At 42.4% G+C, this 144179-nt stretch overlaps 2 protein-coding genes and 1 long non-coding RNA gene across 9 annotated transcripts; 2 read left to right on the forward strand and 1 right to left on the reverse strand.

Moving 5' to 3' along the window:
* Positions 1 to 4877: 4877 nt before the first annotated feature.
* On the reverse strand, positions 4878 to 84226 carry Camsap2 (calmodulin regulated spectrin-associated protein family, member 2). Of its 7 annotated transcripts, none has more exons than XM_063272199.1 (19): positions 83404 to 83851; positions 66482 to 66741; positions 44915 to 45076; positions 38631 to 38714; positions 38053 to 38085; positions 34412 to 34553; positions 34012 to 34151; positions 26505 to 26598; positions 24200 to 24293; positions 20380 to 20414; positions 19354 to 19423; positions 16849 to 19036; positions 13767 to 13903; positions 13104 to 13324; positions 11426 to 11498; positions 10367 to 10482; positions 8091 to 8209; positions 7620 to 7684; positions 4878 to 7313 (listed from the first exon to the last, which is right to left on the reverse strand). In XM_063272199.1, exons 1-19 carry the CDS (start codon positions 83540 to 83542, stop codon positions 7301 to 7303), a joined length of 4185 nt encoding a protein of 1394 aa, XP_063128269.1. In that variant the 5' UTR covers positions 83543 to 83851; the 3' UTR covers positions 4878 to 7300. The 7 variants fall into 7 exon arrangements, with proteins under 7 accessions (XP_063128269.1, XP_038946540.1, NP_001127975.1 ...); XM_039090612.2 differs by having other exon boundaries at positions 11426 to 11525; NM_001134503.2 differs by having other exon boundaries at positions 4878 to 7684; positions 83404 to 84226.
* LOC134481565 (uncharacterized) lies at positions 51328 to 62468 on the forward strand. Its single transcript, XR_010057219.1, has 2 exons — positions 51328 to 54941; positions 62204 to 62468. It is a non-coding gene; the product is annotated as an uncharacterized LOC134481565 (long non-coding RNA).
* Positions 84227 to 140754: 56528 nt separating the features above from the next.
* On the forward strand, positions 140755 to 142269 carry Rpl31l9 (ribosomal protein L31 like 9). Its single transcript, XM_039091202.2, has 2 exons — positions 140755 to 140932; positions 141124 to 142269. The coding sequence occupies exon 2, from the start codon at positions 141846 to 141848 to the stop codon at positions 142218 to 142220; it is 375 nt and encodes a 124-aa protein (XP_038947130.1). The 5' UTR covers positions 140755 to 140932; positions 141124 to 141845; the 3' UTR covers positions 142221 to 142269.
* Positions 142270 to 144179: the final 1910 nt, after the last annotated feature.

Raw genomic sequence — 144179 nt, forward strand, 5'->3', positions numbered from 1 at the left:
TTTGGAAGTTGATTTTTCTTTCTGCCTGCCCTATGGAGGCTGCATTTAAGGCATCGCACTACTATTCATTTTTCTGTATAAAAATAATAAGCTTTAAGGAGATTTTGTCCTGGTCTTTTTCATTAGTCAGCCACGTGAAAATCACCGCAGATGTGACTCTTTAACACAATTACACTTCATAGATTGGTGATTTGTTTTTCATTCAGGGAAGGATGTTTCCAATAAGGTGTCCATATACTCCCATTATTTTTAGATTTTTTAAAAAAAATTTATTCACTTTACAATCCAATATCAGCCCCTTCCTCTCATCTCAGTACTCTCATGAAAATCCTCCCCGGATTCTACTTTCCCTTCTCTTTTGAGAAGCCCCCCTCTGGGTGTCAACCCGCCTAACAGGACCCCCCCCTCCCCACACACACACACATCAAGTCATTGCTCGGGGATAGCCCTACTCCAGTTGTTTGGGGACCCACATGAAGACCAAGCTGCTAATCTGCTACATATGCGTAGTAGCCTGAGTCCAGCCCATGCTTGCTCTTTGGTCGGTTCAGGCTCTGGGAACCCCCAAGAATCCAGGTTAGTTGACTGTGTTGGTCTTCCTGTTGAGTCCCTGCCCTCTTCCCATCTCTCAAATCCTTCTCCCAACTCTTCCATAAGGTTCCCTGAGCTCCATCTGATGTTTGGATTTTTAAAAATATTGTATGCCACATACTCTCCAGGTATGTAGATTTTGCACACTGTTCTAGCTATATCTGTCATTAGAATGTTCCTGGTTTATTGTCTGCTGTTCTCAAAAGACCTGTTTTCTGTTTCTTTTTGGTTTGGGGTTTTTGAGACAGGATCTCTGTTTAGCCCTGGTTGTCCCGGAACTCGATCTGTACACCGGACTGGCCTTGAACTTACAGAGATCTGCCTGCTTCTGCTTCTGCTTCCTGAGTGTTATATTAAAGGTGTGAGCCACCAAGCCTAAGTTGAATTTTTTTAATCTTGCTTAAATTTTTAAGTACTTAAATTCAGACACTTCAGTTTTTGGTGCTTTTAATTGCTATAGTTTGTGATATTCAGGTGAGCATGACCTTATGTATTATGATCATGTATCTTTACCATTGATTTTCATAAACTAGGCTGTATCATGTTCACATTTAACTCAGACATTTTCTAAACTTTTTCTCAGCTATTTTAAAGTTTTGAATCTTACAGTTTCAAATTCGTTGTCATTTTCAATTTAAAAATGCTACTTTCTCTCTGATTATATGCTATGGTTTGAATGTAAAATGTTCCTCACAGGCACATGTACACTTGGGTCTCTAGCTAGTGACCTTGTCTTGGAATGCTGTGGAACCTTCTGGACATAGGATTTATTTGGTGGCTGTGCTGAACTGAACCCTCTCAAACTGTGAGCCCCAAACAAATCCTTTCTCCTTTAAGTTGCCGTCAGATACTTTGTCACAGCAACAAAGATGTGTGAACATTGAGTTCTATGGCCATTGCTTTTAAAGGCTTATTATGGGTGTAAGAATGCCTTTATGTACCATGTGTGCCTGGTGCCCATGGAGGCCAGGTGTCAGATCCCCTGGAACTAGAGCAACAGGTAGTCGTGAGCCAGCTCGGTGGTGTCTTCTCCAGGTGCCCTTGTCTCCAGCTATCCTGCTGGGAGAGCTACTTCTCCCTTCCAGGAGAGTGTTTTCTCTAGGAGTGTTTTCCTTGCACACAGAAGCCAGCTTATGTATGGAATCTACAGAGAATCTTCAAGACTTGACCACCACTATTCATAGGACCTGGTGTCACTCTGCTGACGAATCCCTCAGGGCCAAATGTTAGATGATAAAGAGAAACTGCTAGAAGGATTGAAACCACAGCTTGCATTCTGCCAAGTCAGGCAGTTGACAGGGAAGCTAGAGAATTTGAATCTCAAGGGTGAGTTAAAACAAGGAGAGCTGGTCTGTGTTTCTGTACCATCGATACAGCTTGAACTGGGAATGAAGAATCCTCTACTTCTATTGGGGTAGGTCCTTTGTAGGTGTGGGCATGGACTGAGGGATTCAGGGGATCCATAGTAGCCACTCTGGTCCTGCACTGAGAGGTGTCTGGAATGCATGTGCATGAACACACACACACACACACACACCCCACCCTCATACTAAACATCGTATTCAATTATTTTAGACACTTTTAGGTACTAAATATGGGGTAGCTGGGAATGGACACTAGCTTGAGTCAGACATGAGCACTGGGCTCTAGCCTAGGGAATGAGTCAATGTGAAAGCCTTGTGGCCTACAGCTGTGTAATTGTCCCAGGGTTAGGTCTACCCACATTTCTTTGGTGGCCCTTGAAGGACTCGGGGGAGGAGAGTAGGAACAGAACTGCAGAGCTGGGGAGGAATGTAGCTTTCAAGGAAAGTGATACTGTTTTTCAGCAATGTAAAAAGACTTTTTTTAAAAAGTTAAACTCATCAGACACTTTAAAGATAAACAGGGAAGTCCCTCAATGTAAAAATGCCCCTAGAATTTGTCTGGAAAGGAAATGACATATAATGTTTAAGTATTCTGCTCTCAGAAGTGGCTAAGCTCCAACCTACCTGCCTGCCATTACTTCTCAGTGATTTCACATTTTAGTGCAAATTTCTAGCTATTCACGTAAGTCTCATTAGCATGGGTGGGAGAGGGCTGACACCCTCTCCAGTGCTATGATTCTGCTATTCAATGAAGCCAATTCTAACGTCACTTTCAGTTCAGACTGACTTTGTAAACAGCCCCTTCTTCTTCTTCTGGGCAAGGGCTGTAGTTATCAAGGAACTTAACACACAGAATGGGACTTAGGGGTTTCCTCTCAAGCAGGCATGTTGTAGAAATAAGTCAGCCTGTACTAGTTACTGGGATAAAAGGCAGATTGTGACATCCTGCCATGTGTCAAGGTCAAAACAAACGTAAGGGTTTCTGAAGATGTGTGTGGACAAATGAAAATTCTCACTTCCAAGCAGTGAGACAGATGATCACCTCCACTCTTCAATTTTCCATGTACTTCACCATGGAACAGAACACAGAGAAATACTTATAGTCCAACCCCCTAATCCCAGACAGTTTTGATAGCTTGAAATGTTTCAGTATTCTATTTTGGCCTGTCTATAAATCTGTTTCAGCCATGCTGCAAAGTGAGTTGGGCGAGCCTTTGAGGCCTTTTAATGCCCATTGTGAGAAGTGATGTTTATCAAGTCCATCAAGGTTTTGACCAGTGGAATGGCATGAACCTGGTGCTTCAGTAGTGTGGAGGGAGACCTTTGAAGGTTCTACAGAACCATGCCTGGCACGAGCCAGTGGCAGTGAGGACAGGGAACATACTGGATAGGTTTTGGTTACTGCAGGGGATCAAGGTAGGAAAGGGCTCAGTGGGAGTAAGAGACTCTGGAAGTCCTAGCCCAGCATTTGTAATGTGCTCTTCAATGACAGCCATTGTGATTCATGAGATGGGATCTTAAGTTTCCCTTGCAGCTCCTTGGATAAGGATTGTAAACAACTGAGCACACTTGTGCTGGCCACTCTTTTGAGAACTGTCTCTATGTTGATTGGCTTATTCACCAACTGGCAGGTAGGTGCTTTTGGTGTCTAGAGGTCAGAAGACAACAGCTCCCCTGTAACCAGGGTCACACACAGACCACTGAGCCATCTCTCCAGTCCTTCCTACACTTTTGTAACACAAACAGAAAGCACTGGTAGATTCAGGCAGTTCGTGTGTAACTGTGACACTAAGATTTGGTGGTTAAGCACGACAGTTCAATGCTGAGGTGCTGAGAGGCCTACATGCCCAAAGGTGCAAACAGGAGCCACGCAAACTCCATAAATTGTACAAACCCCACAGACCTAGTGTTGTTTTAAATAGTCTCCTTCTGAAAGCACAGCTCTGGTTTTAAGTAGCACTATTTCTATGGGATGATGGAATTTCACTCATTTCAGATTCTTTTTGTCTGTTTCTGGTTCCGAAGTCATAGAATTGCTGTTTGATATCATCAGGTTTTATTCTTCATTATCTCTGCATAGAGGTTAGGAATAAAGATGCTCTCTTGGCTAGGGAACAGTTTTCTCTACCCCAGCAAAGTTCACCCATTTATTAGCCGGATTGGGGGGGAAGCACCATGGTTTACAGATATTTCTCTGCTGATAGACTCAGTTTTTAGGATCAAATGTTTTTATTTTGGAAAATTAAGAAATCGGAGACTGCTGTGGAAGTATAGGTTGTACTCTGAGGTCTGAGTGTCTATTTTGTTGTTTATCTTTTGGTTTTTCGAGACAGGGTTTCTCTGTGCAGCCCTGGCTGTCCTGGAACTCGATTTGTAAACCAGATTGGCTTTGAACTCCAGAGATCTGCCTGCTTCTGCCGCTTGAGTGCTGGGATTAAAGACATGCGCCACAACCACTGGGTTGAGGACTGAGCATTTTACAAAAGAGTGGAGCCCACGCCAATGCCCGAGCACATAACTGTGTGCATGAGGACTTTTTGGCTATCAGATTTTTCCATGCCTGCATCTGAATAAACTGGGCACAAATGAAAGCTAGAGAATGGTATAGAACTGGCCACTGTGTACAGAAGACTCAGAGCCACACTGCAGTCACCGTAGCAGTCACACCTCCAATCCTTAACTCACTAGAGATGGTGTGAGCTGTGTATGAGAAACGAACATCTATGAATCACAGAGATGGATACTATCTGACAAAGCACAGAATCTTAAAACACTCTATTATCACCTAAGAGGCATTCCAGCATAGTTTAATATTAAAAATTACTTCAGTAAATATTCAATTATTAAATTTAAACATAGGCTGAGAGACAGGAAAACTCCAGGATGTATTCTCCTGAGTCCAAATAATGTTACCAAACGCAAGACAAGACAACACACACTTTATTGAAGAATCAGCGTCAGTTGGTGCCATGCTTTTATTCAAATGAAAGGGGAACTAACCGTACCGGGAACGAGCAAGCCTGACAGCACGGATCATCTGCAGCGCTCAGGAGTGGACAGGAAGCACACCACACACTGCACATTGCCCAACAGTGTCCATGAGTCACATCAAAGAAGGGGACTTTGGCTTAAGCAGCCAAATAAAAACTACAATAGTTCTCCTAAAACAAAACAGAGAAACTGAGAGGAAAACTTTAGAAGTTGTGGTAAGTAGCAGAAGTTGACAGGCCACACTGGTTACCATGACAATGATTTGGCAAATTTAACTGAGTAGTTACCATGGCAATTTGACCTCCAACGATGAAAACACTTGTGTTTCGGTAAGGTTGATGGAAATCTTCAAACTTTATGGAATGGCATATTTTCATTTGTGTAATTTTAAAACATAATTTTAAAAAAAGCTGCACCATAATAAAAAATCTGCAGACTAAAGAAATATATCTGTATTCCTCTTGCATTAATAAAGTAAAATCTTAGACTGAGAGCAATGAGCTTTGTGGCAATATTCACATCACACCTTCAGACACTCGATATTCTGCTCAGGTGCTGAATGTGCAGATTAAGAACTAGACGGGAGAGTTCAGAGTTCTTTAGTTCTTTCAATGTCCTGCATCTGACTCCTCTTTACTCAGTACTCAGGTGACAGCAAGGAGACCGCTTTGATAGGGAAAGACCATGGTTAGTAATATAAAATGCTTATTAAATTCCTTTGTCTATAATTCACTTGGTTTTGATTAAGTTTGTTTATAACTTTTAAACTAATTTTATCCTAAGAATGTCTTTGTTTGCTCATTTCCTTCTACTTGTGATAAAAATTGGTGTCTGAAAGGTAAAATGTGAAATTCCCCATTTTTAATATTTATATATACACAGTATGTATACATTTAAAACATAGGCGTTACATATCCTGGTCTCGCGTGCAAGCAGTAGTTCACAAGAGTTTGAGCTACACATACAGTTTGCACAGGTATTGGAAAAAAATCTGTGAAAATTTTTTTACATTTTAACAAATATACATAAATATAAGAACATAAATTACAGTAAAATATTGACAGCATTTGAGAAAATGTTGAAAACCCAGATGCACTGATACCTAAAGGCTTTATAATAATAGAAAAGTACAGCTCAGGGGCTTCCCACTCCACTCTTCTTTTAAATAAGTAAATACATCACGTGAGACATGAGTTCCCTCGCTGAACAACTTAGAGAAATGTACATATTTCATCTCTATATCCCATGACAGAAAACAAACTACTCTCTCACTTATAAACAATGTCTTCCCCACTAGTGTACACAGTTGTCACAACACTGAAACATAAAAGGGCCACACAATCAATCATTCAAATCTTTTCCTGAGAATGAAGTTTTCCCAACTAACCCTCTGGTATACTTGGTAAAGAAGAAAGACTGTGTAGAGGAGATTTCAAGTGTGTCCTCAATCTAAGCTGTTCCACTGGAAAAGGATTAAAAGAAAAGCCAGTATAGTAAAATAATATGAAGCTACTTTCAAATCAAAATGTAGCCCTTTGTGCATGTTTAAAAATTCTAAACACCATTTCTCTATCCTGAGCTGCCCAGGAAGCCTTCCATCTTCACACCGAAAGGCAACACTCCCGTGCCACTCACTCCTGCCAGCATAAAGTGATGTACTTGAAATAGAAAGTGGTTTTGGTTGTTGGTAAAAGTACGATCGAATTTATTCTGAGTTGGCCAGAAGTGGTGTAAAAACCAGCACTGATTTAATCAGCAGCTTCTTACAGGATACTCCGGGTTAGCTCGTGTGGTCTGCAGGGAACCGAGTAGCAGCTTTTACACCTCCTTACTCAATAGAGAAATGCTAATACTTGTGTGAATAATAAATACAGAATGTAAATACTTAGACGGATTCTTGCAAACGCTGTAACACCATTAGAGCATGAGGGCTAGTGTAGAACGTAACACTAGTGTTTCTCTCAACATCATATGGAAGGTGCGAGTTACTTCTCAACGTGAACTTTAGAATAACCCCCAGGAGAACAGGGACGACAACAACAACAACAACAAAATCATTTAAGATGAGCACACATAGTACAGGGTTAAAGAATGTAACACGTAACTGTCATCTAGCCCCACCTCAAGCCTAGGGCCCACTGTGTCCATGAGATTCAGTGCTTCAAGTTCTCTAACACAGGCAGGCGAACCTGGGAACACACAAACCTCCGTTTGTGAATCAAAACGTTTCCTTCATCACGTGGACGTGTCACCTCGTAGGAATCTTCTGCACTCCAAATACTGTGTTTACACTCCAGCTCTTCACAACAACACAGTTAAGGTCCAGTTTTAATTGATAAAAATCTTGTTGGCAATTAGAAAGATTCTCTATAGGCAGGAAAGACGAAGTACAAATTTACCACAGAGGTTCTGAAGCAAGCCTCTCCTGCCTCCTATGCTTTAGTAGGTAAGAGTTTTTTGGGTGTCACTGGTCTTTTGGTCTGCCACAAGTGGCTATGAATGGTAATGGCATCCACACTAGCAGATAAGGTTTTAGCAGGTATGTGGCTAAACTGTTTTCTGTCAGAATTGTACTTGTAAAGCCCCTCAATCATCTTTTTAGTGATAGACTTAGGGCCTATCCCAGTCAGTTTATTGATTTCTTCAGTTTCTGGGCAGTAAGTATACAAAGACCTGAACTGGCAGCCTGAATCCCGGAACAAGATTAAGAAGTTGTTGGCATCTGACTTCTCCATTTCCTTTAGAACAGAAAACAAAAACAAGGTAACGATGAAGCCATGACATTTAACCGAATGTCTATGTACTTGTTAATATTTCCTTGGTTAAAACTTCCGACAGTCTAGAAGCAAACCCGTAGGTCGGTATATTGCAGTACCTGGGACTGCCCACACGTGCCAAGGGTGTGCCCTGCCACCACCCACCACCCACGCAGCTCAAAGTCTCTCTGTGGCTTTAACCAAACCTTTAGGTCTGGAACGGAGAGCAGAGTACACCATCTAATACCTACAAACATCACTTCAGACCCTTCTCGTGCTGCTCAAATTCTAGGAGCCTGTCACAATATTTCCCCTGTACCCACCCATAAAGAGGACTCCTGAAGTTTGGAAATGCTACAAAATTTAATTTTCATGAGGACATGCTTACCTCTAATATTTTTTTCTTCTGACCTTCATTTACTTTTCCAGCCAAACAGCAATGAGCTAATGCATTCTGTATTATGTGTTTATTGGATTTTGCGCTAGGTTCCTTGTAAAGCTTTGGTCCTGTAGGAAATGTTAACAACAGTTTAGAAATAATGTTTCTCAGATAGAAACACTGCCAACTATGCAAGTGAGAACCTCTGGACTTGAAGCTGCTCTGGGACCTCTTTTGTTTTCTAAGACAGATTCTCACTGTTGTAGCCTTGGCTGTCCTGGAACTCTGTAGCTAGACCAGGCTGGCCTCAAACTCACAGAGCTCTGCCTGCCTCTGCCTCCCAAGTGCTGGTATTAAAGGCCTGTGCCACCATGTCCAGCTCTTATGGTCTGGCTACACTCCAGCCACAGCATGGTTTTATTCACACAGGACACATTTGGAGGATGTTCTTTTTTTTTTTTTTTTTTTTTGGTTCTTTTTTTTTTCGGAGCTGGGGACCGAACCCAGGGCCTTGCGCTTCCTAGGTAAGCGCTCTACCACTGAGCTAAATCCCCAGCCCCTTGGAGGATGTTCTTGTGGCTTTCTGACGCTGTCCATGAAGGCAGTGTTAGAAATAAGAAATTGCTAATAATTGTTGCACTGTCTTCTTAATCTTCCCAGTCTGGCTAGATTACTTACTGGTGATCTTAAAGTATAAAGGGCCCAAGAGTAACTCTTAGTTTAGTTTTTTTGAGACAGTGACTCACTCTTCTAACTGTGCAGTCCAGGCTGGCCTCAAACTCATGGTCCCCCTCTGCTCTCAGCCTCCCAGTTAGAAGTCACCATACTTGGCTTTAGCTTGTAAGAAGGTAAGAAGGTAGTTGTTTTCCGTGCAAGCACAAGCATGTGAGAACCCACATATTTTTAAAAGAAGTATTGGTGAGGTGGAGACTGGCAAACCCTGTTTCAAAACACGCAGCTGGAGGTTGCAGCATGTGCCTGTGACACCAGTATTCAGAAAGCAGGCAGGCCAGAGAGGGGCGCGGGGAAACCCTGCCTCCAAATCCGAAAGGAGCGCTGCCGCACGCTGCCATACGAACAGGCTGTCTTCTGGCTCTGCGTGCACACGCAAAATGACGAAAACAGCTTTTTTCCAGGCTGTTAAGATTGCTCAACTTTACAGAGGCAGAGAGAGCAACATGGAAATACTGTCCAGTCTCACACTGCAGGCTGCCAGACTGGGGTTGGAGAGGTGGCACCAGCTGCTTGCTCTTCCACAGTACCCGGGGGGGGGTTTGATCCCCAGCTTCCCAGCACCCACGCCGTGGCGCATCACCATCTCTACCTCTAGTCCCAGAGGATCTGATGTCTTCCTGATACAGACACCAGGTATGCACGTGGGGAGCAGACATGCACATGGGCAAACACTCATGCACACGGGATAAATTTAACAAAGAGATAGATGCTGTCAGATAGACCATAGGAAGTTGTACCAAACAGCTAAAGAATAAAGAGGGGGAGGGGAAGCCAGAAAGTAAATACACAAACAGTTTCTAACTGCTTCTTGGCTACTGAGGGTGTGGTAAGGCTTCCAACTCTGCAAAACCGCAGGTACATGGGACCCCATCCTTTTCCTCCCTTGTCCTTCACCTCACACAGGTGCCCCGTCTCCTCACTCCTGCCTCTGCTCCGTGTCTTTAACTGTACTCTGACTTTCTAATCTCTGCTCTGGCTTTAGTCAGTGCTGCCCACCCACAGAGGCTGAAAGAGGAGCTGGAGGGAACAGGGACAGTGAGGATGGCACCTCCTAGATCTAATGCCCTTACCTGTAGGTTCCCTTGATAGTATTACTAGCATTATTATTTTGGTGGGGCTAGGAATTAAGCTCAGGCCCTCATGCAAATTAGGCAAAGGCTTCACCAGTAAGTTTTACTTTTATTTTTTTTAGGGAGAGTTATGAAGAACAGAAGCTCCTTCACGTAGTTATGAGGAACAATATTTTGTTGATGAAACTTCTCTAACATTTCTTTGAGCCCACATTACCACACAGAAGTGGCCAGTAATATGGGCAGATGGCATCTAAGTTACATCTTTAGCTCTGTTTAGAGCCTACTGTACTCAGGAGTCACTGCCCCTTCAGTGGGGCTGCAATGGGAAAGGCTCATGCCTCAGAGTGAGTGACCTTTCTTCCTGTACCATACGCTGGTGTTTGTGATGCAAGGGGAACCTGTAACAGCCGTGCCCCTCTCCGCCTGTTCTTGTTAGTGTGTTAAATTAGAATGCTCCCCTGAAATGTTCACGCAAACCTGTGTATTCTGTTCCAGAAGCCACTGAAGAGGTCGTGGATGCGTTTTCCCAGTCTTTCTCGCCATTCCGACTGCCACAGCGACTTGGAGATAAGAAGCCTTCTACAGACTCTGACCTAAATAATGAATATCTTACATTTTATGTCTCAGAAAAAAGAACCTTTGAGCTCCCGAGGAAGCATGTGATAGTATCAACTAAACCAACCTAGAGTTTTAAACACGAGAGAGTGCTAACACTGTGTCTTCTTTGTGCCTTCAGAGACACACTGTAAATATCCGCTGGAATGAACTGTTTCCATGCACAAACGGGCAACTAGCACAACAGAGTGGTGGGACAGTGACCAGGCTGAGTTCCTGGGCCCGGGAAGCACTCTTTTTTGATGTGGGTCTTTTAATTCAAGGTGACACTGACCTTTCATCTCTATATGCTGGAGAAATAGTACAAGGGTCCATATATTTGTGAGTTAGACACAAATGCTCCAAAATGTCATACTCAAAGCAAGCTACTTTGGGACTAATGTCACTGTCAACAGGAAGACAGATTATTTTCTCTATTATTTAATCACAGTCATATTAGCAACTATTTGCAGAAAAATACTACTGGTGTTTATAGCTTATAAAAGTATTAATGTTAATCCAATTCTAAAAGAGCACTGAAAAGCAAATAGGTAATTTATTATAATATCATCTATATCTAATAAAATTATAAGCTATATAATTGAGAACTATATATTATGTGTAATAATAACTATATATAGTGTGTGTGCATGTGCATACAATGTCATGCGGAAAGTTTGAGGACAACTTGAAGTCACCGTTTGGGTTCCGGCACTGAACTCAGCTCACCAGGCCTGGCAGCAAACACCGTTACCTACTAAGCTGTCTTGGCGGCCCCACCTCACATCATTTTAACAGAAAGTCTTCAATCAGCAAGGCTAAAATCTGTGATGCTTCACTTCTTATAAAATATAAAATAACTAAATAATTTTAATTATTTTTATATAATTGTAAGAACTGCATTCTTTCCTGTGAAAGACATTCAAGAAGCTCTGGGCTTACCTTGGTGTCCTCTTGCCTGAATGAACACTCTCGGTATCACCTGTGTTCAGCGATGCCAGAGAGAGGCTAGAGACTGAAAAAACACGGTAAATTCGTGATCCTGAACAAAAACAAAATTGGAAATGTAAAAAAAGAAACTAGAAAAGAGTCTGTTCATTAGCTAACACCAGCAGTGATAATTGGACTTTTGTTATTTCTTTTTTTTTCTTTACTCTGAATCCTAGAACACAGTATGTCCCATGCATATATCCACAACTTATGAATCAAGTTTTAGGCAACAATAAAACTAACTTGCTATTTCAAAAGTGAAGTGGTAACAGGAGACCTGATACCCTGATCAAGTCTTTTTCAAGAAAGAAACATATTTCGCAATATCTAATTCCTCTGTGCAAAATTAGCTTACAGTTTTCTTCCAGTGTTTTTTAGTTTTGATTTTCATTACACGAATTTTTGCCTGCATGTATGATATGTACTGCCTGTATCCTGGTGTCCACGAAGGCTAGAAGAGGGTGGTGCTGGAGCCCCTGGAATTATGAACTGCGGGTTGTGAACTACTGTGTGGGCTGGGACTTGTACCCTAGCCCTGCAGAGCAGCAAGTGCTCTTACCTTTGAGTTATCGCGCTAGTCCCAGCCATCTCTCCAGCACATCAGCCAGTACTGTATACCAGAGTCTCACCAAGCCAGGCTCATGCCTATAGCAGCCTCAGGACATGTAGTACTGGAGCAGAATGGCCAGCTGGAGGCCAGCCTGTGCTGAAGAGCAGGCACACAAGCCAAGCTTCACTGCCCAGTCAATTTTAGGTTACCCCCACTCCAGAATAATACAGAAGTTCTTGTTTAGTATTAGGGTGACAGGGATAAAATCTAGAGCCTCGAGGATATTAGGCAAGGCCTCTACTTTTTTATCTTTAGCTCTAACTGTAGAAATTCTTGGAAATTTTCCATGGTACTACATTAAATAAAATGGCTAAAAATTATGTATATTAAATTTTTCAAAAAATTCTAATTTTGGATTTTCGACTATTTGTATCTTAAAGGGGGGGACTTTTGAAATCTTGAGCTGATGTTCTTAACTGTCCAGATAGCAATGTGTAAGGAAAGAGCCAATGGCAGCGATCTTAGACCTCACGTGTAAAGTCCTGGATTAGGTCCTCTAGAACAGTGACAACAAAAGTACAGGTATGTTTCTTATACCTTCCATGCACATGACATTTATCCTCAATTTATGTTTTTAGAAAGTAGTTAATGCATCGGGGACATAGTGTAGCTGCTTGAACACTACTTGCCTATCAAGCACAAAGCCCTGGATTCAATTCCCAACACTACATTAGACAGGGAGTGGTAGTACACGCTTGAAACTCCAGCACTTACAGGGCAGAGGTAGGAGGATCAGTTAAACAGTGAGTCTGAGGTTGGCCTAAGCTGTATGAGACCTTGATAAGGGGGAAGGACGTTACATCTGCAGATTCACATTTAGCATTCACATTTGATCTACTGGATATATGCATGCACACACAATGCACCCAGATTAACTATAAATTTCCTTTGCTTATTTTGGTTTTCCAAATAAGACCATGCATCACCTCAAACTATCCAATTACCAAAGCACTGTCAAGTTAGTACAGCAAACCAAGCTGGTGTTTATGAACAGACCTCCTCAGAAACAACTGCTGTTACCTGGAGGGCCTTTGATTGGTGTTTTGGGAGATTCAATATGATCTCTGTGAATAGATTTTGGCCGCTGTTTTTTCTGTTTTGCCACCTGAGGCCGAGGCTTGATTACTGTGTCCATGTCCTCCATTAGCTTCAGCTGCTTTCGCCTCATGTACTCCTGCCTAATGAATTCTCTCCGTGCCCGCTCGTCCTCTTTCTTCTGACGTTCTTCCTCAGTTTTTCGCCTAAGAAACCAAAGAGCTGAATTGGCTATTTTGTACACCAAATGCAAATGACTCTGGAAGAGTTACATGTTTGATGGGAGGAAAGAACTTCAGAACCTTGGGGGAAAACATAGTTGGCTTAAAATATACTTGAGAAAATTGACAATTTTGGTCATTTTTCTGTGTTTGTGTGTGTTTCTCAGTGAAGTTATTTAAATTAGTGGCTTTTAAGCATTAGTATTAATTTTCAAAGTTACTACTCCTTTACCCTGACAAGCAAAATGAATAGTTTGAACTTCTAAAACCACCAAAAGTCAGCAATGGTCTGGTCTGGCTGTTTTTTATCCCCCCCCACCCCCTCCCCCCCCCACAAATTCCCGCAGAACCCTGCTGTTGAGCACGCTGTCCTAGGCGCCGTGCAGCTCTCGGCCGCGAGCGTCGAGCGTCGGCGCAGCGTCCTCACCTCGTCTCCTCTTTCCTATGCTCCATCTCCGCTTCCAGCTGCTGCTTCCGAAGCTGAGTTTCCTTCTCTCTCCTCAATCGCTTCTCCAACAGAGCTGCTCGTTTCACGGCCATGTCATTTTCTGCCTTTTGATCATCCTAAGGAGAAAGAGTAAACATTTAGATTCTAATATTTTCATTTACCAGAGCCACATCTTATAGTTACTATTAGACCTGAAAATCGAAACTAGTTATAACCGTACCACATGTGGACATGACACACAGAGTAAGAAGTCCTTGAACTTAATGGCCATCAAAAGAACAAAGAAAACAGGTGCGTTCTTTTTCTGCTTTAGCTTGAGTATGTGTGCACATGCATGCACAGTGCATGTGTGGAGGTCGGCGGGTAACTTGCAGGAGTCTGTTCTCTCCCTCCCCATGTGGATCTCAGGGACTGAACTCAGGTCTTCAGGCTTGTTGTTAACAGCCTTTACCTGGTGGGCCATTGTCAAGGCCTTAAGACAACTGTTTACAAAAATTACATCCTGTGCACTCGTGTGCCTGTGCACTCACGCCATGGCACCCATATGGAAGTCGGAAAACAACTTGCAAAAGCTGGTTCTCTTCCTCTACAATGTTGGTCCTGGGGATGAAACTTAAACTGTCAGCCTTGATAGCAAGTGTCCTCCCCACTGAATCATCTCACTGGCCCCCAAATACATTTGTTTTCATCCTAACAACCCAGAGTAGCAGAGTTTGGCCCCCGTTTTAAAAAACACATTTAAATTATAATGAAAAATCAGATAAAAAGCATTCCAAAACTTGGCACCAAATGTCATGTCACATAAATGGCACTAATGGTGCATGGGCTCGTCTCCAGTTTAGTTTTGGTGTTTTCAGCTGAGGTACTGACAGTGTGACTGCTGGGTCACTTGGAAGCAGAGGTAGGCATAATCTCCTTCTGAAGTTCTGCCATTCTCAGAGTTGGTGACGACCTATAGACCTCCTGGACTGACTGAGGGCAGCCAGTTCCCAGAACGCCTCTACAATGCAGTGCTTACAATCCAAGCAAGGAGCAAGTACTCATTCACTGTCTCAATGATTCCTTGAGGGTGCTTATGTTTTAGTGGCTAATACGTTTGCATTATGTGCTGTACATTACAGGTTTCCAATCACACAGGGAAGAAGGACTTTTGTCTCTTTTTCCCTGGGAGCCCAGAGACAGATTTCATGGTGAATGGAAAAAGTCTGAAGATACATCAAACCTGTCAACTTAAACACACATTTCTGGCTAGCTAACAAACCATACATAGTATATGCTATGCTTTGGGTAAAAAGAACCAGTGCCCCTGCGTGTTCACAGTGAGAAAGAAAAGAAAAACACAGTAACTATGGATTCCAAGTGCAATGTCCGAATACTCAGGACCCCACAGACACACAAGGTGGAGACAGTTAACTAAGCATGAACAGTCTTAGAGGAAACAGTTAAAGAACAGTCTAGAAGCTACGAGAAGAGTCTAGACAAGTAGGTCTAGGTTATTCTACCCGAATCCCTGAGTTGTGCTAAGGTTTGAACTTTATTAACACTTGCTCAGAATGCTGGAGGACATAGGCTCACTATTCAGAACCACATTGAATATGAAAGAGGTGTCTCCAGAGGAGCCAGTAGCATAAAGAACAGGATGGCATGAGTTGACGCTAGGGACCTACGTAAGAAATTATACCCATGTCCAGAGATAGGATCAACAGCGTGGGAAAGAATGCAGATATGGTGGTTTTCACTGAGGATGCTCCTGCCCCCAGTTTCCTTTCTGGGCAAGGAAAAATGCTAACAAAGGTCTCTGAACCTGCACATAAAACTTTGCTATGTGTTAGTAGTAGTCTATTAAAAAACAGTGCTTCTACATGGCTAACAAACATGACTGACATCCAAGTTTTTAAATGCTGAGATGCCTAAAGGATAAGCATCCTGAGATAAAGTTTAAAATAAATCACAACAAAACAAGCAAAACCCACTGTCTCCGAGGTCTCAGCTCGCTTGTTTGTTACCACTGCTGCAGCACACGTCGCCACCGAGTGGCTGCTCTGTGCACCTTTCCAAGTAAATCTACCCTGAGCATCTTTACCGGGCCCGAGGCAACAGTCGCTGAACCGAAGGGAAGCATGAACAGCACACGTTCTGACGGTGGAAAGCGTGCTCTTCCACATGGTGACCAGATAACAGAGAAGAAACGCTTTACTTACCATGAGGTTATTTATGGATAAAGCCTAAGGTGTTCACCATCAGGAAGTATGCTGCCCAGGCTCTGCCCCGTCTGGCTGAAGTACGGTTTAACTACTGAACTCTAAGAGCAATAGTAAGATTAAAACGGATGCTCCTAATCTGTACAGACACAGGGCTAGTGATCACCTGGTTTTAGTGCCTTACCAAGAACAAATCTGAAACATACATTCTAGTTATAGAAAAGCAAATGTGGTCCACGATGGAGAGCATGAGTACGGAACACCACAGCCCAGAGATCGTGTATACATCTTTTCTCCAACTGTTTTTAGAGGAGTTTTTTCAGGGGTGGACAATATAGCTATTGGCAGACCTCTGTTCAGTATGCAAAGCATTGGCTTTGGTTCCCAGAACTGCAGAAAAAGAGAAACTGTATCTCAATGATAACATCAAACTACTACACCCTTTTAAAAACATTTCACTGTAAAAGATCCTATCTGATAAGTCTGTAAAACTCAAGTTGATAAAAAATGTTCAGACCTTAACATATATTTAAATATGATACAATTTGAGTGTTTTATCCATTGGAAATAGGGCTTCAATAAAAGTGAGAACAGGAGTAGGGAACCATGTGATATAATTTAACTACACACATGCCATGACTATGGTGGAGGAGTGCAACTCTGAGTCCAAACTGGAACTCGACTGCAGGAACCAGCGTACCTAAGTACTTCTGTAGTCCAAAGCCTGGTCTGCCTAGAACCCTTTCAGGAATAATGGCTGACTGTAATGCCATTGTTACTGAAGAAGTAAATGTATCAACTTAAAAAACACGCAGGCACCCATCCTAAGAGGATGCTCAGAACTATGTCATTAGTATTACCTTAAAAAAGAAGCCACAGCATACTTTCTGGTCATCATCAAACTGTTCCTTGTCACTCTCTCCATCAAACTTTTCAACAGACACATCAGCCTTTTCAGGGGGTTTTAAATCTGACAGAGAAACTTCAATCAGATTGACATTTTTAGGAGCAGTAGGTGGGAAAACGGGCTTAGGCGGAGGATCTGTGGGTTGATTCAGTTGGTCCTCATTTGGTGTCACACACACAGTCTCTGTGATGGGCTGTGACAACACTTCAGACACTGTTGATTCAAGAGGTTTAACCTCCTTCTCCCCAGGATTATGGTCACAAGATTCCAAAGTCCCTTTGCACTCTGAAGGCTCCTTTTTAATCTCCTCTTTTGGTTTGGGCTCTTTTTGGGGCTCTCCATCATCACCAAAACATACGAACGACCGTGTCTGAATGGGAACCTGGCTCGGGGAAAACCTCCTTAGCCGAGGAAGACTATCCACAGACCGAGGAGGTGTCAAGGTTCGATTCAGAGGAGTTATTTTTAATTCATTTGGCCTTGGAGTCCTTTGATTTTTAACAGAAAAAGATGCACTCTTCCTGGTAGAAGACTGCGGAGACGGATGAGTGGGGCGTGGGGAGTCTGCTGAGAACGGTGCAGCAGCTGACGACAGGCCTGCCTGTCTAGGTTTAAAATCGCGGATCTGCTTCTGTGGAGAGGGCTGCGGAGGTGAGATCACCCAAGACTGCTGCTCTCTCATCTGCATTAACATCTCCTGCTGAAGGGACAAGCGCTGCATTTCCTGTTGTAGAAAGTGCAGGGATGAATTCAGCTTTTCGATGGACTTTGTGTACTCTAAAAGTTCTCCCTCATTTAAAGTCTCCTCTGAGGGACTTGTCAGGTTCCACTGCTTCTCGGGATCAACAGGCGTGCTTGGGGACTTTAGCCATTTGCCCTGAGGGTTCTCCATGCTTTCTTTTATGTCTGCTAAGGACTTGCTCCTCTGCCCGTCCATTTTCTGTGACTCCTTCTCTTTGGCTCGGTCAGTATATACTTTCTCGTCTTCTGCACCTGCTGCTTCCTCTCGGAGAGGAGAAATCCCATCCCCTTTCTTTTTCACAACAGTTAGGAACGCTGTCCTTCCCATTTTCTGCCTCTGTTTGGTAAAAGCAGCTTCCATTTTCTTTTTCTGGGCTTCTATAGCACGTCTCTTTTCCTCTAGCCTCATCCTAAGATGCACCATTTCAGACGCCAACAGCTGTGTAGTGTCCCGGCCTTGGGCAACACCCGATTCTTCTGGAATTTGAGCCCAAGAAACCATGTGAGGAATATTCAGCTCTGAGCCTTCCGGGGTAGTTTTCTGAGAACTGCTCCCACTACTCTTCCCATCAGTATGATTCAGCTTCCTGAACTTCTGCTCAGCGAAGCTGGTCATTTTCACCCCAGAGCTGGAGGAGGCGCTGCTCCCCGGCTGAGACTTGGTGCTGATGGTACTTGGGCAGGGACTCAGGGCCTCTCTGGGGTTGCTGGCTCTTATATCATAGTCCTGAAGAAATTTAGACGCATCATCCATGTCAGAGTCTAAGCTAACAGTATAATCTCTCAAGGAAGAGTCCTCGTCCATGGTTTCGGGAATGTCTTCTGAAGGAACGTGAATTCCAGTGTCGACTTCTGTAGTGTCAGTTATGGGACTCAAGGCGCCTTTTGGGTCAGTTATGTTATCAGGACTGGACTGGCTTAGCTTGATATTTGAATTCAGGAGACTCAGATCCTGACCGTGAAGAAAGAAGCCATTAGCAATCTGATCTGGCCGCGCTGTATGAGGAGGTTTTTCAGTATCATGGATTATCTGTAATGCTTCTTCAATGCTCGGAGTTTCAATCTGATTCCCAAACTCATCTAGAAGCACTCTATTTTGTAAAGCCCCGTTTGGGAGCTTGTGGTGAGTATTCTCATTAGAGTTCAGTTCATTTGTGCTGAGAGGCATGTAAGATTTGAGGTCCCCATGAGGGTCGACATGAAGTTCTTCTTCAATGCTTTCCTCTTCTCCTCCATTCACTGGCTTGAAGGACAGATTTTTCCTAATGTGTTTGGATGCCCGACTGTTGTTGAGCCCCTCATTACTAACAGAGCGGATGATTCCTCGGTTTGGAGTGGAGCTCTGGGCATTGTCTTCTTTATCGAAAGAAATATCAAATGAAACGCCATGTACAGATGTTCTAAAAAAGATGTGAAGACAAAATATTTAAGAAATTACAGGAAATAAACAATTTTAAAAATACCATTGAGCAGTTGTTTGGAAGTCTATGTTCTTCCTTCGCCTCTCGAAGCTTGCTGACCTCATGGTGGACTGGGCTGCTCCAGCACCCTTTGGTTTACCCCCTTCGACCTCTATTAATCCCCTGTGCTGCCCTTTTAGAGTTAGGTCCTAACTGAAATTGTGCTTTGGCGAGTTGACTAACTACAACAAAAAGGCAGAGTGAGATAAAACTGGCATTTTTTGGTAATGTGACCACACCAAGATAACTGTTTTTACCTTTTCTCTTTAGGCCATGTTCCTATGAAGCCATCAACATAAGACATAGATGAAGACCTTCTAATTCCTCCTTCAAATGCAAAAAAGGAAAACTCATTGAAACCATGTGTTTGACATATTTGAGAGTTCATTCGTGGCACTAAAAGGTAAAAGCTCAGTAGCGACAACACAAATAATTCCTTTTTTTTTAAAGTTTAAGGAAGCAGTATGTAATTTATAGCTAACACCTGACTAGCAAGAGAGGCTCTGAGTTTAATCTCTAGTAAACTACCTTCCTGCTAAATATAAGTATATACATATAAAGAATTTTATACTTTTTTACTTATTTATATATAGCATTCTACCTGCATGTACACCTGCAGGCCAGAAGAAGGTACCAGAATTCATTATAGATGGTTGTGAGCCACCATATAGTTGCTGGGAATTGAACTTAGGACCTCTTGAAGAGCAGACATTTTAATCTCTGAGCCCAAACAAACACATCCATTAAGTATAGTGGCACATGGCAGGAATACCAGTACTTGGGAGATTGGGGCAGGAGGATTAGTAGTCTAAGACTAGCTTGGGTACCACAAAGAGACCTCAAGAAAAATACAAACAGGGCCTGGTGGCACATCTCCATTAGCTAGACATGGTGGCACATGCCTGTATTCCCAGCACTTACAGAGCAAGACAGGAACATCAGAAGTTCATGGTCATCTCTGGGTACATAAGGAGTTTGAGGCCCGTCTGGGCCAGGTGAGACCTTGTCTCCAAAACAAAGCAAAAGCAGGCACAGGGACTAGGGACACAGCTCACAGTACTGCAGCAGGCACGAGTACCACAGCTGCCCAGCACGTGACACAGAGTTCTTGGGTTAGTCCACAAAGAAGGAAGAAAAGCTCGCATGGAGCTACAGATCATCTTCATGTATATAACAGACACTTTTCAGAAAAAAGACTACATATACATACTTATTCTCACTTATTTCCAAGTCAGCCTACTTAACATAGCATTCACCTCAACAGGCCTTTTCAAATACCTTACCTGAGACTGAAGAATGAGTTTGGGGACGTGTATATCTAAAAGGCAAATGATGAGACTGTAAATATAGCTCCTTCCCAACGTACCACATAATATATATAATACATTCTCTTCCTCTCTTTTCACCCCCACATACCTTTTTATAAACAATGAAAAATTAAAAAAACAAACAAACAAACAATAATTGGCAGTATTTTGGGGAAATTTAAATCTCCAAAAACTTCTGTCCAATAAAATCCCAGATGATCCTGACAGGCCTTTCAGTATATCGCATGTCTGTGGACCTTTCCTGCTCTGACATAACTCTGCCCTACAGTACTAGGTCCAAGGGAACTGACAAGTTTTCTCCTCAGTAATAGTGATAACTGGCCAGATCAAGATATACTTTTTGTCCTCCTTTTAAGTTCTAAGTCACCATGTTCCGCTGGTATCCAGTGGTGTTATATATCCCAGTTAATGGGAATCAGGGATAAGTGGCAGTGGCTTTAGCAGCTCATGCGACTCATGTCTCTCAGCTCAGACAAACAGAGTCTTAACAAACACAACCGCTGCAGACCTAGGGCACTCCCAATGCTGTCTGTGCCTTTACCACTTACGAGAGCTCAATCAACAAGCTTTTTCTAGAATGCAGCCACACTGTCCAAATCAAATGTTACCCAGATCTCTGATTCTTTCTCCCAATTCTGTGCAGCTTGTATTCTCAGTTTATCCGTACTCATGGTCAGGCCTATCAATGAACACACACAGTTCCCCAGCATGCCTGTGATGTCCTGCCTTCTGAGATACATTCCATAGCTACTCTTGCTTAGCTCTCTGACCAGAGAGGGTAATCCTGAATACTAGTAAACTGGTTATTAAAATGTGTTCATTCTTTTCTTCTTCCCCAAATAATGGCTATCATGATGTAAAGCTGGTTACTGTCTCATTTTCAAACTTGCACAGAGGATTTTGATGCTGGGATACTCCAGAGTCAAGCAGGAGCCAAATAGATGGGATGGGCCTGTCTTCTGCTGTGACCGCTTCCTTTTTACTCACGTGACCTTTACTTCAGGTATAGCAACATCTGTAGATGTGACCACATTATTCCCAGGGAGAGGAAAAATTAATCAAATCCTTTATCAAAAGTTCTACAAAGGACCTTGTGGAAGCTTAACAGACATTAGAGGGCCTGGGCGCCAAGGATGATAGTAGATAGGAACTCCTCAAGGGAGAAGACTTGGAATCTACCTGGTTATTGGGGTTCTCCTAGAAAAGAGAGAGAATAGCCTGGGGTATCTAAGTAAAGGATGAGTTTCCAAAGGACCTAAGCTTTATTTTTCCATGGGCAGAGAAGGGGAGGCTGTTCATTCAGGGTCCCCATCCTAATCATGACTGCATGATCCATTCTTAAAGCTTCCCTGTTCACTTTCAAATGGAAGGTCCACAGTACAGGAATGACGATCCAGAATACTGAGCATTTCCTAAACTTTCAAGGGAAGAAACTGAGTCAATCAAGAAAGCACCAGAGTAATTATATTTAGAGTTTCCCATAGGACAAAATAAACAGACACTCCTAGACTAGCTACCCCAACCCTTTCTTTTCTTCTTAGGTGCTGGAGGTCAAACTCAGGACCTTGTATGTGCTAAGGACTCACTCTGGAACTGAGTGATGTCCCCAGCTTGAGAGCAGTAGTCCTCCATAACTTAACCCTTCTGCACTGCATTGCAAGACAGGTTCCGAATAGAAAACTTAGTGAAGTAGCAGAAAGCAGTAAACTAGAGGCTGAGGAGAGTAAGGCAGTTCCTTTACAGACACCAGAAAGCTCCTGAAGGTAGGAAATACAGGGAACTAGGGCACTCCAAGTTCAGTCAACCCTGGGCTTCACATTCATGAACACACACTTGACAAGGGAGTGATAGCTTCAGAGTAAGTTTTTGTTTTTATGTAATGAGGTCAAGAATTAATGCAAAGAGTACCTGGAAGTTTTTGCTCATTACTTTTTAAAGTGTATTCTTGTTTTTAAAAGAATATATTGATGGCAGGTTTATTGAGAAGCTGCTTCAGGCCCCAAGGATTGAGGCTTGGGAAGTCTTCAGGGGAGACTGGACGGGAGAAAAAAAGAGAAAGGACAACATGCAGAGAGAGAAGGAGAAAGAGGAGGAGGAAGAAGAGGAGGAGGAAGAAAGAGAAAATAAAGTGTATTTTTAATAGATCTTCCTGATTTCCTAAAAATCCACAGAACACAGTAATTTTAAACAAAAGAATTAGACTGCAGAGTCTAAAGTCAATATAAATTTTAAGATGTACTTACTAGATACAAATGAAAAGCTAAGTGTGGGTGCACACTGTTACTCTCAGCACACAGGAGGCAGGGGCAGTGCACCTCCGTGAGTTAGAGACATCCTGGTATAGAGAGTCTCAGGCCAGCCAGAGCTACACAGTGAGACCTTGTCAAACCAACACAACACAGCACAGCCATAACAACAACAACAAAGACAGAGAGAGGAAGGAAAAAGCAGGCAGGCTACTTATGGATTCTGCTTAAACTTTTCTTAGATTGAACTGCTATATGTGGTAGTGTACCTGTTTAACCCCAACACTTGGAAGCAGAGGCAGAAGGATCCCTGAGTTCAACACTAGCTTGGTCTATAGAGTGAGTTCAGGACAACCAGGGTTACACAGAGAAACCCCGTCTGGAAAAACCAAATAAATAGATAAATAAATATTTTAAGCTGGCAAATGATTTTTATCATATACTTGGCTGAATAGTCAAGATTATTTAATTAGAACATTCTTACTTAACTTTCAATTCAGCCTCTGATATATAAAAACAGAAGCATTCAATAAAGATTCAATAATATATTTATTTAAATCTACCTTTTAATAACTAGGTAGGTAACTAGAAAAATATATACCTCTTTGTGGTGTGGTGAGGTGATTTAAATAAAAAAGGGGGGCCTTCCACTAAAACAGGCATTTGAACGCCTGGGCCCAATTGCTGTTTGAAGGCTATGGAACTCTAGGAGGGTATCTGGCTGGAGGAAGACTATCACTGGGGTGAGCCCTGAGGGTCTGCAGCCTTGCCCACATGCAGTGTGCGCTCTGCTTTTGTGTTTGCAGCTGGCGAGGAAAGCCCCAGGCTTCTTGCTCTACCTTCCTGATGCCTACCCCATTCTGGATTCCCAAGCCAAAATAAACCTTTTCCCTTAAATTGCTTTTGGTCATGGTGTTTTATCACAGCAACAAACATAAGTGGGGAAAACCTGTTTCAAAAATTGTTTTAATACTAAGAAATTTACAAATCCAGGGTCAGCAAGACAGCTGAGCAGGTAAAGGTATTTGCCAAGCCTGATGGTTTGAGTGTGGTCCCAGGAGTACCCCATGGAAGGACAGACCTGATCTTACAAGTTGTCATCGACCTCCGCAGGTGCTCACATACATAAATAAACATGGTTAAAAATGTAACCATTCGGATCTAATTTTAAAATTTCCCTGAGGCCTAAGAGTCATCTTTTAGATATTTTTCAATATTAATAACTGAATCTTAAATAATTCTCAATTACAGAAGTAATGCAGCAACAAAGTTTAATTTTAGGTTTCATATTTGGAGCTTACATTATTATTTTCCACTTTTCAGTGTTGGTTCATTAAAACCTACTTATGAAACACTCATTTCAATAGAAATTTCAATATACTTAAATTAAAATAGGCCTTGGTAGCATAAGCTACTTGTAAGTTAATTTACAAATCTAACTATAAAATTTAAAACCTTTTTTTAATGTCAAAATATTATTTGAATTCATTAGTAAATGACATGCAAACAGTGAAGTCACTGTGGACTACCTGGAGGTGAAGTCAGAACTAGAAGAACTATCCAGGACGTTTCTTTTGGCAGCATTTAAGACAGGAACCGATGGCATGTCTTTCGCAGGCTCAGCTAGAATAAAAGACAAAACTTCAAAACTGTACAGTCAAGTTATTTCTAACACTATTGCAGACATTCTGAGCCATAAGTAAACTTTACATTTTCCTTTCTATTTCCCTGATTAGTTATAGAGTATCATGTTCTTTCTTTCTTCTTCTTTTCTTCCCCCCCTTCCCTTCTTTCTTCCTCTCCCTGTCCTGCTTTCTTTCTTTCTGGGCTGGGGAATCAAGCCTAGGACCCCAGAACTACCTCTGTTTTCTTTCTTTCTTTTTTTTTTCTTTTTTTCGGAGCTGGGGACTGAACCCAGGGCCTTGCGCTTGCTAGCAAGCGCTCTACCACTGAGCTAAATCCCCAACCCCTCCCTCTGTTTTCTTAACTAATTCTAATATAAATGTACCCTTAAATAATTTCCAAAAGATCAAAAGATTCTCTTACTATAATCTGACTCTTAAAGGTCCACTTGAGGTAGTGGGAGAAGGGACCATAAAATAAAGACAGGTATTCAAGACGAGGAGAAGCCCAAGGGCTTACTTAATATTGTGAAAGTTTTCACAGAACTTTAGAGACCTGAGGTAGGTTTCAGTTTTGCTTTTTATGAAATAGCTGGTAGGTTTGTAGTTAACTAAAGTCAGAATTTCACTGGAAAACTGTCACTGTATCTAGTTTACGAACACTTATAAGTAATCATAGGGAAACAACTTAGTTTTGAGTGATGTTTAATGCAAAAACTGTTGTTACTGCTGAGTGCTGGGCTTCACAGACACAACTAGAAAAAGCAATGCAAGTGACAGTCACACTAATTGCAAACTGTTGTGTAAATATTGGTTAGATAATTATTAAAGGTGTCAACATGGTTAGATAATTATTAAAGGTGTCAACGGCCTTAAGGATCTAAGAGTCTTTCACGGTATTATTACCTAACAGCTCACTACTTACAGTCTACTTTAAATGGCTTTGAGATCCCAGGCTGATCAAATGCCTATTATTTCATATTGCACAGAATGTCGCCTTGGGGCAGCATATTTTATAATGTAAAATAATACCCACTAGAATGATAAGTAGTTCTTTGGTTATTTTACAACCCCCTCCTCTTTCTTCCTAATTTTTTTCTTCCTTTGTATCTCTGGGAAGGCAGGGGTTAACTACAGTGATTAGAAAAGGAAACTGGGGGTGAGGAAAGCTGCTACAAGAAGTAGAACAGCCGCAGTTTTTGCTGGGTGTAGTAGCCACTGTTGCGGGAAGAACTACTCTGTAATTTTTGCTGGAAGAAAGTTCTAGGTTTAGAAGAAATGCTAAACTTAGAATCATTTCTACCTGTAGGAATACATATCTGATTTTAAAATGAAAGCTTGTTTCACTGTGCTATACACAGCATTTGCTCTTTAAAAAAAAAAAAATCCAGAAGGAATTCTTTTTATTTATTTTTGCTTTCTGGCAGTGATGAAGTTTGAACCCAGGGCTGTATGTAAGCTAGACAAGTACTCTACCATTGAGCTGTGCTCCCAGCCCTTGTCAGCAATTTCGTCTTTATTCCTAGAGACTTGTGCAGAAGCCCTCTGATTTCTTATTACTTTTACCATAATTTTATTGTTACAGAAGCTACTAGTTTAAAAAATATATCCACAAAGTATTCCATTGTTTAAAAGAAAATTGTCTTAATATGAGTGGAGTTTGGGTGAAACAATGAAAAACAAAGAACCCACTAAGAAAGGCCTGGGCTGGAATAACAGGTAAAGGGGCAGACAGCACCAGGACGCTGAGAGCTCCGAGCCATAGGATAGCAAAGGCTTCCTGTTCCTTACAAATAAGCTGGGGCCTTTTTATCCAGGGTAATGGCTGGGATCTAGAATAATAACAAGGTTCTATCCAAACAAAGTAACCGGATGAGCTGGGTGGTGGTACACACCGTTAATCCCAGCACTCAGGAGCAGAGGCAGGTGGACCACCATGAGTTTGAGACCAACCTGGTCTACAGGGCTTCTTTCAGGACAACCGGTGCTACAGAGAGAAACCCTTTCTTTTTTTTTTTTTTTTTTTGGTTCTTTTTTTCAGAGCTGGGGACCAAACCCAGGGCCTTGCGCTTCCTAGGTAAGCGCTCTACCACTGAGCTAAATCCCCAGCCCCGAGAAACCCTTTCTTAAAAAACAAACAAAAACTCAAAAAGCCAGATGAAATGTATAAACCTTCCATTTTTCTACATTAAAAATGACCAAGATAGATTACCTCCTTGTGGACGGACAACACGAGGCTGCACAAAGGAAGGCTTCACAACTTCGAACCACCAGAAGAGTTCTGCCATGAACACCAAATAATTACTCTATATAAGAGAGTTGAGAAAATTAAAAGAAGTCTTACATTAGGACATAACAATCATAACAGTGACAAAGTTTTGTTTTATCCTCTCAAATATACATTTGAATTCTACCCGATTGTTATTTTAAAATGTTTGCTCTGTTGTATTAGAGCTGGAGTAAAAGGTTTAGCACTTAGTAACTACACATGTCCAGACCTCTGATAGGAAGCTTCCAGGCATCGCATCTCCAGCTATGTACAACTCTGAGATAACATAAACCGGATAAACATAAACAGGTAGCACGAAGAACATCTACCGTTTGAAAAAAAAGTAAAACGCTTTTGGAAAATGTGTGTAATTGAAATATTGCGTCCACATTTTGATCATGCTAATCCACATGCTAAGTAAATGTGTGTAGTGGTGACCCATAGACTCTATACTCCTATGACTAAATAACCTTGAAATATAAATGCACTGTTTTAATCATTTAATACTTCTAATTTTGAATACATTAAGGATAATAATTTATTATTTATACTTGAGAATGCAAATAAATTTTAAATGGCTTAAAGGAGTTCTCAAAAGCATATTTCTACAGGATTATACATATAATATATAACGGTGTACAAACATATATATGATTTTAGGATTTTAGTTGTTTTGTTTTGAGACAATCTTGAAATCTGAGCAGTGGTTTTTTTTTTTTTTTTTGGTTCTTTTTTTCGGAGCTGGGGACCGAACCCAGGGCCTTGCGCTTCCTAGGTAAGCGCTCTACCACTGAGCTAAATCCCCAGCCCCCTAAGCAGTGGTGTTAAAGACGTGTCCTACTGTACTTGAATTAGGCTTATATGTTAATATATATAAAGAATAATTTCAATTTTAGGTATTTAATATATTTCTAAAAATAACTGTATGAAACCCATTTTCCTCATTATGGCTATTATCACTGGAAATATGGGTGTTTTCTGATGTCTTGCCTTCCACAAATTTGCTAATTAAGGCACTAACATGAACACACTTCCTTAAATTTTATCACCTAGACTTTTTTCATATTTAAGCTGGTAACATCCATATATTCATTTGCCACCTTATGGCTCCAGAAAGCAGAAGAATCAAGGATGTCTCCAAATCTCTGATCTGAGCAACCCTGACTGCCGCTGAAAAAAACAAGACTGGAAAAACAGGTGACCAGAAAAGGTCTCTGACACTTTCCCAAACATCTCAGTGGACGTGGTGACTGTGAGACACAGGGCACTGTGGAAGGACACAGAGCACAGGACAGGACCAACTAGGCTGTTTACTTCTCTTTCAGTATTTGTTTTTACTGTAAATCCCCAGGACAATCTAATGCTTCGTCATCAACAGCTGTTATTTGAAGCTGGTGAAATCTGTACTTTCTCTTTAACAAGAGAATGATATTTCAATCCCTTGCACTGTGGATGCACCCCTGCTTGCACCCCTTCTCATCTCTGCATTCCTAATTACAGTCACCACTTACCCTTCCTTTCATCTTTCTTCCACTGAAAAGCAAGACCTTCTCTCAGTCAACCCTCCTATCTAATTTCTCCGCACCCCTACACTCTTACCTTCTGATGAAATTCCTTAAGAACAGACTCATCCCAGTCCTGCACTTCTCCCATCCTCTTGCTGAACCACTGCAGTCTTACAATGAGCTCCTCCAAACAGCACTGGTTGGGTCACCACACTTTTCACTTTACTTGACTTGCTGAACTGTGATGCTCCTGATCTTTCCCTTCTCTGAAATACTAATACCTATGACTACTCCACTCCCAGTGAATCCTCGTGCACTGACTATACTTCTACATAAAATGACCTACAGAGCACTGGCCTTCGTAAGCAGTGAATGAGAGAGAGGCCTTTGACACTCAGCCCTAAAGAGCATTTCTCTATCAACCACTCCTCCCTCAGGGAACCCCATAGAAGAGGTAGAAAGAGAGTAAGAACCAGAGGGAACGGAGAACACCAAACAAGACCCTCTCCATCAACATGATCAAATCACATATGAACGCACACAGTCTGAGGCAGAATGGACAGGGCCTGCACTCATCTGTACCAGTTGGGGTCCTAGAGCACAAAGGAGAAGTGGCATTCCCTATCCCCAACCCAGCAGCTTTATCTTGAATAGACAGCCACTTGCACATGACAATTTTTCTCCAAGAGTCTCACTGAGAAAATAAAGTACTCTTAAGGGTGGCTGCATGTCCAACGCTAGATGGCTAAGAGAAAATGACCTCAATGGTGTCTGTGCAGATTCCCTGTCTCATGACATGTCGGGACCTTTCCTTTTCACAATTTGTATCTTATTATTTTTAAATTGTCTGTCTGTCTGTCTGTCTGTCTGTCTCTCTCTCTCTTTCCTCTCTTTAAAACTGTAGTCCCCCCCCCATACAGTTTTCAGTTCAGTATTTTTATGTGAATAAAATACTGCCTGTGAGAACAAGTGGGTCTTCTGTTCCTTATGCCTTCTTTTGAGCTTTTCCTTTTTCTTCTGTTTGTTTGTTTTGTTTTGCTCAATTTCAATGTGTTAGTGTTTGCTTTATCTTATTCTATTCTATTCTATCCTATTCTATCCTATTCTATCCTATTCTATCCTATCCTATCCTATTCTACTCTATTCTATCCTATTCTATCCTATTCTATTCTATCCTATTCTATTCTATCCTATTCTATTCTATTCTATTCTATTCTATTCTATCCTATTCTATTCTATCCTATCCTATTCTATCCTATCCTATTCTATTCTATTCTATTCTATCCTATCCTATCCTATTCTATCCTATTCTATCCTATTCTATCTATTCTATTCTATTCTATTCTATTCTATTCTATTCTATCCTATCCTATCCTATCCTATCCTATCCTATCCTATTCTATTCTATCCTATTCTATTCTATTATCGTCCCATAGAAGCCTATTTTCTAATGAGAGAGAGATAGGGGATTGATCTGGATGGGAGGGGAGCTGTGGGGGGAGTGGGGAAGAGCTAGGAGGAGTAGAGGGAGAAGAAACTGTAATCAGGATGTTATGTGAAAAACCCAATTTTTAATAAAAGGAATAAAAAAAGATTAACCATTAAAAATTCTGACCAATCTAACTAGCTTTATCAAACATCATTCTCCAAGGTTTGTCAGCCCACATGCAGATTATAAGACCTAGCCCACCATTATATGTTCATCAGGCTAAAACAGTTGCCAGAACAGAAGAAGTATTTATTGAAGAAATGTCTAAATTAATCAACAACAGAAATGCAAGTTAGAAGAACACCCAGGTGCTGACAAAGGCGTCTCTGACATTAGATGGCGACATTCACCTGAGGAGCACCTCGGACACCAGTAAAGCACAGGCCTGCTACGTGGATGCCCGCATTCTGGGAGGACTGATTAACTTAGTTTAGAAAGTGGACAGCACATCCAAAAGCTGGCAGCCCAAGAGGAGGAAGAGGAGGGAGAGGAGGGAGAGGAGGGAGAGGAGGGAGAGGAAGAGGAGGAGAAAGAGGAAGAAGAGGAACCCGCTGGTTCAGGCACTCTGCTTTTTGTTCATCATGAGGAGCAGCTTTGATCCACCAGGTCTTCACCACGGTGGCCCACGTCAACCAAAGGTTGAGAGAAACAGCATTAGCTGTGCATGGATCAAAACGTCCGAAACTAGCAGAAATAAAGCCTTCCTCAATCCTTTACTCCAAAGCCTGCTATAGCAACAAAAGGCCAACTGGCACATTAAGATCATTATGACCGGGTTGGGGATTTAGCTCAGTGGTAGAGCGCTTGCCTAGCAAACGCAAGGCCCTGGGTTCGGTCCCCAGCTCCAAAAAAAGGAAGAAAAAAAAAAGATCATTACAACCTATACTCTGCTCTATACTTTACTGTCCACCCTTTAAAGCCAAAAGATAAACTTTGTAAGTACTGGCGGTAGGGTCTACTCTACCAGTACTGCTAACTAGGGACTAACTTTATCTTTTGGGAAAACACCCCTTAAGTTTGCAGTAATTATCTGTTGATAGGAAAGGAGTATTTATTTTAAGGCTCTTGGTAAGAACTGTCCTAATAACAGAATGGCAATAATTGGCCACAAGATGGCAGAACTGTAGAAATATCTTTTCTGGTATCTAAACTGGAGATAACTTCATTATAAAATTGTAATTAAATGACAATGAATTGGTCACATTCCAGAAATGGTACAATAATTTAAAATCATCTTTCCATATATTTTTAGACAGATTCTCACTGAGTAGTCCTGGCTGGTCTATAACTGACAGTGTAGACCACACTGGCCAGTGACTCACAGAGAACGTCCTGTCCTTACTTTCTGAGTGCTGGGGTTAAAGGTGTGTGCCATCAACCCTGGCCTACTTTTTAAATATATGCAGCATGTGCCTGCCCCTGGGTTCGTGCATGTGAGTACAGATGCCAATGGAAGCCAGAAGAGGGTGTCACAGAAGTTATAGGAAGTTGCAAGCCAACATGGGTATTAGGAGAACTGAACTCAAGTTCTCTGAAAGAGCAGCATGTGCTTTTAACCTCTGAGCCATCTCTCCAACCTCTACTTCCTTTAGTTGTGAAATACATGTACATAGTAGACAGTATAAACAACAAGAATGAAGAAGTCCAGCACATCTTCATACCTTCTCCCATATCCAACACCACACTGAGAAGAAATTACTTTTGTTTTATAGCACCCTAAGGATTCTTTTTCTGAATCTATATATGTGTCCCTCAGCGTCTATGTGCAGTTGGTTCCAGGACCCCATATAGACACCAAAGATTTAGATTATGTAGTGTCTGCATAGAACCTATGCATACTCTTCCATGGGGGGTTGGTTTTCTCCCCCAACAATGGGATAAAATTCAGGGTGTCGGGTTTAGTAGTATAAGCCATCACCAGCTGAGCCATCTCTCCAGTGCTCACAGGACAGTTAAAAATGACCTTACATCACTTACAAATAGTTAATACAATATGTAAACAATTATTACAATGAATTGCTTAGGGAATGGCTGGGAATATGGGTCAGTGGTCTTGAGTTTAATCCCTAATTCTGAAAGAAAAAAAAAAAAAAAAGAGAGAGAGCCCTGAAACACACACACGCACGCGCGCGCGCGCACACACACACACACACACACACACACACACACTCACGCACACAGAGAAAGAGAGAGAGACAGAGAGTCAGACTGAGAGAGGGTAATTATATACTTTTTTGTTAACTTTACTGTCACTTAACAATGTCTTTGGGGGCTTTCTGTTTCAGTAAAAACAAACTCTCAACTATCTTCCTTTTAATGGATCGCTTATATTAAAAAACCCTTAAATGGATAATTTCTAACTTTTCACCATTGTAAGTGGTCCTGCATACATGCCTTCCGATGGCCATCCCTGCCCTCTAAATAAGTTTACCAAGTACACTGCAGGGGAGCTATGCCCTAACTAGGACACAGCCAGACCATCTGATGCTTTTCTGGGTGGTACTTAGGATGCAGCTCAGGAACTTGCTTAGGCAATGACCAACAGTCCTGTACAGCAGTCAAATCCCACCCTATAATTCCACAAGAGGAAAGGGCAGTGCTCATCTCCACTGTTAAAAGTTGAAGGGAGAGGGTTGGGGATTTAGCTCAGTGGTAGAACACTTGCCTAGCAAGTGCAAGGCCCTGGGTTCGGTCCCCAGCTCCGAAAAAAAAAAAAAAGTTGAAGGGAAAGTGAGGTGCCCAGCAATATGGATGCGCAGCCTCTCTCCAGTTTGAGTCTTAAGCAGAACTGTAAAATCAAACTTGTGGTTATGACAAGCAAAGAATATAGAATGTGAGCAGACCTTTTGTTGACAATTATTTATTTTAAATAAGCCTGACTTAAAGAAATGTTTTTATATTTGGGTCATGCTTACAATGTTCTAAATATCAGGGTTATATTGCCTTATGAAAATCTATATTCTGTTCTATTCTCCAAAATGGACAGGAAGGAACACTACCAAACTTAGTCTAAACCATATTTTTATAATATAATATTTCATATTATAAAGGTAGTACTTATATTTGATAGCATATGCTAGAAAAGTCATTAGTAAGATATAAAGTTAATAATGGTGTAGGTAAACCTTTAGAATTGACTAATCAAGGTTTTTCATTTGATGTGTTAGAATAGGGAGTGACCATGAGTCACTAGGGCTACTGCCCCATTTGGAAATGCTTTTATCACTGGCTCTATCTTCTGCCCTTTGGAGATCCTAAAATGGACAAAGGAAAAGAGGAGATACCAGAATACCAAGAATTCCAAGTGAAAGGAAGACATGAGCATCATCCTGAGAGGAACTCTTGAGCCCTTCCAAGTAGGACTAGCACTAGAACTCTGACCAGGCTCAGCAGAAAACTTCCTCTAAGACAAACTTCTAAGTCAAACTAAACATAAGATCACTTATTCCTAAAGCATTGAGACAGAAGCAGCACATGGATTGACAAAACTAGTATTGTTACACTGGCCAAATTACTGAAGTGATCTACAGAGTCAATGTAATTCCCATCAAAGTTACAGAACTAGAAAACACAATCCTGAAATTCACGTGGAAATCCCAAACCTTGAAGAGCCAAAGGAACACTGAGCAAAAAGTACATTTGACATCTGATTTAAAAACAAACCGAAGAGGCTAGAGATGCCTCAGTGGGGGTAGAGTGGACCCAAGCCTGGACCCCCCAGCATCTCAATAAAATCGAGAAGTGGTGGCCCTATCTGCAACCCTACACACACACACACACACACACACACACACACACACACCCCATCACAAATATATACACGCACACCACAGTTTTTCATTTGATTCTCTAATTAAAAATTCTTCATGAAAAAGAAAGCTTTATTACTGCTTTTTGTTTGAGTAGTGTTTCACTATGACCTCAGGCATGAATCTAACTCAAGCCTCACCATCACTTTTCAGAACACTGGAATTATAGGCAGACGCCCGCACACACATTGCTTTTGAAGAAAAATCTCATCTTTTGTTACATTTACCTATGACAAAAACCATTTAATGGTTTATACTCTGTCCACACTAAAACAACAGATCAATCTTATAGATAACTTTTTGTTGGCCTTTACAATGTAAAAGACTTGTAGCTCACAATGGATATTTAAAGAAGAAAAAAAAGCCCCCCACACCCCCAGTTCTTCACTGACAGAGTGAATCTGTCGGCTTTGTTTTACAGTCGTTCGCTTGTGGAGCTAGAGTCTGCTGGATCCCTGGCTGGCCTCGGACTCATCGAAAAGCTCAGGCTGGCCTTCAACTCCAGCTCCTCCCGTCCCCCTCTCCCTTCCCCCTTCTATCGGCTAGTACTGCATCTGGATCTGGCTCCTGTGGTACTGCTGACATCCCAGTTTGCTGCAGCAGCCTTTAACCTTTAATGGAAGGCAAGTGAGAATGATGTGATTTACCTTTATGGACGAAGCAGCATAAAGCATATCTTCCAAGCTGAAATGGCAGCAATGGTTTAAGTATTCTTGGCAAAATTCCTGAATCAGCTGCAGGTTATACAGACTGTCGGCCAAAGACATAGTTTCTTTCAAACAAATATCTTCAAATAGAAAAGGGGATGGCTTTGGGTTAACCATGAACACTTCAGAACTACTGACAGTACAAATACACGAGTATGTAAACTTTGTTTAACAAACATGTATTTATAAGTAATAGCCACTAGACAGAAATTTCTCAACTTTTTCTCAGAATTATACTTAAATCTTCCTTTAAAAACCCTTTATTAGTTATTAAATACTGTTGGTTTAAATATGTCTTGCCCTCGCCCTCACTTTAGGAAGCTGTCCCCGGAACGCCTACCTTCTAGTCGGACAACAGCAGGGCAGTAGAAGTGAATGAGGGCAGCCAGCGCACAGCCATCCGTGCCGTCCTTCAACAAGTTTTCCACCAATGGAATGCAAGGCAGTTGCTTAAGCAGTGTTTGCTCCTTCCTGTAACGAGCCTACAACAGAAAGAGTTCTAAACAAACACTACGCAATGCAAGGAGAACAACCACAATGGTGGATTCTGGTTCTTAGTCACATTAGAAAATATAAACAGAGAAAGAAGAATTCCCAACTACTCAGCTTTTAGGGAAGGGGGCAATAACACCAAGGTTAAACTTACAGCAATAATACTAATTCCTTTCTTTCTTTGTTTTTTGTTTTCTGAGACAAGGTTTCCTTGTGTAGCCCTGGCTGTCCTGGAACTCACTCTGTAGACCAGGCTGGCCTTGAACTCACAGAGACTTGCTTGCCTCTGCCTTAACGTTTTCATCCAGCCACATGAAGTTATTTTTAGAAGGTAAAGATTTATTTTTCTGAGGGAGTTCGACCCTTACACTTGGCTCTGCTGCTGGTTCTGAAGTCTGGTACCCTGACATTCAGATGGGAGTCAGAACAGGCTGCTTTGCTGTTCCTTTGGGAGTAGTGCTTCTGCTGCTCACTGAGTTTGATAGCTCTTATAATTATTTTTTTTCTCAATGATAACTTTGCTCTTCAAAAGCTAAATCTGTGTGAGAATTTTTAGTCCTTCCTCTAATATTAAAGTAAAATTATATAAAAAACAAAATAACGAAATAAAAATGTTAACACAGCTCTCTAAAAATGAGAAACACTGTAAAAAGTTAAGAAAAAAAACTTGAGCCAAATTATCTGCCCTTACATCCTGGTTCTGCCACTCACTAGCTGTGACTTTGGACAAGTTACCTAAACTCTCATTTCTCATTTTCCTTATCTGTAAAATGGGGCAGTAAAACCTACTTCGTAGTTCTGCTAGGGGACTGAAAAAGACTGCTGGGCACACAGAAGTGGCAGTCAGTCCAGGCTGGCTGTTATTAGCTAGAAGCTTTCCTAAGCCAAAAAGACTAATGCTTACAATTGCTAATGATGCAAAAAGTATGATTATATAGGCTACTGATATTCAGTAGTCATTTAAAAAAAGGTTTATTTTATGTATATCAGCATGTAAATATGTATACCATTTTTGTAAACATGTACAGCCCAAAGTGAGGGCAGATGGCAAGAAATATTTAAACCAATAACATTTAATTAGTAATGAAGGTTTTTTTAAAGGAAGATTTTATGTAAATATGTACACCTTGTGTCCACGAAAGGTAGAGAAGGTTAGATTCTCTGCAAGAATAAGTGCTCTGAACTGCTGAGCCACCCTCCAGCTGTAGCTGTCTTTTTAATAAAAAGAACCATTTAAAATTTTCTTCAATTATATCTAACTGTCACCTCTATGATTTATAATTAAAACACAATTGTGAAAAAATGCTGGTGAGAACAAAAACAGAAAATCTCAAATTTTTTTTAACAAAACACTTAATACATGAAGGTGCAACTCGGTTCTTTTAAATGGCATCTTCCAGAAAACATATCACCAATGAAGAAAAGACGTGTATCTCTGCTTCTCTCTCCTTGGCTACTGACCAAAATATAATATAATGTAAGAATCATGGAACATGTTTTCCTCTTGAAAAAAGAATTTGCAGGAATCCAAGACAGACATTATATCCCTAACTCGTACATCATCTATATGTAGAAAACCATTATTTACATGCATAAATCTATCATGTAGATTCTACTTTTCCGTTCTCCTTCTCATTCTGGGGGGAGGTGGTGGTATGTCAATGCAGCCTAAATTGCCCTCAAATCTCAATCCTCTGGCCTTGGCTTCTGATTGCTGGTGTTAACAGCCTAGACTCTGACTACTGACTTTTATCTCCTTCCTAAAAACCCTTTGTTTTTGTTGCTGTGAGAGAATTTAAAAGAGAGGGAGGAAGAGAAAAGGAAGAAAGTCAACCAGTGGTAAGCTCTCTTTCCAAACACTGAGCACTGCTCCAGACGTGCCTTTTCTCCGGTTATCTAACACAAGGGCTAGATTGAATCAGCTTAGCCATCACAAGCAATACTGGTTTAATGAATTCTATTCCTTTGCCAATTAGCTTGTGGATGAGAAATGTGTGTGTGTGTGTGTGTGTGTGTGTGTGTGTGTGTGTGCGCGCGTGTGCTGACAATAATCTCTATGGTTTAGAGTGGCAATTATGAGCAGCAGGCCAAAGAATCTTCCTAAAGATTATACCTAATAAAAGTTCACACTGAACAAACAAACTTTAATGTAAGGTTTGTACAATCCAAGGTAAACTTAATCTGAAGTCTATGATCCATATAGAACCTTTAAATACTGAATGTCTTTTGTTTTTTGTGTCCTAGGCTGGCCTTGAACTCACTACATTGCCAAGTATAAATATGAACTTCTGATTCTCCTGCTCGGTCTCTCAAGTGCTGAGACTACAGATATATAACCACCATACCTAATTTATGCAATATTGAATATTGGGACCAAATGCAGGAAGCCCATGTTTTATAGATTCACTGCATGAAAACACTGCATAGTCTTTTTACAAACTCGAAAGTCTGGCATTCAAAAGAATCACCATATTTTAAATCAATGGCTAAAAATGGTATATTTTAATATTATATATGTATATGTGATTTTAATTATATACACCATAATAACATAATATACATGTTATATATATTTGTGTGTGTGTATGTGGTAAGCCACTTGTATGCCTGGTACCTGCAGATGTCAGTAGAGGCTGTTGGATCCCGGGACTAGAGCTATGGACTAAGTGTTAGCTGCTTAGCAGGTGCTGGGAGTTAAACCCAGGTCCCTGGAAAGAGTAGCCAGTTCTCTTAACTGCTGAACCATCTCTCTTACCCACACCAGGCTGTATGTTTTTATCAGGATGGTGCCTAAGAGGTCTTAGAACCTTGAACTGCCCATACTTCACCCTGAAATATCAATCATCAGGTCAACTCAGTGTTATACAGTATAAGTGCAATATCGGTAAGGATACAGATACACTTTTGATTTTTATTAAATAGTAAAGTGGATTGGGGATTTGGCTCAGTGGTAGAGTGCTTGCCTAGCAAGCGCAAGGCCCTAGGTTCGGTCCCCAGCTCCGGAAAAAAAAAAAAATAGTAAAGTGTTGTCTTCAGATAGGATAATAAGGAAATTATTTTGCCCAAAACAATTTAAACATTCAGGCAACTTAAAAGATTATTCGGGGGGTTGGGGATTTAGCTCAGTGGTAGAGCGCTTGCCTAGCAAGCGCAAGGCCCTGGGTTCGGTCCCCAGCTCCGAAAAAAAGAAAAAAGAAAAAAGAAAAAAAAAAAGATTATTCGGATTCACTTTTATGAAAACTTTTTCCCACTAGCGAGATTTTGTATCAATGCTTGCATTGGTAATGATAAGTGCTGTGATGAACAAACTTTAAACTGCCCGGAAAACTGGCCAGACCCATTGTTTTCATTTTATATTATGAAAATACCTGATCCCTCTACCTAATGACAAACAGACTTGTATGAAATGATGATACCAGCAAGCTATGATTAATACCACTAATACCATTATAATCTGGAGAGAAAACCGAAGTAGTGAGGAAAACTTACTGGAACCAGTTTCCAAAACCATTTGGAAGGAGACTTCAGAGGAAGCATGGCGGAAAACAGGGAAGTAGGAGGCAAAGGAAAGGCCATCAGAATCAACCACGTGATGTTACAGCAGGCTCCCACCAGAATCACCAGCAGCATGCTACAGCAGGCTCCCACCAGCTGGACTCCCATTCATAGCTCCCACAGGGCTTTATGCTAATTAACACTTTAGTTAAAACTATGTAAGTTCCTAATATCCAAGACCAGTGCCATTTCCTCCTCTCTCCTGCTCCCCCTATACAGAATCATATTTTAGGATACTAAAGATATTTTAGCAACAAATAATTTTATTTCAGATATTCAGAATCACTTAAGCAAATAGCAATGTAGCTGAAAGGACTGGGAATCTAAATGTTAATAATTCTGCTACCTCAGGGAGTCCTACAGAGTATTATTTTTTATTTTAAACACTAAATCCTTAAGTTTCTATCTCAGTACAACTGAGTTATCAGTGAGTATTTATTTTGTATATCATAGAATGACTTCTGGCATCTCTAAATGTATGAATGAATCTCATGTCATATTGCAGACTGTACCTTTTGACCTCCTGGAGCTTCAGCCGTGTGGTGCTCTTTAGATTTTTGTTCTTGTTCCATTATGTCTTTCAAGTGTTCATTTACCTTAAGATATGTAAAAAAAATCAGTTTGAATTTTATTAAAATACAGCAATAAAATGACATGGTTTTAGTAGACCCCGATATTACAGGTAACACTCAAATATCATTTCTATAACTAGAAAATAGTACCCTACAAGAGACTTTACTTAAAACTAAAATCAGCGCAAGGCCCTGGGTTCGGTCCCCAGCTCCGAAAAAAAGAATAAAAAAAAAAAAAAAAACCCAAAAAAGCAAACAAACAAACAAAAAAAAACCCTAAAATCAGTTCTGTAGATCGCACAGTACATATTGAACACCTCTGTACATCAGAAGTTGTAGAGACCAGTTTCAGTTCTAGTAAGAGCTCACTATAACCTTTACCATGTACTCTGCTTCTAGGCATTCAACACACGAAGCCCGTCAGAGATAAGTTTTAATTTCTGTACAAAACAGAAGGCTGAAGCACATGGAGACTCAACGGTAGAGCGTGAGACATCATGTATGAGACCCTGTGCTCCATCTGTAGCATCAAATACGTGGTTTATGCACGCAGGCATGTTATACGTATAAAACCCTGTAACAAGACGAGCAGGAGGAGGAAAGGACTCAGTCTTCGGAAGAAAGGAACACGATGAACTGCACTTATGTTTCTATGGTGTTCATTTTAACTGACAACTTGACACATCTGAGAAGACTCTCACCGAGTGACTATCTACACTGGGTTGGCCTGTGGACATGTCTATGGGAGACTGTCTGAACTGATGTGGGAAGATATAGTGCATTTGTGGGTGCACCACTGGCAGGAGTAGGGAGGTGGGGCAGTGATAAAGTGGTGTGTGTGTGTGTGTGTGTGTGTGTGTGTGTGTGTGTGTGTGTGTGTGTAAGAGTGAAGACACTGAGTTCAGCACAAGCAAGCATGCAGCATGCACTCATTCATTCCTCTGTGCTTTTGACTCAGGGTATGATGTGACTATCCCTGCCTTGACTTCCCCACAACGAGGAACTATAACTTAGAACTGTTAGCTGAAATAAGCCCCTTGTTCTTTTATCATAGCAATGGAAATGAAACAGGACACGTGGACCTCCTTACAACTGATACAGGAAAGAGTGACTAGGACTTAAGCAGAAGAGTGAGCTCACTGGTTTGAAGAGAAATCTGATACTATTAGAGTAGTACATGTGTGTGAAGCGTACCCTGGGAAGGACGGGGTCACAGTTAAGGAAGACCAAAGTCTACATTGGTGGGTCTCAACTTTCCTAAAGCTCTGACCTTTAACAAAGTTCCTCAGGTTATGGTGACCACCAAACCACAAAGTTATTTTGTTGCTTCATAACTGTAATTTTGCTAGTTATGAATTACAATGTAAATGTCTGATATGCAACCCAAAGAGTAAAACCCACAGCTTGAGAACCACCAGTCTACAGATAATTTAGCCTCGAATGTTTGGTAATACCTTAATGTATGTATGCTTAAAAAAGAACCCACAGACCTGAGGGAGAGAAGGTCAAAGAAGCTGCCACCACAGGTTGGTGTTCAAATTCCATTAAATAGAGGAGTGCTTGGTAAATACCTCGGGTTTTCCATGGAAAGTTTAGAATGACAGTGTGTGCTTCTAGAGAGGACTGAGTTTAATTTGAGGGAAAAAAGTATGCACTAGATCTGTCGGCATAAAGATTAACTGGCCAAAAGGAACAATTTCAGGGTATGAGAGAGGAAGGAGAGACAGTTAAGCAATGAGGAAAGTAATGCCTACAGGAAGCTCATTCAACGGGGCTTGGAAGGAAAAGAACCACAGCCTGTCCAGCATTGTGCCAGTAAAGCTGTTTGCCATAACTGAAGGGAAGATAAAAGCTTCCCATGATAAAAAGACTAATGGCAGGAATCAATATATAATTTTCAATAATAACTCTGAATATTACACCTCAATCCCACAATCAAAAGACAAAGACTTTAGAATGTATCAAACAGCAGAAACCATTTATTTGTTACCTCCAAGAAATACATCTCATAGGGCAGTGGTGGCATATGCCTTTAATCTCAGCACTCAGGAATCCAAGGTAGTGGGTCTGTGTTCAAGAACACAGATTTACAGAGGGAATTCTAGGACAGTCAGGGAGACACAGAGAAACCCTGTCTCAAAAACAAAAAATCAAACAAACCAAAACCACTACTCACCATAAAAAGTAGGCATTACTTTAGAGCAGTGGCTCTCAACCTTCCTAGCTGAGGCACTTTAAAACAGTTCCTTGTGTTGTAGTGACCCCAACCATAAACTATTATAAAGTTACTTTGTTGCTACCTTGTAACTGTAATTATGCTTCTCTCATGAACCATAGTGTAAGTATCTGTTAGATGTGTGTCCACCAAACGGGTCTCAGCCACAGGTTGAGAATCACTACCCTAGAAGCGAAAGGATGGGAAAGGGCATTCCAAGCCAACAGACCCAGGGAACAGCAGGAGTTTTGCTGTTTCAGACAAAACAGACTCACTTCAAACTGGGTAAAGAACAATCCATCAAGAGGAAGTTACATAGGTGCAGGCAATTTCATAAAATAAATATTACTAGATGAATACAGAGTCAGAAATTAACCCAGCACAGCAGTGGCTGACTTCAGTACCTACTTTCACCAATGGACAGGTTACCTTGGCAATAAGAATCAATAAAAAACTTCTGAATGATGTTCCACAGATCAAATGGATTTAAGAGGTATATTCAGAATACTCCATGCATACATGGCAAAGACAGAGAGAGAGAGAGAGAGAGAGAGAGAGAGAGAGAGAGAGAGAGAGAGAGAGAGAGAGAGTGTGTGTGTGTGTGTGTGTGTGTGTGTGTGTATTGGATTTACCAGAGTTCATTTTCCATTTATTTATTGAAGGTCATCTTTATCCCTCCAGGCTTTGGCAAGTATATATAAAACCATTTCAAACCCTTTTGTGCAAGTTTTTATGTAATTGTTTGCTTTGTTGGTATAGATGCCATGGAGCGCAACTGAACTTAAGTTTGTTTTCTTTTCTTTTCTTTTTTTTTGTATAAAAGTGAATGTTGTTGTTTTTGATAGCTGAGTAGTACTCCATTGTGTAGATGTACCACATTTCTTTAATCCATTCCTCTGTTGAAGGGCATCTGGGTTCTTTCCAGCTTCTGGCTATTATAAATAAGGCTGTTATGAACATAGTGGAGCACGTGACTTTGTTGTATGTTGGAGCATCTTTGGGTATATGCCCAAGAGAGGTATAGCTGGGTCCTCAGGTAGTGCAATGTCCAGTTTTCCAAGGAACCTCCAGACTGATTTCCAAAGTGGTTGTACCAGCTTGCAATCCCACCAACAATGGAGGAGTGCTCCTCTTTCTCCACATCCTCGCCAGCATCTGCTGTCACCTGAGTTTTTTATCTTGGCCATTCTGACTGCTGTAAGGTGGAATCTCAGTATATTTTTTTTTCTAGCAGCCTATGGGATTTTCTTTTAAAATGTATCCTGCATCAAGACACAGAACAAGTCAACAAATATCTGAAAACTGAAATAATTTCTTGTATTCTACTTTATCACAATGGACTAAGGTGATGAACCCTACAGTCCCTAGTGCTCATGGAGGATTAAGCCAAACAGAACTGACTGAGGAAGGAGACCTAAAAGAAATGAAGGAAAAAAAAAAATCCTTGAACCAAATGACAATAAATTAAACATACCAAAATCTACAGAAAGCAATGACAGCAGTCGTGGTGGGTTGGGGGAGGGGTCAGGAAGTCGGAGAGATCACAGATAAGATGGCTTAATGACATTCCTTAAACCTCTGGAAAAAGAAAACAAGCCATGCCCTAACTCAGTAGATGGACAGGTATCAGTAAGATCCAGGCACAAGGAAAGAAACGGAAACACCAAACAAAGAGAACAAAGAGCAATGAAGGGCAGAGTCGGTTCTTTGGAAAGATACACAACAATCTCAGCCAAACTGACCAAGAGAAAGAGAAGACACAAATGAATAAAACTAGAAATGGAAAACGCCAAAAAATTCAGAAAATCTTTAGGTCTTATCTAAAAAAATGTTCTCATTAAACTGGAAATCTAAAATAAATGGATGAACTTCTAGCTGCATATGACCTACCAAAGAGATAAACGATTACAAAAGATTGAGCCACAGTGAGATTGAAATAGCAATTAAAAATATCTATGGTTAAAAAAAAGTAGTCCAGGCCTAGACAGATTCACTGTTGATATTTATCAGACTCTCAAAGAACTAAACTCAACATTTCTCAAACTATTCCATAAAATAGACAAGGAAGAAGCATGGCTAAACTCTTTTTACAAAGTGAATATCACTCTGACATTCAGAACACATGACAGATGAACAGAAAAGAAAATTACAAGCCAAACTCCTGATGAATACAGTTGCAAACTCTGCTCCAGAATACATTAAAAAGGTCATTAACCATGATCCAGACGGCTGTATTTCAGAGATGCACGGATGGACTCAAAGACAGAATTACACGGACGTCTCTGTAGGTCCAGGATAACCTTTTGAGGAAATCCGACGGCTGTTCACATTAACAGTCATACAGAGGGGGCTTGAGAGAGATGGCTATGGAAATATACAGGGTTCTCAAAAGAAAAATTACAAATGGTAATAAACATTTTGAAACGTGTTCAATATCATTATCCATGTACATACCATGGCCTTGAGGTGGTGACCAGTAGATAACTTGCTGGAGGTAATTTTCTCCTCTTACATGAGTGTTTTCTAAAACAGTAGTAGCTTCCCACTTAGGGCATATGACCACCCCAGCCACAGGCTTCTGACCAAAGCTTACATTATTGGCATGAATTCCCTCCTGTGAGTAGGCCTCAAATCTGGTCCATGAGAAGTTTTGTTAGCCTCATGACTGCCATGCCACTAATGTACCAGTGGGCACACTTGCCTGGCAGATCACGTGCCAAACTGCCTTTTAAATATTTACGTTTATTCTCATAGATCTGTGTTGCTTTCAGCCTTGGTCAGAGATGCTCCTTTTTGTGGTGGGCAGCACTGAAGCAGAGACTTATAACTGGTCAAGAGTTAATAAGTGACTGCTGCCTGTTCACCCCTAAATGGGTTATCTATATAATTCCCTGCCCCAAAGGCTCAGGGAACATTACGGAAAATGGGGTAGAAATAAGGAGGGTGAAGACTGCTGAGGACTGCTGTGAACTGCTGTCGTGTGGATATATGACAGGGCAGGGCACTTGTGGCCTCACGGGATTCCTGTCACTGCTTTCCAAGCACTGGAAGTACAGCAGGCTGCCAGTTTCTGTAGGTTCAGGAGATCTGGACTTTGGACGTGATGCTCATGCAGCAAGGGCTTTACTTACTAAGCCATCTCCCCAGCTCAGTTTAGCTGATAACAAGTTTCACACAGCATTTAAGGAAGGACACCTCAAGATGTAATTTCTACATTTGCTCAGTGCCTGTGCACAAATCTAGTTTAATTTCCTCTGCAATGACAACTGTAAATGAAAGCAGAGCCACCTGCATCTGGTGGCACAAGCCTGTGATCCCAGCGCCTGGGAGACAGGGGCAAGAGGAGCTCTCTAAGGTCAGTTAGGTGTATACAGTGAGACCTTATCTCAAGCTGAATGCATGGATGCGGGTCAAGAAGGAATGCATACTCAACTAACAAGGAGAGCAATAAATTAAGAACGTAACCATGTTCAAAGCTAAAACCATAAAAATCTCTAAGAAAATGAATTCATGATCAATATGATTTTGTATAATTTAGTTAAACAAACCTAAGACTCGCCCAATCCGAAACGTGTGAGAATTCTATCATCCAAGAGAATCCCTGCTCACTATGTGGCTCCCTATCGTGAGTGCCCTGAGGTTTGTAATAATCCAGTAGAAGCTGGATTAGCCCTGAGTAGTCATTATTAAGAGTAAGTACAACTCTGGATATTGTTAGATATATAAAACTGCTTTATCATTTTGACGCTTTCATTTAAGACCAGGTCTCAATGTGACCCAACCTGGCCTTGAACTCAGTGACTCTCCCACTTCAGCCTCACAGGCGTTGAGAGTACAGATCTAAGTCACTATGTTAGGCTTTATATTTTTTAAAAATAAAATATTTCAAGCAAACTGTGCAATTGTGGCTTATCCTTTGATTTAAGACAAAAAACCATACAAGAGCGATGTGCAACTGAGGATTTCAGTTTCCTGTGTTAGAACTGTATCCAAGCGAGGACAGGCCTACCTTATTTATCCAGTACATGACAGCATCCTCGATATCATAGGGCAGATCTGTGGCTTGAAAAAAAGCTGAATACTGTTGAGCACATGCAATTACTTTCTCTATGCTGACCATCTCTACAGTGTAAGCCATCATTAGAGTATCGATCATGGCCAAGTGTGCACTCTGAAAAGAGAAAAGCACAAACAGGTTCAAGATTACATTAGAAATCGCCTCACTGTAACATATTAGTGTTCTCTTAAAATCAGTAGTAAAGCCAGACTACAGACAGGTATTAAAACAGCACAAAGCACGCGAAGGTGAACCAACAGGTCCAGACTCATTGGACTACCGAAACACTGACTGAAGTTCTATGCTAAGATGCTCCTTTATCTACTCAAAGCCTCTTCTCCTCTTTCTTTTTTTAAACATTATAATCACTCATGGATCATCTGCAATGCAGTTTTCAAACTCCAGCATCGTCTTTGATAATCCTCATTTTCAAACCCACGTAGTATAATCTTAAAGTTCGAACCTTAAAAATATCCTTCTGTGCTCTTCATTAATACTGGTGCACGTTCAATTCAGACTACAAAGTCTCCCTTCTGAATAAACAACAACAAAAAACCTGTAACTGATTTTCTTGTTTCCAAATTCTTTCTCCCCTAACTCCCTCGCGCACAGGACTTCCAGTAATCCCATGGCTTTTTTTCCTTCTTTTTTAAAATATATGAATCTGCTATACAGTAGCTTAAAAAATACAAAATATTACAAAAGCATATAAATGAGGTTTGGTTTGTATTCTTACAAAAAGGTTAACACACACTCGTTAAGTACAATGTTCACATTGTCTACCATCTTTGGCTTTACAAACAGTGCTGTAACAGTCTTCTATGGGGTGACTACTTCCTCCGGGGCTACTGGGTCCAAAAGTAGCTACAGTTTAAGTTCCGATAGCCAGGTAAGTTACAACAGTCTTCCATCCTAAGAATTCTGATAACTAAGAATGTTATCAGAATGCCAATTTCCACATTTTTAATATTTACTTTCTCCATCTACATGACAGGTTAAAAAACCCTCCCCCTTGTTAGACTCTGTAGTTATGATTGTTGCCGGGCATGCTCTTATATGGTTAGCAACTTTCTGCATTTCGTCTTCAGACACCGGTTATATCTTTTGCATGCGTCTTCCCTTGGGACATTCTCTTTCGCACTGATTTGTAAAGAGTTCATCGTATACTGGGTACGTTGTTGGTTCTCTGTTGTCCAGATAGCGAACACTTGTTCCTAGCCTTTCTTGATAAAGCTTTGGCGCTTTCCTTTATGGCTCTGTAGTGTTCATCATGTCTACTATGGCTGTCTCCAACCTAACAGAAATACTATCCTCTACAGTTTCTCCCATTATATTAAATCCATTAGAATTTTAGAATGTTATAAAAGAGAGACTAGATGATTTGTCCAAATCAGAGACTGCAACCTATCCTTCCTACATACCCTCCCCTTTTTTAACATAATACCTACACTCTGTTATATAGCAGTCTCCTTGGCGATTAAAACCTTCTATCTTAGAGGGGAGCTCCTTAAGACACAGGATGTTAAAGGGGGGTGTGTGTACAGCAACAGGATGTGCTAAGGAGAGGTGAAAGCTTTCTTAAACTGGGGAAGAAAACAACTTAACAGCTTCAGGAAGGAAGTCCCTGAAAAAGCCAGATTTACTTGGCTCCTCTATTCCCCAGCCACTGTAAGGACTGTTGTGTTGTGGTTTGTCCTGAAGTTATCTGTATTTGATGCTAATTCCACTGCCCCAAGTACAGCTGCCTAGTCCAGGAATCAGGTGACTTCACCAGAACCTTGCCATTGAATTTGTAAAGTACAGGTGAGAGGCAGGTACAGGATAGAAGGAGGCCTGTCTTTGGAGGAGAAGGAAGGATGGGTGGGAGAGAAGTTTGAAGGAAGAGGAGGAGACTAGGAGAGAAAAGAAGAGACAGGGGGAGAGGAGAGGGTGAGAAGCCATGGCAGGTGATGTTAAGATTCTGCTCTGTGTATTTACAGGTTGTTATCAATGTTCCTAAGGGATGGATGGTACCGGGCTTTGTATGTTTAAGTGGGCAATTATATCTTACCAATTGGGTCAAAGATTATTGTGTTGTGTGTTCTTTTATGTGAGGGTTTGAGTGTAGGAAAGTGTGCGGCTGGGCTGTGTTTCTGCCAAGATATCTAGCAGATATCTTGGGCACCGTGGTGTAGGACCTAGCGAGGTAAAAGACAACTATACTTTTTAATTTTTATATTTTTACAACAACACTGTTGAAGTTACTCTCAGACAAGATGAGCCGCCCAGAAAAAGACTCAGACCAGCTGAGCTGCCTGGAAAAAGCCCAGAACAAATGAACTACCTGGAAGGACACCTTTCAACCTACTGAGCTGCCTATGGGCTATGCAGTGTGTCCCAGTTTTCTCCTTTGTGAGTTGTTACGCAGGGGGCTTTGGTAATGAAGCTCTCTCAGTCATTTTCAGTCCTGTAAGGAACCCCAATAAACACACTGGTTGGATAGGTCAGGCTGCAATGGCATCCTTACTTTGGTCTGCTGTTGGCTCCCTATCTGGAGTGAGCAGAGAAGTGTGTTCAAGTGTCCTCAGAAACAGGGCCACACAGAAATCCTTACAGAGACCAAGCTTTCTCGTCTGAGTTAAACCCATCACTCTAGCCTTCCCGCTCCCTTCTACATTTCTCTGAAAACAACCACACAAAGCTGCTCTTCTTCAAGTCTGCCATTCCTTTTCAAGCCTCCCTGCCTTGCGTTTGTAAGTTCTGCTTATAATCCTGGCTGGCACTGACTGTGACTCTCACTGTAAAGTTTTCCCTCTGCCCCATTCATCCTCTAAACTGAGCACAGATCTGCACAGACTGCAGTTGTGCTCCTATTATGATCTGTATTAATCAAGTAGGAAATAAGCACAGGTATTTTTAAACATGTTCAATGATGATGCTAAAGAGAAATGAAGGATGAAAACCATTGACTTCTCTCACTTCTGGACAATCATCTGTGTACAAAACTGTTTCCTGTGTACAAAATGATACCTTCTTATATACATATTTATGGAAGGAGGGAGACAGGGAGGACAGAGCTAGCTTACTGACTGTTATAAACTGAAGAGTAGGCTTTGTGCTGGAAGTTGAGGAAATAAATGAACTAACTGCATTAGGCAGGGCTTCAGCCTCTACAAAAACTCACAGAACTGAGAAGAAAACAATGCTTTGTGCAAAACAGAAAGCTGTTTGTTGGTGATCACAAAACCTACAATGACTCTCATTTATATGCCAGAGAGTGTGCCAACTACCTTATTTATTTACATTTTAACCAGTCACGGTGGCACCCGGGAATTTAAGACTATTCTGTGCAACAATGAGACCTCTGTCTCTTTAAGAAGGGCACTTGCTTGAGCAGGGAGGTGATGGTCCTAGAGCTGGTGGTGAAGCAGAGGCAGGCAGATCTCTGACTTCAAGGCCTGCCTGGTCTACAAAGCAAGGTCCAGGACAGACAGAGCCATACACAGAGACCCTGTCTCAGAGAATGAAAGAAAGGAAGGGAGGGAGGGAGGGAAGGAGGGAGGGAAGGAGGGAGGGAGGGAAGGAGGGAGGGAAGGAGGGAGGGAGGGAGGGAGGGAGGGAGGGAGGGAGGGAGGGAGGGGAAGAAAGGTGCTTCTGTGAAGCCTGACAGTCCCTACTTAATCAGCAAGCCCCAGGTTCAGTGAAGGACCCTATCTTTAAAAAAGGTGGACAGTAAGAGACGAGACACATATTGTTGATCTCTGGACCACATGAACACGTATACATATGCATGAAATATACACACTCCTGCTCAAATATCAATCACCTCTGAAAAGCTGAAGATGTTCTAGCCCTGCAGTATCAAATATTCAGCCAAGATTAGATTCTTTATGTAAAAATAAATAAGCATATCCATCTCATGCTTTCCCTTAGTAATGGTAAAATTTTATATATTAGTTTTAAAATAAACTTATGCTGGGTATGGTGGCACATGCCTTTAATCCCAGCACTCTGGAGGCAGAGACAGGTGGCTTTCTTGAGTTTGGGCCAGCCTGGTCTACAAAGAGAGTTCTAGGACAGCCAGGTCTGTTACACAGAGAAACCATACCTCAAAAAGCCAAACCAACCAAATAAATTTTAAAATTTAAATTTTAAAAACCTGTGATTTATTATCAGTAAGTAATTGACTTGCATACAATTTATTTTATATACCCTGGCACATAAAAAATTCTCAGGTGAAAAGGATCATAAATCAAGAAAAAGTTTAAGAAACTCTATTCCAGAGACCATAGGACTTGCCCTTTTTCTTGTCTCCAAACAAGGTATCATGGATAAAAATCTCTTAAATAGTTGGGCATTAAAATCATAACCTTTATGGACAGCAATGTGGGAAACATCTCAAAAGTCACTAGACAATTCATATATCCTAGGATTTCTCTTGGCTACTTGTCTTACGATATGACAGGGAAGGGTTGTAGACATTAAGGGCTACGAGGCTAAGAGTACTTGCTGCCATGGACCCAAGGACCTGGAGTCAAGTGGTTCACACCTATGTGTAAGTCCATCTCCAAAGAATCTGCATCCGCCTTCTACTGGCACTTCTCTACACACACACACACACACACACACACACACACACACACACACACACAAGAAATCACTTCAGTTTTTTATATCAAAAGGGAAATATAAACGTCCCACAATGAGTAATTTGTGAACTTTAATTTAGCTAATTTACACTCTGTGAAATATACATAATAAAACTAGTTAAAAAATAAAACATGCAACAATGATCGCTATATTAATGCTATATATATATGAAGTGGGAAATGAAAAGCAGTGATTAAAAGTGCCTTATTATACAGCATGCAAAGACACACATTAATCTATAGTTTATGTCAAGAATTGGGATACTAAACACTAAGCATAATTACTTAAGTAGTTTTAAAACAGCTCAATTCCCTGATAGAAGAAACTAAGAACTCTCGTCGGTATTTTTCATACTTTCACTTTATGAGATAGAGGTAAGTTATAAATAATATTTACAAAGTGTATATATACATATATATATTATATACATATATATAATAGACCTAGAAAAGATCAACATTAAAAAAACCCAACAACCTCAAGGCCAAAAGTAGAGCTTTTATGGTCTCAAGTAAAAGACATTTAGTTTCCTATCTAAATGCATTAGCATCGGATTGATAGCAACAGATAGCGCTGTCCCATACCAGATGCCGGGTTCGGCTTCTTACTGTTTACTGCTCCTAGCATTCTCACTATGGAAAGGTTTCCGGATTTGCTGCAAACTCATTTAATGTAAACAACCTTTGAGTCAAGCGCCACTCTATGCAGTTTACAGGAACAGAAACCTATGTAATGGATTTGCAGTTACACAGCAGGCAGGAACAGCAGGCAGAGCACAACCACATACCATTCTTGCAGACTTGAAGTCAATCTGTATTCCCAGTAGACTCCCAGTACTACAGTAGAAGCAACATTCCCTCTGAGAACACTAGGTGGCAGAGTGAAATACAGTATTTAGGAGCAAGAGGGAAAAATACTGGCTATGAAAAACAAAAACAAAAACCAGGAGAGCTCCACATGCATCTTACTAAAAGGGAAAAGGATGCTGGGCTCCAAGGACTGTGATTTCGGTGAAAGTGAAGTATCATCCAAAGGCCAACAGCAGGGCTCGGTATCTGTATTACAAACAGTGCATTTTATTATCTTCAGCTAGCAAGAGCCTAAGCAAAAATGAGTTAGCATCATATGTGAGAAATGAAGAGATTTGAGGCTAGAAAGACAGTCCAGTGGGTAAGAGCGGTTGGTGTGCAAGCACAGGGATCTGAGTTCGAATCCACATCACCCACATAAGAAGCTAGACATGACCTCACACCCAAACCCCAGCACTGGGAGGGTGGAGACAGGCAGGCTCTGTCTGGAACAGTTAGCTAGCTTCCAATTCAGTGAGAGACCTTGTCTCGGAACAAGGTAGAATACACCGTCCTCTCATACTCACTTGGGCCATACACAAACATAACACATACCACTCTAAAGGCAGAAAAGAAGCGTTTCTAAGTGTTGTGAGAAGTGTATTAGCCTCACAAAGAGAGACACTCATGGCTACATGGCCTTTATCATTCCCACAACAGGCATACACAGCTAAGAGAGAAATTCCTAACATCAACACTGGTCTCAGCCCCAAACGGTGATTACAAGACCGACTAAACCCAAGTCCTCTAAAGGGGCAGAGGAGGAAACTAAGACTTCGATTATACACAGGAAGTACTGGAGCCATTCTATTGAAATGGCACATACAGACTTTTTTTTTTTTTTAAAGAGTTAATCCCAATTTGTAATTAATACTTCACCTATCTTACAGGTTTTCCATTTGGTTCATATTTAACCTCAAATGGTAAATGAAAAATGTTTAATGTGGTTATTCTGGATAGACATATAAAGAAATTATGTATTAGCAATCAAATCAATTCAGTATATAGTTAAAAAGGAAATAAGTTTAAAAAGCATCCTTTCTAAATATGACCGATGCCATCAAAAGATCATAAAATTTCTGGTCTTTAACCTTAGCTTAATTAAATGAATGCTGGCAAATCCCTGATGCTACTGTGCTTCAATGCCCTAAACTGCCAAGTCAGGTAGTGGTAGCAGTGTAACATAGCGTGTACACCAAAAACTAAGACGACCTGCTGACGTACTGAACACCTTAGCACACAGATGCAGAGTCATGCAAGTTCAAAGCTAGACTGAGCTACACAGAGCCCTGTCTCAAAATGCCCAGGGATGTAGTTCAGCACGCACTTGCTTAGTCTGACTGAGGTCCTGGATTCCATCTCCAGGACTGAAACACAAGTAACATAATACCCATCAAGAACAGTGTTTGTGGTGGTCTGAATGAAAAATGGCCCCCACTATAGGGGTGGCCTTGTTAGAAGTGTGTCACAGTGACACTCTGTTCCTGCTGCCTGCCAACCCAGATGTAGAACTCTCAGCTACCTCTCCAGCCTGCCTATGCACCGCCACGTTTTCACCCTAACAATAACAGACTAAATCTCTGAGCCATAACCAGCCCTGACTAAATGGTTTCCTTTATAAGAGTCCCCAAGGTCGTGGTGTCTCTTCACAGCAATGGAACCCTAACTAAGACAGTGTTACAACGTATTTTTAAAAAGACATTATGCCATGATCAGCTGATTCTTTTAAAAATGAGGAATACAATGGTTCATCATATGCAAACCAATAAACAGCACACAGCCTCAGGAGAAATTGCATAATCATTTCAATAGATGCAAAAAAAAGTCTTCGAGAAACTTCAACATCCCTTTATGACAACATGAAGCTAAGACAGAAGGGTCATACTTCCACATAATAAAGGTTATGGATGACAGGCTGACAGCAACATCAGAATCAATGAGGAAAACCTGAGAGCATATTCTCTAAAGTACGGAATCCACAGAGCATCCACTCAGAACTCTTCTGCAGCAGTTATCGGAAGCTTAGCTAAAGCAGTGTGTCACGAAAAAATAAGCAGGATAGAATTAGGAAAGGAAGAAGTCAAGCATCCCTGTATGAAGGTGCACGGTCCTATAGTTAAGACTTCAAAGAGCCCACACCTCAGCTGTGAATAAACTGTCGGCAATGAAATGCACACCAACACCAACACCAACACACAAGCCCCTGCAGCTTTCCTCACTACCAATAACGACGTCAGTGAGACAGAAGTCATGGAGACCGGCCCATTCCCAACAACCCCACAAAACAACTCCCACAAACAACCAAAAGTATTAAATACTCTACAACAAAAACCAAGCTCTGAAACTATGAAGAGAGTGTGGAAGACACCAGACAGCAGAAGCCCATGTGTTCACAGGCTGGCAGAATCAACACTGTGACCAGCTTATTAGCAAAAGCAATCTTCACATGCCATGCAGTCTTCTTCAAAACCTTCATGGCACTCTTCACAAGAAGAGAAAAATTCTTAAACTCACAGCACAAAACAAAAGACCTGGAAGAATCCAAACAATGATGAGCAATGAAGAGGACTGCTCCAGGCCTTACAATGACTTCAGATGGCACTACAGAGCCTCGGTGATAACACAAAACCAGGCATTGGGCGGGGTCTGCAGAATAGCACAGAAAGCCCAGACACAGGCCCATGTGCAGTCACCCGATTCCTGGTAATGAAACTGGAGGTGAGGACCAAGACAGCCTTGTAAACAGTGACAGTAAAGTAACTGTCCACATGTAGAAGATGGAAACCAGGGCAACTGAAAAGACAAAGTGCTGACCTGAAACTAGGGGAGACACTTCAACATCTGAACCTGAGAGACAGCTTCCAGAATACGACTCCAAAAGCTCCAGAAATAAAAGCAGGAATTCAAAGACAAGAGTGCATCAAATTAAAAAGCTTCTGTACTTCCATACAGCAAAAGAAATAATTATCAGAGTGAAGAGAGGAGAGCACACAGAATGGGAGGTCTTTGCTAGATCCTCATCTGACAAATAATAGATTACAACAAGCATCTCAAAAACGTTAAACACCAAAGGAGCAAATAATTCACTTAACAAATGGGCTAATGAAGCAGACACTTCTGAAATTAATAAGTATGAACAGCACACACATACATGAAAGTGTCCAACATCTTCAGCTGTTGGGAAATGCAAATCAGAGGTACAGCAGCAGTCCAGCTCACCCCAGGCAGAATAACGAACATCACAAACCAAGTGTCAGCAAAGCTGTGGAGGGGCGTGTACAGGGAGGGAACTTTACACCAGTTGGTAGGAATGTAACTAGTTCTACCTACTATAACTTAGCTTGGCGGTGTCTCAGTTACTATTCTATTGCTGTGAAGAGACACCATGACCAAGGTAACTCATAACAGAAAGCATTTTCTTGGGGGCTTGCTTATAATTTCAGAGGGAGAATCCATGGCCGTCAGGGAGGAGAGTGTGGCAGCAGACAGGCAGCAATGGCACTGGAGCAGTAGCTGTGAGCTCACATCCTTATCTATATGCAGGAGAAAGAAAGAAGGTGAGACTGGCTGGGCCCGGCAGGCTTTTGAGACATCAAAACCCATCCTTAGTGACACACCTCCTCCAACAAGGTCAGACCTCCAAACTTTTCCCAAAGAGTCCCACTAAATGTGGACCAAGCCGTCAAACAAGCCTGTGGGCACCATTCTCATTCAAACTGTGGCCCTACTAACAACAGTTACATTACAGAACCAGCTTGGGGCGAAGCAATGGATCAAGAAAAATGTACACACACACACACACACACACACACACACTTTATTCAGGCATAAAGGATGGGGTAGGGTTGGGGTGAGGAGACAGGCTGGGGAAGCTGATCTAAGTACGCTATATGTATCTAAGAATGGAGAATGTCATAATGAAAACCCACTGCTTTATACAATTAATCTATACTAATTATAAAAGAAAAGTGTTAGAGGTTATAAAAGGCGTCAGAATAAAAATGAACTGTAAATTCTCAGGGGGAAAAAAGCCACAGCTCTGTTAAAGATTCTACAAGGCTGACTGACAAATTCGGAATTGTGAGAAGTTAGAATGTTACAGATCGAGAGCCAAATTATTTTAGATTACCATTAGCTCCTTTTCTAACCATTCTGTTTCCTTTCTCTTTGTTGGAGAAAACAACCTTATAGTTATACATGAAACTAACTCACAAGCTAACAATATGTTTAGATAACATCTAAAACCTTTCCCCCATTTTGCTATAACCCATCTACCTACTATACATGGTAAATGCTGTGGTTTATGACTTTTTTGTTTTATAGCAATAAATTTCACAAAACTGTTGCCACAATAGAACATGTTATTTATGGCAACCAGATTCTGTGTTCTTAGGCCTTAGTCACTCAAGACTTGGCTTACGATAAACATTTGCCCCTTATCGGAGATGACACCATCGTTTCCTCTGACAGGATGGATGGACAGATGGATGCCGGCAGACTGGGTAAGGAGAGAGGATCTCATGCCTAATTACAAGAGCGGTCACTCTCAAATAAACGTATCATTTAGGGGCTGGGGATTTAGCTCAGTGGTAGAGCGCTTACCTAGGAAGCGCAAGGCCCTGGGTTCGGTCCCCAGCTCCAAAAAAAAAAGTATCATTTAAACGTATCATTCATTGTTTGTTATGTAGGTGACTCATAAGACATTTGAATCATTTCTAAATAAGCTAAAACACTGAAACCTCAATGGCAAGGATACTTAGGAGTACATTTGCCAAATGTACCTGGCTTCTTAAACTCTGCAAAAAAGACAAGCTTGGGGGCTATAAATGAAATATTATACTTTTATAGTATGTTGTGTGTTCATAACCTTGGACATATACAGGCCAGTCTTTCTATAAGGTAGGAACTCAGGTTGTCTCTCACTATTTTAAAACACTCTGAATTCCATATAGCCATGGGTACTAGAAGACAAGTTGATCCAGACTACATAGTGCTTAAATAGAAAATTATCTGTGTCCCAATACTACAAATTGCATCTGAATAAATTTCAGTAAGGAAGTGGGCTAAACAGATGCAACGGGGCTCACCTAGTTGCTCATACACACCCAGATCCATGACCCAAAGCCATTACGAAAATTGCTTTGCTATGCTCTTAACTAGTCTTTCTTTTTTTGTTAACATTAGTCCTTTTAAAAAGTTTGCACCCCCATTCCCTGTCAAAATTATGCAAAAGTAAAACTACTAAAAGCCATGCTGGCCCAGCCCTGGTTGGTGATAGTGAATGTCTGTGGAAAAGGTAAACCACTGGACGTAACAGTGAGCTCCAGGTAAACTCAATCTGTAAACTACTCCTTCTGAACCCTCCCGCTTCCTAAATATGATTAAATGGAGTTTTGCCACTAACATCTACTTACCAATTGCTTCCCCTGAATGTGGGCCTCTTACTGGACCATCTCAGCACCAAGGCCGAGTCAAAACTTAACTTTAGGATTATTGATCAGTGATGCTTTCAGAGACAATCTTCACCAAAAGAAGGAAAAGTAAAAGTTGTCAGAGTGATAATGGTATCATTTCTGTTGAGCCCACAAACCAAGTGGGAGGAAATGAAGTAGGAAAGAAGAAAGGGATAAGGTTTAAAGATCACGCGTGCACACACACACACACACACACACCTCACTATACACACCACTGAAGACCCACAAAAGGACACTACAACCCCCCCTTACACACACACACACACACACACACACACACACACACACACACACACACATACACACACTCTCTCTCTCTCTGAATGAGTGAACAGAATGGAATCATTCACATATATATGTATGTGTGTGCATGTGCGTGTATGTATGGAAAGGGGGCTAATATATCAGGACCAGATGAGGTAATATCTAAGATTCTTACTATTTGAAAAACAGTTCACATATTAACAAGAAAAATAAGGAAAGCCATGTGATTATCTCAACAAAAGGAAAAACATTTGAAAAAATAACATCTGCTTATGATTCATATACACAAACTTCTTACAAACTACAAAAAAACTGAAAAGTCCTACAGACGCATTCTTCTTTGTTGGTTTTTCCTCAGGGTACAGTGGGGAACTAGCTGTGTGCCTATGTGAAAGCTGACTCTAAAGTGTACTCGGAAATGTAAAAAAACTAGAATGACAAAAGTGAACAGTTTGCATTACAGACTGCAAGACTCTGCACAAAATGATACAGGACAGTGCCGGCCTGGGCTAGAGACCTGTCTCTCCAAAACCTAAAAAAGAGTAGCACATAATGACCATCAGAGCCTAGGAAGAATGTCAGGAGGGGAATGGAGAGATCTCTGGGTACAGAGGCTCACAGGGAAGAAAGAAAAATTCCTCATGCTCTACAGCACAATGGAACAACTAACTGATTGCCTACTGAGTAGTATTTCTGGACAGGTAGTAGAGAGAGACTGTCGAATTCTTAATGGCGTTTGGATCACAAGAACCCATGAAGGTGACAGACGGTGTGGAGGCCTGTCTGTAATTCCAGCCTTGGAAAGCAAGGTCAGAAAAGTCCCTGCAATGTACAAGACTGGCCAGATCCGGGATCTCTGGGTTTACTGAGAGATCTGCCTTACTGAAGACAGTGAAAGAGTGACGATTCCTAACAACCACCTCAGGCCTCCAAATCAAATGCATCCTCTGGTATTCACACACCCACACGGGTGCCTACACATATACAGATATGAACACACACGCATACTAAAAACATGTATGAGTGTTGGAGGGGAGGGGGATCAGTAAAGGGATGTTACTTTTCCTACCATAAAGGAATGACGCATGTCTGGAGCAACAGGTATGCAATTACCCTGAACCTGTAATTCTACATTGCATTTACATATTGAAATGGCATGCTTGTCCCACAAATATGTACAGGTACTACTATGTGTCAATTTAGAACAATTTTTTAATTGTGAACATTTAATTTTTCATCGCAAAAATTTCAAATAAAATATATACCTCAAAGTAATCTAAAAGTTTCTCAAGGAACATTTTTATAGGTTACAATCAGTATGGCTGTATGTTTGCAACTATGGCAGAAGCTTATTACATAGGAATAAAATCTAAGTAAGAAATAAAATCTAAAAATACTCTTTAACCTTAGGTTTAATCATTTAATCAATTAATACTTTAGGGAATTAATGAAATTTCCAATGAACCAATCAGATATGTAACATATTAACAGGAAAAACTAACCATCAAGATCACAAACCAAGGGCTCTATTAAAAGCTCACGAGAGAAGATTATATTTAACAGGTCCCGGCTTGTGTGAAGAGAGTGTGTGTTTTCGAGAATACCTTCAAGTGAGCTGAGCAAGTTTACGCTTCTGACGGCTCAGGCTTGTCCAGCACTGCTCGGCTAACTGCTGCTACCTGTGCCCACAATGGAAAATGGCAGCCATGCACGAGACAGCCGCATGCCTGATGCATTTAACCAGTTACATATGTTTTATTTTTTTTTATTTTTTTTTTGGTTCTTTTTTTCGGAGCTGGGGACCGAACCCAGGGCCTTGCGCTTCCTAGGTAAGCGCTCTACCACTGAGCTAAATCCCCAGCCCACATATGTTTTATTTTTAAATGTTTGTGTTTTAGTTTTCCAAATTTGTAAGTTACCCAAGAACACTTGCTTCAAAGCCAAAAACTGTGCCTCAAACCTCAAAATCTAAAACAAGTTACAAAGGTACACTGAAATATATTTTATTATATTAAAAAAAGCACCAGCAAAAGTTTCAGTGAACCTGGAAAAACCTCTGAAGGAAGCTTGCCCACTAATTTTTTTCCAGGTGGCTGTGTATGAAAATATGTCACATGGCATCAGCTTTATCAGAAGACAAGATGGAGTGACACTGTGATGCCACATGGCTTTCCCCTAACAGCCTAGCAGGTAGAGAGGCTTGACTCCCACAAGCTTTGTGTGAAGAGGGGAATGATAGCTGACTTCGGAAGCTACAGAAACAATGGGCAGCTTAACACCATAGGGAGCTGTGATGGTGTGAATGAAAATGGCCCCCACAAGTGCATAGGGAGTGGCATTATTTGAAAGAATTAAAAATGTGGCATTGTTGGAGCAGGTGTGACCTTCTTAGAGGAAGTGTGTCACTAGGGGTAGGCTTTGAGGTTTCAAAAGCCCAAGCCATGCCCAGTATCTTTCTTTTCCTGCTGCCTTGCTAATGCAATGTAGACCTCTCAGCTCCTTCTCCAGCACCAAGTCTACCTGCACGGTACCAGGCTTCTGCCATGACAACGACTGTCTAACTTCTGAGCTTGTAAGTCAGCCCCAATTACATGTTTTCTTCTGTAAGAGCTGCTGTGGTCACAGTGTTTCTTCACAGCAATAGAACCCTAAGGAAGACAGGAGCTATGATCCTTTACCTTGGCAAAACAGGAACCTTTGAGCTCTGAGCCCAAGCCTTACAGAGCACAGCGAGACTGCATCCTTTTGTTTTTTGGAAAGGTGATATGATTTTGCCAAATGTATTTGATTCTTAAAAACTCATTAATATATCACATGTGTTGATTCTGCATTTCCTTGGCAAGCCACTGGGAAGGAATATGGTGATAATCATGACCCACAGGCCCTGTCTTCACAGAAGTGATTCTATGTCAAAGCAATCTGGGTACAACAATTGTAGGATACAGTTTCTTCTTGAGCAACTTCACTCTAGTTTCATTCTACAGGAATAAGCTAAAATCTACTAGGGATTTCACCTTTTCTAACAATTTTTTAAGTTTAAAAAAAAAAAGGCATGAAATACCCTCTCCTGACCTGAGAAACATATATGCATATGGTATGCAGATATACATGCAGGAAAAACACCACACACATAAGTAACAAAATAACAATTTTTAAAAGTAAAAAGCTGGGCACAGTAACAAGGATCTGTAACCCCAGCTCCAGGAGAACAGAGAAAGGCCAAGTCCAGAGTACCTGCTGGCCAGCCAGTAGGTTCTGTGAATGACTCCATCTCCAAGCAGAAAGGACATTGTGACATGGACTTCTAGCTTCCACATGAGGCCATACATACACAGGCAGATACACAGACTCACATGGAGGGAGGGGGCTAAGAATAAAGAATATCTCATCCTTGAGGGGGTCCAGAATGGTAAAACTTGAGGGCTCTTCCCCCCTAACTTCTAATTTTTAACTATCAACTAATTAATAACAGTGACATACTGGCTGATTTTTTCCCCTAGTTCTGTCCCTGTTTATAAGTTCTCTTCTTCATTTTTTTACTCTGAGAAGTAAAAAAATTCATTCCATAGACCTTAAGAAAGGCCTCTGGTAGGCTCAGAATGTAGTAAACCTCCCGTTAGCCTAGACCCTAAACTCAATCCTCAGTATTGCAGAAAACAGCCCCACTCCCAAAGCAGCTCTCCAGCTGTAGTTCAGGCCCCGGCAAGTCCAAAGTGACATTTCTTCCACAGTACCACCAAGGTGACTTTCTGAAACAAATCTGACTATACCCTCTGTGGGGTCAAGCCCCTATTCTGTGTGATTCTTGCTCACTTCCAGAAAACCACATCTAGGCCCTGTGTCTATGTATCCTGAGGGATCACTCCCTGTCATCTCCCAGTATGGACTTAATGCTAAAGCTGTGACACTGCCTTATATCCCACATACATTATCAACAGCACACCTTCACTTCTGGCAAAATTGGCAGTTGGTGAAGCACCTGCCATGCAAACCTGACTACCTAGTTTGATTCTGAGAACCTACATAAAGCTAGAAGGAGAAAAACAGCTCCACAATGTTGTCTTCTGACCTCCACAACTATTCCCTCTCATATTCCTTATCTCCCCACCTCCCTCACACACACACACACACACACACACACACACACACACACACAAATAATAAAAAACAATAACAACTTGGTCCAAAAGGAGGACTGGGTTTAGTGCCTCTCTATCCTTAAAACATACAGTGAGCACATTATCTATTAGAGTATCTCTCTGGCTCCAATGTCATTTTTCTAAAAACAAAGGCATATATAATATGCTACCCAGAAAAAACAGAATTTAAATTAGGTGTACAATAGCAGAAACCAGAAGACCGAGATCTAGCATAAAGGAAAAGAATTCTACTTAAAAGCAGGTACTAGGGACTGGAGAGGCAGTCAGTGTTAAGAGCACCAACTTTGCTCTTGCAGATGCCCTGAGTTTGGGCCCTAGCACTTACACAGTGGCTCACAGCCATCCATAATTCTGCTTTCAGAGAATCTGATGCCCTCTGCTGGCTTCCAAGAGCTACTGCAACACAAAGTGCATATCCACACTCACACAAGCATACACCCATACACAGAAATGTAAAAATCATCAACAAAAAAGTTTAAAAATAAAATTACAGAGACAAGTTCTGTTCATACATTTAAAATGAATTTTGATAAAACCTGGATAAGAAACTACAGTCTCCTCCTCACTTTACCCACTACTGTGACACTAGTAGGTGCAGTGAGTTGACCTTAGTCTCTTGTCACCACAGTCCTGTCCTTGCTTGTGATCTCTGTTACGACAGTCTAAAAGCCTGCCTCTCTATCAGGACAGCATGGTTATTATGATCTAAGTTACATGAGCACAGGTGTGTGAAGTATAAGCACACTGCATGGTACACAGTAAACAGACAGACAGAAGAGCTACCAAGGAGCCTTGAAAGAAAACAGAAAAGCAGGTGCATGAAAATCAGAAAGACCTAAAACACACGCACACATGCACACACACCTATAAGAATTTATTCCATGATCTTGTCACTCCAAGAAAGTTGTCTTACGTTCAGCTCCTGTCACTTCAATCTAACCATGCACTGTATACCAGTATGTAGTCACATCCTAAGTTGTCAGACACAGTATTCTTCCCAGCACAACAAACTTAGGTTAAAACAAAGACTCCATCAATTCAGCCACCATGTCCTACACTGCTTTTCCTGGGTCCAGCAGAGATGATTCTATTTACCTTGTGGTTCCCAGGGCTCACTGTTTAGAGGCACAGTTCAGAGCACACAGTTCCTGCCATCTGACTGGGTGGTTTGTTCCAGTGTTTTCATCACTAAGTTTTTAAGCTCATTATTCAAATGTAGATGTTCTCTCAAAGGTCAGTGCTGAGCATAAAGCATGATTTAAAAACTCACTTCTTTATGTATGGAAATAACCCTTTTGAGGGTTAAATATTTCCACTGTCTTTCTGTGTCTAACTACAACTTCACTGACCCTGCCTTGAGGGTATAATAAAACAGTGTGCAAGAGTGCTAGATAGTGGTTTACATCTGAATTCCAGAACTCAAAAGGTTTGAGGCAGGAGGATTGCTCCGATATCATTAAAGATCATTTAAGATAACTTTTGGCCAGCTTGGGCTATGTAGCAAGACCCTGCCCACCCTCCCACTAAAAGCAGTCTAAAATAAATATTAACAAGTAAATAAATAAAGCTTTCACTATAAGAGTTTTGGCATTTCAGAAGACGACATTTTTATAAGATGTATTTGTATGAGCACACTGTAGCGGTCTTTAGACACACCATCCCATGGATCATAACCATTACACACAGTTGGGAGCCACCATGTGGTCCTGGGAATTGAATTCAGGACCAATCAGTACTCTCAACTGCCAAGCCATCTCTCCTGCCCCCAGAAGAAAACATGTGATGCCTTACTTGCCAATGACAGATTCTCCCATTTTAATTACCACTAGGTAACAGTATAAGCTCTTCTTTTATTCATTTCTGTAGGTGCTGGGAATGTACCTCAGGTGGAGAATGCCTGCCTGACATGCAGGAAGACCTAGAGCTGATGCCCACCACTGACAGCCCGCTGTGGGGGCTCACGTGTGTGATGCAGCACCAGAGAGCCGTATGCTGAAGGATCAGACATTTAAGGGCACTCTAGAAAACATGAGCTGAGTCTTCAAAATATATTAAATACTTTGATTTACACAAAAATGTTTATTTCAAAACAAAATCTGATTAAACATTAAACATTGTTATATAAGTCCTATTTAAAAATCAAACTCATTCCATTATATGCATATCTACATTTATTTAGAGTTTTATGTATATCAATTTTTTTCCTACATACAGGCACAAATATTGTTGGAAATTAAGAAATTAACTCACAACCAAGAGTTTGATCTCTCACAGTCTCTAGTCTAGATGATACCTGGGTACATGTAATTCTAAGAACTAGCAGGTATGGTGGTACAAGCCTTTAATGCCAGTATTCAGAGGCAGAGACAGGTGGATCTCTGTGAGTTCAAGACCAGCCTGGTCTACACAGTGAATTCTAGGACAGATCCTGTCTCAAACAAACAAACAAAAAACAAAAATAAAAACCCACAAATTTGCAAAGGTGTTTTAGAAAGCCCCAGCTCCGCCCAGATTCTAACTGGCTTTCCCGCAGGGCCGGGCATGCTTAGGCAAGACACCCTGCACGCTGAGCCTATCAGTACTACATGCACAACATAAAACCTTGGGTCAGATAAACCTTTCCATATATTCTTGATCATAACCTACATTTTAAAAAACACATGATGGGTGGTGGTGCTCTCCCGCAATGCAGCATGTGAGAGGCAGTGGTGGGAAGTTAAGCAGCAGCAGAAAGCTTTAGACAGCTATTTACAGGATCCTGGAATTCAAGTATTTGGAAAAATCCTTCAATGTTTGTTCTCATTCCCTGTTTACTTAGCTACTAACCCAGAATACTCATCTCTTAATTCTGTCCACACAGAAACCACTTCAATGACCATTTCCATTTGAACTTAAATTTCTTCTCTATAAGTTTGAAAATAGTATATGTAATTATATACAAATGTTACCGGTACAGAAATATATCTAATAACAAGGAAAGTTCCATTCATCCCTCTCATCCCATTTTAATCCCATTTCCCAGAAGAAAACAAAGGTTAACAGCTTGATGACTATTTTGTCAAAAAACCCACTCTCACATTATATACAATTGCAGGGAGGTTGATGCAGTCCAGTGTGACGTTCTAACAACCAACAATTAGAGGGCAGAGCCAAAATCAGGGAAGACATATCATTTAAGTTAGTTCTTTAAATATTAAATATTATGCTGTCTTAGACTTTGATAAAAAAAGAATTAAGGGGCTGAAGAGATGGCTGTTTGTCAGGAGCAGTTGCTACTCTGCAGAGCACCATGGCCACCAGTACCTGCATGGCTGGCCTCCCTCAGCGTAGGCATCTGTAGCTCCCATCTCAGGGGACCCAGTGGTGGCCTCTATAGGCACCAGGCTTTAACATGATGCACACATATTCATGGGCACAAAGTACCCATATACAAAAAATAAAGTTTTTTAAAAAAATCAGAAAGAGCATTATGTCTAAAAAGTCAAGATAATACTTCTGCTACTGATATATTCTCCCAACCCCCAAAACGATGAGGCAGCACAGAAATAAAAGATACCGAACCACTTAGCCTATTCAGTCACCAAGAGGTAGAATACAGTACCAGCACACTCAGTGAAGTCAAAACACTATCAGGTGATACCGCTCAAAAGCAACCGGTAATAACTCCTATTTCACATTTAAAAAATGTTTAAACAAAATTCTACTAGTAAAATATTCTCATATAGGCTTTTAAAGGAGTAGGATAATATAACAATAGTATTAATAAAAACGTTACAGTTGAAAAACCATGAATTCTGACAAAAATTTAAAATATATGATTAAAATACTAATCAGTAAATATGACAACCGCAAAGGGTTAACGTGATGTGGTCTAGTCTGAAGTTTTAACAGCCTAAACATTAGAAGTAAGACCCAGAAAAACAGGGAAACTGTACGTTACTTAAATTAGTCTTTAAATACTAAACATTCAAAGTTGTCAGCAGGCTTTACGGGGTGAAAGAAACCTAAGCAATGCAATTAGCTGTCTACCAAGCCCTTCATCTGTAACTTAGTCCTCCAAGTACCTGCACAGTCTGTCTTCACCATACTAGAAAAACGGTAGGGCATATGGCAAGTCCACCTTCTTATGAAGGAGAACGAAGACAGTGAACTGGGTTATCAGCACAGACCTCCCTGTGCCCTAACCAAGTGCTGCCTCAGACGTAGCAGTGAGCTCACAACCATCTGCTCCACCTTGAAACCCCGATCACTTAGAAGTGGCTGCGCTGCCACTGGAATCCAGCTAAGACAGTAAATCCTGAATGCAGCACAGTCAGAAGTAGAACTTAATTATCCCTAAAGCTAGCGAATGTTTTACAGATGACGTGCATACGTGTACACATGTCAGCGTAAACATGTGCATCTGGCACCATTAGTGAGAATTGGAAATCTCTTACATGAGAAAAGATCAATATCCTCAGTCTTCCTTAATTGTTCATTATAAACTTTAATGAAGTTACCCTTGAGAAGTGTTCTCAATTCCTTAGAATATTAAAACAAGGCTTTACAAGAGCAGTAACAGAGAGCGGAGTGCAACATCACTTCCAGTTAGTACCAGCCTTGGTGACTGTGTTCCCTCTTCCTGAGTCTTTTAATACAGCCTTCCATGTACGCGTCCTTCGTCCCAAGACTACTATCCTCATGAAGAATAATTTACACGAACTGCTTTCTTACTTTTATCATCGTGTGTGTGTGTGTGTGTGTGTGTGAGTGTGTGTGTGTGTGTGTGTGTGTGTCCATTTGTGTTCACACACAGATGCCACTCACAGGATGAGTTGGGTGCTGCTCTATCATTCTCCCTCTTACTCTTTCTTTCACACAGCCTCGCACTGAACCGGGAGCAAGGCTGGAGGCCAGGATCCCCCAGAGTCCTGCTGTACCTATTCCTCAGGATGTTGACGTTACCGGGGTACATGATCACCCTGGCTTGTTTATGCTGGTGCCGGGGATTCGAACTTAAGTCCTCTTACCCACTGAGCCATTTCACAAGACCTGCTTTTGAGTAATGTTCTTGTACATGTATTTTGGAAAATTTACCCAAAGCATACAATGAACTTAAAAATATTTAGATTTATGTCTTCAGATTATCTGACTCCCTACATACTTATCCCAGACCAACTTAGAAACCTTCTCTATGTATGTTGTACAAGCAGTGAGTTAACGGTGGTTAAGTAAGCTAATACAAGAACTTAACGAATGCTTACATTTGTCACTTTTTCCATTTCCTCATTACATTTTTTAATGTGCACTGGTGCTTTGGCTACATGTATGTCTGTGTGAGGGTGTGAGATCCCCTGGAACTGGAGCTGCAGAAAGGTGTGGGCTGCCATGTGGGTGCTGGGAACCACACCAGGTCCTCTGTCTGGGCTTGGCTCCAGCCAGTGCTCTTAACTGCTGGCCATCTCTCAGCCCTCCCGTCACATTTTAAGTGTTGTGGAGCCGCAGTAGGGTGTCAGGCGGCTATCACCTTCCATCTCTAAGGCAGGTTCTCTCACTGAGCTCTAACTGTTATCTAAGCTATCGACCCAGCAAGCAGCAGTAACCTTGTCTCTGTCCCCTCACAGGCGCGCACAGGACTATGCCTGGCCTTTAACATGGCTGCTGGGATCCAAACTCTGGCTCTCATGCTTGCCTAGCGCAAGTACGCGTGTGTGTTGGGCTATTTTCTCCAGCACCTTACATATTAGTTGCTCTGGGAATGAGACCCAGGCAGGGTCTTTCAAGTGCCAAGCAAACGAATATTCCAATATTGACCTATAGCCCCTCCACGATAGAAAAATTTACAACTCCAAATTCTTGTCTTATAAAAATAGCCAAGGATGCATTTTTCCATTTCTTATAGCTAATCTCTAAAACAAGAAAAATTTTAATTAAAACTATTTCAAAATAGTTTGAATTTACATAATTGTTTCTTCTAGATATTAGATGGAAACAAATATTCCAAAATAGTTTGTCAAAATCTTCCTTCACTTAGAAATAAAGGATGATTTTTAAACTCTAGGTGTAGATGCCATAAAGTATTTCAAACGCTATTTATCATATAATTCACAAAAGTATGCATTTCAAACTTGACATAACTTTAAGCTCGGGTATGCAAAGACTCACCATCTGTATGGGTTTCTTGTGGAGGTCTCTTTCAGTTACCAGTTTTTCCTGGTCAGTGACATACAGGCCTTTGTGTGCTAATGCCTGGATTACAGCATCGTGGCCCAGGAGGGGCTTTGCAGCGTCACTCTTGAGGATGAGACTGCCAGCACGACAGTACAGCTCCGCTGACAGAAGCAGGTTAACGACAGGGGGCTTGATGTGTTCCTGGTCATACTGATCTGTGTAAAATGGTTCTCGAAGTTCCTCTGGCACAGTTTCTATAAAGGTTAAGAAAAAAATTTTCATATTTTTGTAAGATTTCTATTTTAAAAACACACCTCATTTAATTACTACAGACCTTGAGATTCTTCCTAAAAGTATCAATATTCCTTTAACAGGCAAGATGATATATACACGTACATTTGTTTGTTTGTTTGTTTGTGGACCTGGGTGTAAGATATAAAAGGAAAGATACACTTTTCCTTTATAGAAGTCATGGCTCTGAGGTATACAACCGGAAAAGCAAACAAGGAGAAAGGTCTTCAGAGTGTGGGGACGATGAAGGCATGCCCCCAATCCAGTGTAGGTTCTTAAACCTACCACAGTCAGGAAATGCACCTGCTGTCGCTGCCAATATCATCTGACAGGACAAAGTCTTTGCCCAAGGTTTTACAGCTACCGAGTGCAAGAACTGAGACTGCCTAATTAATCTGGTCCTTCTTCCTTGAGGTTCTCAGCCCCTGCACCAGTCTTTGTCCCCTTTTGCTGAGACTACTGAAGTTACTGAGGAGAAGTTACAACTGCTATTTACATAAGATCTTCTGTTTAAAATCTTTCATTCAATACCGATGACTATAAAAATCATAGACTGATGAGATATTACTTTATGTGGATAAGGAAATAAATCTGAAGACAGACAGTAGTGAGTACAAAGAAGACATGAGATTGCTAAAAACCATCAGAAAGTACCCAGGCATACAGCAGAGATCAAGATAATCAAAGATGATCAGATCCAGGTTAGACATAAAGTATAGTGGCTTGATTGAGAAATGTCCTCCACAGACTCTTTGAGCCCTTGGTCCCCAGTGGTATTTAGAAGGAAATATGTCACTGGGACAAGCTTTAAGAGAAAAAAGGCCTCTCCTACTTCCTTCCAGTTTATTCTCTGCTTTGTGATAGGGATTCAAGATTTGAGTTCTCAGCTTCCTGTTCCTACTGCACTTGTTATCTGCCTCCTGGCCACGATAAACTCTTACTCATCTGGAAGCATACCATATTTTATTGCAGCAAAAGAAAAGTAACTGGTGGTTTGAATAGGAATGGGCCTTATGTATTTGAATGTTTGGCCATAGGGACACTATTAGGAGGTGTCCTTGTTGAAGTAGATGTGGCCTTGTTGGAGAAAGTGTGTCACCGGAGAGGTGGGCTTTGCAGTCTCTACTATGCTCAGGCCAACACCAAGTGTGGAACACAGTCCCCTTCTGCTGCCTATAGATCAAGACATAAAGCTCAGCTCCTCCAGACCCATGTCTGCCCACACTGCCACACTTCCTGCCATGATAATGAACTGAATCTCTGAAACTGTATTCCAGACCCAATTAAATATTTGCCTTTATAAGAGTTGCCTTGGGGGTTGGGGATTTAGCTCAGTGGTAGAGCGCTTGCCTAGCAAGCGCAAGGCCCTGGTTCGGTCCTCAGCTCCAAAAAAAAAAAAAAAAAAGAGTTGCCTTGGTCATGGTATCTCTTCACAGCAATAAAACCCTAACTAAGACAGTAACCAATACAGAAAGGGTGGTAGCATTATAGAAAAATGAACATCAGAAGTGCACTAATTCTAGAAGAAAGCGAGTAAGCTCAGATTTAGACATGTTAAGTTTGAAACAATAGCAAAAATATCCAAATAGAAATACCCAGTGAGCAGCAGAAAATATAGGACTCTAAAAGAGGTCAGAGCGAATCTATAAAGTTGGGATTTTGGAGACATCTAAAAATATCATTCATGTTTAATAATTGAAAAACTCCTTCCTTCCTTCTGAGCTGCATTATCCACCCAGTAGTGAGACAAATTTAAATTTAACACAGGGCTCAGCACTGTAAACTTCAGACTTCAGTACTAGTACTATATTTTAGTATCAGAGTACCTAAACATACGCTGTTAACATAGCAGAAAAACCACACTAAAACAATTGTTACAAAATGTATAAACGAATATTTTATTTCCTAAAATAGCAGTAGAAATGATTAATATAGGTAATCTTGGCATCTAAACACTGACCAATAAAAAAAACAAAAAACAAACCCAAAAAGCTAGCGAGTGACCAGGATTGCAAGTTTATCTGCCATTCGATCTTAGGGTTCTGTTGCTGTGATAGAACAACCAAAGGCAGTTTGGGGAGGAAAGGGTTTATTTGTCTTCAGTCCCACTGCTCACCACTGAGGGAAGTCAAGGCAGGGACCTAGATGCAGGAACTGGTGCATAGGCCCTGGAGGAGTGCTACTTACTAGCCTGTCCCTCACAGTTTGCCTAGCTTTGCTTCCTCAGAGCACCTGGGTAATGTGGCTTATGGTGAGCCGGGCCTTCCTGCATTAGTCAGCCATCAAGCTACACCACAGACTCACCAGGTCAATCTGGTGGAGGCATTTTCTTAACTGAGGTTCCTGCTTCCCAAATTACTCTAGCTTGGTCAAGTTGACATAAACTAGCTGGTGTACATGTTTATCTACGCATCCATGTAGTGTTTATGTAATGGTTTCACACTCAGTCATACATTTCACACACAGTGAAAATCTTAGTGAAACATATAAGTAGGTTAATGTAACAGATTAAATAACAAGTAAATACTTATTCTTACTAAGAACACTGTGTCAGGCATTGCTCTAAACATGAATCCTAACCTGTTTATATGTGTTTAACAGATAAACTTAAAAAGCTATCTTGCCCTAAAACAGGCAGCTATAAATACAGAAATCTAGCTCTAAATAAGTAATAGGCTAAAAATTAGCAAGTTTTGTAGTCCATGTGGCTTTGAACTCAGAGATCCCCTGCCTCTGCCTCCCAAGCACTGGGTTAAAGGTGTGCACCAGCACACCTGCCTTCATCTGAAGCAGTCTTTGCTTTATTCTATGTTGTCTCCTTTCTTTGTACCAGAGTTGTTTTCAAGGTAGACTACTGAAGTTTATGATATGCCTTAATAAAGTAAAAGCAGCCCCTAGGCCTTGCATCTTCCACCGTCCGCCCTTGTGATCTTGGAATATCAAAGCTATGTTTCAGCCCATTACCTATTTAGAGCTAGATTTCTGTATTTCCAGCTGCATGCCTTGGGGCAAGACAACCACGGCTACCCAGAGGAGACCCTGTCTCGAAAAACAAAACAAAACAAAAAACAAAGATTGCCTCAAATACGACTTAAAAAGATGTTTTCCATCCCCTCAGGAATAAACAAGTTGTCCCATACCATGCTGCTGACATCTACAGGCTGCCTCCAGCCTCAGTCAGAAAAGCTCTTTACAGTGACCAACAGTCACTACAGAGACGTGGCTGCTCAAGGTGATGATGGTCGAACTGGTTCAGCCCTGAAGACATTGGTACCCTCTAAGGCTGTGCTTCTCAACCTTCAGCTGGGACCCTTTAATACAGTTCCTCATGTTGTGGTGACCTCCACCAAAAATATTATTGTCATTGCTATGGCATAACTACAGTCTGCTACTGTTGCGAGTCATAAGCATCTCTCTTTTCCAATGGTCGCAGGCAACTCCTATGAAAGGATTGTTCAACCCCTCCCCAGGGGGGCTCCATCCACAGGCTGAGAACCACTACTTAGGTTTAGGAAACATCACAGAAGGGGTAAAAAGGTGGAAGAGCTAGAAGACAGGACAGAGGGCTGTGAAAGCCATCTTCTGGGCATAGCACAGCCAATGCAATCATGTTCTCACCACAGCTGGAGCTGCCTGCACAAGACTGGGCCTGTTAACACATTATCTCACAGGGCTCTGCCCTCCCTGGTCAGTCATGGATTCTGGGAGAACAGACATTGTCTCTAGTTGTATATGCCATTGAGTCAGTCCATGAGGTTCCAATAAATAGCTTGAAATCCCTGTCACACAGATGGTTCTAGTTAAACTCATCAACTCGTATAAAACGAATGGGAGCACAGGACTCACAGAAAGGAGGGGTGGGCAGGAGGTCAGAAGGATTGTGGGTAGGTCAGGACTGGGATTTCAAAGAGTGGGAGGTGACAGTGTGTCCTAAGTTCTGGGATGGCAAGTGTGAGCACCACCATACCTAACAGAAAGATTTAAAACAGATTATAATGGACTATATATTACTTTTCAAAAATGGAATTGTATATTTTTTGAAAAATGAACGGAAACAACATATTAGAAAAGAAATGGGCAAAAACAGGTAAAATGTTTCATTTTTTCTGAACTCCAGAATAAAAGCAAAAACAATCTTAATTATAGAACGGCTGAGTGAGATAGCACCATGCATGAGAGCTCCAAAGGATTTGAGACAAGGTCTTGTGTGCGGCATTCTCAAGCTTAAGTCCCCCTTCCATTACCTGAGACCTGAATTCTTTTACCTACCACATCATTATAGCAGCACCAACAAACTGAATTCACTTCCCCGCCACAAAGAAGCCACTAACACAGCAGGAGGCAGGATTCTCTATGACCAAGGAGTTACAATATGAGGAAGACTAGAAGAAATTTTTGTGTTGTATGAAATGGTAAGTGTCTGTATACAAACAATGTAGTTAAAACATATTATACTGGAGAAAGAAACATGTAGCTATATGTTCTGTGTGCTAGCTTTCTGCTGAATTAACATTCCACAAGCAATAAACCTAGAAACTGTATCTTAGATTCTAGTATTTTCCCACCAAAACCTGGCACAGATAAAGTGCAGGCTAGCTTTGGACATCTTCGTAAACATACATGTAATATATATGTGTGAGCATGAATGTCATGGGGAAGGAGATACTGTAAGTGATGCAGCTATGTCAAGGGATATAGGATCCAAACAGAAAGGAATCATACTGGCTAAGCCTAGGGCAATTTGAGTTACAATAAAATGCGTAACAATAAAGTATTATAATTCACTGTATGCCCTGTAATAGAGTGACAACTAATAAGTGAGAAAGATAGCAATAATCAATCATTACATAGATTCAGGCAAAATCATTACTTGATGCTAAAATAGTAGGTACAAGCTTATGGAATCAAATCCCTATAAATTATTAACTAAAAATGGGGGAAAGGTGGGGCTGGGAAGATGACTCAGTGGTTGAGAGCATATGGCGTTTCCTGCAGAAGACCTGGGTTGAATCAGCACTCAGATGGGAGCTCACAATCATCTGCAATTCCACTTCTGGGGACCCAACGCCCTCTTTTAACCTCCTCTGGGGTAAGAGGCACATGCATGGTGTGCAGGCATACATGCAGGCAAAACATTCATACACAAAAAAGAAAATTAAATCTTTTTCAAAAACTGTAAAGAATTCATTTTATAGTGGAGTAGGCCGGCAGATGAGCATGACAAACATCTCTGACAGTGAAACAAACACCATGTGCCATGCGATCTGATTTACTGAGAATACATATGTCTTTGTGGTAGTTCTGCCAGATCTGTATTAACTTCAATCACCTCAGCACTGGAAAAATCCAAGTCAGAGACATTTTGTAATTAACTATCCCATTTTTTCTTCTAAGACAAAAATGCATTTTAATAAAAAAAAAATCAACACTGAAGGTTCACGTACGGAAGAATAATGGGGGAAAGGAGCTACCACTTCTCTACCCCAACCCAAAAACCTTCCTGGCGTCACAACAGATAAGAGTCGCTATGGCCTTGGGAGGAAAGCAGTGGGTAAGGACAATTTCTTCTATGTTAACATGGTTCCTCTGGGGCTATTGGCTAGTCTTCAGGGGCTGAGAAGCTCTTGCCAAGGGCCCTGTGGAAAGCAGAGATGGTTCTATGCAAAGAGGAACAGGGCACATCTGCAGGTGGTCGTGGGAATCATAAGAGGGATGCATGAAGAGAAAAGCTGAAAAAGAAAGAAAGTCAAAGAGGCTAGAATACAAGACGGGACATGGTCTCTTGCTACTGCGTTTCTATCAGCCTCAGAGAGGGAGGAGATCTCTGGCCCTGTTTCTCCAGTCCAGGCATTCCTGTACTGGGCCACAGCCAGAGCCCATGCCAGGACCTCATCACCATTCTGGTCACTCAGAGCCAAGGTGGAGGAAGACATCTGCTGAAGGAAGGCCCAGCATTCCAGAGCTCTGAGAAGCAATGCACAGGAAGAAGTGAGCCAGGCAACTCCCGGAGAAAACTGGCTGCTTTTACCAGGCACACATTGTAAGGTAGTTTGGCAAGGACTAACATAAAGCCTAGGGAAAAGGCTTGATGCTCAGCTCAGCGTGTAGCCCTGTGTTTACAGTTTCAAAGTGTTCATGTCATGACAAACTACAGAACTATTAAAGATTAAAAGTGAATTTAAACACACTAATACAATGCATGAGAAAATGTAGAAATAATTAACACTGAAACAAAATTGAATATGGGCTGTACACTAGGAAATATATCATAGTTAATTTCCTGATCTCTTAATGGAGATTATCTAAGAGAATTAACATACCTTTAAAAGATACAGTAGAATATTTAGTGGCAAATCAGGGTACAATGCCCCAAGTACATAGTCAAATAAAAAAATGTCACATATATTTGTGTCTGTATTTATCCATACAAGTACAACACATATCCAGATATAATGTATGTGCATTTGTGTAGAGGGAGGGGAAGGAAGACCTTTCAGAGTTTCATGCATCAATGAACTACAGTATTTACCTAACTGTACAAACCAGAAACCTACGAGTTGTCACTCAATTTCCTTCCCAGCCCTCAGAAACTTTCAGAAGCCAGTCCTGGATCTCGTTACCATGTCAGCTAACATCTCTTTGGTCCATGTGATCAGCACTGTTCATCTCAATTACTACATTTATCGCTAGTTCTATCTTCCCATCTTCACTCTAAAGCCCTCCCTCTAAAGCACACCCTATTTGGGGCTGAGTCAGTAATAGCTCAGTGAGTAAAATGTTTGCCATGCCAGCAACGGAACCTGAGTTCAGATCTCCAGCACCTATGTAAAAAGCAGAGCACGGCAGCATACACCTCTAACCCCAGTGCCTGGGGCCAGGGTGGGTGAGTACGGAGGAGATAGATGGGGGGGGGGGGGGAGATGTCAAGCCAGCATGGCCAAAGCAGGGAGCTCCAGGTTCAGAAAGTAAGGTGAAGAGCAATAGAGCAAGATAGTGCTGACCTCTGTAAGCACCTGCACATATGCACACACACATTTAATTCATTGAAATAAAATGTCAAATTCAAACTGCTTATTTCACATAAGCAAATTCAATCATGGCACAGACCCCACCCATCCCAAGGATTTTCAATTATTTTTCCTTCTCTAAGGATTAAAATCCTTCCTCTTGCCTGCAAGAAAAAAGTGATCGTATCTCTGCCAGCTACACTGGCTCCTAGGAACCAAGTTCTGTCTACAACAGAGTCTTTGCACACTCTGGTCATGCACGCTGCGGTGTTCTTTCCTCCTATCCTTTATACCCTTTAGAGTCCCAGGGGCCAGTGATTCACTCAACTTGGTTCAATTTCCCTTTTTTGGAAAAAAGGAAAGAATGTAGCATTTATCCTGCCTTCCCTATATCTCAAATGTGCCTTTACCTTAAGACTGTTCAATTCTATTATAAAAAAATGAGTGAGTTTGCAGTTTGTGGAATATAGGTGAAATGTATTAAAATACTTCAAGTAAGAAAAAAGTTTAGCAAGCAGAGAGCTAACAGAATGTACTGAAGTACCTAGGGGTATATATACAACAGAGAGAATGGAAAAACTCAAGATACCCTAATGTTCATGAAGCACCTTGATACTGAATCTTCATGCTACAGATATATATGTATATATGGTACTTAATATTTATGATACAGTAAATATACAGAGAGAAAAGGTCTATAAAAATTAACATTTATGAATCTTTAATCCACTCACCCAGCAATGATTCCTATATATTTGCTACCCAATGCAGACAAAATTCCTAACTAGTAACCAAGCTTATTGGTGAGCTCCAACTGAGGCGGATGTGCTCTCCTCTGGTGTCTCTCATAAAGATAGTCTGTGTCAGTGGCCTCTGTTTCCCTAAGGGGCTCCTTGGAATTCCAACTCTTGTCCTGATGCCCATATCAACAGCAGGGAAAGCTAAAGTGGCAGAAAAGGCGGGCATAAAAATATTGTCTATAACAGAATTTGGAATATGGCTTTTCCTGCTTCCACCTTGTCCTGAGTATATTAACTAACTCATCTTTTTCCTTTTGCTTCTTTCTGTAAATTGATTTAACAAGTCATGGCATGTGAGCATTTCAAGTTATTTTGTCTGCTTTCTGTTCCAAGGCCTCTGGGGTAAGCTTGCTGGTGTGTGCTTAGAGGTTATTAATGCATGAGTGTAATTTCCCACATAGCACTTGCAGCAACCAAACAATCAGAGAAGTTCATTTTTAAAGGGGCATTCCAATGACCAAAAGAAGACATCATGACAGAATCACACCCAGATATGAGGTGTCACCTGTTAAAACAAAAGCCACACACACAGTACACACAGTATACAATTTAAAAAAAAAAATCTGAATGTAATCAATTCTTTAAATTTAATTATCAACTTAGAAACAGAGAAGACAAAAAGATACTTGTTAAATAATTTTGGAGATTTAAAGAATAGAAAATTTCGGGGTTGGGGATTTAGCTCAGTGGTAGAGCGCTTGCCTAGCAAGCGCAAGGCCCTGCGTTTGGTCCCCAGCTCCGAAAAAAGAAAAAGAAAAAAAAAAAAGAATAAAAAAATTCACTAAGCCATGTATGCAGTGGCACATGCCTACAAAGCTACTACCTGGGAGGGAGAAGCGGGAGAAGCAGGAGAAGCAGGAGAAGCGGGAGAAGCAGGAGAAGCGGGAGAAGCAGGAGAAGCAGGAGAAGCAGGAGAAGCGGGAGAAGCGGGAGAAGCGGGAGAAGCGGGAGAAGCAGGAGAAGCAGGAGATAAAGGTCATTCCTGCCTACAAACATATGAGGCCAGACTGGGCTGCATAAGACTCTGCCTCTAAACAACAAATCCAAGATTTCTTCTTATCAGCATGTAACAGGTTAAAGGCCATTACAACACTTTAGGACTGAGCGCTTTTGTGGTTCTCCATCCTTCATCCACCCCTAACCCCCGTGCTACCCCGTTCCTGACTGCTGTGTCCTATAAAACTCTTTTCATCTTTCATATTCCACGTGTCCTGCACACCATCCATACTTCCTTCATCTAATATTACCCTCTCTGGACGCCTTTCCAGACTTTTAGGCTTGTCCTACATTTACAGCTATGTGTGTGGTGTGTGTGTGTATGTGCACGTGTGTGTATGGTGGGGGGTTGTTTTTACATGCATACATTACAGGCTAGAATGGACATGTAGAAGAGTATGAGTTTTGTTTTTCTGAGTCTAAGTGACTGCACTTAGTATTATATTTCCCTGACTCACCCACTTTTTTCTTTACCAACTTCATGATTCCTTTCTGCTAAAGGTGAGTAACATCGACTGTGTATGTGTACCACACCGTCATCAGCACCCATCTGTTGATGAGCATTAGGGTGCGTCCATTTCCCTACTCTCATGAGTAATAAGCATGGATGTGCAAGTGTCTCCCTGGAGGATAATGAGGCCTTTGGGTTCATTTTGAGGAGGAGACAGCTGAAACCCGAGAAAATCTGTTGAACAGTCTGCTTTTTCCAACAAGCAAATTGCAAGAAAGACAAAATGAGACAGAGTTTACATATTTGAAAAACAGAAACAAAAAACCTTAAAGCTCAGGGATGTCTTGCAGATACCAACAAGAACTAAACAACAGAAAAGAATGTATGAAACAGTAAGAAATGCTAATGCTTGGCCATGGGGTGGGCCTGTGGTGATGACAGTGAGATAGTTACATTGCTTTGAACAGATAAAGCAGAAGCTGAGATTTGCTTCAGACTCTTGGTGAGGGTGGAAGTGTTTCCAGAGCGATCAAGACTGGCCAAAAGTGGGGGTTGGGGATTTAGCTCAGTGGCAGAGCGCTTGCCTAGGAAGCGCAAGGCCCTGGGTTCGGTCCCCAGCTCCAAAAAAAAGAACCAAAAAAAAAAAAAAAAAAAAAGACTGGCCACAAGTTCATGACTTCAGAGGTAATGAGTCCAAAAAGTATACTGTTACTGTACATGGACGAGATACCATCAAATGGTTTTAAGAAAAAGGCAAGGAAAGACTGCAGAACTTTCATGTAATAATTAGAGAAGGGCTCTGACCTGTGGTTTCTGGTTAAGGCCTGGACCACCTACAACTATTTTGTACCATGACACCCAGAGAATAAGATCTGCTCATGATGGGGCTGGGGATTTAGCTCAGTGGTAGAGCGCTTACCTAGGAAGCGCAAGGCCCTGGGTTCGGTCCCCAGCTCCGAAAAAAAAGAACCAAAAAAGAAAAAAAAACATTTAAAAAAAAAAAAAAAAGATCTGCTCATGATGAAAGGTACAGCTAAAAGAATGAAGGAAAAAGAATTAAAACAAAGTAAGTACCCACTCAATTCAAATACAAATCCATCCTACTTTAGGACCCTTGTAGTTTTATAAACCAATAAATCCTCTTTATTGTCAGTCAACTTGAATTTGGTTTTCCATTAACTACAATTGAAATGACCTCCTACCCACTTCCAACCTAGTCTCAACTGTCTGTCCTCATAGCTCTAACATCCACGGACCCCCTCATTTGTCCTCACCAGCTCTAACATCCATGGATCCCCATTTGTCTGTCCTCACCAGCTCTAACATCCACGGACCCCCTCATTTGTCCTCACCAGCTCTAATATCCAATGCTCCCCTCCCCATCCATCATAACTTTTAGCCTTTCTCAAACCTATTTTCTATGCTAGTTCCAAGATCTCATTTTTCTTTATGGTACTATGCATATAACATAAAGGGTACTGCATGAGAGCTTCTGGAAGTGATCTCTGATGCTACCACCTTGCACAGAACAAAGCTGACTAGGTCAGGGTCTGGGTGGGAAGGAAATTTTTTTCACTAGATTTATCTGGGTGGCCAAAGATAATTTAAGGGGCCTTTCAATGCCTGTTTCTTCTTTTATTACCAAAAAAAGGAAAAGCACTATACTTGCTAACCTCTTGCTTTCACTGTGGATATTGTCTGCACCTTAATGTAAAGCTGGCAGTGCGTTCCAACTTCCCAGCAGGTGTAGAGAATACTCTTAGCATTTGAACAAAAACCAAGCACACTGATGAACGAAGAATTATCTGACCAATAGCTCTACAGTTGGGAAACCGAGACAGAGACGTAGGTGAAGAAATAACCTGTCTGCTCCATAGGGTTGTTCTCAGAACTAAACAAAAAACTATGTAAAATGCTCTGAGGCACTGTTCCCACTGTACAGATTATCCTTGCTATACTGCAGCTAGACCTCACCTTAGCTTAAAACCAATTTATCAAACCACCTTTCCTCCCAGGGCTCTAGGGTTAATATCTTTTCTTCTAAAACATTTAAACATTTATTCAGTCCTTTATTTACTTATTTACTTATTTATTTGGGGTGGAGAGGCTTGTGTCCTGCTGTGTATGTGAAGGTCACAGGAGGGCTTGCCAGAGTCAGTTATCTCCTCCTACCCTGTAGTTCCTAGGGACCAAACTCAAGTGCTAAGACAAATTAAATCAAGGGCCTTTACCTGCTGAGCCATCTCACTGCCCTATATACTTCCACAACACGCTTCTTAACTCTGACTGACCTGCCTCTGCTTCCATTTAAGCACTCACTCTGCTAAACTGCCCTCAACTTTCTTCTCGTCCTCCACAATCCTTATAACCTTACTTATGTGTTGCTATCCACAGAACGGCAAATTGTTGCTTCTAGACCCAGCTTCTGAGCCATACTGCAGTCTGAGCTTTATTTGTGACTAGCCACTTTCCTGGACTTCCCTGACAACATACTTGGACTTATACTTAGCTCAAAAACATAAAAACATGGCGACTGGAGAGATGGCTCAGAGGGTAAGAGCAATGATTTCCAGAGGTTCAATTCCCAGCAACCACATGGTGGCTCACAACCATCTATAAAGAGATCTGGTGCCCTCTTTTGGCCTGCAGGCATACACACAGGCAGAACGCTGCATACATAATAAATAAATAAACCATAAATAAAATAAAATAAAATAAAAACATCTGCCTCTCCATTAACTGGTATCACAATTTACCTTCCTGGTCAAGAAGTCTCCGAGTTTCACTTTCCGTGAATCCTCAGGTGGCCTTACCCTCATTTATACTCTTCTAAGCAATCACCCACTTATTTCTGCAATGCTTCTGTCACTTGCTTTTTTTCCATCCCTTTGGCACATATAAAATAGTTCTTAACTATTAAGAGCACACACACATGGGGCTGGGGATTTAGCTCAATGGTAGAGCGCTTACCTAGGAAGTGCAAGGCCCTGGGTTCGGTCCCCAGCTCCGAAAAAAAGATCCAAAAAAAAAAAGAGCACACACACAAGTCAGACTTCCCTGGTTCTGATCCCAGTTCCATTACTTTGATGCCTTTGGATGAGCTCCTAAACCCACGAGCCTCATTTTCCTCATCAGTAAAAATGGGATGATTAATAGTTTCTGCCTCTTACGACCATCATGAGGATTAAAATAAGGTACCATGTGTGAAGTGTATGACACGCAGTAACAATAAATACAGCAGATTTATTATTATATCCACCCCACCTTGAGCCCTCATCATGTCTTGCCTGAACTCTTGCAAAAATATCCCAAATGGCCTCTGCTCTGAGTCTTTTTTTCACCTCATGGCTACCCAACGCTCTAACAGTCTCTGTAAATATCTAAGAGTCGGGACTTCTATAGGACTTTACCAATATCTGCTGGTATGTAACAGATATGTAACAAAGTATACTTACAACAGCAAATGATTTTATACCACTAACTAGATGGACTAGGAAATGAGGGCTGGGAAGATGGCTCTGTCTTTAAGTAAAAGTGCTAAATGCTTGATGCAAAAGCATGAGGATCTGTCGGCCCATGGCATTCACAGGCACATGCACACATGTAAACACACACACACACACACACACACACACACACAGAGACACGCACACACACACACAATGAAAATATAGATATTAAAGTTAAAATGATAACCTGTCACTACAAAATGAGGCTTAGGTGGGCATGATAGCTCGTCTGTGCAATCTCAGCACTCAAGGGGCAGGACAGGACTCACATGAAACCTAAGATACCTAGAACCACGCAATAGCACAGCAAGAATCTATACAGCACAATACACAGACACACACATGCAGGCAGGCACGCACACACACACACACGCACCAGACATAGTGGTGCATACCTTCAATCCTAGCACTTAGAAGGCAGAGGCAAAAGAATCTCTTTGAGTTCTAGGCTAGTCTGCTCTACATTGTGAGTTTGAGATCAGCCAGGGCTATATCATAAGTCTGTCTCTCTACCTCTATTTCTCTGTCTCTGTCTCTGTCTCTGTCTGTCTCTGTCTCTGTCTCTCTCTCTCTCTCTCTCTCTCACACACACACACACACACACACACACACACACACACACACACACACAGAGAGAGAGAGAGAAAAATCCATTCCAAGAGATTCTGTACCCATCAGCTGGAAGATTTAAAGGAACATTTAAGGCAATCTCAGTTATATGGCTGCTTGAATGTGTTAAGTCTTCAAACACAATAAAGCTTACCAGGCAATTTAACCTCCTGTTTTACAACCAGGATACCTATTGCTGCTGTAAACTCACCTACACACTCATTCTTCACTTACACAAAACCAGAAAGGCATTCTCTGAGAAAATACACTGTTAAGAATGGAACCCATAATCCCCAGCACACACTCTAGAAACTGAGGCAGGAGGATCAGGATTCAGTGTAATTCTTGGTCATATGATGAACTCAAGGCCAGTCTAGGTTCAATGAGACACTGTCTTTCAAAAACTAATGAAAATACATCCTTCCCAAAAGATGAGGCCTTTGGAACATTTTTCAGGACAAGAATATTATTGACATGAATACCTTATATCGTCTTTCTAGGTTTCACAATGTTAGTGTCTTATTGGTTTTACAGTTCAATGAATTTTGTCTTTGCCTACAATTGATTGTGCATTAACCACTGTAAATTGCTTTTACAACGTACAGCTCTGAAACTGATCATTTTTGTATATCAAGTTAGAAAGTGACCACTGGTAGGACTGCTCCGTGTATAAGCTCTTGCCACCGAGACTGACAACATGGGTTTTAGCCCCGGAACCCACATGGGAAAAAGAGAGAACCAGCTCCAGCAAGTTGTCCTCTCGTGGGTAAGGAAGTGGGAATATGTACACATTCTTGCACACACAGAATATATAAATGTAATACAACAAATCATTCCTACACTTTAAACATTTCTAACAACAAAAAAACCCATACATTATCCTAAAAAGTTGGGTTAACATTTGAATAAGAGAAAACAATTTGAAATACTTGTTTATTAACTTTTTTGTGTATATGGCAAATAAAAATGCACCAAAAGATTTAAAAAAATTTACCTTTTTTACTATTTGCTCTATATAAGTTTATGTTTCATGTTTTAAAGATTGCCAATGGGAGCTGGAGAGATGGCTCAGCGGTGAAGAGCACTGACTGCTCTTCCAGAGGTCCTGAGCTCAATTCCCAGCAACCACATGGTGGATCACAACCATCTATAATGGGATCTGATGCCCTCTTCTGGTGTGTCTGAAGACAGCTACAGTGTACTTATATATAATAAATGAATAAATCTTTAAAAAAACAAAACAAAACAAAACACTGACTGCTCAATTCACAACACTCACATGGCGGCTCATAACTATAACTTCAGGTCCAGGGGACCCTATCCCCTCACACAGACATATATACAGGCAAAACACCAGCACACGGAAAATAAAAATAAGTAAATGATTTTTAGAAAAGACTTTCAATAAAGCAAAGCAAACGTGGAACATGGTGGCATACATCTCTAATCCTAGCACTAGGGCAGAGGATTGCTATGAGTTTGAGGACATCTGGCCAGCTGAACACACACAGTGAGACCCTCTCGGAAAAAACCACAGCCATTTTAAAGAATTTTTCAATTTGTTAAGTCACTCTCTTAAAGGCTTCCTTAGAACCTTTTCTCCAGGCTAACAAGTGCCCTGGCTTCCTCCAGCTTTAATGTGGAGCACACTGCCTTCAGAGTTGTGAATCCTGGTGTAAAACAACGCAAAGGGCCCACAGAGGGCCTGGATGAAGTCAGATCCCACTGGCAGTGTACTCCGTAACTTCCTGACTTCTCAATGTGTTCAAACACTCCAGAATCCAGTGGCCAGCCAGACATACATCCAGAAAGTAGGGCATTTCTACTCTGAAGTCTCTGTGAGAATGAACAGCAAAACATTCACCTCTGCACTTTAAGTGCCCGCTCCACTTCAGATGACAAGAAAATGCCTTTGCTCTGTCTTCCAGCTTCCACACAGGAAACTATGTCAATTTCCCTGTTTTCTATATACTTAAAGCGCTTCATTTGTTCTCCAAGTGGGTATTTAGTATACTGCTTCCTATTCTTCCTATCAAAAATTTTAATTTTATCTGTGCTTCCTATTGTTATTCTTCATTTAAAACTTAAATTAGTTCAAAAGAACATTCATTCCTGATGTCAGTTCTCTATCAAAGTATAGGAATTCAAATAAAATTAAGACAGACATGAACATAAAAATTCCCTCTAAACTAATTCACAATACTTTTACAAACAGTGAGGGAATTCATCTAAGCTTTAACCTAGATGTACAAGCTCTGTAAACACTTGCCTGTTATAGAGTTAAACAATAAAGCCACATATTTTCTCAGTCCTAAAACTGGAAATCAGTCATCCTCCACAAACAATCCAGAAAACATTTTGCAAGCACCGAGGAACTTCTCTAATCTTTTTTTTTTTTTTAAAGCATTCCACAACCTGGGTTCCTAAAGCAAGAGCTAAGGAATTACAGCAGGAGGTTCCTTTCCTGTTATTCGGCAAAGGCTGGGTTATAGAGGGAGTGTTTAATTACCACTGTAGCACAGGATTTCTATGTCAACAACACGTCCCCCACCCCACCCCACCCCACCCCCGGCCCAAAAACCCACTTCTCCTTCAAAAAGAAAAACTCAAAAGTAAGGAGGGGTTGTTTATCCGATTTTATGACGTCAAAATACATTTGGAAAAGAAAATATGCCGCGTTGACACTAAGTGAAAGAGCACCATACAGTCAAGAGAACTAAAACTGGTTTTAATGGGTGGCTTAACTAGAATTTGGAATGTGTATGAAAGGCCGAGAGGAATAGGAATGACTACAAAAGATACTGCGCTTCAACAGTGACCACCTTTCATCCTATAGAGCCTGACTAGCAGCCACCATTACAAATGTCAAAATCAATATAGTACCCTACCTTCTTCCACTAATAAACTCAGATTTCTTGGTGTGGTAATCACAATTATGACCGAGAGGGGAATGTATGCAGGATTAATAAGGAAAACATCACAAATTAAAGCCATTTTGGGAAAACATAATTTGCTTGCTGAATTTAGGCACACACGCTATCCAATAAAAGGAATCCGGTCAACCCCTCCCGCGTCAGTCAAGGGCACCTCGTTTAAGACCAAAGCTGCCTTCTTTCTTTCTCCTAGAGCTTGTCTCCCGTCATCTCCCTGAACCTGTACCGGAAGATACACATGGGGGAGGGGGCTGGAATCAGGAACAAAAACCGGGATGTGGACAGCATCGGGAGGAAGAGGAAGGGACGACACCACTTACCTGTCCCAAAGGCTTTGGCCACCAGCCAGGCCAGATTGCAGGCGATTTTGGCTCTGGAGAAGTCATAGTGGTCAAAGGGTTTGATGGCTGGAACAATGAACGTCCTTCTCACCTCCCGCGGGTCTGCAGCATCCCCCATCTTTCAAGGCGGCTGGTCGGGATGGAGGGACGACGGCCTTCACATGGTGTGGCGGAGAAGGGAGTTCAGATCGTCCGCGCCGGTCGCGGCCCTCTCGGGTGCCGGGCACAGAAAAGCTCAGCTGTGCTCGTCGCGAGCCCGCCGCCGCCCGCGGGAGCCGCGGCGGCCCCGGGCATAGACGTGAGGCGGCACCCGGCCGCGCTCGCTCCGGCCGCGCTCGCTCCGGTCCCGGTCTGCCCCGCCGCCTCCCCTTTGTCTCCGTTTAGTCACACGGGCTCGCAGGAGGGTGGCGGCTGCTAGGGCCCGGAATGCTCGGGCGGGGGCAGCCTGGACGATCACGTCGCGGACAGTGTCCCCGCCATGGTGGAGCGCGCACGCCCCGCCTCACTCACGGCCGCCCCTCGGGCCGCGGGACCCGCCGCGGAAAACGTCAGAATCGCTGCAGCGCGCAAGCCGCCCGCGGCCCGGCGCTTCTCAGGCGCTCCCGTCGCCTCCGCCCGCCTCCTCGGCGCAGCTCGCGGCCAAGGCAGCGGCCTGGGGGAGGCCGCAAATCACAGGCCCTCGGCTCCTGCCTTATCGGGCTTGTCCTCGTATTTTCCGCTACCCCTCCCGTAGCCGGACGCGTCGCTCCCCTTCAGCCGCCGCCGCCGCTGCGGTTTTCCGGCTGCGGCACTGGATGGAAAGAGCAGATGGGAACACTGAGCATGCGCCTGGCGCGCCCGGCCCCGCCCCCGCCGCTGTCTTGCGCCGCCTTGCGCACTGAGCATGCCCAGCCTCTCTGCCGCCCGCGACAGCTTCGCGCCCCTATCCACATTAATCAGCAGAGTGCCCGCTGGAGTGGACGTCCTATACATCCGCAGCTTTGGGCTGCTGCCGCTGACACTGCTGGACGAGGGAAGGAAAGAAAGAGAGGGGAGAGGCTTTCCCCTTCCGCTACATGTGGTTCAGCCAAGAGAATTGATATTTATTTCAAATGCTGCTTATGTCACGCAGATTGCTCAGACTTGCCCTTCATACCCATTTAGTCCTTGCAGTAACCCTGAGAGAGAGGTGTTACAGTTGGTTGACCACGAAATTATGGAGGGATGCAGTAAGTTAAAGCACCCATGGGGTTTAACCAGGGTTGAAGCTCTCCAAAGCTCTATAAATTTCCTATCAAGACATTTTAACTTGACACTCCCCACTGAAGTTTTCTAAGTGACAGATTTTTTTTTAGGGGGGGGGTGCCTTCTGTTTCCTCATAGAAAGAAACATAAACCCTTCCACAAAGAACATCCACAATTACGATTTATCGCAGATTTCTATGAGTTCATTTTGTCAGAACCCTCTCCGTTCACCCATATGGGTATGCCTTTTCAGACTTGTGTGCCATCTGCCACTGTGGTCTCTGCCCTTCTGACTTTAAGCCCCCTCAAGTAGTCACTCCCTCCAGAAAGTCTTCCCTGATACTTACTGCCAACTTCCCATTCAGAACTGTCAGGCACCTCCCAGGCTGATTCCAGAGCAATGTATGTCCTTTGTGTCATAACTTGTCACACTGCATTCCAACCACCAACTATCTTTAACTTTCAAGCTGGCTCTTGATCTCTGACACCTGTATGATGCTAAACCTCACGGTAGTTGCTCTGTCAATGTCTAGGGGTCAAAGGGAGAATGTTACTTTACTTACCTCCGAGTTTGGTTAACTTGCGGATTTCTCAGATCTTATTTTAACAGGTCTGATCTTAATTATGTAATCCTGGGTTTTCATTTTACAGATGAGGGAGCTAAGACTCAGAAAAGCCTCTTAAGTCGCAGTCTTAAGGCACACTCACAGTCTGAACCCAGAACTGTCTTATTTTGTTCACCTAGGGCCTCCCTATTATCATCAGCCGTTATGATGGAAGACATATGAAACATGAGGGGAGGAGTTTTGGTCCCTACTATCGAAAAGAGCAGCTCCAGTAGCAAGCCCCTCCCTTTTGATTTCTGCTTAATCCCCAGAAGCACTCCTCCCTGAACCCAATAAGGCATTCCAGATAAGCCCCGCTAACAATGCCAAGCAGGATAAAAGTCACTAGTAATAATATGCCATTGGGTGATTGGCATATTTTTTCAGTAATTCAATTAATATTAATAGGGGTTTTCTCACAGGCAAGGCCCTTTGAAAAATTAACATATTAACATTTAAATACTGGTCGACAAAACGCATTCAAATGGTAACTAGTTTCCACATCCATTTGATGAACTAAGCACTAATTGTCTTCCCAGTCTGGATGTAGGACTGAGGCTCACAGAGATCAAGTGCTATGACCACGGTTTCTCCACTTTTATTGGAGTCTGGCTTCAAAGTCAAACCCAGGTCTTCTGTCTCCACTCCTCGGGCACCTTTCTGGACTCCTGTTGCCTCTTTTGATAGGGGGTGGCACCTATACAAATAAAGAGAACATATCATAAATATGGTACATGATGTAAGAGACAAAAAAAGCACAGCAAAAACATAGGTAGGGGCACTTGGAAGGTGTCTTAGAGACTGCTGTTAAATATAATGTTCTGGAATCCAACTTCAACAGGATTCTAGATCATGTATACCAAGTTAAGAGAAACCTATGGACCAGAAAAATTAGAAAGTATTACTGAAATATGTCTCTTATTATATGAATCTACAAGCACATGGAAGATTCTAGAAACCAACCATAGGGCTTTGTGTTACCTGTGCTCTGGCCCAGCACTGTGCTCAGATAGTATTCTCAACAAATATGTGTCCATTGAAAACTGTTTCAACCTCAGTAGACTACATGAGGAAGAGAAGAGACAAAGGCAGCAGCTCTGGCTTGTCCCTCGATACAACGGTGAAGCTTCAGTAAGGATAGTATTACTATGACCCCAATTGGGAAGGAGTGTGTTTAGCAATGAGGAGGGAGGGAAGCTCTGAAACAATGAGCAGCTTTGACTTTGAGGGAGGCTGTGAAACAACTTGGGGTCATAGTTGGAGCCTGTTATTAACAGGGAAACACCCTGAGTACAAAGAGGGAGGATTCATTTTCAGGGCGGCAGACACTCTAATAGGGTGTTCTTTGTGACACCTTCAGAATGATCCTTTTTAAGGCTGGAAGTCTCTGTGGACTATCGCTGTCGAGGAGAAATGCTCTCCTCTGCCTTCTGAAGACAACTGACTTTGTTTGAAGCAGAAACAAAACCAGGCGATTCTTTGGGCCTGCTCTTCCAGCTGTACAGAGGCCTTCTGCTTTTTAATCTCCAGGTCTGAGGTCTCAGTCCACCTAGGCTCTTACTCCCATGCATACACTGCTCCCCTCTCTATCATGTTCCCTTCCGAGTTTCTCAAATCCTGAAACGCCAAGCAGACATCTTTCCTTGCCATCCTCGAGCTCTGTCTTTGCATAGATGTAGAAGGGTATTCATTCTCTCCTCAGCCTATATTGATGGAGCTCCCAAGAGCTGAGGAGTCGATGCTGAACCAGGCAGCTGGAGAATCAGCTTCCTAAGCTGGACACACTGACACAGGCTCGCAATTCCGGCACTGCACGCATACACACACACACACACACAGGCGCGCGCGCACACTCACACACACATACACACACACTTACACACACATACACAGATACACACACACAGACACACACAGACTTATACATACACACAGGCACACACACATACACAGGCACACACACATACACACACACATATACACACACATACACATACACACACACACACAGGCACACACACACCGGCATACACACACACACATACATACACACAGGCACACACATACACAGAGGCACACACATACATACACAGGCACACACACACACAGGCACACACACACACACACTGGCATACACACACAGGCACACACACACGGCATACACACACACACATACATACACACAGGCACACATACACAGGCACACACATACATATACAGGCACACACACACAGGCACACACACACACAGGCATACACACACACACAGGCACACACACACAGGCATACACACACACACACACACACACACACCGGCATACACACACACACACACACACCAGGTAAAGGGATACGAGGGAATTCTTAGTTAATCGATGACATTAGCAGGATTAGTTGGATGTTTATCTGCCTCTGAGAAGCCAGTGTGAGACCGGGGCACCTGTACCATGTCATTTCTAGATACAGCTTCGGCTCTCATCTGAAGAACTAACAGACTTTTACAAGAATTACCTCATCAACCTTGACACCGGTTCTAGTGTATGCCTGAAATGACAGAAACACACGGAGGCCACATAGCTTCCCAGAGCCACACCATGAATCAGTGTCTTCACAGAAGGGAGAAACCTACCTCCAGGTTCCCAGGTCCAGCACTGGGGTTTCCACAGATTCCTATAACAAATTGTTCCTTTATTTATTCCTTATGCAAATCAACTCTCCTGAGTCACGGTAATAGGTAAAGCGGCCATCATCTTTAAACATCATAGAAGGCAGGTGAGAGTGTTTGCAGGCAACTGGAACATTACTGGGCTACCATAAAACCCCCAGGCCAGCACTGTTCTTTATTTGTGCTGAGTGGTTGCCAGAACGGTTCCTCTGCTTTCAAATATTCACTGCTATAAAAGTAGGTGGGCCCAGGCAGCATCTAAGGTAACTCCTGTGTCAACAGCTACCACAGAGACAGCATCTATATGTCTTCCCAGATTATAATGAAGGTGAGATCAGTCATGTGCCTGGCATTCACGCGTTAAGTCTTTAGAGCTGTAGTTACTTCTTACCAAGCTTAGTTGTGCAGAAATTTAAGGGAGATTAAAAAGCAGGAACTGGGCTCCTCCAGCCAAGCTAGAGATGCAAATGCAAACGGGAAGAAGTCTGGAGAGAGGCACAGGATGCTACAGATGAGGGGTGAATACAGAAGCCCCTGCTGTTTAGTCAACCCACCCGCGAAGTCTGTAGCAGGCAACAAGGCTCAGAACTCTAGAGTGGCTTCTCCATAACTGAGAAGAGTTTTCTTTTTTATCAACTGCATGGAAACAAGTCAAATGTCCACTGGTAGAGAACTGATCGGATAAGAAACGGTACACAAAGGGTCTGCTGCAGCCTATCGAGAGATCGGTCACTAAAACACCAAATGGTCAAATAAAGGAGGAAGATACAGAACCTTAGGGTTCTATATACATGTTCTATATACATATAACACACACACATACCTTAGGATGACAACACATTCTATACACACACATGCATACACACACACACACACACCTTAGGATGACAGCACATTCTATACACACACACGCACACACACACACACACACACACACCTTAGGATGACAGCACATTCTATGTGCGCACACACACACATACACACACACATACACACACATACAAACACACACACACACACACCTTAGGATGACAGCACATTCTATGTGCGCACACACATACACACACATACACACACATACAAACACACACATACACACACACATACAAACACACACACACACACACACACACACACACACACCCCTTAGGATGACAGCACATTCTGTATACATATATACACACACATATACTTGTTTAAGCCAAGGATGTAGCTCAGTGGTAGTACATGCTTCTAGCCTGCAAGAGGCTTAAGGTTTGGCCCCCAGCAGTGCAGAACAAACCACATACAGAGCAGCCTGGATAATTGACCGATACACGAAGTGTTAAAGGGGAGGAGGGGACCCCTTTTTGATTGCCTTTGCTTCGTTTTGATCCGTATGCATCTTTATCCAAAACAACTAATCATTTCTTCAAGCCAACACTTCCCTGCTTCTTGGAAATGTGTCCCCTGCCCTTGTCACACTGCAGAGACTGCCCCCACAAGCTATCACATCTTGCTGTGACTTTCCTGCTCTTGTTCCCTTGACTTCTGTGGCATGCAGGACTGATGAATGTCCCTTTGTTCCGAAACCTGTCTCCTGGCAGGTTCTGGGTCCCTCCAGTCAGCACCTGGTTCTCTCACTTCTCAATTCCCTCTCCCTGTTGCCCACCAGACCCCTTCATTTGCTCTCCTCGGCTCTGTTGAGGAATCACTCAAGACTCAATCCTGTTTGCCTTCTCCCCTTCCTCTTCCTCCTCTCCCTCCCCCTCCCCCGCCTCCTTTTTTCTCACTCCCTTGGTATCACAGTTAACTCTATTAGGGTAGGGAAATTTTGAATCAGGGTCTCTCTATGTAGCCCAGGTTATCTCTGAACTCTCAGTCCTGTGCCTCCTTTCATTACTGGTGTTATAGGTGTATGCCCACCGCAGAGTTTTTCAAAATGACATCTTCATGGTCCGTTCTTCCTGCACAGTTTGCTGATGCGCATCTCGGCTCCTGAGCCCTGATCTTTAACTTCTTCTTTTTTTTTTTTTTTTCTTTTCTTTTTTCGGAGCTGGGGACCGAACCCAGGGCCTTGCACTTGCTAGGCAAGCGCTCTACCACTGAGCCAAATCCCCAACCCCGATCTTTAACTTCTTAAGGATGCTGCACACATTTATCAACAATAGTCCTAGGACTTCAAATTCAACAAGGTTTAAAAAAATAAATAAAATAGATCCCTCACGTGGCCTTTCAACTCTGCTAATGATACCTTGTTTGTTTAAAGTGTGTTCTCTCTCTTCCCGCCTCCTCCAGTCTAATCTCACGCCTTTGAAGCAATTCAAATATCGCTTTAGGGCTGGAGAGATGGCTCATTAAGATTAAAAACTCTTGTTGCTCTTGCAAAGGTCAGGAGTTCAGTTCCCAGCATGGTCTCCATGAGTGCCAACAGAGAGAGAGAGGGGGGGGGGAGGGAGAGAGAGAGAGAGAGAGGCAGACAGAACGCGTCTTAGAAGAGCAATTTCTCACTTCTACCTGCCCTCTTCTATTCCTGAAATCTCTTTGGCTTTCACTCTCAGTCCATCTCTCTCTTGAAGTCACAGGCTAGCCCCTAATCTTCCTCAGCCAACTTCAGTGAGGTTAGATACGCTGTCAGGCCTTTCCCATTCCAACTCTCCTCTAGCTCGATCTTAAACTCTCACGGTGTTTCTATTAGCTTCATTGTACAGATGGGAGATGCAGGCTTGGAGGGATTAAGGAATTCCTTGAGGTTTTTATGAGGAGGACAGCAGCCCTGATGTGTACATCTTTGCCTTCTGGTGTCTGGTTCCAGAATTGTCCTACCCTGCTACTTACCAGACAAAGAGCCAAATGTGTCCTGACTTTGCGGTTCCTCTATAAAAGTGGCCTGTCTTTGGCTTCCTGCTTCTTCAACACTTGCCTGTGCATATAAAGCAAGCAAGCTATCCTCAAGTCCCGAATACATAAAATAGATGACATAGTCCATCATTCCAAGGAGGGATTTGTCTAGTCTCATTGATGCCTTGGAGACTGTGAGCTATCAAAATCTTTCCAACTTCCAAAGTCAGCTTCAGTACCACCTTTTCCAGGATGCTTTCTTGTTCCTGCCCTTGGCTTTTGTCACCAGCGTTCTCTTGTGGTGTGCACTCCACGTGCACACATATACAAACACACACACACACATACACACACATACACACACATAAACACATATATACATGTACACACATACACACACATATGCACATATATACATATATATTCACACACATACACACATACCACATACACATACACACACACACACACACACACACACCTCTTTCCAAGATAGAGACGATCATATTCTATTTGATAATCTTCAGCAATGTCTAATATATAACCAGTCACAGAAACTATCTGTTGAGTAAGTGAAGGCATCCATCAATGAAATAAAAGGTCAAAGACAGCAACAAAATAAATGTTAACACACATTCTAGGACCATGAAGTAGAACACACATAAGTGTCATGTAGCTCTTCTTAATTGAAACATTCCATCACCAAACGGGGGAAGCAGGTTCCTAAGACTTAGGAAACTATCAATGAGTAAGTCAACAAATCAGCAAGGAAAAGTTAAAGGACCCAGGGAGGTCTTGGAAGTTACGAAATTCATAAGGACCCCCAGATGTTTGATTTCATTTCTGTACAGGAATAACATAGCTGCCTTATGTGGGAATTAAAAAAGTGAGTGATTCCTATTAAAATATCCATCTCCTGTGAAATAACAGTAGTTGTAGATAATGAACTGTAGTGTGTCCTCATTTCCCAAAACAAACAGGTTGACAGGGGTCCTTCCTCTCCAGTTGGTTCATTCGTTCACAAACGTGATCGCTTTGTGAGACCTCAGAATCCAGAGGCCATTGCTCTGGTGATGAACAAGATGAAGACATGCTTCTCACTAATTGTAAACAAAAGCAGTCCCAGGAATGCAAAGCAAAAATCATTTGTGTATACTTTGTATCTGCTGTGGAAATTGTTATTGTTATGATTCCTAACATGTTGCTACTGAACCAAGTCATAAGGCAAGAGCTGAGTTTTTCTCTGCTTTGGGTATCTCAAAATACAAATCAAAAAAAATTTTTTTAAAGCAAGATCGAAGGGTTATGCTTAAGCATTTGTAGACCTCCTTTAAAATAGAATTTGAACCACCAGTGGATTGTGGGAAATGCTCATTTAGTCCCCTCCAGCTGGAAAGACCCACTATACTTCTTTGTGGTGTTTGATCTTTAAACTAGGATACCAGGCGGATTTTGAATTAACAGAAACAAAGCATTAGCCTTCCTTCTCCTGACTTCCGTTTATCATCCGTTCTCTTCCTCCTAGTTTTCTAGCTCAGAGGAACGTAACTTCCTGTTTAATGTCTTCTGTTGTCCATTTAAAGGCCTTGGGGAAAACTAGAAGAGGAAATTTGACAAGACAAAAGCTTCTGGCGCCTGAAATGATATTCTTTACAGAATTTATTTAGACCACTCAGAGAAATGAGATAACTTTGAGAAACACTGTGCTTTTACAAAGTTGCCCCAAATATAAGCTGGAATTATCAAGAAAAGCAAAGCAACAAAATTCCTAGGGGGTTAAAGATGTGCAGAGGCAGAGTCCTTTCCATTCCCAAACTAAAGAGGTTCCTCTAAAATGGGAGAAAAATCCCCGAGTGCTTTTGTTAATCCATTTTAAATCAGCTTAAGCAGATTTCTACTGGTGCTGTGGAACATTTGTTAGATTAAATTAAATGAGCACACTCAGGACAATAAATGCCACTTGTAAATAAAATTGGTGACATTTGATTCATTCGTAAATAAAAGTAAAAACTCTTAAGAAATGCCTGGGTGTCTGCAGACAGCAACATCACCACTCTCGTCCGGCAAGCCTGAGCACGAACCCCTCAATGTCCCATACGGGGCTCACCTGGGCTTACTCCTGTGTGTTGCGTAACTTTGCTTAAAACGAGGTTTACTGTTTACTCTGTATGAGCCACAGAGATGTTTCAGGTAATTATGTAGGGGGAAGGAAGGAACCAGAATGGGAGCAGAGGTGTGGACGCACAAGGACTGCGACCTGGGTTTAAATGTTGCCCAGTAAGTACATATTTTCTTTTCCATCAGGAAGAGGAAAAACCATGTAAACAACTTAAAAGACTTCCGTATAAAGTCCAGAAAAAGGGGGAAAAAAAAAACCCAAAACCCTAGAACTTGGCCTTCTCGTTACAGCAGAGAATGTTTACACTTATAATTTAAAGTGTATTCTCGGGGCTGGGGATTTGGCTCAGTGGTAGAGCGCTTGTCTAACAAGCACAAGGCCCTGGGTTCGGTCCCCAGCTCCGGGAAAAAAAAAAGTGTATTCTTATGCTGAAAACAGTCCATACTGATAGAGAAACTACAGGAGGGAGAATGGACCAAAGGCTTCATACCCAAGGGTGTCCTTTGTATGTCCTTCCATTTCCTTTTGCACCGAGATGCTACCATATCAAACACTCCATTTCACAGAAGAAGGGACGGTGATGTCCTTTGATAAGAGTAAACATCTATCTCAAACATCGGTTTAACCCATAATAAGATTTGATTGTGTAAATGTATCGTGTCTTACTAGGACCCACTTTTAGTTAACGTCTATTTTGATATTTCTCTAATTTCATTTCTATGAGTGTGTGCTGTGAGGACCGACACCCTTACAGGTTCATCTGCTACATCTGTGCCTACTTCACTTATTATTCTCAGATGTGGATAAATTAGTGAACGGACATCACTGACTCGTCCCTGCCTTCAGCTTTAGAGAAAGAGCCGGGCATGATGGTGCACACTTTTCATTCCAGCACTCAGGGCAGAGGCAGTTGAATCCCCGAGTTTGAGGCCAGCCAGGTCTATAGAACAAGTATGAGAACAGCCAGGGGTACACAGAGAAACCCTGTCTCAAAACAAAAACAAAAGAAAAAAATCAGTCGCACCAGTTTTATATACAACAGTAATTTGTAAGAGTTTATATTTTGGGGGTTGGGGATTTAGCTCAGCGGTAGAGCGCTTGCCTAAGAAGCGCAAGGCCCTGGGTTCGGTCCCCAGCTCCGAAGGAAAAAAAAAAAAGAGTTTATATTTTTCATTTGTATTTTTAATTGCTAACTAATGTGTTTTAGAGATTTCATCATTTTATTTGCTTTTTCCTCATATGAAATCAGTTTCTCATTTTTTGATTAGAATATTGATTAACTTCCTTCATCTTTTCATATTGATTTGTGAAAGACAAATTATAATTATCAACTTAATGTAATTATTTATTTTATTGTCTATTTGTTTACATGTTATACATATGTATCAACTCTCTGTCAACCAAATGTTACTTTCTGAAATTTTTTTCCGTCTATTGTGTTTCTTCCTTCCTTTCTTCCATTTTTTTCTTTTTTTCTTTCTGTCTTGGCTTTTAAAGACTTTTTTAAAAATGTGTAGGTGTGAGTCTGCATGAGTTTAGGTGCATTGTATGAATGCAGGAGCCCACAGAGCCCAGAAGAGAGCATCTAATTCCCCGCAGTAAGAGGTACGGCAGTCGCAAGCTGCTAGAAACCCATCCTGAAACAGCAGCCAGTAATCACCCTTAACCACTGAGCCGTCTCTCCAGCCTTTGGTTTGTTCTGTTCTCGCTTTTGCTTTTTCTCCTGGAGATAAGAGCTCACGCTATAGCCCAGGCTACCCTGGAACTCACAATAGCCCAGGCTGACTTCATACTATGGGCAACCCTCCTGCCTTAGCCTCCTAAATGCTAGGTTTATGTACATGCAAGACCACACCCAGTTTCATTCCTACTTTAAACACACTGGTTATATCGTTTTGGATTGTACTTGTCTTTCTATAGTCAACTAGAAAACCAATTTCTCTGAGAGTAGAACTTGGGGGCCCAAGTATGGGAGGCAAGTATTTTACCACTGAGTTACATGCCTGGCCTCCTTGTCAATCTGTTCTTTAACAGTCTCTATTCTAAATTTCATTCTTAGAAAGACATTTTCTCCAGAACCCTTCTACCCTAAAGATTACTAATCTATGCATAATGAATAAACAAGTGAACTGCTGAAAATACGTTGTTTCCACAGACACTTAAATATCTGGGTTCTAATCTTAAGCAGTTTTGCTCCAGGTCACTGACACAAAATTTTAATCAAATTTGTCCCAACAAAGTTGATTGTGGAGATGGTGTTTACAAAGTATCGTTAAATTGATAGATTTTTTTTTCTGTTCTGCAATTAAACTTTTTTTTTTTGCTATTTCTTTTGCTGATTTACAGAGGCATTCTCTCTCTCTCTCTCTCTCCTCTCTCTCTCTCTCTGTCTCTCCATATATGTGTGTGTGTGTGTATGTGTATGTGTGTATTATTTCTTTTCCAGGTAAATTTACAGGAGAGACTTAAGTTTTTTGAAAACGGTTTGTTATTTTTAATTATGCCTTTGTCTGAATGAGGGTATGTACTCATGAGTGTCCACGGAGGCCAGTAATGTCAGATCCCCCTGGGCTGGAGTTACAGGGAGTTGTGAGCTGACAGATGTGGGTGCTGGGAACTGAAGTGGGATACTGTGCAAGAGAAGTAAGTGCTCTCAACCAGTGACCCCGTCCCTCTGACCTTGGCTTCTTTCTTTTCCATTTCTTTTTTAAAATCATTTTATTTCTTTACATTTTGAATGATACCCCCTTCCCAGTTTCCCCTCCACAAACCCCCATCACATCTCCCCTTCCCTTTGCCTCTATGAGGGTGCTCCTCCACCCACCCACTCACCCACTCCTGCCTTATTGCTCTAGCACCCCACTACACTGGGGCATCAAGCCTCCACAGGACCAAGGGCTTCCCCTCCCATTGATGCCAGACAAGGCCATCCTTTGCTACATATGTAGCTGGAGCCTTGGCTTCCTCTATGTATACTCTTTGGTTGGTGGTTTAGTTCCTGGGAGCTCTGAGTGGTCTGGTTAGTTGATACTGTTCTTCCTAGGATTGCAATCCGCCCCCCCCCCCCCCCCCGCAACTTCTGGCCTTGATTTCTTTCTTTTTTCTTTTTTCTTTTCTTTTTTTTTTTTTTTTTTGTTCTTTTTTTCCGGAGCTGGGGACCGAACCCAGGGCCTTGCGCTTCCTAGGCAAGCGCTCTACCACTGAGCTAAATCCCCAACCCCCTGGCCTTGATTTCTATTCCAATGATGTTGTTTGCATCAAATCTTCACAAGAGCCTTTTCTTTGTAGCCATTATTTTTCAAACAAGTTTAGGTTAGCTTTCTTGAGTTACATTTTTATAGCTTTCCATATTTTTTTTAAAGAGTGGTTCTCTAGGGAAAATGACTCATCCATTACAGTGTTTGCTGTGTAAGCCATGCTTGCTTTTTGGCTTTTATGCAAGTTATTTTTTACCAGGAATTTTCATTATGGATTGTCTAAAAGATTGCTAGGTTAAAAGCTGGTGCGATAACTTTAATTTGCTGCTTTATCACACAAGAGAACGGAGCACTGGATATTTTGGCAAGCCCAGGATGAGTTCCCGATGTGACAAGTTGAATTAAGACCACAAAGTCTTTGATACTCCCTTAAAAGGGTAGAGGCTGAGTCTTTATCTCGAGGGTAAGCTGGACCAGAAGATGCAGTCTCAAAGAATCGGAAAGACGCCTAAGGACAGTGTTCTTGACCTAGCTATTGGAGACAGACTGTAAAGGCATTTTAGCTTCCTCCTGCATCTCCTGCATCAGTCTCTCTTAGGAGAATCCTGTTGTTGTATTGGAAGGATACTCAGTAGTTTATTATGGGGCACACTTGTTGAAGAACTGAGGCTGCCCGCCAACAATCACGTGATGAGCAGGTCTGTCTTTGTCGATTTTCCAGAGGGAAGTTTAGCCTACCGACTCCTGTGAGATTGTGGCCCCTGTGATTTAGCTAATCTGCTCCTGAACTCTCGACTCACAAGAACTGTGAGTGGTCGCTGGGGTTAATCTGTTTTACAGCAACGGATGATCAATAAAGAAGCAGCGGTGGTAAGCCAGAAGACGGGGTTCTGGAGATTGTACCCGAGTTTGAGCTCCCCCATCAATGACAACACAAGGCAGGCTCCCCTTTTGAGTTACTATTCTGCCCACTCGGCACCTCCTTCCTCTCCTTCCCTGCCCTTGCCTTGTCTCTCCCTGTGTCTGTCTCACCCTCTCTTCCCCCAACCTCTTGCTTCCTTTGCTTAATCTAGCAGCAATGTAGAGTTGCATAGGAAAGGCTTGAGAGTGTAACTCAGGGGTAGAATATTTGCTTAGTCTTCCCACACACCTTTGCCCCCTTATATACAGAACTTTCGCACTCTCACTTCAGGAAAAAGAAAAGATTGTAGAAAATATTCTGGATTATTCGGTCCAAAGGAAACAGCTTTGATGATTATATTATTAACCAGGCCCTTCTGAGTGCAGCTCTATGATGCAGTTTATGACAGATGTTCTCCGCCCACTCCCATCTTCCCGTGTTAAACACACTTCTAAAGGGAAGAGAGCTTGTCCCATAGCTCTAGATGCTTCTCTCCATGATTTGTTCACCTGCTTGATTCTGAGCCAGTGGCAAGATAGCAAACATTAGAAGGAGCATGCGATGGAGCAAAATCACCATAAACAAGGAAACAAAAGAGAGATGGCCGCCGTCCCACAAGGGCATCTCTCAGCAACCTCCCACGAGGGGACCTCTTCTGAAAGCTTCGCTACTTCCCAAGAGCAAGATCTCAAGACTGGGCCTTGAACACACAGGCCTGGACGACAGCCAATGCTCAGATGACTGCAACCTGTTCACTCTTTTTTGTGCCCACTGCGGATGGACATCACAAAGATTCTGAATGAAATATATTAACAACACCAATATAGTTAGTAACGTTAATAATTGATATAATTATATTGCTAATAGAATTAATAATATTAATATCAATATATTAATAATATTCTGGAAATTTCTATTGCACAGTGGAGGTTTAAGGAGCACTTAAAATCAACCACAAAATGGACAACTATGAGTAGTCTCATTATAGGGTGCTGTTTTTTATTAATGAACCAAACAAAAAGAATGGATCCTGGAGGCCTCGTTGTCTTTTGCCAAGAAGAAAACTTGCTGACAGAGATGAGATGAACTGCTAAAAACACTCAAATGGGGACTATTTGTATTGCTTTTCCAAACATTTGCATTAGCATGGCAAAGTTTCCTACAGAATTGTCCATTATACCTATCAGTCGGCTATTTATAAAAAAATCTTGGGGGGTTGGGGATTTAGCTCAGTGGTAGAGCGCTTGCCTAGCAAGCACAAGGTCCTGGGTTCGGTCCCCAGCTCCGAAAAAAAAAAAAAAAAAAAAAGAAAAAAATAATCTTGGTAGTATATGTAATATCTTTGACTTAACATTTATTCTTGTGGCTCCGCAAATAATGGGTTTTAATCACTTTTTACTCCTTTTTGGAGGGTGCATATCTCAGCAATTATTCACTAAGGGCCACCAGCTACAGTTTGTGTCCTATCTCAGGGCAATCCATTTCAGTCAATCAATTATTTCACACTTGACACCTCCCATTCATTTCTAATGGATTGCATATCATTTTATGGCATAATTACATGTGATAAAGCCATAAAGTCTCCAAGTAGAGTGTGTTTTAGTTGGACTTTATTGACTCTCTGTATGGCTATCTCTCTCTTTATTTTTGGTTGTGAGCCTAGCCTTTAACGGCTGAGCCATCTCTCCAGCCCTCTCTCTTCTCAAACACAGAAACTGACTGTAGGCTGAAGAAACAGCTCAACAGTAAACATTTGTCTAGCGCAGTGGTTCTCAATTTGTGGATCACGAACCTCTCTGGCAAACCTCTATCTCTAAAAGTATTTACACTATGATTCATAACAGTAGCAAAATTACAGTTATAAAGTATTAATGAAAATAATTTTGGGGCTGGGGATTTAGCTCAGTGGTAGAGCGCTTACCTAGGAAGCGCAAGGCCCTGGGTTCGGTCCCCAGCTCCGGAAAAAAAAAAAAAAAAAAAAAAAAAAGAAAATAATTTTATGGTTGGGGGGCACCACAACATGAGGAAGTGTATTAAAGGGTATAGGGTTAGGAAGGTTGAGAACCACTGGTCTAGTAGATGTGAAATTCTGGGTTCAATCCCCAGTACTAAAAATAAAAAAGAACTAACAAAAAAGTTTCACCCCATGCTTAGTCTTTAATTGGAGTTCTGAATGAACAAGCACCTGGTATGAATTAAACATTCTATTTTTTTAAAGGAATGTCAAAGAGTTAAGGATTTAGCTCAGTGATGGTACCCTTGTACGAGCTCAAGTCCCTGGATTCTGTCCCCCGTACATACACACAAAACACCCAGAGTGCCGAGGCTGGGTAGATGACTCAGAGAGTAAGAGTACTTGCTGTGCAACCGTGATGACCTGGTTTTAAATTCTCAGCATCCACGTAAAAAGCCGTGCATGGCTGTGTGTGCTTATGTCCTCAGGATTGTGGAGGAGGCGGGCAGGAGGGTCCTGGCATCTCACTGGCCTGCCAGCCTCTCTATAGCAGAGAGCTTCAGTTCAGTGAGGAACCCAGTCTCAGGCAATAAGGCAGAGATCAATAGAAGACAACTCATGTCTTCTTCCAGCCTTCAAATCTGTGTGCTCGAGAACCTGTGTCCACACCCTCAGGTGCATGTAACACATGCACACACGTGCCCATGCGCACGCATGTACACGTGCCCACCATGTCTTCATTTAAAAAGCTCTTGAGGAAAATTAAAAGCAGCATTCAATTTAGGGGAAAAAATCATCTGGACTCTGCAGTGCGCCAGCTGATAAATTGCTGTAAAAAGCAACCATAATTCATAGCATTGAATCTTGTTCTCCAGACAGTCCGTGGGCCTGGAGAAAAGGCTCAAGAAAACAATGCCAGGGCAGTTCTGCCCACGATGGGAGAGCCAAGTGGAAGGGTGAGCCAAGTGACCTCGAAGGCTGTCCATCCCAAGACCTTCAGCATTTCAGCATATATACATATATATATATATATATACACTAACTTAGAACATTAAGTGATTTTTTTTAACCTCAAGATGTTTTTTAAACCTCATTAATAGGATCCCAGGTTCTTCTTTGAAAAAATTGTCTAAAACCAAGTTGCCTCACTTTTTCCAAGCAAATGTTAACTCTTACCAGATTCCAAATAGGAGAAAACTGTTATGTAATGCAGCCTGGCCCAGGGTATGGTGTTGAATCAAATGTCTCATTAAAAGCACTTTTAAAATTTTACACACACACACACACACACACACACACACGCACACACGCACACGTGTGCGCCCGCCCTCAAAATGGGAACACAAACAAGAAGGGGAAAAACGAAGCTCAAATGTCTGTTTTGTCTCCCTTGGTATGTCTGTTTTCAGAGTATGGAAAGGTAAGCCTTCGCTGCTAAGCCGCATGGCGAATCTGGCGTTCCAGCCAAGTTATAAAGCTCCGCAGAGAGAGGTTTAAATGGCAAGTGTTGGGCTGGTCCATGCCCTCACTGTAGCAGGACTCTGCCCAAACAAAGCCGCATTCATGGGTCCACTCCGCCACTTCATGCTCCAGGCTGTGGCCAACAAAACTGCTGGGGAGCTGTGAGCGAACGTTCTCAGAACGCAGAGCCATGGAAAAAAACGTAAAAGGTACCTGGTGTCTCCCAATGCCCGGACTGCTTAGGAATCAAACTGTGGTCTAGCCAGCACAATCGATAAGGAAACATTTGTGTTCACAGTCTAATAAAACTAAGAAATCTCAAGCTCCCTGTGTCATACAATCAATTTGGGTTTTGTTTTCTTTGACTCTGTATTCTTTTTCTTCAGGCAAACACCATCTCTGAAGAAGAGAAACCAAACACTAAAAACCATCCCTGTTAGAATTTGCTAGCATTCACTCTACTAAGGGGAGGGGGGGGGGGGACAAAGGCAATCACGTGATGGTTAACGGGACTGGTAAAAACAAATCAAAACCTCTCAATAGTAGATTAGTATGCGTGGCTGGCTGTGGGCACAGCTCAGTAGAAAACTGAGCCTAGGCTCACAAGAACCAGCACCGAAGTGAGTTTAAAAAGTAGATTAATATACAGGTCTCACCGTTTTCCTTTTCGACTCTCCACTTCAGTTGCTAACACCAAGTCCTAAATGACTTATAGGAAGAGAACCGTGCCACACAAGCCCCATTTCTTTAAAACCTTGAAGAGGACTGGGGTCTGGGCTCAGGAGATAAAAACTAACTGCACAAAGATCTGAGCTCAGATCCCCAAACCCACATGAGTGCTGGTGTCACACTGTGCCCCTATGAGAGACAGCAATGGGGAAATCACTGAAAGCTCACTTGAACTGTGCAAAAGTGAACAAGAGAGACCTTGTACCAAAGAAGATGAAGAGGGGACCATCTCTGAAGCTGTCCTTTGATCTTCAGATACCTACTGTGACATGTGGGGATCCACACCTGTCGGCGCCTGCGCCGCCAGTGTGTGAGTATCGGGCGTAGGTCTGCGGGATTGAAAGAAAACACGTACACGGGTCACCCGTTTTCAGCGAGTGCCACCAAGGCTTTACTGAGGATCTCCTTATATACCCCAGGCAAAAACCGAGGAAAACAACAAGGCAGGTGAAAAATCCCCAACCAGGAAAACAGGAAAAGTCTATGTGGTGAAAGTTCCAGCCCAATCAGGGGCATAAACAACTTCTTAACAACAGCAAGCAGGAAGGCTCAGTGGGGAGGAAGGGTGCCATGGAAAATCCCAGCCCCAAGTCAGGGGCTAAGAGCAGCTCCCAAGGGTGTAAACAATTTCTTGCTATAGCAGGCTAAAAGGCTCAGCGAGGGGGGAGGGAAACACCAAGGTAGGGCCCAACACACACCCACACCATGTGGGTATACACACACACACACACACACACACACACACACACACACACACACCCCACAAACCACATACAAGGACTACAATGTGGAAGTGTAAGTCAAATAAACCCTTTCCTCCCCAACTTCCTCCCCAACTTCCTCCCCAACTTCCTCCCCAACTTCCTCCCCAACTTCCTCCCCAACTTCCTCCCCAACTTCCTCCCCAACTTCCTCCCCAACTTCCTCCCCAACTTCCTCCCCAACTTCCTCCCCAACTTCCTCCCCAACTTCCTGTTTGGTCAGGATGTTTTATCCCAGCAATAGAAACCCTAACTAGGATATTGATAGTCTCTTTCTTTTCTTCTTTTTAAATTGCTAATTAATGGAGAAGGGACTGTGGGCTGGCTCACCCCTGAGCAGGTGGTTTGTATAGGAAAGTTACCGGGGCTAGCCAGGGAAGCAAGGCTGTACACAGCATCCCTCCACGGTGTCTGCTTCAGTTCTTGTCTCTATCTTGTTTGAGCTCCTTCACTGGCTTCTTTCCCTTAATGATGGAGTGGTGTGGAGGTTTAGAACCACTGCCTAGCAATGAATGAAGCCCTAGGTTCTACTCTTAGCAACACACACACACACACACACACACACACACACACACACACACACTCCTACCTGAGTATTTCGCCTCTCCCACCCCTTAGGAGTGAGAGGAGGGCCTCAAGCGTATGTGCCCTACCACTGAGCGGCATACACTCTAGCCTCCCTATTTCGTGGGCACATGTGTGAGAGTTACTCAAGAGTTCTGGGTATTCCCCTGTGTTCATCCTCCACCTGACACCGTTTTATATCAGGTGTCCTTTTCCTTTCATCACATTATAGTTTTAGGACACGTGACTACAATAAAACCTACTGAAGTGTGTTTTCAAACTTTACATTAATAAGACCTCGGCACTTGCGACCGGTGTTGTGATTTGCCATGGTTGACCCATTTGGCTCAACTTTGTTTGTCTTGGTGTTGTGTAGAATTCCTTTATACAAATTGTGTGACTTTGTCTTGTCCACTCCAGACGGGGCAAAGAAACAGCTCTATTTAAATCTGTCTTGAGGAACCAATAAATTTGCCGCTGTGCTTACAGGAGAATGGGTTGAGGGGCTATTTATAGGAACGTGGTTGGCTCAAAGGCAGTTACATCATCAAAAAGCCCATCCCAGGCTGAGTGACACCTCGGGAGAGTCACATTTCTGGAGTGCCCCCCACCAGCTTGAAGGCAGTTCACTGAAGTGGCCTCTTTCTCTGAGCAGTTCACTGCCTTCCTAACCTTTGAGTGGGAGCTTGTGTGACTTGGCAACTTTCCCGAGCTGCCTATACCTCTTAAGTGTTTTTAGCTTCCTGCGTCTTCAGGGTCTCTACCTCCTTAGTGGGAATGTGTCAAGTCAAAGGAAAGAATGTGTCAATTCTGAGGGAAAAGCAGTACAACAAGCCTCGGCGCCCTCATTTGCCCACTAGTATAAACTTCTGTGGTTTCTAAGTTTTCCCTGTTGCTAACAGTGTCAGGTGTGTAAAAGGTGGTAAGAACACTCACGTTTTCAAGCTAATTAGATGTTGCTAAATTGCTCTCATATCAACTGGTCTCATTCAAGGTCCCAGCAGTTAGTGGAGGAGTTTCTCCTGATCCACCCCGACCCTAGGACTTGGCATCATCACATGTCTGCCTGTGACCGACATTTTTCTCATCACAAGTGTATTTGGACATTTTCATTTTGCATTGAGTGTGGTACTGGTGAATCCTCCCGTCCATGTCTCTTGCTATTCTTCTTCTGTGTCATCTCCATTCTGTCAGAAAAGTTTCCTCTCTGGAGTGTGTGACTAGGTATGTAATTTTTTTCAATATGATTAGTCAGTTCTTCTGTTACCTTTCCTGCTGAAATTCAATGTCAGGTGAACCTTTAATGTATGGTCTGTCCTATTTTACAACCCTTTATGTGGTACTGTTGATCGGACTTTCTGTCCCCACGTCATTGCTAGTTGTAACTATTAACTTCCTAGGAAGTTCTCCCACATGGTAGAGAAATTTGCTTTGCTTCTTTCTTTAAGACACGGTCTGTGTATGTAGTCCAGACTCGCCTCAAGCGCACGGTGCTAACGCCTCAGCTACCCAGATTCCGGGGCTGCAGGGGCAGGCCATCACGTCTCCTGTACCGTTTAATTTTCATCCAAAGCATCTTTTCATGCAAATTTTAGAATTCACTAGCCAAATTCCAAATTCAGAGATTAATTTGGAAGATAGTTACAATCTAACATTACTAACTTTTCTAATTAACAAGCTATAGCTCTATATTTCCCTAGTCTTTCCTTTCTCCCATTACTTCCTTTTTGAAATTATATGTATGTATGCATGTATGTATGTATGATTTATTTTATTTTGTGGGTGTGATGCCTGCATTTATGACTGTGTACTACATGCATACCAAGTGTGAGAAACTAGTAAACTTACATTCGAGTGCTGGGAATTGAACTCACGACTTTTGCAAGAACAAATGCTCTTAACCACTGAGCCAAGTGTCCAGCCCCCCCCCTCTCTCTCTTTCCTTCTTTTTTTTCTTTTCTTTTTCTTTTTGAGACAAGGTTTCTTGTTACCCAGGTTGAATTCACTGTCACCAGGTAGATGACCATGGCTTAAGTCCGGGTCCTCCTCCCTCCTTCTCCTAAGGCTGGAATTACACATGATTACATGTGTTTGTCACCACCCAGCTGGTTTCAGAGTTTTTTCTAATTTTTGATTACACATATTCAGTGTGTGTGTGCTTTCATATTTTTTCCTATAAGTTCTTTGACCTCTCCTGCAAGATCTACTCCTACAAGTTTTAAGGATTTTGATACTGCTGATTCATATAGAACTACAGCTCAGTTTTTTTTTTCTTTTCTTTTTTTTTGGAGCTGGGGACCAAACCCAAGGCCTTGTGCTTGCTAGGCAAGCGCTCTACCACTGAGCTAAATCCCCAATCCCTACAGCTCAGTTTTAAAATAACTTATTGATTTATAGATTTTTCTGTGAGAAAGTGGTCATCTGTGAGCTGTTAGTTTCATTTCTATCTTTCCAGCCTTTCTTTTTTTAAAATATATTTCTATTTTATTTTATGTATATGGGTGTTTTGCCTACACGTATGCCTTTGAACCACTGGTATAAAGTCTTGAAAGAGGCCAGAAGAGGCCTTCAGATCCCCTGAGACTGGAGTTACAGATGGTTTGAGCCACCACATGGGTGCTGGGAGCTGAACCCAGGTCCTCTGGAAGAGCATCCAGTGTTCTTAACCACTGAGCCATCTCTCCAGCCCTGCCTCTTACCTTCTCTTTCTTCCTTCCTTTCCTGCCTTCCACATTCCCACCTTCCCTTTTTTCCTTCCTCTTTCGGTGTGACTTGAATTTTCTGTCCAATCCTGAGTGACTGTAAGCTGGGACTGTAAGACAGAAACTGTAAGTTTCTGTGAGGTTGCTCTCAACAGAAGGTAACACTAACAAGTCATAATTAGTACTTGTCTGTGTAGGGCTTGGGAGGATGAGATGTCCAGATTAAAGGGTTTCTTTCTATTCTAATAACTTTCCTTTTGTTTTGCTTTAACTGTGAGTTATCAGCTTGGGTGTGGGATGTTAATGCACTAACGTGCTTTCCAGTGTGTTTATACCTGAGGTTTGCTCTGAGCTTCCTTTATACGCTTCTGTGTCTGACTGTGGCATGAATGCTGTACGAGTTTCACAAATTCAGTTGAGAGGCGTTCTGTCTTCTTCTGTCTGTGACAAAGGTATGACATAGGATTATCTTCTTGCTGAAGTTTTGGCAGAAGTTTCCTGCGAAACCATCCTGGCCGGGTGGTTTTGCAAGAAGAATTTTAGCATTTCTTTATTCGTCAATTTATTAACGGCTGAAAGTCTGATCAGGCCTTTTATTTCTCTTGGTTCAGTTTATTTTGGTTGTATTTTTCTAGGAAAAAAAATTCCATTTCATCTCTACTTTAATTAGATGAGTAGACCTGTTCTCAGTATTCCCTTGTCATTTCTACAGATTTGTTTTGGTTCTAGTTGTGTGTTTGGGGGAGGTATTGGCACACAAGTGCGGGGGCTCGCAGAGGCCAAGGGTGTCTGAATGCCCTGGTACTGGAGTAACAGGAAGTTCTGATGAACTTGTGTCATCTGCAAGAGCACTGTGTGTTCTTAATTGCTGATCTAGCTTTCCATCTTTATTCTTGGTTTATCTGTATTTATGTCCATTTTCCCATCTCCATTATTACTTCTTAGCATCTTTACTGATGGGTCATGCCAGAAGTGTGTGTAGCTTGTTAATATTTTTTAAAATTTTCTCTTTTGATTTATGCCTTCTATCTTTTTGTTATTGTTGGCCATATTCAGTTCTTGCGTTCATCTCCTTTCTTACTTCTTTGAGTTTTACAACGTTAGCTTCATTGGTTTTCATTTTTTATTTTTATTGTGTGCGAGTACTGTGTGTATGTATGTGTCTGTTTGTGTTGTGTGTGCACTTGTTAGTGTGGTTTTGTGCACATGTATGTGCAGGTGTCAGTACGTGACGTCATGTGATGACCAGAGGTCAATTTTGGGTGTCTTTCCTCAAATACTGTACCTTTTTTTTTTTAAATTGAGACGGGGGTCTGTCATTAAACCTGTCTGGCAAATGAACTTTAGTGATCTGCCAATGTCATCCCCATCCTCTAGTGCTTGTGTTACAGGCATAATGTCAAGTCACACTCTTCTCTGGGTTATGAGGTCCAGACTCAGTTCTTCCTGCGTTTACAGCAAACACTTCACTGAGTGCTCCCACTCTCCCATTACTGTCTTTGTTTTTGTTTGTTTGTTTATTTTATTTCCACTCTATGCTCGGTCGCTAAATTTTACACACAAACACGCACACACACACACACACACACACACACACACACACACAAATATATGTACTCTTTCTTCCCTATCCCTAGTTTTTTGTCTCAGTCTAGCCTTGGGCTTTTAGTGGAGGATGACCCTGATCTCATAACCTTTTTCCTTCCTGTCTTCACCTTCCCAGTGTTGAGATGACAGATATGTATGACCCTTGACTTCTTTTCGTCTTGGATGTTTCTTGTTTTTGTTTTTTAAGCTTATCTGTGTGCATAATCTCTTCTGCCTTTGGCCAATCCCCTTAGGAGACCTGCTTTTAGAGACTCGCCTCCATTCTTCAAGGCACACACACACACACACACACACACACACACACACTCTTAAGGCTCTGTATGAAGCTTCAGTCTCAGACTTTCCCAGACACTCACCCCCATCCCTGGAGTTAACAGCTCTCTGTGCGTGGACTTGCTGCTGAACACCTCTGCACTGAACACCTCTTCTTGACTATGAGGAATTACAGTTTTACTGCCATGGGCTTAAATGGTGATATTTAAAAAAAAAAACATTCTTAGCATTCCTAGTTGTAGCCAAATTTGAGGATTTAATGACTTTCATTATTAAGTTATGGTAGTTCTCAGGCATTGTTGTCTCTCAATGTTATAGACAATTTGAACAATGGCATTTTGTACTTGCCATATGCTGTCATGACTGTCTCTCAGGAGAGGCAACAAATGTTTCTGCATAAGAAACAGTGAAACATTCCTTGTCCCTTGTCAGTATAAGCAGCTTACCACCCTGATGCCTGCCTTAGTTTCATTGTAGCTGGTAATACCCGTGAAATTTTGGTTTTGAAGCATGGATTTAATGACACACATTAATATGACTATGAAATGGAATAATTCATACTTGCAACCAACCATAATCATCTTATGTCCTCTATGTGCACTTGTCCTGGGAACTCCTGGCGTAAACTGAAGAAGAACTTGGCGAGAGCGATGACAGGTACTGAGGTGTTGAAGCAATGGGATAACATAGACATGTCATCTCTCGAGACTGTGTTAGAGACAGAGGTCAGAGGAGAAAATGGGGTAGTGAAGTATTGCCCCTGAAAGCCAGATGGTTCATATTAGGCCAATATAGTGAAACAGGGGAAACTGAGGATCACTGACGCTGGCCCTTACTGTTGTGGAGGAAAAGGGAGCACATTTCTAGGGGAGAATGCTAAGACTTCGTGGACCATTAGATGGGGGCGGGGCAAGAAAAGCATCCTGAAGAGAGATGGGTGGTGCTTTAACCCATACCTGTGACCTCACATAGGAGGTGAATTTGTTCTTGGTTTGGTTTGGTTCCAAAGAGATGTGTGTATCAAACACGCCTCTCAGAAAGGAACCTTAGAAGAGGTTTACCCGATTGCTTCTCTACCAGAGACATATTTACCAAACCATTATTGCAATCATGGAGGAAATGTTTTCAAAGACTGTTGAGGAGAGGGGATATCAGACCCCGCTCTTGCACAGCTTCTGTAAGTTTGTAGGAGTGGGGAGTTTGGGGAAAGTAACTCCAGAGAGACTTGCCGTGCAGGTGCTGTTTCTTCAAAGGCTGCAGAAAAGCTCCTCCATGCAGGTGTCCTTGTAGCTCCACCTTAGTGGCACGATGGCAAGCGTACAGTGATGCTCGGGGAGAAGGGTGATGGCTTCCTCGCCTATCCAGAGCGTGTCTGGATAGCCGGCAGTTTTAAAGTAAAACTGAATTAAAATTGGAGTCTGAAGAATATTTGCCAGGGTCTCCATACAAAGCCTCCAGTGATAGATCGAGGTCACATAGGGTTAGAAAGTAGGAAAGTGGGTATGGTTTCCCCACAGGTTTGCTTATCCTTGTATAGGCAGCCAGGGTTTGAGACGCCACTATTTGGGTCTACCAGGTGTGTTCTCACGTTTCCTAAGGCTGATCTGTTCTCTTTTTTTTACATATTTGCTCCATTTTAACCTCCCTTCCTGTTATATAGCAGTTTCCTACTGGATTAAAACCTTCCATTTTGGAGGGGAAATCTTTAAGACATAGAATGTTTACATGGAGATAAAATATTTTGAGATGGGATGTTCTCAAGGTGAAAACAAAGGAATCTTCTAAGGGGAGGTGGAACCTTCCATCCTGCAAGGAAGTTCCTTAAACTCAAAACATAAATAACACAAAATAGCTTCAGGAAGTCCATGAAACCAAACAGATTCACTAAGCCCCTCCTTCCAAGAGCATTTATAAGCTGTAAGAACTGCAAAGACAAGTCGATTTGCCTTGAAGATGCTCAGACCAAGCCGTCTAAAAGAAAGAGAGACCAGGAAGAGAGAACAGTTGAGCTGCCTGGAAAAACACTCAGACCAACCTGAAAAGGACATGCTCCAACCTGTTGAGCTGCCTTCAGGTTATGCAATACACTCTGTTTCCAGTTTTCATGAGCTGTCACCCATGATGGGGTGGACTCTGATGATGTAGCTGTCTCTGGGTCCTGTAAGCTCCAGAGTTGTGTCCTCCTCTATTCCCTGGATTTTGTTGTATACAGAAGGCATAGTGAGCTTTAGCTGTCATGATTGGGAAGACAGAAGAGTTAGATTCCCTACTCTCTGGGCTGATGCATCCACACATACAACATACAACATATACATACACATACATCATATACATACACATACACACATACATATACACATCACACACAACACGCACACACACACACACATCCTTTTCTCAAAACTTACTATTTGGTTCCAAAACCTTAAAGACAGTTCACAAAGGATAACTATTTTTAATATGAACAACACTGTCTACCTTGGTTAATGCTACAACACCCTCTTCAGTCAGCAGTAGATGGAGGATAACCTGTTCTCATTACAATGGTTCCTCACTGGCTACAGACACATGGGAAGGAGGTAGAGGCAAGATGGGAATTCATTTGCTCTTTTATGTATTGAGCTCGTGCCTGTGACACTTCTAGATGTGGACACTTACTACTCAGCTAAAACCGTGATTCTCGAGCTTACGTGGAAAGCACAAGATGGTGGGTGAACATAAGGAGCCAACGGACAGGTAAATCGTCATTCAATCTGGAGGCTAAGATAAAGTTGAGGAGAGAGGGAGAAAGTAAGAAGTCATTAGGAGAACTGCTGAGACTAAAGGCTGAGGAACTGGGAGCAAGAGGATCCTGCAGAGAGAACCAAGGCCAAACCAAGGGTTCAGAAATGAGCCAGACATTTAATAGAATGATAACTGCAAACACAGCCACGGAATACCAGCCAGCACTAATTTTAAGTGTTTCACATGCATTAACCCATCCCCATACTAAGCACGACTGTACCGGGTATGATCTTACTGAGCATGACTGTACTGGGTATGATTATCGTTTCCACAGTGAAAGTAATGGGACAGAAGCAAAGGTTTAAATAATCTCACTAAGATTTCCACAGCTGGTAAGGTTTGGTGTCAGTATTCAATGTCCAGCCACCTGGCAATGGAGCCTGCATTCTCTACCATGTCCTTGTAGCCTCTTAAGAAGTGAAGCAGGGAGACAGTTCAAAGACAGCACAGTCTTGGGTGTTAGACAAAACACCTTAGTGGAATTAAGTTGAGCAGAGTTTATCTGAGCAGAGAATAGTTCACAACGTGGGCAGCATCCTGAACCAGCAGCTTCGGAGGGCTGCCTCGGCCGTGTGGGCAGACAGCACCGGCAGGCAGCAACTTATAAAACTGAGTACGTGACCTGAAGATTCTACAAAATGTTATGTCAGACTCATTTGATGCATAGATCTTCTGCAAAGGGCGGGGAGGCAAAACAAAACTCTTCAATGTAAACACCAAAAAATTAAGTAAGTGATGTGAGGCCATTTTTGTAATCAGACTCAGAGCATTGATCAGAAACAATAGGAAATATTTCTCCTAATGGTTTTGGCATGGAAATCTGCTTTTGGGGTTTGTTTGTTATTCTGGGACTAGAACCCTGGGCTCTCTGCATGCTCGACAAGTGCTCTGTCCCTGAGTTGTTCATACCCCGACCCTGGCAAGGCAATGTCTCAAGTCAGTAACTACCATGCTAAGAGAAGCTTCTCATTTTGCATTTCCACCATGCAAATTAAGAGAGATAAGGAAATGTGTCTTAAGAATTCATTCTATAACTCATTCCTAGAAGTTAAATACCAACGACAAGCGTTAACCCTAAATTCCAAAGTCTTTCAAAGGCAATTTTCAATAACTACTCCTATTGAATATTCGGGGGAGACTATTTTTGAGAGACACAAGTATAAACATTCTATGGATAGTATTTTGTATGATTAAGATACAGAAAATTATAGCCAACACTACCCAACAAACAATATGACTACCCAAATCTCTCCCCCCCACTCCTTTCTCTTTTCAATTCTTTAACACTTCTGTGTTATTCTCTAATCCTCTATGTGTGGGGGCGTTCTGCCTGACTGCGTGTCTATATACAGCCAGTGTAAGCAATGCCCACAGAGGCCAGAAGAGGGCGTCAGATCACGTGGAACTAAGTTACAAACTGTTATAAGCCACTGTGTGGGTGCTGGGAATCAAGCCCAGGTCCTCTGGAAGAACAACCAGTGCTCTTTTCCTATGAAACACTTCCCAGTCCCCTACCAAAATCTTGAATGAGCTCAGAGTTCACTGCTAGTAACAATACTGCAGACAAGTTTTAAAGCAGTTCTTGGATGAGATTGGCTGCTAACTACTCAGACACATTGCTGTTAAGTTTTCTTGAGAAGGTCTATTTTGCTTTTAACTTTTTGTTTGTTCGTTAGCCTGGATATCCTAGAACTCACTGTGGAGACCAGGCTGGCCTCAAACCCAGAGATCTGCCTGCCTCTGCCTCCGGAGTGCTGTGGTTAACGCTTTGTGCCACCACTGCCAGGTTAATATTTTTTTTTCAGAGCTGAGGACCGAACCCAGGGCCTTGCACTTGCTAGGCAAGCACTCTACCAATGAGCTAAATCCCCAACCCCCAGGTTGATATTTGATTATTACATTTATTTATATTTTTAGTACGGGTGGCGGGGTGGGTGCACAGGTCAAAGCACAGTAACGGAGGTCAGAGGAGAACTTGTAGAGTTGGTTCTCCCTCCATCATGTGGATCCCTGAGATGGGGCTCAGGCTCTCAGGGTTCATGGCAAATGTCCTTAACACTGAGCCATTTCTCCAGGCCTCTGTTTTAATATTTCAATCATAAAAATCTCCCTGATCTATCTTAGAAAAAAAATAGTATAGAAGGTTTATTGTACATATTATAATTAGACTTATTGTAACGAACATCCCATAATAAAGTGGTTGGGGATTTAGCTCAGTGGTAGAGCGCTTGCCTAGGAAGCACAAGGCCCTGGGTTCGGTCCCCAGCTCCGAAAAAAAAGAACCAAAAAAAAAAAAAAAAAAAGCAGAATAAAGGGCCAGAACCAGGAGCTAAAAGTAGACACCTGAACCAGAAAACGTAGCACACACGTATTATCCCAAGTTTTGTTGGTGATATTTTCACCACTGAGGCTAAGGCAGGGAAATTTCAAGTTTAGGCCATCCTGGACTACACAAGTTCCGAGCTACTTACTGAGACTGCTTGTGTGTGTGTGTGTGTGTGTGTGTGTGTGTGTGTGTGTGTGTGTGTGTTGGGAATATATCTCAGTTGTTAACTTGGTAGGGTGCTTGCTAAGCATGCTAGCATGCAAAAAGCCGTGGGTTCCATCCTTAGGGTCCCCATAAAACTAGACATAGTGGCATACTCCCGTAGGATCAGAGTTCAAGGCCATCCTTGGCAACACAGTAAGTTTGAAGCCAGCCTGGAGTAGATGAGGCCTTGTCAGAAAAGAAAGAAGAGAAGAGGGATGGGGAAGGCAGGAAGAAGGAAAGGGACTATACGGCCTCACGTTGGCTTCATATTTTTCTCCTGTTCACAACAGACCAGCTTCTTCTCTACTTTTAAAGAGAAGTTTTATTTCAAATTTAATTAATCATCATTATTGTGTGTGCTACGTGAGGTAGGAGAGGGAGGGGTGTGTAGGCTATACCCACTCGTGGAGGTCAGAGGAGAGCTTTGTGGAGCTGGTTCTCTCCTTTCTCCTTTTTTTTTTTTTTTTTTTTTTTTTGGTTTTTTTTTTTTTCCGGAGCTGGGGACCAAACCCAGGGCCTTGCGCTTCCTAGGCAAGCGCTCTACCACTGAGCTAAATCCCCAACCCCCTCTCCTTACATGGGTGCAGGGATTGAACTTGGGCTGTCAGGCTTGTGCATCCCTGGACAGCAGTGGTTTTTGTCTGTTGAGCTACCTCACAGGCCCAGGACCAAAAGCCTTTGCTTTTGGATGCCCATGGCCAAACATCCCAACCCCTGCACTGCCATCGAATCACTGTAGCGACCCAATTTCAAAACTGGGCCTGAACAAACTCCAAGCAAGTTTGGGGTTGGGGGTTCATTTTTCTGAGATTGCCACAAGTCTGCTTTGAGGCCTAAAAACAGTGAATTCTGTTCCACAGACTCCAGTAAAATGTAAACCAACAGCTCAGCTAAAAAAAAAAAAAAAAAGGCAGTCGCATAGAATGTGGAGTCCGAGCATCTAGAAAGATTCTGTGCTGTGGCTGCGTTTTGGGGTAATGGCACTTCACCAACCATTAGACTCTAATGAGCAAAATACAAATTGAGTCAGTTAAAAAAAAAAAAACAAAAAACTCTGATGATGTATCACTGTCTACAAAAACAGGAGAATCGGTCCCAAAACAACAATTAATTAAAGATTTGATTCCTGGTCCTCACAGAAAGGAAACCACTAATTCTGCAGGCTGACAGCTCCTTGTCACAATGGTATCGACGGGATCCACTTCTTCAGCAGTGTTCACTGCGTCAGAAACTGAGGCATCACTGTCTTCCAACATAAAGACACCTTCCCCACCCCCACCCTCAATTCCCCCCTCACCCCCACCCTCACCCCACAGCCGCCGCCCTTCCCCGCCGGCCACCCTTCCCTGCCGCCTAGGGGCCATACCGGCTCAGCTGTCTGGGACAGTGCCCGCTCAGCACAGTCATCCAGGGCAGTGCTAATTCTACGGCAGCAGGTTTTAGATGAGGCCTGTCGGTTTTACCCTGCCTCTGTCATCCCAGAACTGACAGAGCTCTCTGCTCAGTTCATCCCACCGCACAAGTCCAAAACTGATTTTGTAATGGTTTCTTTTCGGCACGGAAGTCTTGTCCTGTTTGGGGTAGGAAGTATCCCCCAAAGCCTCATGTGTTAAATGTATGTTTTCCTACTTGTTAATCAATCATTGGGAGGCAATACCTAATCTATGGGTTAATTCACAGATTGGGTGATAAATAGAATGTACTATTTGGGGTGTGGTAGGAGCTGCGACACGGGGCCTGGCTTGGGGAAGTGGGTTCTTCAAGCCTATGTCTTTTCTAGACTCCATGCTCCACATCTCTCTGCCCGTTGGCTCCACCCACCCATCTACCATTGTGTTCTGCCTGGCTACCGGGTCTCAGCAATGAGCTAGGCAGCCTTCACAGAAACCACGAACTCTTCTCTCCTTAAGTCGTTTTCTCAAGTATTCTGTGACAGCAACGGAGAGAGAACTAAAGGAGCGCCCAACTTCGAGTTCCTGTGTGTCGTGTTTCCACCTATCACGGGCCCTGCAGTTAGCTGCTAAAACAGACCTAGTAGATCCAAGGGTGAAATCAAACTAGGAAGAGATACAAGAACCCTATTCCAGGCCTTCTGTCATTAACGTGGCAAGAAAATATAGATAAAAAAAATTTAGAAATATGTTTAATTCATCTGAAGATTGCCTTCTGTGGTAGGAAGTCCTACTACTATGAGGTGCAGCCTTGTTGGAGTGAGGAGGCCTTGGTGGAGGAAGTGCGTCACTGTGGGGGTGGGATTTGAAGTCCTATGCTCAAGCTCCTCCCAGTGCCGAGTTTCCTCCTGGCTGCCTTTGGATCAAGATATAGAACTCGGGGGTTGGGGATTTAGCTCAGTGGTAGAGCGCTTGCCTAGGGAAGCGCAAGGCCCTGGGTTCGGTCCCCAGCTCCGAAAAAAAGAACCAAAAAAAAAAAAAAAAAAAAAAAACTCGGCTCTTCCAATACCATATCTGCCTTGAGGCTGTCATGCTTTCTGCCATAATGGTAACGGACTGAACCTCTGAAACTGTAAAACAGCCACAACGAAATGTTTTCCTTTTTAAGAGTTGCTTTGGTCATGGTGCCTCTCACAGCAATGAAACTCAAACTAAGACACCCTCCCATTTAGATTTCTATTGACCTCTGTAATAGACCCCGCCAGTCGTTCTCATGTGGGTGGATCTCCAAAGCCAGCTTGGTGGATGTTGCTGACTGCTCAGAATCCTGTGCTTGGCTTGAGCTAGTTGCTTCTCCTGACTACATCTTGCCCACTCTGATAGCCCATGCAACCTGTCAGACAGGAGAGACCCAACTCAAGGCAAGAAAGCTCAAAAGAGATGAAACACACTCCTTTTTCTCTTCATGGAATGTTTTGAACCGTATTCTCAAAAATCCCAAATCAGAATACTTGCTAGGACGAATCTTTCTTCTGGTTAAAGAATTAATTTATGAAGCAAAAGAATTTGCAAAGGTACAAACGGTAAATAATATTTAGTCATAAACCTAGCAGGTTAACATAATAGAACAGGAGTGACATTGTACAAGAAAATCCAGGACCTCTTATCCCATTAGGCTCCTGATATGTTAATATCAAAGTGTGTGAAAACCAATACTGTCCTCTGAACACTTTGGTGTACCTCAATGAATGCAGTATTATTATATTAAAAGCAAGAAAGAAGAAGCATTATCTAGTACAGCACCCAAAGGTCCATGGAAGAATAGATTCAAATGTTCCCGTCATTGTACTAATAATATCAGTTTCTCTTCATAACACTACAAAGTATTTTTTAATTTATTTATTTAGAACCTAAAGAGACAGCCCGGGGTGGTTAGGAACATGAACTTCTCTCGCAGAGGATCCAGCTTGATTTTCAGCACCTCCATAGGGCAACTCAAAACCACCTATAACTCCAGTGCCAGAGGATCCAACATGTCTAACTTCCACAGGAAGCCATGTTCACAAACATGTTTACAATCCTCCCCCCGAAACACACACACACACACACATAATTAAAAATAATACAAAAGTTTGCCCAGTGTTGTGGCAAATGCCTTTAATCCCAGTCCTCAGGGGCAGATGGATTTCTCAGTTTAAGGTCAGCCTAGTCTGCGGGGTGAGTTCCAGGACAGCCGGGGCTATGCAGAGACTCTTTGTCTCTGAAAAAAATTAAAAGGTTAAATGTATTATTACTGTGTGTAAGTTTGTGACGTGTGTGACTGGACACTCATGCCATCGTGCGTATGTGGGGATCAGAGGACAACTTTGTGTTGTGCATTCTTTCTTTTCACTTTTCTGTGGGTTCCAGGGATTGAACTCTTTCCCCCTGAGCTCTCTCACTGGTACCATAGTTCAAATGCTTAATCGACCTCTTCTGCCACCATCCCTTTCAGTCTTTTTTCTTGTTTCCTATTTCTTGTTGTCTTTGGCATTGTGTTTGGAGTGCTGGTGGCCAAATCTAAGTCCTTGCACATTCTAGGCAAGCACCATCTACGTTTGCAGTCTCTGTCGACCGCATGCTCTTGCTGTCTGTGTAATCTTTTTTTTTCTTTTTTCTTTCTTTTTTTCTTTTTTTTTTTTTTCCGGAGCTGAGGACCGAACCCAGGGCCTTGCACTTGCTAGGCAAGTGCTCTACCACTGAGCTAAATCCCCAACCCCCTGTCTGTGTAATCTTATCTCTGAAACCTAGCATCTCCCACAGCCAGGCAAACATAGCTGACCACTGAGCTACCCACCCAGCCCTTAGTCTCTTAAAATAGTATTTCCTCCCCCCTTGTGAGGGAACAGTTAGACTCTGGCTACCTTGCTCTACTTTTAAGCAACCAAGGGAAAATGGGGGACCTGGTTGATGAGTCTGCAGAATCAGCGAAGCCAGTCAGACTCGGGCAGGTGAGTTAGGTAATTTAACTGCCGGACTGGTTTTGCTGGGCTATTTAGGGAATTAGCATGGTGAATAAAACCCACCAGATGATCTCATCTCCCCTCAGTCTTTCTGCACATATTCATCTCCAAATGAAATAGGACACTTGGCTTTCCTTGAAAACAGATGTCAGTCTTGTTACTTCAACTACCTGAGGCTGATGGAGGGCCCAGTGGATTTCTCCTTGGGACTAGCTGAGAGTCAGGAAACGGAAAATAGGTTGTCATCGTTTTAACCTTTGGAGAATGAGCGATGAAGTAAAGTTTTCCTTAAGTTGCCTAAGCCCTTGAAATGAATTCAAATCGATTCGTGGCCCAGCTACTCTGTTCCTACAGGACTGAAATCTTCATTTCTACATTGAAAAGAGGATAAAAGTGAAAGTCCTTTGAGAAGCCAGTATCCTCTTGGATGAGTTATTTCTGAATCTCCTCAGAAACAATCCTGCAGGGCGCTAATGATACATAATCAGATTTACAGAGAAATATAATTAGCATCATCTTGTTTGGTTCTGTTAATATAATTAGTGATTGTGCCGAGGAAAACATACTCTTGCTCCCATCTTTTACAAATAGAGAAAGTGGCACAGACCCCTTTTAGAAACCTGGTCCACAGGACATCGGCACAGTGGCAGGCTCATGGCTCATTCCCAGTTCATCCAGAAGACAACTTGTGAGCAAGCAGCACTGAGAGAGGCCCCAGGAAGTGAGGTGTTGATACGGAGAAGAGAGCAAAGCCAGAATCATCAGCAACATAAACGCACACAACAAACATTTACCCAGAATCCACCACTGGAAACAGGATGAGGGTAGCTGGGAAAAGCTAATAACGGGGTTGCCCTTAGGGAGCCCACGGTGAGTTACAGGCCAAGGCACAAAGGTGCATACCAACACAGTATACAAAGGCAAGGTGCAGGGACTACGTTTTTTCAAATAAATATTGGATTGTGGCTGAACGGTAGTTATGGTGTAGAATAAATTGTTTCATTGCCGGCCAGTCAGCAATATGAAGCTCAGAGAAAGCAGTATTTCTCATGAACCCCAGCCAGCTGGTTAAGCTTTGTGAAGGAGGTGGAGCAGGAAGGCAGACAGCCGTGCTTTCTTTCCAAAAGGAGGAAATGTCGCCGACACTGGGAGTCACGTGCAAAGCGTGGTTGGAACGAAGGGGAGAATATTGAAGAAACTTGAAGAGTATCTCAGGTCCAGGTGGTCGAGGACAGTTCGCGATGGCCAAGGCAAAAGATACTTTAGATGTAACTCCACCATTGAAGGGGCTGACACCAGCAGAGTTAGGAAGCAGTTCTCCTGGCCACTTCCTATCAAGCACACTCTAAAGAAGGTTACTACTCTCTGCTTCTAAGATTACCTTTTTGAGCAAGATCCGTCGTTCTCAGAACAATTTTAGGGTGTTCTCCTAGATCCATATGAACATTCCAATCCTTCTTCTAACTTATGCTGCTCCGGAAGGCGAGACCTGTGGGCTTGGAACCAGCACTGGGTAAGAGGTCTGCTCCACCCCACCCCCAACCCTTGTCACTGCTCATTGCCTCCTTAGGGTTGGGGGCATTGGTGGAGAGGGACAGAGGCAAAGGTCACAGTTGTAGTTTTCTTTGGTAGCCAGTGCTTGGCAGGCATTTGAATGCTTTTGCTTCACACCGCACATAAGTAAAGACTTGCTAACACCTTCCGTGTTCAGCCTAATACTGTTCCTGGCCTTTCCCAATCTGTCCTCAGATGTGTTACCCATAGCTGTGGGGCTCTCCTCACCCATGCAAATAATGGTTTTTTGGGTGCAGTATTTCAAAGCAGTCCCTTGTAGTGGTTCACCGTCGTGTCTGTGGAGTTGGTACAGGACACTGTTATTGGATGGAAAGGCTGCTCTCACCGACCCCTCTTCCTCCATGGCTCCTGCTCTGAAGGAGGGAGGCTCTTGCCTCTACTTTCATCCCATAGGATCCAGTTTCCTGAAAACATTTTCTGCCTCGAATGCTTATGTGGTCCATTGTGGTAGTGGGGCATCAGCCTCCAGCTGGAAAATAAGATAACAGCCCTCCCTTCTTGTAGTTAGAGCCAATGTCTAAATCAGGTCACTTGGTCCCCTTCCAAAAGAGGCCGCCTTTGATTTGGTGTGATAGAAAACATCAGGCTTCCTGCTCACAACAATCCTCTGCCTACCGAGAATCTTACTGCAGACTCTCTTCTTCCGGAAGCTGGAAATGGGTGACAGTACCGATCCCACTCCGTGCGCGGCCACGGCTGTTTCTGGGTCTTTCTCTAGAGCATGGGGGCATTTGTTACCTGTTGTCTACAGCTCTGAGGCTTAAGTTCAAGTTTTGAGGAAAAACATCCTCCCGTTCCACATCCTGTGACGAGGCTACAGGCATCTGTAGATGGGAAGGAATACAGTCTGGGGAGCTGGCAGATCTCTGCTGTGGGGTCTGGGGCCCTGGTGCTTTCCCATAGGCCTTTGCAGAGCATCTTGAATGCAGCTTTGGCTTGCTGCCTGGTTCTCTGGCTTCCTAAACTGAGTCGAGTCTTGGTCTTAGGCCTGAAAGGCTGTGGTTTTGCCTCCGTTGTGAACAGCATCTTACCAGACGTGCTGAGTCAGCCTTTCTCTGAACTCTGCGTTCCGGATCGCTGGCGTGCTTTCTTTTCTATCAGCCGCTATATAATGTTTTCCCAAGAAGTTTAAATATGCAACTGTCCACCACAATTTGGGTACTTCTACATTCGTTTCTAATGTCCATTTTAGGCCCATCGTGCCTGTGTGCAGTCCTCAGAAATGAGTGTGTGGCACGTGCTCTCCATGCGGCTAGGATGCACATCTGTACCACAGCATGGAAAGGGGTGGGCTGACTTTCTCTCGAATGCTCCCACATTTGACTTTTAAAGGCGCTATGGCAACAGTCCAAGCTTCCATTAACGACTGCAGTATCATGGCACAAGTATCTGGAAGAGACAAAGCCAAGACCGCCTCTTCATTCTGCCTCAAATTGTCTTTCCATTTTAGCCCCTATGTCTTGTTAAATATTCAAATACACACTCAAGCACATTGGAGATGTGCTTGTTGGTCATCATAGACATACTTCATATAGGTTCAGGCTTCTGAAGGTCCCATACTGTGTCACAATTTTTCTTCCTTTTTTAGTACTTTCTAATAGCCTCCCTTCTCCTCTCTTCCTCCCTTTCCCCTGCCTTCTTTTCTTTTCTTTTTTGGAGCTGGGGACCGAACCCAGGGCCTTACGCTTGCTAGGCAAGCGCTCTACCGCTGAGCTAAATCCCCAACCCCCCCCCCCCCGCCTTCTTTTCTTAACAGAGCCCCTTTTGTTGCCCAGCATGAAACTTGTCATGCTCCTGCCTCAGCCTGATGCATGCAGTGGTGCTGGGATACATGTGCCAGCTCTAATGTTCTTACGAGAGTTCCTGTTCAAATCCGCACAGCCCAATTTAGTTTTTCACTTGTCAGATCGTCATAAATACCTCTGAAAATAGTGTTTTTAATTTCTTTGTGTGTTTTTCAAGAAAGGGTCTTATTGGTAGCTCAGGCCGGCTTTGAACTCATTACAAGTCTTCTACCTCACCCTCCCAAATGTTGGCATTTCAGACATGAACCAGAATTTCTGGTTCTAATAACTCTTTATGTTTTCTCTATGCCTTTGTTTCCCTCATACGTAACACACATGCCTACAGATAGACACATAGTATTTCATGAGAGTCAATGCCATATATCCTAGAGCATACACATCTGTTTTGTCTGTCTATCTATTGTCTATCCACTCTCATCTCCATCACCAATCTATCTTTCTCTCTCGTTACTTTTCCCTCCCTCTTCTTCTGTTCCCCTCATTTACCCCACCCCCTTCTTGTGCAGAGAATTTGTGTATACATCTGATATAGTTTTGTTTTTCTCCAGGTTCATATTCATGAACAGATTATAGATTAAAAGTCACTGTTAATTTATAAAACATTGGTTTATATTTTACACAATATTCATGTGTGTGTGTATATGTGTGTTTGTATGTATGTGTGTTCATGTGTACACAAGTTAGGATATGTTTGTTTATGTAGGTGCATTCTGTTTTGAGGTTCGTGTGTGTGTGTGTGTGTGTGTGTGTGTGTGTCTTCATGTAAAGGTCAGAGGCCAACCTTACATAATGTTCCTCAAAAGCTAACCACCTTGTTTTCTGAGACAAAGTCTCTTCGGGGCCTAAAGTATACTAAATGACATTACACATATATCCAGAACTTTCCTTTGTAAGCAACAGATTTCCAGAAAGATTACCATGTATACTGAAGACATGTGTATGGCTTTAAATAGATATTGATAGTTCCCTATCCCAAGAACTCAAAAAAGATACTTAATGGTATTCTTGTTCTTCCTATTTCCAAAAACATGGCCACTGTTGTTGTTGTTTACAGTCCAATGGACAAAATAGTGTAGTTTATTGTTTTAAGGTGTATTTTCCTAATACCAGCAAGTCTGACTATATTTACCTGTGGTTCTTGGCATTTATGACTCTTCCGTAGATGGTCTCTGACCAGTTCAGGATGTGCATGGGCTCCTTTCCTACTAGAGATCTATGTGTATTGTAGACAATATACCTACAATATCAGGCATTGCAAATGTTTGCCTGATTCATTGTTTGACCATTTTGGTGTGGGCTCCCTTCCCGCTGTTGGTGTTCTTTATGTATGTAGATGCTCATCCTTCTTTTTAGTATTGAACGTCTCTGCTTGCTCCACTCTCTCTCTCTGCTCTTGGTTTCTTTGAAGTTGGGATTTTCATGGGCAGACACTAGGCTCTCCTGTTGTAGTCACTGGGAGTATTTCCTGCTCTATCTCGTTTGCTCAATTTTTTAAAAAAATCTTTTGTTTGTAGTTTGCTGCTCAAAAGTTTTGCATCTCTATGTTGTCAAATATGTCTTGAAAAAGAAAAAGTAGCATCTAGGCTTTTCTAGTTGAGGTCTTCTGCTTTGAGTTCATGTCTGTAGTCTAATGTTTTGGGAATTTATTTTTAGATTTATTTATCTTATTTGTATCAGTACTTTGCCCATATACATGTCTGTGTAACACAGATGTGCCTGGTTGAAATCAGAACAGGTCAGATTCCCTGGAACTAGAGTTCTGGATGACGCTGAACCACTGTGTGGGGTCTGGGAACTAAACCCCAGTCCTCTGTAAAAGCATCGAATGTAACTGGGTATTGTGGTACACATCTTTCATGCCAGCACTTGGGAAACAGAGACAGGCAGATCTCTGTGAGTTCCAGGCCAGGCTGATCTGCAAAGTAAGTTCCAGGCCAGCCAAGATTACACAGTGAGATCCTATTTCAACCCTCCTCCCCTCAAAAAATCCAAGACAAACAAAGAACAAAGAGTAGCAAGTGCTCTAACCATTTGAGCATTTCCCCAGCCACCCACACACACACCCGTGTCTTGGCAGGTACTATTGTTTTGTGATTCCCACAGTATAACATAAACTCTGCCTATATATTTTTTCAGATGAAAGCCAGACATACCAGACAACAAAATTTCGGGGGTGGGAGGGTGACGCACATCTTTCCTAAGAGATAAGAGAGCGTATTGTTCTTGTTGTTGTTGTCCTTAAAATATTGAAAAAAAATCAGAGGCTCTTGTTTTTTATTAAAATTTTAATTGAGTTACTGACTGATTTCTCTGTAGTTATTAAAAAAAAAAACCAGAGAGGGCAGAGGGCTAGGGAGACATTTCAATAGGTAAAGCTCTCTCCGTGCAAGCATGAAGACCGGAGTTCAAATCTCCAGAATCCATGCAAAGCTGAACACAGTCTTGTGCATCTGTAATTTCTGTGGTTCTATGGCAGGATAGAGGGCAGAAACAAAGGAATCCAGAAGCACATAGGCAAGCAGCTTATGCAAGAGAGCCTGTCTCAAATGGACCAACACCCAAACTTGTCAGCTGACCTCTCTATGTACTCAGTGGCATACATGCACCTGGACTGTCTCTTCACACACACACACACACACACACACACACCCACACACACACACACACTCAAATCAAGAGCACACACACGGACACACATCATAACACATACACACGCACACACACATACACACACACACACACACACACAGAGTTCCAGACTTTGCATGGAGACAGACAGACAGACAGACAGACACACACACACACACACACACACACACACACACACCAGTGCAGAAAGAATGAGAGAGGAGCTCAGTTGATAAGAGTGTTTGCCTACTATGCACTTACTATGCACAAAGTCCTGGTTTCCATCCCTTGCACTTCATAAGCTGAGCGAGGTGGCAGTACATACCTGTATTCTAGTATTTAGGAGGTGAAGGTAATAGGTCATAAATTCAAGGTCATCCTCAGCCACCCAGGGAGCTTATATGACTGGCCTAAGCTCCATGAGATCCCCTCTCAAACAGATACAGAACTGAAGCGATCACTTCTACTTTACCCATTTGTCCCAATAGCAACATTGTACAGCTTGAACACAACAGCAGCATGAGATTATTGACTTTGTACCTCCACCAGTTTTACTTGCATTCATTTGTGCCCATCCATCTGGTTTCATGGATGCTGCATCTGCGGGACCATGTGTTTACCATGATCGATATGACGCAAGAGTTTCCATCACCTTGAGATTCCTGATATTTCCCCCATGAAGCTCTTCTCTGGTATCTTTGGTATCTTTCCTTTTAGAGGACCCGGCCCTAGCCCCTAGCACCCAGTGATCTGTTCTCTGCTTCTAACATTGTATCATTTAAGTGTTAAATGCAGGGAATTACATGTAGCTTTGGGGACTGGCCTTTTCCCTCTGCAAAACTCCTTGGTAACTCATGCAGGTGGTTGGTAACATTTGTTCTTCATTTTTTTTTCTTTTTTCTTTTTTTCAGAGCTGGGGACCGAACCCAGGGCCTTGAGCTTGCTAGGCAAGCGCTCTACCACTGAGCTAAATACCCAACCCTGTTCTTCATTTTTATAGCTGGGTATTTCATAGTCATGATATGAATTATTGTGTCATTCGGCTGTTGAAGGCTATCTTAGCTGCACCCAGGCTTCCGGTTCTTTCGTTCATTAGGAATAAAGCTGGCACTTACTTACAGGTGTTTGAGTGAACATATATGCTTTTTCAAGTCCCTAGAAGAGAGGTTCAAAAGTATAAATGACGGGGCTGGGGATTTAGCTCAGTGGTAGAGCGCTTACCTAGGAAGCGCAAGGCCCTGGGTTCGGTCCCCAGCTCCGAAAAAAAGAAAAAAAAAAGTATAAATGACAAATGTATGGTAGTTGCTAGTTTTATAAGCAAAAGAAAGGAAAGAAAGGGGAAAAAAGAAAGAAAATCCATTCCTGGGTGGCTATACTGTTTGCATTCATATCAGCCTCCCTTTCTTCCTTCTTTCCTTCTTTCCTCCTTCCCTCCCTCCCTCCTTCCTTCCCTGCAGGTCAATGGCCTGAGTTCCTGCCCTTCCATGATGGACTGTTATGCAGAAGTATAAGGTGAAATAAAACCTCTCCTCCTTCCCTCTCTCCCTCCTTCCCTCCGTCCCCTTCCTACCGTCTTTTCTTTCTTTCTCCTTCTTTCTTTTCTTTTCTTTTCACCCTTGCCAGTGTAGGGAATTATATTTGTTTTACACAGGGTCTTAATCTGTAACCCAGGCTGAAACTTAATACACAGGCGCAGCAGAAGCTGGCCTCAAACTCATGGGAACCCTCATGCCTCAGCCTCTGGGTGCTAGGAGCGCTGAGCGCTGGGATGAGCCGCCTCCCTGACTTTTCACCTACTTATTTGCTCTCCATGGTCTGTCTAACAGAACACGAGTGTCTTCACTTATTTTCCATCTGGATTTTTACTGTTGGCTGTAAAGGGAATTTTTGTATACTCTACATGTTGATTCTTTGCCAGATTAGGAATTTGGAAATCTTTGTTCCCAATCTGACTTTGATTTTTCTGTTCTTCATATGGTCTTTAGCAGAATAAATTTTTAATTTTTATGAGATTCAGTTGATTCACTTTTTTCTTTTCTCAAAATTTTTATGAGATCCAGTTGTTTAATGTTAAATGTAAGAACTCTGTCTAGCCCTAAATCCTAAAGACTTCTTGCTAATTTTTCAAAAAGTTGTATATTTACAGTTAAATCTCCAGCCCATGGATATGATTTTTACACAAAGTGTAAGATTTACGTTCATATACCCCCCCTTTTCCTCGTGTCTCTTTGCTCCGGCCCCACCACTGAATGGTTAGCCTCCTTCACAGCGCCAACTTCCCATTGCCCCAGTATGCATTTGCATGGCTCCATGTGTGGGTTCTCCATTCTGTCTCTCCTCCCACGAACACCATACCCTTGTCACAAAGTACATCACAAGGCCCTCTGCCAGGCACTGTGATGCCTCCCTTTTTATTTTTCTTTCTGAAGTTTATTTCAATTGTCCTAGGATGTATTCCTTTCAATATAATATTAAGCAATGCCTCAAAAATATTTTTTTACCATTTTAGAGGAATTGGACTAAATCTGCAGATCGTTTGGGAGAAATGACATTCTTACTACTTTGTTTGGTCTCCCAGCCAATGAACGCAGTATGTCTCCCGTTTACTTAGGTCTCTTTGATCAGCATCAGTGCAAAGATGCTGCGTGAGTTTTCTTTTTTTTTTTTTTTTTTTTTGGTTCTTTTTTTCGGAGCTGGGGACCGAACCCAGGGCCTTGCGCTTCCTAGGTAAGCGCTCTACCACTGAGCTAAATCCCCAGCCCCGCTGCGTGAGTTTTCTTAAGTGCTGCTTCATTTTAATTTTGGAATGATTGTGAAGAGTGCTGGTCCTTAAATTTTGTTGGCTTATCTATTCATTACTTTCTAAAAGATTTATTTATTTAATGTGCATTGGTGTTTTGCCTGCATGTATGTCTGTGTGAGGGTGTCAGGTCTCCTGGAACAGGAGTTACAGACAGTTGAGAGCTGCTGTGCAGGGGCTGGCAGTTGAACCTTGGTCCTCTGGAAGAGCAGCCAGTGCTCTTAACTGCTGGACCATCTCTCCAGCCCTTGTTTGGTCATTATTGCTATACATATGTGCAATCAATTTTGAGTATTGACTTTGCATCATGAGATTACCATTAAAGTCATTTATTAGTTCTAGAAAGTTTGTTTAAGGGTAGCGTTGCTGGGATTTTGTTTTTTGTTTTTCGAGACACCTTAGCTGTCCTGGAACTAACTCTGTAGACCAGGCTAACCTCAAACTCACAGAGACCTGCCTGCCTCTCTCTACCTCCCGAGTGCTGGAATTAAAGGCATGCCTGGCTTTAATTAAAGAGCCACCATCACCTGGTTCTTGCTGAGATTTTTTTTTTTAATGTGGAAATTTTATCATCTATAAACAGGAATGATTGTATTTCCTCTTTCCAACCTATGCTTTTAAGTTCTTCTTACCCTATGGCATTGAATGTGATTTCAAATATTCTGCTGAACTCTACCAGTAAGAGAGGACAACCTTGCTTCTTTCACCCAAGCGATGCCTGCATGTATGTATGTGCACCGTGTGCATACCTGGTGCCCCGGAAGTGGAGTTATGGATGGCTGTGACCCACAGTGAGGAGCTGAGAACCAAACCTGGGTCCTCTGCAAAAGCCACGAGTATTATTAATCACTGAGCCATCTCTCCAACCTGGATGTTACTGATTTCCAAGTAGTTATGTATTCCTAATCCAGGAGTCTGGGTAGTAAGTTAACAAACTGTTATGTTTAAAGTACTCAGAACAACACCTGACATCCAGGTAAACTGAAGACGCAGAAGGGTGGTCTGAATATTTTTATTCTAGATGTCTCTTTTTTACCATGTATTGATTATGATTGGTTATGATATATGAATGTATGTTGAGATCAGGACAGGGGTGGGGTCCCCCAGCAGGAACCACTACTAATGGGATATGTGAGGATGGAGAGGGACAACCTGGTGTAAATAGCCTGGGATGCCACCTGAGGCCATGGTGAAGTCTCGGCCAATGCTGGTGCTGAGGGGCATGCTGGGATGCATGGTCCTGCAGCAGCAGGGACCCATGGCCCATATTACTTCCAAAGACCATTCGTATGTCTCTAGTTTGGGTTGCCTGCCGCCTGGGACCATGGTGATGTCCAAGGGCAGAGATGACCCCATCCGTCACTGGCTGCAGCACTTGGGAGAGAGGGTCCTGGACTATGCCTGGGTAGCATAATAGATCTGGCCCTGGTGCATGGCGGTGGGTGAGCTGCCAAGGGCATGCAAGTGGGAAAGCTGGTCCTCCCCTTGCTGGCATTGGCTTTGGGTGAACTAGCCATGGCCATCCTAATGGTGTGGTTGCAGAAGAACTGGCGAGCTAACTAAGTCAACTCTCACCCAGGCCTACATCCAGGACTCCGAATTGGCCCATCCCACATCTACCCTATCTGTGAACTGTTGGAGCTGTGAAAGGACCAGTTCTGCAGATCCAAAGCTGTAGGGTCTCCATGACACAGGGCAGCAACAGGTGTCCAAAAGGTGTCCTTATAAGGATCTAGTATTGATAGATAGCAGAAGCCAGAGGCCTCGAGCCAGACCAACGACTTACTGTAATGAAGATTTGCAGGTAGAGATGTGTGGACCAAGGGGTGTGACCCACTGTGTGACCCACTGTGGCTCCAGAATGAGATGTTTTATTGTTGGTTTTTTTTTTTAATTTTCTTTTGTGGGGACATTGCAAGGGCAGAAGACAGATATGAAAGAATGGGGAGATGGGTGGGATTGGGGAGCATGGTGGGAAATTCTCAAAGAATCAATAAAAAGTTTTAAAAAAAGAATGTATGTCTTTGGGGAGTTGTAAGATCTTGTGTATATGTAGTCAGTATAATATATATTATTTTGTTTCTTCTATATTATTTTGTTTCTTCTTGTTTTTTCGGTTGTTGTATTTTGTGCTGGCAACTGAACCCGGAGCTCAGGGTCTCACTTATGCTAAGCACACATTATGTTACTGAGCTGTATTCCCAGCCATTTTTTTTCTTTTACATTTATTTGTCCAACTCTGAAAAGCAATATTGAAGTTTATCAACTTAATTAAAATGTTGTTATGGCAGTGCAAGGGAATGTGGGGGCTAAGGGGTGGGTGGGGAGGGGAACACCCTTATAGAAGAAGAGGATGGGGAAGGGATAGGGGGCTTATGGACAGGAAACCAGGAAAGGGAATAACATTTGAAATGTAAATAAAGAAATATTTAAAAAATACTGTTATATTTAGAAACTGAAAAAAATGTTATGATTTTCTTGCATTTTTATTAGTTTTACTTTAGAGGATACTCTTAAAATATATTTACAAATATCTTAAACTGTTTAGAAACATCTCCTTCAAAGGTAGAATCTAACTCTTGTCTTCCCAGTGTGGGTTGCATTTAGTATGTAGCTTCGAGTCAGCAGAATGATGTAGTATGTCAACTGATTCTCTCTAGAGTCTCTTAAGCTGCGCGCAGGGCTCCTTAGTGTTCTTTATATTTCTCTCCGGAGCCTCATGCACTCTGCTCTGGGCTCTTTAGCATTCTTTCCTGATATCTCTTGCTATAAATGTGTTGCCTGTTTTTTCCAGCAACGCTCAAGGGACTTGTGCTGTTTGACCTATCACTCTCCCTCCGGTTTGGATGCTTTGGGGAGCAGCATACGTCAGCAGTGGTCTAAGGTGGGAAGGACAGTGGAGTCTGGTCTTTATGGTGGCAGATAGATCTGAGAAAGTAAGAGGGGAGAGAGAGAGAAAGAGAAGGGGAGTCTTTGGGCCTCAGTTTGCTTCTTTGCCAAGAGCTGGGCGTGAGAGAACATGCGCACATGCATACAGGCTTCCCTCGGGCAGGTTAGCTATGGTTGTACCATAGGGAACCAAACTACCAGCAGCCACCATTTCTTCGGCCTTCACACCGGAACTCTCTTACCCTCAGTTCAGCCCACAGTCTGAACCATCGGTTCCCGTCTTCCACTCTTATCCTTCAGGTCTACTGAATGGAGTTGGGGTGGGGTTGGAAATGGGTGGAATGGGAAACATTAAACTGCGTCTTCCCCTGGCATAAAGTTGAAGTCAATATCTGTAATTTTAATGTATAACTAATGCATTCTACAATAATATTTAATATTATTTTAATATCTATCATTTCTATATCCAACCGGATCCTTTTTTTGTTTTAGATGGCAATGTGCAAAATAAGACGTTATGAGCCCCATGAGTATAAAACGCACTGGGGAATAGAATCTTATGGAACATTTTGCATATTCCTTGCAGAGCTCAAACCAACCAGAGGGGTTTGCTCAAATTCTCCGATGTGATTGTTTATACATAGATACCAAGCATGGAAAAATGTCAGACCCGGCATGGAAACCCAACCCATGGCAGGGTCTACGGGTTTAGAAAGGAATGGTTATTTGATCTCATGCGAACGTCAGCGTATTTCTTCTTCGTTTTCTTTTTTCTTTTTGTATCCTCCAAAAGGCTATAATTTGAATTTAAGAGCAGTAGTTAGAAGCAAAATGCTAATCAAAAATCAGGAAACCATGCATTAAATTCTCCCATGAGTAAGGCACTGTATAACACAGAGCTCACCATCGCTCTGAGACCCCTGGAGCACTTTCTCCAACTCAAGCATTAACCCATTATGGACCCCCAATTTCTTTTTGTGCATCTCAGGGATTTTTTTCTAGATCGTTCTCTTTTCTGACTCTGCACAGTCCAGTTTTTCTTTAGACCCCCCACCCCACTCACAGTGGTCCCTGCGATTGGGTCTGCTGCTGTCTCTTTGCGTCTGCTCACAAGCCTGTCTGTGCCTTTAAGAGTTGTCGCTTCTCTACATTATTAACAAATAGGAATTAAAAGTAAACAAACATTAAAAGAAATTTAAGAAATCACCAAAGTCATCTTAAATACATGTCCTGAGGCCAAGGTGCAACAAGCAGGATGGGGGTGGGGTTTGGAAGTCTTACTCAGCACCTTTTCTTCGGTCGGCCATGTTGATGGTTTGCGTGGTCTCAGAGCCTTGGGAACTCCCCTCCTATTTACAATGACTTTCATTCCATGGCTCCAACTCAGACAGATCTTCCTTCCTCCTGCCCCCCAGGCCCTCAACTCGTACGCTTTGCCCTCAGCCCTATTTGTTCTGATGGTTAGATACGTGTAGCACTCAGACTGTGTGCGTCCAATGGCTTTAGCCTTCCTGCAGGACTGCTCCTTTGGATCGGTCCTTACTAAGAAAACAGCCTGGAAGAATAACAAGTGCCCTGTCCTTCAGGCTCAGGGATGGTCAGGCCCATGTCATTCACAGCTTCAAATCTAAATGAGATTAATGTAAAATTGAAGGCAGTTCAAAGAAAATTCAAATGCTTATTATGGTCTGGAAAGAAAGACTAGTAATAGTTCCTCTGTAGCTGTAATAACCCAAAATGACACATGGTAGCTCATGCCTACAAGCCCGGCTCTTAGATAGCTGAGGCAGGAGGACTATTGAATACAAGACCAACCCGTCCTGGGCCACATAGTGAATCTGTGTCTCAAGATAAGGGAATGAATGAATGAATGAATGAATGCTGTAGATATTTCCAAATGGCACTTGATCTCTTGGAAGTAAAATTGTCTCTAGTTGATAGCTATTGTGTTAAAAGAATTAAAATATGTATTATAAAGAAGTTTAAGGTTTTTTTATTACACACACACACACACACACACACACACAGTGTGTGTGTGTGCATATGTCACAGCACACATGTGGAAGACAACTTTCGGGAATCCGGTCTCTCCTTCCATGTAGGCTATGTGGCACAAACTCAGGTCAGCAGGTTTGGCAGGAAACATCTTTACCTCGTGAGCCAGCTCACCAGCCCAAACTGTTTCATTATAAGACTTTTTATGGAACATGATAAAATAGAAATGAGATATGAACACTTGCATTTTAATAACACCAAGTAGTTTTATTTAGCTACATGCTCATTATATCATACATGTACAATGACTATAATTTTTTTTTCTTTTTTCGGAGCTGGGGACCGAACCCAGGGCCTTGCGCTTGCTGGGCAAGCGCTCTACCACTGAGCTAAATCCCCAACCCCTACAATGGCTATAATTACATTGTATACAAACGAAGCACTGTGACCTCCAAGATGGACAAGGGAAGAAAAGGAGGAGACTGAGCTGAATTGAAAGTAATCACTAACCTCATGTGAGGGTGGACACAAGGACATGTAAATTCACTCAGACTTAAGAAACAGCACCATCTGGAAATGAACCAGGCGTTGGGCTGTGAGGTCACTCCAGCACTTGGGAGGCTGTGGTAGCGGAATCGAGCATTTGAAGACAGCCTGGGATACACAGCAAGGCTTGTATATTTTTTTCAATGAAAAAGAAAGAAAAACAAGCAATTGTAGGAGAAAGGAACCAAGTAAATCTGGCTGCAGGCTGTGTTCAAAAGCAGGGAAAGATAGCTCAGGCCTCAGAGCCTGTGAAGGGCTGTCATGCAGATGAAGTCACTGACCAAGGTGTTTCAGGGCAAAGGCAGAAAGGAAACACATTCGATACATTTCTCCCCCCCCCCCCCCCCCAGCTGGGGACCGAACCCAGAACCTTGCGCTCCAGAGCCTTGCGCTCCAGAGCCTTGCGCTCCAGAGCCTTGCGCTCCAGAGCCTTGCGCTTCCTAGGCAAGTGCTCTACCACTGAGCTAAATCCCCAACCCCAACCTGGATACATTTCTTATGGGACTGGTTTGCCCTACAATTCACTCCTACAGAGAAATTGAATTTTTTTTTCCTGCCAGTCTTCAAAGAGAGAGAAAGTCCTTGTTTCTAGGACATTGTTGTGTCACCACCCCAGAGGAAACAGAAGCCAGAGAACTCCACTTCTTACACAATGTTGAGCCGTGGGGATTTTGTGCCATTTCGAGAGAGAGGGGTGGGGGGAACTCTTCCAAACAGAAAGCACCAACTACAGATAATTTTTATTATTTTGATATTGTTGGAAAAAGTAGAACTTTTTTAAAAAGTCCTGGAAGTTGGAAGGTGGAGCAGGAAGAGTACTGTGTCTACAAGGCTAGCCTGGGCTACATAGTGAAACTCTAGTCAGTTTGAGCTACAGAAGGAGAAGCTGTCTTAAAACCAGAAAGCAAGCAGGCAAGCAGACAAAGTTGCCCCTCGGTATGTTCTTTTGAAGCTATTTCTTAATCATTGTTGGTTTGGTTTGGTTTTGGTTTTGTTGTTTTATTTTTTAAGGTATTTCTAAAGGGTCCTGGAGGAGGTTTGGTTCAGTCTGTGTTGTTTTGAAGATTATGTTGCTCTGAATTATTTAATTCCACTAAGTTGTAAGGAAAAATGCTATCGTGCTCTTGAAGAAGCACAAGATGAGAATCTAGGCTCTGAGTGGAAGGAGAGTTTGTGCTCAGAAAAGAAGCCTACAGAAGGAAAACAGACTGATGTCTGCCTAGGCTTATTTGTCACCCTGCTTCATCGTAATGGAATTCTTCATTTAAACATTTTTTAGTAAAAGTTTATTTTTGTCTTATGCATATTAGTGTCTATCTAATATGCCTGCATGTCTATCATGTGCTAATGTGATGCCCGGACACTAGAAAAGAGCAGTGGACACCCCTGGAACTGGAGTTACAGGTGATTGTAAGCCATCATATAGATGCTGGGATCTGAACCCAGGTCCTCTGCAAGAGCAGCCAGTGCTCTTAACCACTGAGCCATCTCTCCAGCGCTGCCACTGACTTTTCGATGTCACTGTGCTGGTTAGCTTTGGGATATTTCATTTTATTTTATTTTGGTCAATGTGATACAATCTAGAGTCATCTGGTAAGAGAGAACCTCAAACAACAAAGTGTCTCTCTCATCTTCATCGGAGGGCACGTCTGTCGAGTGCTGTCTTGCCGGCTGAGTGATGTGAAGTGGGAAGGCCCCGAGTACTGTGGATGGCGCCATTCTTGGGGCAGGTTGGCTTAAACTAAGGCTGAGCCAGTGAGCACGCTAGCAAGCAATGTTCCTCATGGTTCCAGCCTCAAGGCTCCTGCCCGGGTGACCCTCAAAGACTGATTGTGACCTGGGTGTGTGAGCCTTTTGAGTTGCTTTTGGTCAGAGTATTTTATCCCAGCAACAGAAAGGAAACTATGACTGTCACCAAAATTTTAACTTTGGAATCTAAGATTATAGTTACTTAGCAATGTGTATGATAAAGAATGCTTTGGAGATTTAAGGTAGTAGTAGTAGTATTCAAGGTGTGTATATGCAAATGGGATATATATGCATATATGTATATATACAGACATGTATATATACATATATACATATGAGTATATACATCTATACACACATCTATACATATGTATATATCCATTTGCATATACACATCTCACAAACTACTATATATACTACACATATATGTATATATGTACACATATATGTATATATACATATGTATATATGTGTGCACATGTGTGCCTCAGTGTGTGTGTGGAGGTTAGAGGTCAACTCTGTAGAGCTTGTTCTCTCCATCTACCTTTACGTGAATTCTAAGCGCTCTCAGGTCGTCATATGCAGCCAACGCCTTTACCTGCAGAGCATCTCACTGGCCTGAGAATGAATACCTGAACTAGCTTTTGAAGCCTGTAATCTTACAAGCGCTTCTACTGCAGGAAGTGCAGCATGGAAATCATACTTCGTATCTCCGTGTTACGTGGTAATATCAAGTCCATTTGATATGAAGGAATTCGATACCTACAAAGATTCCTTAATTATATAATTTTCATTTCACCTGGCTGTCCACCAGGACTATGGCCCTATTGTCGAAGAGATCACGCACTTTGGTCATAAGGACATAAAGAGACCAAGCTGGACCTGGGTTGGAAGCTCAGTGGCCCTCACTGTGATGCAAGGTGCTCTGCAGGCTGCCGGGAGAGAACTGTTATCAAAAGTCTTACTCAGCTGTGGACTCTGCTTCATCACTGCCTAGGCTGAGTACACAGGTGTCACACCGGCAGCTCTGTTGTGAGCTTAAATGACCAGAGTCCAGGCCTTCTCCGCAGGAAGGGATCCATATTAGGTACCATAAAATGTGGTCAAAAGTCCATGACTGAAGAGATCGTAGACCCCAGTGGGGAAGCTGCCACTGTTGTTTTTCTAAGTGGATGCGATGTGTGCACCTTGTAATCCCCCACTGAAACTGCAGAGATGGGAGGCGGAAATAGGAGAATCCCCGAAAGCCTACAGGCCAAGGAGCCTGAGGTATGCAACACGGCAGAAACAGCAAGAGAGACTCTGCCTCAAACCAAGGTGGAGAAAGAAAACTGATTCCTGAGAGTTGTTTCCTGTCATCCACATCAGCTGTGGCACGCACGCACACATGCACGCACACACGCGCCTGCATGTATTTACAATTACCCCTAATAATAAACAAAAGAAACACACAAAACAGCTTCATGGCCTGTCTTGAGAAAGTGCTCCTCTAAACTCTCAGTCATGTTAGAACACATGGAAAAAGACAAAATAAAACAAAACAAAAGTTCCTGGTTTTGCCCACATCCGGAGCGGTAAGCTACCCGCCTGGCTCCGTGTGCACAGTGCGGGGTGGATGGGCGGAGTCAAGCCCTGCTGGGCCGAGTGGGAAGCTGCCAAGTTCTCACTCAGCTTTTCCCTGATGCTTTTAGCAGTTGCTGATGGTCTTTGCTCACATGCATTATGTCATTAGAGCGAGCAGCACTGTGGTGTTCTAAATCCATCATGCCTGGTGTGCTTTTTTAGCTAGAACAGAAATGGAAGAGGTCATCCACTAATGGTTATCCTGGGGTACAGCTTGTACGGGAGAGAGAGTAGCATCTTGGTTTTGACTTATTAAAGTTAGTTTTCTTTCTGAGTTACTTTTTTCTGCTTTCTTCCTCCCCCTTTCTCTTCCTTCTCCTCATCTTTTCCAGTCATTATTGAATCTACCTACATAAAGGATCAAGCAACATTGTAACGGGTGACATTCAATTTCTCCATTGTGTCAAGAGGAAGCCTGTCTTGCTGTTGTTGGAATAATCGCTTGTGCCGTGTGTAAAGGTTGTCTTTGTATGAAGCATCACCAGACTCAGTGTTTTGTAAACATCTTCTCCATCACCTTCTGATTGGTTTAATAGAGAACTGAATGGTCTATAGGAAGGCAGGACAGAATAGGCGGGACTTCCGGGAAGAGTTAGGAACTCTGGGAAAAAGTCTGAGACTGGAAATGCATTAGCCGGAGCAGAGGAAGAAACAGGTGCTGGGAGCTACCTAAAAAGGGGACAGAGCTAGACGATCAGGTTTGCTTACACAAGCTAGTTGACAGTCTGCTAAGAGCAAGCCCATAATTAATAAAAAGCCTCCGTGTCATTATTCAGTAGCCCGTGGGCCAGAGGCTATCTGGTTCTATACGGTCAACACCATGGTAATTCTTATAGTAATAGAAAAGTAAACTAAACATTGAATGTTTTAAGAAGGAACATAAAAGGGGGCTGGGGATTTAGCTCAGTGGTAGAGCGCTTACCTAGGAAGCGCAAGGCCCTGGGTTCGGTCCCCAGCTCCGAAAAAAAGAACCAAAAAAAAAAAAAAAAAAAAAAAAAGAAGCAACATAAAAGGTATAAAGTTAGGAAAATGTATAGACAGAAAATTTGACATTCTATTAAAGAAAGCTAATGAAGTGACATCATATAAACAAACCATATTCAGAGTAAATTTTGACTTGGGAAAATATAACATACTCGTGATTTGTAGAAATCTAATAAAAATCCAAAACCATCTTAATGTTCCCTCCCTTTGGATACTGCTTTAAGAATAATCTGAGGGTTGGGGATTTGGCTCAGTGGTAGAGCGCTTGCCTAGCAAGCGCAAGGCCCTGGGTTCGGTCCCCAGCTCCGAAAAAAAAAAAAAAAGAATAATCTGAATAGATACCTATCTAGAACCTTCTAGAGAAACAAGTTAACCAGACTTGCAATATCAGCTTATGCATGACCCAGTTCATAACAGTATTTAATACTGGGCATAGGAACAATTTGCTTAGAAGAGGGTAATAAGTGTCAGGAACTTCCCAGGCTTATGTTCCTGTCTAAAGGGAATCTGAAAATGGTTCAGGAAAATGGCTTAGGATCTACCAGTTGCCTTGACTTAAAAACAAATATCTATCGTTGTGTTGGTAGATAGATGGTTAAATCCTTGTAAGTAATTTAAGTGGTTTAATGTGCCAGTTGTTGCCAAAGTGCTGGTGACCCAAAAGCAAAGAAATAAATATAAATTCAAATCCGCCCTCTGAGTCTTCATGTCAGAACAGTTGATGTTCTCAGGGTAAAGGGCAGGCAGCCTTAGTGAAGTACTGTATAAAGCCACACTGGATCATGGTTCTCCCAAAGTAACTTATATTTTAACACAGGGAGAAACGTTGTGTAGCTTGTGGTTTTGCAGTTTACTGCTACAAGGCTACCCCGCAGGCACCCACGGGTTTTTGCTTTAAAACGTTCTCCAAGAAACGAAGGGAGACACACATTGACGGTGGTTAGAGCACGGGTCACAATTCAGCCATGCCTGGCTTTGTTTGATTTCATGGTTGGAGTTCCTTGAAGTCAGGTACAGTCTAAAAATATAACTATGGTGCAATGAAGAACTAAGGTACTTCAGTCTGGGGTTTAGAGCTGTGACTTAGGAGCCAAAGGCAAGTACTGCTCCTACAGAAGAGCTGAGTCTGCTTCCTGGAACCCACATCAGGCGGCTCATACCTGCCTATCCAGGAAGCTTTGGGCCTCTGTGGGCATCAGCGCTCACATGCACATGGGCGCCCATTTTAAAATACTTGTAAAAATAGTTTCATTTTAGTTTGTTGAGACATTATTAATTGTGCACAATAGTGGGTTTCATCACGACATTCTCATACATATATATGACATAGATCATAGTCTCCTCTAATACCCTCTTGCCCCCCACCCAATCCCTCTCCTACTCTTTCTAATTGCTTCCTCTTCCCAACTAGTTCCTCCTCACTTTCCCTCTTTTTTTTCTGCCCTGGTGACTCAATGAGTTTTAATTGGGCAAATTACGAGAGAGAGAGAGAGAGAGAGAGAGAGAGAAGAAAGTTTACATAACTTTTACAACATACTGTGCTATTTTAATTGCTTCTTGGTATCTTTTACTGGGCTCACTTTATAAATTAAGCGTTACTGCAGGTATGTATATGTGTATAGGGAAAATCTGATATATACAGGTTCAGGACTCTGTGGTGTGGGGGCGTCCACTGTGGGTATCGGAACACATTCCTCATGGATAAGAGAGAGGATGAATCACATGGCTTCTGACGGACAACAGTTGACAGCCCAGATGTAGGTCTAGATCTGCCTGCTTCGCCATATAAGGCCTCACGTCTTCACTGTAAAACTCAGGGGCAGGTCGCAACTGAAGAACTTTTATGGACTAAGTTGTTGCTGGTGTTTCTAAACTTTTCTTTTTCAGGCCAGATCATGTTTCAAATGAAACCAGCTGTTGGTGGAAAACTGAAGGAGGCTTCCCTCCTCTTGTTTTCCATGTTTGTCCAGACACTGACTTCAAGGACCAAAATAACAGACAAACCCTCCTTCTGGAGGGAGCTATGCTCATAGTCTTTAAGAACACCCCTTCTTGCTTTCTGTGATGATGACAAGAGTCTTTCTAATGCCTTCCATTTCTTTGGAGCATTTTCCCATTGACCATCTCAGATCATAGTGGGCTGCGTCTTCTGCGGTTTTAATTCCAGTATGTATCTAAGATGTTTTGATATTTGGTGTTGTGTGTGTGGATTGCCTGTACCTCTATTTAAGTCGCTCTGCCTTTTGAGCATGTGCAAATGAACAGTTATCAGATACTGGTCGATCTAACCTCCTGCAATGACATAATCAACTGATACTGTCCTTGTTACTTTCCTTTGCTGTGAAGAGACACTGTGGGCAGAAACTTAAAGAAGGAAGAGCTTGCTTGGGGTACATGGTTTCAGGGGGTTAAAGCCATTACAGCAGGGAGCATGGGAGCAGGCAGGCTAGCATGTGCTGGGACAGTAGCTGAGAGCTTTCCTATTGAGACAGAAGCACTAGGGAGGGAGGGTGGGAGGGAGGGAGAGAGAGAGAGAGAGAGAAACAGAGAGAGAGAGACACAGAGAGACAGAAAGGCAGAGAGAGACAGAGACAGAGTCAGAGACAGAGACAGAAACAGAGAGAGACAGAGAGGCAGGAAGAGGAAGAGAGAGAACACATGTGCAAAGTAACTGGGAATGCTGTGGACTTTTGAAATCTAAAATCCTACCCCTAGTGACACATTTCTTCCCACAAGGCCGCACAGTTCCCAATCCTTCCCATACACTTCCACCAACTGGGCCCAAGTGTGAAAACATAAGAGTCTACAGGCATCATTTTCACTCAAATCGCCACAGATATATTTATGTATCTTGTAATACGGAGGAAATCCATAATTTGAAATATTTCTATGTAAATTTTCTGACTGCATATAACCTATCTTATACGTTTTTCTTTAAAGTGTGTTTTATGTGTATGAGTATTTTGCCTGCATTGTGTCTGAGTGCTATATGCTTGCCTGGTGCCCACAGATGCCAAACGAGAGCATAGGACCTGGAGTTATGAATATTTGTGAGCTGCCACGTGGCTGCTGGGAATCAAACCTGGACCTTCTGGAAGAGGAGCTGGTGTTCTTAACCATCGAGCCACCTCTCCAGCACTGTCTATAAACCATCTCAATCTAGTCGTTGTAATTCTCATAGCACATCTTACTCTCAAATTGGCATTTAAAAAAAATTTTTTTCAGAGAAAACAATGATAGCAGCAGCCACCAACCCCTGACTTCAAAGAGTCTGAGAGAGCCTTAGGGGCTCTGAGGAGTGACACAATGATAGGAAAGGAGTCTGCAGGGCCTGAAATAGCTCCAGAACAGCTAAAAACAAACCAAAACAAACCAAAACAAAATAAAATAAAATAAAGGTAAGTTTTATGGAAAGACGCTTTTAAAATGTTGACTCATGAGATTGGAAGGAGAGAACAAAGCCAAAGCCACACACGGAGAATGATGAAGAATCAATATGATGCCTGGTCTCAGCCAGGAGGCTCAAAGCACAAGTCATCCCTGATGGGCCATAGGCTGCCACCAGCACCAACAACAGGGAGATGTGTGTAGAAACTGGTCATTGCTGAAAAAGGCTGGCCCTAGACCCACAAGGCCACCTCCATGCAGCCGCCACAACTGCAGCTGCTTGCCCTGCTGGGAGACTGAGAGGGCAGACCACAGGCTACAGGCATGGAGGGCGAAGGTCAGGCCTGGCCATATCCAGGGCAGGGAGGTGTACAGCAGCCAGAAGCTGATACAGAAGCTGCCCCACCCTCACCCCCGTGCCCTGCCTAGCTGCAACATCTCTCTGACTCTGGACAATACCAAGATACCTAAGACAAGTCTCTGCAATGGTCCAGTATTTATGGTGCTTCAGAAACAAGAAACCTTGAACCAGACCAATGACTCTGTGCGATGAATTTTGCATGCATAGCTGTCTGGGCAAATATATGTATTTTGACACACTTCTGTTTCCAATGCCACTGTGACAAACAGATATCCGGTGGAGAGATGGGAAATCTAGAGGAATGGAGCTGTGAGTGAGCGAGCGGTGCAAAGAGGCGGGACTAGAGACACAATGGCTATGATAGGTGTAAAAGGCACACTCCCCACACCCCCCACGCAGCCCTGCACCCTGCGCCCCATGGACAGGGCACCGGTAGGACTGACAGGGTGGAGTGCTTGCTCTCTGACTCAGCCCCAAAACACGTTGCCCAGCCCTGTGATCAACCTGGTTCTAAACAACCACAGGATGTCCCAGATGAAGAATGGTTCATTTTCTAGATCGGATCTCCTCAAAAGACCTCTATGGTCCTTAAAACCCCAATATCTGCTGCCCCAGGCTGTGCTGAAACCAGAGGTTCATGTGGATGTCCATAGTCCTATAGCAGCTGGGAATGGTGATGAAGACCTAGGCCCAAGTTACCACTGAAGGCCACACAGATGTTCTTGGCCTGGGCTGCTGCTTGAGGTCATCCTAATGTTTGCAGACTGGGCTTCCCAAGGGGGACATGTTGATGTGAGTGACCTATGCTGCCAATGAGGACTATGTCTGGGTCTGTGGTCCCACTGTAGCTGGAGTCTGTGTTGATGTCCGTGCCCCATGTTACCACTGACGGTCAATGAGAGGTCCATGCTCTGTGCTGCCCCCTTAGAGTTGTGATAGTGTCCGTGAGCAGTGCAGTGGCAGAGGACCGTGTTGATACCTGTGGTCCCTACTGCCACCTGAGACCATGCTGAGGTACATGCACACTCTGATGCTGGAGACCATGTGGATGTCCATGGTCCACACTGTTGCCAGAAACCTTGTCTAAGTCTATGACTCATGCTCCCGCTGACTCTAAAGGGCAGGGAAGCAACTTTTGCCATGGTGTTAATGACTACAGACTCACCACTGAGAAAGAGGGGCATCAGGGTTGGGGATTTAGCTCAGTGGTAGAGTGCTTGCCTAGCAAGCACAAGGCCCTGGGTTCAGTCCCCAGCTCCGGAAAAAAAAAAAAAAAGAGAGGGGCATCAGAGCCTTCTGTGTCATCCCCTGTCCCCCACCAAACTAACAGTCTAGTCAGAAAGCCCTTAAAGAGAACTCCTAAAAGTCGCAATGAGGATGCTGAAGTGTGTCTGTCCACAGTTGATGGCTTCCGGCAGGGTTGCAGGTGGAAGGACTCAGCTTTCTTTAAGGGGATGGCCATCGGGAGTTCGGTCATGCTCCAGTGAGTATATGGGTAACACAAACTAGGGTTGTTCTTTTCCTACTCTACTCCTTTTCTCCTTCTTTTTCCCTTTCTTTATATGTGTGGGAGTTTTTGGCAAACCTGGGAGGACTGGGATGTGACATTCCCAAATAATCGATAAAATATTATGAAAAAACGATTTCTTTTTTGCAACCTGAACTTACTGTTTCATTGGACAAATAGCCGTTAGGAGATTATAACCGAATGATTGACGCGTCCAGGTAACGAAAGGAGCTCGAATGCCAGTGCTAACGTGAAGTACTCCATTTCAGAAAGACAGTAAATGTGTTGCCATCCAAGTAAAAGCTGCAAAGCGCCGGAGGCTCTGGGAGGCGGCAAACAATGAGAAGTCGGAGCGGGAGACTCAGCCTGAGTGAGTCAGCACCACAGAGAAGCAGAGCACCCACGGGCTCCTCGTTTTAGGAAAAATAAAAAGCTCCCTTGCTTTTACAGTAGAGAGGAGCAGTGTGGGAGAGGGGAGGCAAATGCTCCTTTTAGAAAAAAAGATATTAATTTAATTTAATGTATGTAAGGTTTGCCCACATGTATGTCTGTACCCCACAGGTTTGCGGTGCCCGGCGAGGCCAGGGGACAGTGTTGGATGCCCTGGAGCTGGAATTACAGACTGCTGGATGCCACCTGTGGGTCCTGGGAATCGGTCTGGAGTCCTCTGGAAGAGCTGCCAGTGCTTTGTGACTGCTAAGCCATCTTTCAAGCCCCAGTAGCAAGCTCCTGAAGGGACGATAATTTAACTAAAGAAGCCCTCAAACCCAGGAACCTCTGCAGGGAAGTCTAAGACATTATCTCCTGGAGATTAAGCACTGAAACCAGTGGCTTTGTTTCTTTTTCTGCATTAGGGATACATTTTTATTGTGGAAGATAAAGATGAAGGAAAAAAGAAAAGCCACCCTACGCCCATTATTCAGAAATTTGTTCTAGTGACATCATTGAGACCCATGATGTGAGGAACTTTTTTTAAAGGCACAATTTCAATACATCTTGCTGTTTTTTCCCAGTTGTATAATCATTGCCTCTAATTTTAGACCACGTTACCACCCCAAAAAGAAGCCCACTTGTAATCATTCTCATTTTTCCTAACATACTTCCTTCCTACTTAGCCTTAAACAAACATTAATCTCGCTGTCTCCTATTTTGAACATCTCATACAAATGTGAACACAATATTTGATTGTTAGATTTCTCTAACTTAGCGGTTTTAAGACTTATTCCCGGACTTTCCATCCCACAATCCCTCGCGCCCTTCCTTTCCAACTTGGGGCGGGCAGTATGGCTCCCGCAAAGAAGGGTGGCAAGAAGAAGGGCCGTTCTGCCATCAACGAGGTGGTGACCCGAGAATACACCATCAACATTCACAAGCGCATCCATGGAGTGGGCTTCAAGAAGCGTGCTCCTTGGGCACTCAAGGAAATTCGGAAATTTGCCATGAAGGAGTTGGGGACTCCAGATGTGCGCACAGACACCAGGCTCAATAAAGCCATCTGGGCCAAAGGAATAAGGAATGTTCCGTACCGCATCCGAGTATGTTTGTCTAGAAAGCATAATGAGGATGAGGATTCACCAAACAAACTCTACACACTGGTAACTTACGTGCCTGTTACCACATTCAAAAATCTACAGACGGTCAATGTGGATGAGAACTAACTGCTGAATGTCAAATAAAGTTACAGAACTGCCAAAAAAAAAAAAAAAAGAATTATCCCCATTGCCATATACATCAGTGTTTGATACATTCTTTTTTTTTTTTCTTGATGAGTACTTCATTGTATTCATTTAACACAGTTTGGTTTTCTGCCATTGTGAATGTTGACTTGTGGCTACTTTCTAGGCCTTGAAAAAGTGCTGTTGTAAATATTTACCTAGAAGTTCTTTTGTCTGACATTGGAACAGTCTCATGTCACCTGGGCTGGTCTCAGACTTGCTGTACAACGAGACTGGCTTTGAACCACTGGCCCTCTGGCCTCCATCTCTGAGATTTGGAGATAATAACAGATGTGACCTACCATACCCTACCTTCTTCTGGGATCTGAGTCTTGTGGTAGTAACACTGTTTACTAGTCTGAGAAACTGCTAGTTTGTTTTGCAAAAATGGGTGCTATCAGTTTGCAGCCCAAGCAGCAATGTATGACAACTCTAGCTCTTTAACTTGTTAACATATGTGATTGCCTATAGAGAGGAGATATAGGGGAGAATGTATTCTGCCTGCCCCAGTGGAGTGGTATTTCATTTTTTATTTTGATTTGCATATCACTAGTGACTAGACATGTTGACTAGTTTTTTCATGTGCTCACTAGCTATCTGTAAGTCTCCAAGGGAGAAACGTCTATTCCAATTCTTTGCCCTTTTGAAATTTAGGTCGTATTTTCTTTCTATTGTAATGTATTTTAAGGTTTTTGTATTCTGGGTACAAATCATTTGCATAAATATGAATTGCAAATTACCTCTCTCACTCTGAGTCATCGCTCACTCTCTCGATGGTGGCATTCACAGTACAAGTGTCTCTAATTTGCTGCAGTCTGTTGTATTCCGTGTTTACTCTTGCTCCATGTTTTTAAAGTGGTCTTTGAGAAGGTTTTGCCTAACCCAAGAGAGCAAAAATTAATCCCACCTTCTCTTCTGGGAGCCTCTGACTTTAAGTTCTTGCCTTACAGTCAGGTTTTGGATATTAGGGATTGAGTGTCACTGTGTGGCAGGTGAGTACGCAGTCACCCGAGTATTATGTGCTTTTGAAAAGTATTATGTGCTTCTGAAAGACTGTTATTACCTCACCAACTGCTTTGGCCCTTGTAGAAAATCAGTTGACTATGAATATGGACTTATTTCTAGGCTTCAGATTCTACCCTTCTCATCTCTGTCTGTCCTTGTGTAACTACTGTTAACAATTGCCGGGTGAGGATCAGTTGGTACAGGGCTTGCCTGGAATGCACAAAGCCCCGGGTTTGATCCTGAGCCTCACATCGGACATGGAGTGCTGGTCCAGTCTTATACCATCACAGAGTGGGTGGAGCCAGGAGAAACCATAGCTGTTCAAGGTCGCCCTTGGTTAGATAGCGAGTGTGAGACTGGCCAAGGATATGAGACCCCATCTCAAAAACTAATTGCCTGGGGGCTGGAGCAGAGGCTCAGTGGTTAAGAGCACTCTCTGCTTCTGCAGGGAAACTGAGTTAGATTCCCAGCACCACATGGTGGTTCATAACCATCTGCAACTCCAGTTCTAAGGGATCCCACGCTCTCTTCTGACTTCTGCGGGGCCTGGGTGTGCATGGGGTGAACATGTACGCATGCAGACATGCATCCATACACATAAAATTAAATACATATTTTTAAATAATGCATTTCAAGTCAGGCATATTGGTGCATCGTGGCAATTAGAAGGTAGAATCAAGAAAATGGGAGGTTCAAGACCAGCCTGGGCTGCATGACACTCTGTTATGGCGAAAGGTCAAATAAATACATCATTTCTAACAGAGAATGGGTCAGAGAATAGTCAGAAAGAATTACACATGTGGATGTGAAATTGTCAAAGAACAAAATTCAGCAATAATAAATAGTTTTGTTATAGTATTTTCACATATCTAATATAAACACACATTATCCCCTCTT

This window comes from Rattus norvegicus, chromosome 13, assembly GCF_036323735.1.
Source record: "Rattus norvegicus strain BN/NHsdMcwi chromosome 13, GRCr8, whole genome shotgun sequence".
NCBI classification, from domain to species: domain Eukaryota; kingdom Metazoa; phylum Chordata; class Mammalia; order Rodentia; family Muridae; genus Rattus; species Rattus norvegicus.

Coding starts and splice junctions, on each gene's coding strand:
- Rpl31l9 (XM_039091202.2), top strand. CDS start 141,846: ATGGCTCCCGCAAAGAAGGGTGGCAAGAAGAAGGGCCGTTCTGCCATC.
- Camsap2 (XM_039090609.2), bottom strand. CDS start 83,542: ATGGGGGATGCTGCAGACCCGCGGGAGGTGAGAAGGACGTTCATTGTT. Junction 20,415..24,199: donor AGTTCTGACTTCACCTCCAG/GTAGTCCACAGT, acceptor TTTGCCTTTTAG/ATATACACGTCCCCAAACTC. Junction 10,483..11,425: donor TCAGGCAAGAGGACACCAAG/GTAAGCCCAGAG, acceptor TTCATTATTTAG/GTCAGAGTCTGTAGAAGGCT.